Raw genomic sequence first — 102,732 nt, forward strand, 5'->3', positions numbered from 1 at the left:
ATTACCCATGCATATATCTTGTAAATAAAAAGCTATAATAAAAAAAGAATGTCTCCCTTTAATTTATGAATATCATTTATCATACTTCTATCTTCCGAAGAAAATAAAATAAATCTAATCCTTCTTCCCAAATCTTTAAATATTTGAAGACAGTTATTTCTTTTCATTCTATTGAGGTTGGGAAAGGGAACCCCAAAAATTTGGGGTCACAGACCTCTGTCGCAAGATGCCTCAAAAGAATCTGCAGGCTTGAACCTATTCCAAGTTAAGGGGCAAAGTTTATTCTAAGTAACACCATTCTAAGAAACAGACTAGTTGATCAGTGGAATAGGTTAGATTCACAGGACAAAACAGTGAATGACTATAGTAATCTAGTGTTTGACAAACCCAAAGACCCCAGCTTTTGGAATAAGAACTCACTATTTGACAAAACAGTGGGGAAAATTGGACACTAGTGTGGCAGAAATTAGGCATTGACCTAAGACATCTAACACCATATACCAAGATAAGGTCAAAATGGGTTCATGATCTAGACATAAAGAATGATATTATAAACAAATTAGAAGAACATAGGATAGTTTATCTCTCAGATCTGTGGAAGAGGAAGGAATTTCTGACCAAAGAAGAACTAGAGATCATTATTGATCACAAAATAGATAATTTTGATTAAATTAAGTTAAAAAGTTTTTGTACAAATAAAACTACTGCAGACAAGATTACAAGGGAAGCAATAAACTGGGAGAACATTTTTATATCCAAAGGTTCTTATAAAGGCCTCATTTCTAAAATATATAGAGAATTAACTAAAATTTACAAGAATTCAAGCCATTCTCCAATTGATAAATGGTCAAAAGATATGAGCAATTTTCAGATGAAGAAATTGAAACTATTTCTAGTCATATGAAAAGGTGTTCCAAATCATTAATCAGAGAAATGCAAATTAAGACAACTCTGAGATACCACTAAACACCTGTCAGATTGGCTAAAGATGACAGGAAAGGATAATGATTAATATTGGAGGGGATACAGGAAAACTGGGGACACTGATACATTGTTGGTGGAACTATGAATGGATCTAATTATCCAGAAGAGCAATTTTTAACTATGCTCAAAAAGTTATCAAACTGTGTATACCTTTTGACCCAGCAGTATTACTACTGGGCTTATATTCCAAAGAGATCTTAAAGGAAGGAAAGGAACCCATCTGTGCAAAAATGTTTGTGGCAGCCCTCTTTGTAGTGGCTTAGAAACTGGAAAGTGAATGGATGCTCAGGAATTGGAGAATGGCTGAATAAATTGTGGCATATGAATGCTATGAAATATTATTGTTCTGTAAGAAATAACCAGCAGGATGATTTCAGAGAGGCCTGGAGAGACTTACATGAACTGATACTAAGTGAAATGAGCAGAACCAGGAGATCATTATACACAGCAACAAGACTATAGGATGATCAATTCTGAGGGACATGGCTCTCTTCAACAATGAGAGGATTCAAACCAGTTCCAATTGTTCAGTGATGAAGAGAGCCATCTACATCCAGAGAGAGAACCATGGGAACAGAACATAGCATTCTCACTCTCTCTGTTGTTATTTGCTCGCATTTTGTTTTCTTTCTTGGGTTTTTTCTTTCTAGATCCGATTTTTTTTGTGCAGCAAAATAACTACATAATATTTTGGATTTAACATACGTTTTAACATATTTAACATATATTGGACTATCTGCCATCTAGGGGAGGGAGTTTCCTGAGACTAGACACTATCTAAGGAGTGATAATCAGACAGATTGGCCTGGAAATTTCCTGAGGCAGACTCCAAAGCCAGAATATCTAGAATCACTGACTTATTGTCAGAACAGAAGCCTCCCTAAAATTAGAGGATTACAAAATCATATTACAACATATTTCCCTTCTCAAGCAGTTTGTACCCCAAATTCATTTGGGACAAAGGGATGGAGATTTCATCTTCTGAAGCTGCTTCATGCTGATAAGGGGTGTAGAGCTGTCCCTTTGGCTAGTGGGGTCCAGACTGAGTAGGGGAGGCAAGATGGCAGCAATAGCATTGAAAGGGGTGCTGGGTTTCAGAATCAGTTAGCCAATGGTGTTCAGACTGAATGAGTAGCTGGAAGTTCATAGCTTGGAGCCTGAGGAAACAAATCTCATACGTAGCTTAAAATGCAAATATGAGCAAATAGAATAATTAAAAGTAGAGTTAGTAGTGGCAATAACCAGGAACCCCACCCAGAGGAAGGCTGGGGGTGGGGGGAGAGATGAGATTATCTTGAATGCTTCTCATCCAAACAACTTTTTTTAGGATAAATACAAAAAGTGGTTTCCCCCCAAATCCCCACTTTTTCTCCTTGAAAGGGTGGGAGCAATGTCTGAAGTAGGGGCATTATACATAGATGACCTAGGGTGTAAGCACCATGTCTAAAAGGTATTAAGCATTGAGTAAAAAGCATGACATGCAGAGTGGAGATAATAATCTTAAATGGCTTTGATCTCCTTTAGCAAAAACATGGTCATCAATCTTACAAAGGAAGGCTTTTACCCAATTAGTAAAGGTGACAACAAAAAACAGAAATAAAAGCAGTTTGAAGTCCCTGAGAGGGAGCATGTATAAAATCCATCTGCCAATCCTTCCCTAAGTATATGCCTCTCCTCCAGATAGGTTTCAGGATAGGGGGAGGAAGGGTGAAAGGTGTTAGCAGCCCTTTCACAAACTGGGCATATTTGCTATTTACTTGTTTCTCCTAGCTTGTGACCAGTGAAAATAGGTTTCACAAGGGATTGGAGAGTATTTTTTTTTCAAGTGAGTATCTTGGTGTAGGCCACAGAGAAGTTCCCACTAGCTGGCTTCAGTATTTGGAATGTTAGTTCTGAGGAGATTATAAAGAAGCTTCAAGGAAGGTGGTGTAGAAGCATTATGATTGCATTTGCCAGAATAATTTTGGAATGGATAACCTACAATTATTATGTGAGTAAGGGATCCTTTCTGACAAGAAAACAAGGGATAGATTAAAATTATTCTCCTAGGGTGTAGCTAGTACAAATGGGTGACATTCAGAGTGGGGTTGTTGACATTTGGTAATGGGGCCTTTGCAAATAATGCATCAGGTCACATATCTGGGCTGTTTTGGGGATGCTGAGGGCATACCCAACAATCCTAAATGCCCCCACTGGCCACGGAGCTCCCTAGCCTGACTAAAGACTAAGGAGTTATCTCCCCATTGGTAGGGGCCCACAGAATGACACCAGGAAAGCTGGAGAGAAAATACTAAGAACAAACTCTCATCCTTTGAGTTTTGTTCTAAGTATACCTGAAAAAAAGTGGAAAGTAACAAGAAAGAAATAAAGCTAATTTTAAGTGCCTCAGCGGTCTTTTGAATTATTTGAGGAGTGAAGGCTAGGCCATTGTCACTCTGCAAAAAGCTGAGCAAGCCAAAAAGAAGTTCCTACTGGTTTGTCTCTGGGATTAGAAGCTGTCCTGAGGGTGTTTGAAACCACCCAGAAGGAAAAAGGTGCCATGGTCAGGTGTAGATGGGCAGCAGCACTGGCAGCTGAATCTGCAAGCTTGTATCTCTTGAATATTTAATAGGATAACTTTTTTCTATCAAACGTTCCCTTTCATTCCATATAACTTCACGAGTATGCAAAATATGAAAGGCATATTTGGAGTCAGTATAGATGTTCACTCTCATTCCTTTCCCCATTTCTAAAACTTTGTGAGGGCAAAAATGCTCTGAATTTGGTAGGGCGGTTTGAACTTCCAATGGTTGGCTTAGGGTAAGCTTAGAGGCTTCCTCAATTAGAAGGGCTATGGCAGCTAGCTCTAAGCCAGGAGGATTACCCCAAAGACACCCAGTTTCTTTGAGAAGTAAGCAGGTCTGAGCCTGAGTCAAGGCCTCTAAGGTCTGGCCCCACCTTTCATTAGGTAGGGCTAAGGCAAGAGTAAGAGATTAGTTTCACTTTCAGATTCTTAACACTGATAAAACTGTGTGGCTCCTTCGAAACCCTGAGAGAGGAGGAGGCTGAAGTTAAGGATTAGTATGGCTGCAGATCAAGACACCATCTAACCCATACTGGCACTAGTTGGGGGTTACATTTCCCTGGATTTGCTCCTTCAAGGGCAAAAAATAAATTGTGAGTCTTTATGCAATGGTTTACAAAAGAAAGCATCTTTAAGGTCTAGAGTAGAAAACCATTTTGTATCCCCTGGGATCTGAGGATAGGATTAGGCACTAAAGCTGGGGTGACATGAGTGGCTGGCCCAGGGATTCTTTGGTCTCAGACAGAGGAACCTCTTTCCTCCCAGATTTCAGATGGAATTGGGGAGTTTTGAGAGAAGTACAAAAAATTCACTCAGAGGTCTGAGAAGGGAAAATTGGGTTCTCAATTTCACTATTAAATCACACTCCAACAAGGGAGCAGGACAAGAGGGAATAATAAGAAAGTAATGTTTAAATAACTGGCAAGGCAGAGGGGAGGTCTCAAAATAGTTCTTAAATTCCCTTCAATCCCCATTACTCTATTGGAGGTGGGGTGAGACCAGAGTGCTGGAGTAAGATAGAAAACAAGGTCCCTGTATACCTGCCACATCCAAAGTTACCCTGGGTACAGACATACTGGTGCATTAGTGGGGAGCCTGGCCAAGCCCCAAACTCCTGATCTTGAGACCATAGAACAGGGCATTTGGTGGGGGGCGGGCGGGGGGGAAGCGGCTCAACCCCTCTGTGGGCAGTCTTTCAGTGCCCCTCCTGATTGCCCTTGGGGCAAGGATCTGGGAGTTTCCTCCAAGGACAGTTTCGATCCCAGTGGCCCTGGCCGTGACATCTAAAGCACAAACCCCCATGATTCTCAGATATGACAGCAGCTAAAAAAATGAGCCTGTTCCTTTTATCTTGCTCTGGTCCTGTGATCTTATTCCTATGGAGCTGTTGATCCCTATTCTTAAAGACTCCAAAAGCTATTTCTTCTAATAGCTGAGTCTGGGAAGTTTGAGGGGCCAGAGCTAACTTCTGCAGTTTCCTCCAAATGTCTGGGGCAGAGTGCTTTATATAATGCATGCTGAGAACAGTGGTCTCCTCTAGAAAAATGGGGTCCAGATTAGTGTATTTCTTTAGAGCCTCTACAAGACACTCTTGAAAGAGGGCAGGGTTCTCCTTAGCTCCTTGGGTAACTTCCCTAAATCTTTTATAATTAGCCTGCTTCTTAGCAGTTTAAAGGTGATTCCCTTCTTTCTGGAAGAGTAGGCTACTGATTTAATGATTAGACAATCAAATTCAGAACTCAAAAGAATATCTCTAATAGCAAATTTTACCAATAGCAACTTAGGGCTAGAAACATTATTTAAAAGTTTACTAGGACTTAATCCCTTAAGAGATTCTACTTAACATGTTTTATATGTTTAAACTTATCCTAGTGCAAAGGATCAATCGTTATACAGGCTTATAAATTCTTAGTAAACACATTCCTTCTTTAGGAATTATAAATTTTAGGCTTATGAATAAGAAATCTCCTTATTAGTAGTAAGGTCATTTCAAATCATTGTAAGGACGTGACTTCCCCATATGAACCTAATTCCTATGTAAACCATGAGAACCCATTCGAGGAAGAACATGACTCCCCAATGAGGACTTGACTATTCTCTCACCCCAAGAGCATATATTTTAACTCCTTCTCCTATGAAAACCTGACCGTTCCTTGACCCATAAGAACATATATTTCAACTCTTTCCTTTTTAATCTATAAGACAGGCATGTACCACCTGTGTTTTAGCTCCAATTATATGATTCCAGGAACTCACCACTCCTTGGAACTGTTGCTGTTGATAAGGACTGGCCCCCTTATCAATGCAACATTTGATTATAACCACCTGGAGCCCTAGTTGGTGCGTCCTTGTCTTAGATGAGTTCTTCATTTGGCCCAAAGCTTTCTTTGTTTGGACCCCTATAAAGAGTGGGCAAAGCATGTTCCACATTGAAGCCTCACCTATGGAGATGATGATCTGCCTAGGACTTTCCCGATCGAGACTCACAGGCTGAAATATCGGGGCCTTCCCAGCCATCCAATTAGAATTGAAGCTCCCTCGATCGTACTGAGTAATGTATTCCCTCTCTTTCTCTGCTATTCTAATCATAATCCTTATTATTCTTTGCCTCTTGTGTATTATTTGCTGTATGTGTTGTTATTGCAAGCATTCTATCCCGTGCATTGTATAATTAAATTTTACTTTTACTTTAACTGAGCCTGAGAGCATCATTTATAAAAGCGGATTCGAACTTCCCTTAAACATCATATAACATTAATATAACAGCTTATTTCTCAGGGCTGGATGATGTTTACACCTTGATGGTTTCAAGAAAAGTAGCAAGTTTACAAATTAAGGGGAGGAGTTAACAGAGACCCCATGAAAGGGGCTGAGCTTGCTAAACTGCCCACCTCAACTATTCTCAGTGCATTCGTGGGCTGTGCTGTTTGATATCTTCCCTTACTCTGTAAAGAGGGAAAGGAGTTCACACCTCATACTTGGAGATAAACTGATAAGGCTTAACGTGATGACAATAATTCCAAGTAACTTAGTTCACAATTTTTTAATTTTCCTAAGTAATTCTATTTCCTTAAATAAGTTTCCCTTTTGTTTTAGGGAAAAAAGACAATTCTTAAAATTGAGATAGGACAGATTTTAAAATTGATTTAACTTTTGTTAATGAGCCTAAACAAACTGAATTGCAATGTGGTTATTTTCCAAATCTACAAAAATCATTTATCTTTTGGGAGCCAGGAAAAAGTGTCATATTTTACTGACAGGGCCCTCAGAAGTATGACTTTAGATAACTAGTGTTTTTAAAGAAGTGGCAAACTGCTTTTCCTAAAGTTGCAAAACTCTTCTGTTAACACTGTCAGTAAATAGATCTCATTAGTGGGCTTTCCTTTAAAATTGTTTTTACTATCATATCTCAAACAAATTTCCAAATTAGTTTACACACATATAGAGAAATTATTTATCTGTTGGTCACATTAAAAAAAAACCCCAAGAACTTATCAAATATGAAGCAATTTTATCCAATAAAGCAACTTAACATTCATATAGCATATGTTTTATGCTAAGTACTTTTGCAATTAGATGGTCTTAATAACAATTATTATTTCTCTTGACAAATCAGAAAACTGGTCAGAGATAAAATAATTTGCCATAAATTACATATCTAATACATGTTAATAATTGAGACAGAGAATGGTATCATTACCAAATGCAGAGGCTGACTGGCTTTCTGAGTTTTGGCAGGGGTACCCAAATTCTTTCCAGGAAATTCCTGGACAGAATCTGCTGAAAGATGGGATGACTGGTGCCAGGTTATTTTTCTTGCAATTTTAAAATGACTAACTGCCAAATTTCTTAATCATTGCTTTCAAATTTTTGAGAATTTGCTAAGATGCTCTCAAAACTTTTGAGAATTTGTCAAGATTTTAATTTTAATTAGGTAACTTTTTGTGTAGCCTTCAGCTTGGCCAGAGCTGCAGTCCACAGGAAAAAAGTTAGGCTTTTAAAAAAAATTTTCCCAGCATTAACCATAGAATAGAGGGTTTTGTTGTTGTTGTTGTTATTGTTGTTGCTGGTTACATTTTAAATATTTCTGATGCAGGAAAGATTCCTTTCTAGATTCCCACCCTCTCCTAGTTAATAATGTAAATTGCCCTTTAACTCACAAATCCTGGTCCCTTTGAATTCCAATAGAAGATCTGACCTGTTCCCAGCCCCACCGGGATATGAACCAACTTTGGGGCTACACCCGAAAGCCTCTTGAGCTAAGTCTCCTATTATAAAAAGGCCATGCTGGGAACCCCTCTTTGCAGAGATTCCAAACATGGCTACCATGTGAGGACCCTCTGTCCACTGGACCCTCTGTCCAGTGCCCTCCTTATCTCTACCTTCGCCTATACTTTAACTTTGCTTATCTAATAATAAACCTCTTTTATCAATCTAGCTCTCTGGGCCAATAAATGCTTTTATTGGGAATTCGCGCTGCTACTAGACCCCCTTGCGCTGAATCTGTACTCCAAACCTGCCACTAGACCTTAATCCTAATTTCATTTAGGTACCCCAAAGCTAGACCTCAACATTTCCAGATCTAGTTCAAAGAACAAACATGACCCAGACATTCTGCACAGAGATGCTGACACAGACAAAATGAGATGAAAGAGAATTGTCTCATCTTTGCTAAAAGCCATAAAATTTTTCCAGAATCCATCCTATAGCACTTCTGTCTTCTCTGGCATCCCAGAACAAGTGAGAGGGTAGCAAAGCTGAAAAGTGCAAGAATTTCCCAGTCTGTGCGATCTCAGTCAAGGAAAACTTGGTGAGTGTGAAGCTCATGATGACCCAGACAAACCTTCTCCCAGTGGCTTGAGGTATTCCACTATAAGATTGTGAGAAAAAAAATGAGGGGCTTACCTTGACAAGGAGGAAATCAAGCCAAGGGAGGCCAAACTTTCCCTGTATCGGGCCACCAAATATTGAGATTGGGAAAGGGGACCCTAAAAGTTTGGGGTCAAAGACCAATGTCACGGGTATCTCAAATAATTTGCAGACTTGAATCCTTTCTAAGTCAAGGAGCAAAGTTTATTGTAAGTAACAAAGCTGGCTGGAATTCTAAAAGAATTCAGCAGGGAAACAAAAGCAAGGAAATACATTTATCCAGCTTTCCATCATTGATATGCTAATTCCATGGCTCATGGATAGGAAGGAGGAATGGTCTCCAGAATTTGGTTATCGCTGACCAACAGATTATATATCTTGACACTCAGCGATGAAGTGAAGATGAGGAGTCTTTTCACTATTGTCTCAGGAGTTTGATCTGTGGGAGTTTCCTGAGACCAGAAGCTATCTAACTAAGGAGTGATAATCAGATAGATTGGCCTGAGAGTTTCCTGAGGCAGACTCCAAAGACAGAAGATCTAGAATCATTGACGTATTGCCAGAACAGAAGCCTCCCCATAAAATCAGGGAACCGTTAAATCAATTCCACTCTTCCTCATACTAAACATCCTTAGCTCAGATGATACAGTTTCCAGACCACTAGACATTGTCATTATCTCTGGAAGAAGTAGAGAAATTATATGAAAAACTTTTAAATATATTCAAGCCTAGTTAATTATACTTAACTGATACTCAGTAGCATACATTCAAATTTAGTATCAAAAGGATAGCAAAACGAGTTGGAAAATATTGCTTGAGATCCAGAAATGAAAGAGAGCAAAGGTTTGTAGATTGCTAAAAAGCCTCAAGCTTATGACATTGTGAATTGCTTATTCAAAAATTCGTTTCAATTCAGTAAACATTATGCTTGTGTATGACACTGTGCTCTGCTAGAAGTTGAAGATATAAAAATAAAAACAAAAGAATTTCTGCCCTTGATGAATTAGTATTCTATTGGGAAGACAAATATGTGCACAAATAAGTAATATTATAAAGTAAATGGAACACCAAAAAAGTAGGGTGATCAGGAACGGTTCCAAGGAGAAAGTAAAACCTGAACTGAGCCTTTAGAGAAAGGAAGAATTAGAGCAGAGATAAGGAAGGAGAGCATTTCAGGTATAGTCAATTTGCTTGTACAAATGCAGAAATTAGGAAAAGTTTCCTCTATAAAATGGGATTTTAGCTGAGACTTGAAGGAAACCAGAGAAACCAGGAGGTAAAAATAAAGGGAAATAAATATAGATGAAAAATCCTAGAACTGAGAGATAAGAATTTCTTGCTCATGGAACAGCTAGGAGGCCATTATCACTGGACCAAAGACTATCTGGGGAAGGCACATATAAGTATATGAATCTTGGGAAGGTGATGATGTAATAAGGACTCTGTGTCATCCTGATATTGATGAGGTTTAGATTTGGGGTACCCAAATGAAATTAGGATTTCTGGTGGTCAAGGTGGTCAAGGTCTAGTGGCAGGTTTGGGGTTCAGGGTAGGTTTCAGCACAAGGAAAAGGAGTTTCGGGGACTCCCTTCTGGCGGCGCAAGAAGTTCTCTGTAAAGGAATTTACCGACCCGAAAACCTAGATTGATAAAAGAGGTTTATTATGGAGATTGGAAGCATAAAGTCTGGTTAGGGAAATAGGTGAGGATAAAGAGAGGATGGCACTGGAAAAGAATATTATTTCAGTGGGCAGGTCTATGGAAAATGGAGTTTTGCAATGAGAATGCAGTTCTCAGTGGGCAGAAAGACCTGGTAGTAAAGGGCACTACCAACGTCCATCTGCAAAAACCTTAGTTGATGGAAGCTCATTATATTGCTTGTCTTGATGGAGATTGGGAAACACAAGCAGATCATCAGAAAGGGGGCTGGGTTAGCCCAAGTTGGCTCAGATCCAATGGGGGCTGGAAAAAGCCCTGATCTCCTATTGGAATTCAAAAGGATGCTTTTGACCAGGATTTGTGAATCAAAGGCGCTGGCAGCCTGGATTGATAATGGTCAGCCAGGAGGAGTTGGGAATCAGAAAGGAATCACAAATCAATCTGAAAGGAATCACAAATGCAGTTTCTTAAAGGGACCACAACCCGCTTTAATCTTTGTGGAGGGTGGCCCACCTGGACTGGGGAAATTCCTAAAAATGATCCCCATCTACCTGACTCTCTTTTGGGAAAGCTATTGGTTTCCCACGGGAATCTCCCACTTCCTAATTGATCTGGGAATCACTTTGGTCTGGGAAACAATCACCACCCTTTATAGATTTGAAAATTAGCCTCTAATCACTCCCTAGCCCCAAACCATAGAAGGTTAATAAAAGACAAGATTCTGTACCCAAATCTTTGCTAATTCCTATCAAGAATAGCCCATTGAGGGAAGTTGTTTCTCAATGAAAATAAACCCATTTTTTGCCCAAAACCTCACTTAGAGACTGGGACTGTGATTTGTTTCACAAAAATCTGCAACACCGGCCTGGGGACCCCAACGCTGTTAGGGTTGTCTCACCCCTCATTTCTCCCCCTCAACAGTGGCAAGGATGTTATGTTATGAAGGATTTTGATAACCGACACAAACACATACACATGTATAGATGTGCATATATACATATACATAATGATAACTAGAATATAAATAAAAACAAGTCCTGTAAAAAACTGCCTTTGCATTATTATCTCTTCAATAGCCACAGTTAAAATAGAAAATTATCAACAAAGTCCTTGACAATATCAAATGATTCAAAGTCAGAAACATATGATTTTATCAAAGGGAAATTACACCAAAGACGTATTACCATCTGCCTTTTGGCTATACTCTAAGAACCATTGGATTTTTCTACCTATCCAGCTAAATCCTTCTATGTGTGTGTATGTGTGTATAAAACTGGGATTTCTGACAGGACATGGCAAGATGATGCTGCCCAATTCCCCTATAGACAGAACTCAAGGATTGGACATAACTTGGATTTCTGACTAGATGACCTCCCGAGAGGATGGGATTATTGAGCTAACATGATCTCTATCAGTGCCTTCTTTCTGCTTGCCTCAGGGATTTTTATCAATTCTTCAGTTTCTCTTTTTTAATCACACACATTAAAGACCTCATCACTGTTCACTAAGAAATCATTTCATAAAAGTCTTTCCATGTCTCCTTGAAATATTTTTTCATTTCTTATAGCACAATAGTATATTAATACACAACAATTTGTTCTGCCATTCTTTAATGGATGATATATCATTTTAAGAAGATATATTCAGCTTTGGGCCACTACAAAAAGAGATACTATATTTTGATATATATTGAGACACTACAAAGAGAGATACTGTTTTATATATATATGTAAAAAGAGAGGAGGGAGGGAAGAGGGGGAGGAAGAAGGAGAAGAGTTAGGGGGAAGGAGAGAGGATTTCTTCTTCTTTTGTTGGTCTCTTTAGCATAAATCTAGCAGAATAACCTGAGTCAGTGCACTATTTGGCAACTTTTTCATATACAATTTCAATTTACTTTCCAGAATTATTCTATTCATAGTTCCACCCACAGTGTCTGTTCTCCCTCGGCAACTTCAATATTAGTCATTTTCACTTTTTGTCATCTTTGCCAGCCCCAGAATTGTGAGGTAGAATCTCAGAATTCTTTTATTGTGCATTTCTCTAATTAGTTGTGATTTGGAGCATTATTTTTTTTTCCTGAGGCAATTGGCCATTAAGTGACTTGCCCAGGGTCATGGAGCATTATTTTTATATGAACTTGTTGAGGTTGGGAAGGGGGGACTCAAAAGTCTCAGACTAGTGTTGCATGGCGTCTCAAAAGAATTCGCAGGCTTGAACCATCTCCTAAGTCAAGGGGCAAAGCTTTATTGCAATATAACACTGTTACAAAGCACACTGAATTGTAAGGGAATTCAGTAAAGAATCAGAAACAAGGAGAGTCATTTTATCCAGCTTCTACCCTAGACATGCTCGTTCTATGGCTCAACGACAGGACTAGGGGAGTTATCTCTAGATGGATTGAAAGTGGTCTCTGAAATTTGATTATCACTGGCCATATCATCAGTCAGCAATGAACTGAGAAATAGTCTATTCAGAATCAGACAGATCTATCACAGCAAACTGAGATAATCTGGCTTTGTTACTTTCAGAACTGCCCATTCATATCCTTAGGCCATTTTATGCCAATTGGCAAACTTTATAGAACAAGGACTTTCAAATAACTTTGATAAAAAGATCTGAGCTAAATCAAAACTTGAAAATACAAATATTAAAATTCCAGCGAAACCAAAAAAGGTAAATATATTTGAGCAATTAGAAGGAGCTGTGTGTTAATGCAGTACTGACATTTAGGCTCCAGTCTGTTATCTCACTTATCTATGTAACTCAGTCAACACAGATTCTGTCCATGTCCTTCTTCCCAGGATCTTCAACACCATTTTAAATGTCACAGGTCTTTCAAACTTTGACTAGCAGTTCACTTGCTCTGGTAAAAGGCATGGTAACTTCTGGCCTCTCATTCCATAAAAATGTTCGACAAGCTGGAAGAGCTACAGGAGAGACATGCATAAAATAAAATACAGAGATAAGCTAGAGGCAGAAACTGACAGGCATATGTCAGGTGAGATTGAATGTCCAGGGCAACATGGACTTTGTGTCTTCTCCCTTCATACTAAAGGAAGTTCAGCAACAAAGTCCATCTCGAGCTCAACTATGGAATGATCACTACTAATAGCGCAAATCTATATCTATACTTTGCTTCCCATTACTCATTTGCATTATTATGCCTTTTCATTTGTCTAATATAGAAACAAGTGCTCATCAAAATCACCTAGACTAATGTATTTTCTAGTTTGAGACTGTATTGGGAGAAAGAAATTTGAAAAAAGTACAGGAATCTTAATCACTTAAATGCCTTTAAGGGAGATAAACAAAAGCAGAGATTTAAAAAAAAAAAAAAAAAAAAAAAAAAGCTTAGGTGAGAGCTGGAGAACCTGTCATTAAAGCTTCTAGGGCTTTTAGACATTTTAGTCAGGGGTCCTGGAATTGTAGCTGTGCTTATGCCCTGAGACTACTGGGTTGAGATATTGTTGAAGTTAGGTGTGAAAGTGGATGTAATTTACATCTTCCTTCCCTCCCTTCTCCCCTCCTCCCCCCCCTCCACCCCCCGGCCATAGAGAGATTTTTAGAACTATAACCTCAGACCTCCTAGTTTATCTCACAAATTTGAGTACATCTAGTTATATGCTTTTTAAAAGATATGATATGTTTCCAAATATCTCTCTTTCCTTTCTTTACATAGTAGGCTATTTCTTATAATTGTAATGGAAATCTGGCACCGGTGCATATCCTAATAACTTGCTAAAACAGTATATCCAAAAGGAAGATTTAAGGGAGCATGAGGACTGAAATGCATATGTACATGTACATATCTGTAACTCTATCTACCATGTATTTAAAGAATGCTTTTTTTCTGTAGGCAGCATAGTCAGAACTATAGATATCTTTAAAAGAGACTGGATCACAACTGACCATGCCTTTTGTTGTATTCATCTCTAGGGGCACAAGTGACTTCCTTTACTCAAGGCTATGCTTGCAGCAAGAAAAGACAGCCATGCAGCCTTCTTCTTGTGAAATAGGCTCAGGTCCTGGACCTTCCTTTGATCATTCTTTTCTTAGATAAGTGAAGGGAGTAAGAGTCCTCTTCCTGGAATTTCAAAGTCTGAGAGTGCAAGCCATAGAAATCAAGGAATAAAATCTGGAGATTTCAGCCAGCATAGCATTAAATGATCAATCATCTAAAGTATCTTTGGGACTCCAACCCAAGAGAGGCCAACAGTGCTGCTTTTGGCCATGAAACTGATAGAAATCAATGCTCTGTAGAAACTGGGTCAAATTGTGAGCTTAATTCTCCATCCAGATACTGAGGTGGTATGGGGAGAATGTTGCTCCTAAGATAATGGGGGAAATGTTTCTGACATGTGTGAACTCTGTAAAAATGGTGTAAAATGTCTCCTTTAATCTGTAAAAGAAGAAAGATCAGGGTCATCCAGGCTCCAGAAAGTCTATGAGAGAGAGAATATCCTCCTGACTGGCCTTTTCCAAGGCAAATCACCACCACCAACACCCCATCCCCACATTGGTAGCCGGATCCTCATTCAGGAAGCCTTAAAAGTGATTTCCATTCAATTGGAGATCTGGGCCTGATATTGATAAACATCTAGACCTGTGGGCATTGGCTTTCTTTTTAACCTGAAACCTGAGCCTCAGATTTCCTATTAAAGGATTTTTCTAAACTCCTGATCCTTGCAGAAGTAAGGAGTAGGGCATAGCTCCCTGCCAGGACTCCTATCCACTGTGAAGACATTCTCTTCTCAGGGAAAAACCTTTTGCTATTTCTCTGCCACTGAGGAAGTCAGTCTCCTAGCAAAGCTGACTTCTCATCCTACAATAAATTTTCCTTTTTGCCACTTAAACCTTTTGGGTTCATGAATTCTTTCACGAAGGACCTGCACTATCCAGAAGGGGATTCTCCCACCTCCACTCTCTGCTCTGCCACTAACCTCATCATTTCTACATTTGATTTTTGTTCTCTTTGAAGTACAATTCCCTTTATAAAAGCTATTCAGTGTTGGGGATAAATAGAACAGAGGTGCTAGTTGCTGGTTCTCTAAAAAGGAGGGAAACACAGGTGTTAGAGGTTGGAGCTAATAGAAGAGAAAAGAACTCAATCCTCTCAGAGTATGTGAAAACTCTAAGGAGGAAGATTTAATAAGCATAGTCTGAGAGAGATGTGGCTGGTCAACCTCATAATACAAAGAGGCTAAAAAAAAAAAAAAAGGCAGGGGACAGCTAGGTGGCACAATGGATAGAGCACCATCCCTGACATCAGGAGGACCTGAGTTCAAATCTGATCTCAGACACTTAACACTTTCTAGCTGTGTGACCCTGGGCAAGTCACTTAATACCAATTGCCTTGACCAAAAAATAATAAAAAAGGCAGCTCAGCACTATTAACCATGTCAGACTATATGTGACAGTATATAGAATATTTCATATTTATACTTTCTCAACTCTTCTTCAGGACCAAGCATAGTTACCATAGTTATTATACATTATTCCTGGTGTTATTAAGGATTCTCAAGACCAGAACCCCAAATATTGATCTAAGGGATATCATCTGAGATTCTCTATTATTGGTCCCTTCATGAAGCTGATAATTTTTCTCTTTTTTTCTCTCAGAGTCTATTAAAGGAAAGAATCGAGATTTTCATATTGTTCCTCTTTGCCTTCAAAAGGGGAAAAGAAATTGTGGAAGGTATTATAAAATGGTCATAAAGGCTTGTTGCAGGACAAAACTTATGTTTATGCTTTTGGTGGTGCAGTGAACAATAGTATTAGCTTAGCATCAGGAAGACCCAAGTTTGAATCCTATCCCAGACACTTATTAGCTGAGTGACCCTGGGTAAGATACTTATTCTCTCAGCAATCCTTAACATTGGTAAAATAGGGACAACAGCACCTTTTTTAAGGGTTATTGTGAGGCTCAAATAAGACAATACATGAAAGGTGCTTTCCAAATCTTTAAGGGCTACATAAATGCTATCTATTATTTTAAAATAAATATGAACTTATCACCAGTATTATCTTAAAACTTTTATTTGAAAAATCAACTAAGATTATAAGTATATAAAAATCCTAGCATTTACCACCCAAATCCTAAATATAACTCATGGAGTCATAGAAATTACCTTGAGTTTATTCTGTATGTATTTGTTTGTGCGCATGCTATTATTCCAGATAAAATGTAAAATCCTTGAGGGTAAGAGCTGTTTTATTTTGGTCTTTGTTATCCCCAGCTTCTGGCCTATGGCAGGCACCATATGGACATGGAACATCTCGACAGAGAATAACAGAAGACAGAATTAATAGAGAGCATTCTGTGTCTATATCTTAATATTTTGGCTAATATGATTAACAGGAAGGAACTATTCCAAACAGAAATTATTTGATGATTTACCATATGCAAGTTTGAAAGAGTTTGTAATTTTTCTTCCAAAGGAGTATTTATTAAGTTTTAAATTCAAAAAAATCACATTCACAACTCCCTGAGAGTCAAGTTGATTATAGTACAAGGATATAGTCCAATTACAATATTTAAATATGAATAATTCAGCTTCAAGTGCAAAGCATTTTAGGTTAAATCTTGACTGAAGCAGAAGTCCTGACAGTTGTCTAGGGTAATAAGCAAATGAGAATAAAGGTTGCCAAGTGTTCCTAATTCCAATTCTTAAGTCCAGCTCAAATCTTATACTCTAGGTTAATTTAGAATTTGCTCTTTGAAACAAAACAAAGTCATCTTATCTCTAAATTGCCCTATCTTGTCTAGAATCAAGAAAAAGTTAAGTCCCATTCATCAATTCATCAACAGGAAGAAAAACGTCAGTTTTCAAGCATCCTCATAAAATAATATCGCAAGAGAATGAACATTCCATATAACTTGTGGAAGTGATGGAGTGAATAAGGACCCCTGCAAAAGACCAGGTTCCTGGTAGTTAGGTGGGTCATAGGAAAGGATGTACTTCTTGTACTGATCTACTCACAGCTCTTTACACTGGGAGGCTCCTCTAATGCTCACCTGCCAGTCCTTATAAACCGCAACCCTTATAAACAGTGTGTGTGTGTGAGAGAGAAAGAGAGAGAGAGAGAGAGAGAGAGAGAGAGAGAGAGAGAGAGAGAGAGAGAGAGAGAGAGAGAGACTTTCTTCCTTCCTATCTCCCTTCCTCTCTCTTTCTCCTCTCTCCCTCCTCCTCTTTCCTTCCTTCTACCCCTCTCTCTCTCTCTCTCACAAACACACACACACACACACACACACACGAACACTCATGCGCACACACACATACACACACACCATGGCCAATTTATTATTATTATTATTATTATTATTATTATTATTACTGATTTTGGGGAAGAATGACAATATCTTCTATACCTTGACTTATCTTAGCAAGACTTTCAAGGAATTCATCTGGGACAATTCTCAGTAACTCAAAGATCTCCACATTTTACCTTGACTTCTTGGCCAATGTAATCCTAGACAAATGCATCAATTTGGACTACCTCCTTGCTCTAATCAACACTTTCTGTTGTATTTACACCAACACCTCCCTTTAAGTTGAATTATGGGGCTGACAGATTTCTTGATAAGGCCAATTGGGTACTTAACCTCTTTAGCAGTTCAAAGGGTTTGGGGATAAGCTGTTGGGGATCTTTTGTCCTCTCTACTAACACCTTTCCTAATTTGTTATTCTACTTTTGATATTTGGGCCTTGTCTTTTAATAAGATTTGTGTCTTCCAGAGAGCCTCAATCAGATTTCAGATGGCCTTATAGGAAGAATATCAACCTTTATCTTGGCCTTTGGAAGGGATGTCTCATCCCTGGAAGTTGCTGGGATATAATTCATATCCATTTCTACACTCTCATGACTATTCCTTTAGGCAGGTCCAACTCTATGCTCCTTATCAGCCTGAAGCAATTATAGAAGAGGAGATCTAGCTCCAAAATAATTTGGGTGCCATTTGTTTGGGAAGGGAAATGGAGTGAATAAGACCCTAGCAAAAGACCAAGTCCCTGCTAACTAGGTAAACCATGGAGAAGAGCACTGACAGGAATTGATGTTAAATTTAAATGGGCCTTTCTTGCATTGACAGAATAACCTGAGGTTATTATAAAGTTCAAGAAGTCAAAATGATGAGTTGTCCAGAAAGAGTTCACAGACTAAAGCCAAAAAGCTTTAGTATGACACCATAAAGTGGGCAAAGTTACTAAAGAACTTGCAGTTAATACGGAAAAAGGAGGCACTTTTTGGAGAAAGACTCAAAGCAAGTATGCTAAGTTATATAAAACAACCTCAGGGGTTTTCACTCAAAATATGGTCTCCAGGTTGTAAACAATAACTGTAGGGTCAAGATAATACTGTTGTTGAGAGCAAAAAGCATTTTGAGAGTCCCCAAGTCATTGTTGCAGGTATGGTAAAAGGATTCGCAACCTCAAATTTGTCTCCTAAGTTAAGAGGCAAAGATTATAATGCTGGCAACAGCAGGCTAAGTTCCAAAAAGTATTAGCAAAGAACCAGGAGCAAAAAGATAAATTTATAGGAAAAGGAACTTCCTATTATTTATTGCTAACTTTATGACTTAAAGGTAGGTTTGAGGGGTGGTCTATTCACTATTGTCTCCAGAAATTTGTCATCTCCAGAAATTTGTCATCCCTGACTAGCAGATTGTTTATCTATCAGTCAGCAATGTTTGTAGGACTACAGTTCTAAGGCTGGGGGGAGGAGAAGAGATGCTCAGGGTTATCACTATTATCTCCCCTAAAAGCTAGAGGAAGAAATATATAACTGGTTTTCTTAAGGCCAGGAGACTTTAAGATTATTGACAGATTGTTAAAACAATAGCATTCTTAAGGTCAGAGGACCTCAGGGCTATTTCAACATTTCCTCTAGAAGCTGCATTGATATATCAATGCAAGAAATTCAGCAAAGGCTCTCTCCTATCAATGCCCTTTCCCATGACTCACCTAGCTACCAAAAACCTAGCCTTTTACTGGGGTCTTATCCACCCCATCAGAACATAAATTTGAACTTTTTAACCATTTTATGTAGAAATCTAAAACATAACACCCTAAAGTAGTAACACTTTAGAAGATCTATAATGTCTCTGATGCCTCAGGACAATCCTATAAGGTAGATAAAGCTAATGTTGTCTTGTTCCTAACTTTACAAATGAAAAAAAAAAACCCAAATATCTCCAAAGATTGATTATTTTAAGTTGTTTCTTGTTCTGGTTTCTTCTCATTCTTCTTCTAGTAAGTATGATAAGTTTATAAGTAGCCAATATATAGTACCAATAGAATGAAGACTGCAAAGGGGAATCTAGCAGTCACAGACAAATTGTACCGAAGATGAAAGGAGCATAATTTACAAATTGTATCATATAAAACTGCATCCTGGATATGTGCTGAATTAGGGAAACTGCTAGTTTCTACTGTCAGGGATTTTTGCTCTTATGACATGTAATCGACTTCCGGTTAAGATGGCGGAGAGGAGGCTCACAGCTGTGTAAGCTCCACGCTTTCTCTCACTATCCATTTCATTACAAGCCTCTGAATTAATGCTTGACTGAAAAAAACCCACAAAGAGCTACCAAGAGAAGCCATCCTTGAGATTCGCCAAGAAAGGTCTGTCTTTATTGGAGGGCTGGGACGGTTTTAGATCGGGCGCAGGCGGCGGGCAGCGGCAGGGAGAGCACCGGAGCAGACTGGAGAGGGGGTGGGGAGTGATCGCAGCCGTCTCTGCGGGGAGAGCTTCGCTACAGGTTTGGATACTTTGCTCCATTAGCAAGTCAGCAGCCCAGCAGAGAAGCTAAAAACACCGGGGGTGAAGAATACAACCCCAAACAGCTGGAGTCTCTCGGGACCTGGCCGCCCCCCCTTCCCCCCTCACAGTGACTCAGCACGCTCTGGGATCTCAGAGCGCAGGCGCACACAATCCTACTAGTGCCTCATTGCTGCCCCCCGCTGTCTGGAGAGGAAGCTCGGTAACACACCCAGCCCTTCCCCCAAAGAAAGAATCCAGTTTTTTCTGTTTTTCTTTGTCTTTGATTATTAGACAGAATGAGCAAGAAACTGAAGAGGACTTTAACCCTTGACAGCTTCTATACAGATAGAGAGCAGACTCTAAATCCTGAGGAGACTAAAAACAGACAGTCCCCAGGTGAATCCCCAAAGGAGGAGATCATCTGTTCCTCAGCACAGATGAACCTCATAGAAGTAATTTAAAAGGCTCTCACAAGAGAGCTAGAAGAAAAATGGGGAAAGCAGAGTGAGGCTTGGCAAAAGGAGAGGGAAGCTTGGGAAAAGGAGAGGGAGGCTTGGCAAAAGAGCCTGGAGAAGTCAGTTAAAGAGTGGATAAAGAAGTAAAATCCTTGAAAAATAGGATTGGTGAACTGGAAAACAAAATTGGCGAAATGGAAAAAAACTCCACAGAACAAAAGAACTCAATGAGACAATTAGAAAAAGATTTTTAAAAAGTGAGTGAAGAAAATACTTCACTGAAAATCAGAATTGAACAATACGAATTGAATGACTCGAGGAGACAAGAAGAATCAGTCAAGCAAATCCAAAAAAATCAAACAATGGAAAAGAATGTGCAATACCTTCTGGGGAAGACAACAGACCTGGAAAACAGATCTAGGAGAGACAATCTGAGAATCATTGGACTTCCAGAAAAACATGATGAAAAAAAGAGCCTGGACACTATTTTCTAGGAAATTATCAAAGAGAACTGTCCAGAAGTCATAGGAACAGAGGAAAAAATAAACATTGAAAGGATTCATCAATCACCCACTGAAAGGGATCCTAAAATCAAAACACCAAGGAATATAGTGGCCAAATGCCAGAACCCTCAGACAAAGGAAAAAATATTGCAAGCGGCTAGAAAAACCCAATTCAAGTATCAAGGAGCCACAATAAGGATCACCCAGGATCTGGCAGCATCCACATTAAAAGATCGAAGGGCCTGGAATATGATATTCCGAAAGGCTAAGGAACTTGGTATGCAACCAAAAATAACTTACCCAGCGAGAATGAGCATCTTTTTCCAGGGAAGAAGATGGACATTCAACGAAGTAAGCGAATTTCATCTATTTCTGATGAAAAAGCCAGAACTTAACAAAAAGTTTGATCTACAAATATAGAACTCAAGAGAAATCTAAAAAGGTAAAGATTAATCTTGGGAACTATATTTCAACTATATAGATGTATAAAGAATACATGTATACCTTGTTCTAGAAATTGATGTGGAAAGGACATTGTACCAGAAAAAGGGTAAAGTGGGGGTAGTACATCTCATGAAGAGGCATAGGAAACCTATTATATCTGAGAGAAAGAATGGAGGGGGATGAATATAGTGGGTATCTTACTGCCTTCAGAATTGGCTTTAAGTGAAAAATCTTAAGACATATTCAATCTATGGTGAAACTTCTCCCACCTCATTGAAAAGTGAGAAGGGAAAAGTGAAAAGGGAAGGAATAAGCTAAGCGGAAGGGAATACGGAAACTGGGAGGGAAAGGGGTAAGATAGGGGGAGGAACTCTAAGGCGGGGGAGGGATACTAAAAAGGGAAGGCTGTGAGAAGCAAGTGGTGCTCACAAGCTTAATACTGGGAAGGGGGGAAAGGGGAAAGAAGGGAGAAAAGCATAAACCGGGGTTAATAAGATGGCAAGTAATACAGAATTGGTCATTCTAACCATAAATGTGAACGGGGTAAACTCCCCCATAAAGAGGAAGCGGTTAGCAGAATGGATTAAAAGCCAGAATCCTACAATATGTTGTTTACAGGAAACACACCTGAAGCAGGGAGATACATGCAGGTTAAAGGTAAAAGGTTGGAGCAAAATCTACTATGCTTCAGGTGAAGTCAAAAAAGCAGGGGTAGCCATCCTGATCTCAGATCAAGCTAAAGCAAAAATTGATCTAATTAAAAGAGATAAGGAAGGGCACTATATCTTGACATGTAATCTCAGCCAAGTTCCAGACATCCCCAGTAAGGTCACCAAAGCAGAACATCAAAAGGTGCTGATAGCTCTTAGATGATGTAGATGTTAGCTTTCAAATTTTACCAACTTGGAGATTTGGTTATGTCAATGAACTAATCCTAAAGTCGTAAAAATCCTATAAAAACTCTTGTTTCCCCAAAAACCCCAATCTCCATTAGATCCAGGATATGGAGTACTCCCAACTTTAATCTATGTTGAGTGATATGCCTCTCCCCTCCCCCGTTCTTTTTGCCTTTACTACCACCTAAACCTTGTCCCCATGCCATCTGGCTCTGTACCCCTTTTCACTGCTTATTTCTATATTTCCTGCATCTATTTGCTCCCTATTTCCTCTGTGCCTTATTAAAGTATGATTGCAGCCTCATTTTTTGCTGCCATCATGATCCTTCCAGGAGAATAGGTAAAGAACTAAATGTACTTCCCTCATTTCATAATTTCATAAATTACCAATTCATATTAGATACTGAGTCAGAGGTGAAGTGGAACATCTACTACGAATCAGAGGCTGAGTCTAAGCCATGATTGCAAACCCCATTCCTCAACTCTTGGGAATCTGTCCCTACCTCTTCCCCTGATTTATGAGGTGTGGCCAAGAAAGACTTCTTCACCTAGAGTTTCCAGGATCAGCTGCTGGTTGACAGGCTAAATGCTGTTGTACGTGGTTCTTCAGTGGATCTTCCCACTCCTCAAATGAACCCCTAGATTGTGATGCCCCTCCCCCCCCAGCCACTTCCATCACCTACCATTCCAGGATCATTCTCCCTCAGAGAGCCAAGGGCACTGGATGCTCTAAGACACATTTCATTCTTGCTTTCCAGATCTTTCTGCTGCTGTCAGGAGGGAGATTATACCCAAAATGCTGATACAAATTCCTGTCCAATCCTTTTCCAGGAAAATCCTTTACTCCCTATCGTTATTAGGAGGAAGAATGAGAAAAAAAGTGACATAGTTGCTTTGGAAACTAAAAGACAAGGAGCTGCTAGGAATGCCCTAGCCACTCAACTAGAAGATGATGAAAATAACCCCAGGGGATACCATTGAGAAAATTTCTTACCTACTCAAAGTTCCAGGAGCCAAGGACTAGGGCTTGTCTTCAAATTCATCAAAGAAAAAACAAAAACACTCACATGGAAAACCCCTTTCTGGGAGCTAGGCCTAATACCTTAACCCTGTCTTAAGTATTCCAAAAATTTCTACCAAAGCTCCCATCTAACGCAGTAACAGTATAGTCAGAGTAGTAAAAGGTGTATGGGCAGTGTAGATATCACTGTCACCAGAGTTCTGTGCTGAACCACTTAACAGACTAGCTATAAAAAGGGGAGTGGTCCTACCCTATGAACTTCAGACAAAATGCCAGTCTCTTCCTGTACTTTCATATTCACATGGGTGAGAAGCCCTACCTCTATCTCATCTATAGCAAAAGATTTGGCCTCAGTTCCACCTGCTCCAATGTACAGTGATGAGCATCTCTATCCATACTCCTCCTAAGGGCTTTGGCAGAAGCTAAAGGAAATGTCTAGAGTCACTGCAAGATCAAAGGGCATTCAAGGCTCTCAGATTACAGGACCTGAAAGGACAATGTTGAGAAAACAGGAGAATAAAGAATGTAGCACTAGGCTGAATAACAGCAGAAGTAGGGCTATTGCATCACTGGAGTTTTAAGGATATAGAAACGTGGAAGGGTTTATGTGAGCTAGCTAAGGACAGATTAGGCTACAGAATTGCTCAGGATTACCACTGCATCTACAGAAAGACCTTCAGAAAGGCTGCAGCTCAACACTTGTATACATATAAGAGGCCCTTTGACCATGACATGTGGCTGGAACTTTGGGCAGAAAACAGATCTGGGAAAGCATGCATGAATTCAAGCTGACAAGCAATCTTTATTTGCCCTAACCAAAGCTAAAGTTTTGCTGTCATCTTTATACAGGTCAAACAGCATGATGGCGAATATTACTACCCTTGCCTCTGCAGACAGTTTTAGCCAGAATAAGAAACCGATTCAGAAACAGTGGCTGCATTGTGTACTTCATAGCATTCAGAAGCCATTCTCCTTACCTGTCAAAATTACTTCTCAAATTAATGTATTGTGTCCTAACCTCTCTGATCTCAAATTTCCCATCTCAAACTTTCAGCCATTTCAAAATGGATGTCCAGTAGATATCTTGAGCTCAACATGTCCAAAATTGATCTCATTTTTCTCCTTAAACCTTCTCCCCTATTACTGTAAAGGACATCACTATCTTCCCAGTCCCTAGAGGATGATAATTAAGGAATTTCTTACACAGCCACTCACACACATACACACCCCTAATCTGTTACCAAGGTCTAGTGATTTGAAATATCTCTCCAATACATCCCCTTTTCTCCTCTGGTACTGTCATCACACTAGTGCAGTCTCTTATCACCTGGCTTTATTCCAAGTTTGCTGGTTGGTCGGCAGGTTTCAAGTCTCTCCCCATTCCACTACTGAAAAATATATATTTTCTCTCAAGGTGTGTAAGTTTTATATTATATTCACAGTAGGTCTGTTCTAAAAACAAAAAACTTCGAAAATACTAGGCAATAACATTTTTATTGACTTTCATTCTATTAAAGCAAAAAACAAAAGCAAAAACAAAACAAAAACCAACAAACCCCACAATAATCTATTGGGATTTTGAAAGGATACTGAATATACATTATTTATGAATTATTTAATGGATGTATAAATACTGACGAACTTAATTTTCTTAAATGAGCTTCAAATTTAATTTTGGCAACTTTTAAAGGGGAAAAAAGTGAATTAACACCTCTTTAGGTTTAAGCACATGTAAGTATGACATACAAGGGACTTAAACTGATTTTACTTTTGAAGAGAAAATTCTAATTCTTAAGTCTTGCCATAAAAGCTATTTAATCAAAACTGTGGTTTGTTCACAGGGCAATAATTACAACATCCCCCTATTATTTTGCTTCTTGGAAAAAATTAAAGTTCAAAAGTGATAGACATTTTTGAATAACTTTAATTGTTCACAAGAATATGTTATAAATTCAATAATGAAAGTATTCTCAAAGCAGAATCAAAGCGCGTGCGTGCACATACACATACACACAAAGGCTTGTTATCAAGCAATTTTTCTAAAGCAGAGGTCTGATTATGTCACATATACACATTCCCTACTCAATAGATTCCAAGGGCTCCCTATTGCCTCCAAGATCAAATGTAAAATTCTATTTTTAACAAGCAAAGCCTTTCATAATCTAGCTCCTTCTCACCTTTTCAGCCTTCTTACACTTTATTCTTTAACATCTTCTCTTTGACCCAGTGATTGATCATCTGACTATTCTACATACAGGACACTACATTTTGGCTCTGGGCATTCTCTCTGGTTGTCCTCCAAATTCCCCCTGCCCAAGTTGCTCTCCATTTCTAACTAGTGTCCTCTTGCCTTTTCCAACTTCTGTCCCAATGTCTCTTAATTCTAGTACCTTCCCTTATTTCCTATTTATTCTGTGCATAGTTTGTACATATTTGCTTGTCTCCTAAAATTCTTTCAAGAGAGAACTGTCTTCTGATCCTTTCTGAATCCTTGGGGCTTAGCACAGCACCTGGCATTTAGTTGGTACTAAATGTTTATTAAACTGATTCTATACTTCTAGCCCCCAGCATCTTCCATACCCGTTTATACACAGTAGTGAGTAGTCCTTCCCTTACACTGCACAGAGAACTGTGTCCTCAGCCTTTTGTCAAATCACCAGCCACTAGATTAGGACATCACTAGTGTACCTAGAAAAAGGTATAATCAGAGGGGCCAAGTGTAGGGAAACTGGCAGGGCTGGACATTGGGAGACTTGGGTTGCAGAGGCAAGTTGTTATATGTCAGTTGATAAAAACTAGAAAAAGGATTGGTCACATTAGTCCTATAGGGCAAAGGGGAAAAAAACCAGTAGATTAAGAGGCAGGAGGTTCATCTCTCAGTATACATCGTACCCTGTAAACTTGTTCCTCTTCAGATAGGGAAAAGAATGATAAACCAATGAATATGCAGAACGGAGAAAGGAAGGAGTAAAGATGATCGAAGTTTGAAATTTTCAAGGGAAGGATCAGAGAACTGAGATTCAAAGGTTCATTAGATATAGATGGCCCATTAGGATTATAAGCAAAGAGAAGTGGGAATAAAAGTGAGGGGTTGTCCTGAATGAGGATAATGGGAATGACAGAGAGGTATTTAGACTGAGATGTGAGATGAATAACAGAGTGCATATGAACCAATATACTTCAGGAGCTGATATCCTTATGACTTCCATCACCTGAAGCTTTACTGCTAAAATCCAAGCTTTTCTTATTACTACAAGTTGCTTTTCCTCTTCTAGGAGTTTGGGATGGCAGAAATATAAACTCCTCATATTCTAGTCTTTCCTAGAAAGCATTTGTTAAATGGACAAAGGTCATGTGGCCTTTGGATGAAGGATCCTGTCCATATACTTCCCTGTCTCCCTCACAGCATTTAGGAAAGGGCTAAATATTTGCAGCAGTTGTCTATAATGCTTGTATATAATGCACTGAATTGTGGGGGCTAACGACCTCAGCTCCAAGAAATTATCTTGTATCCTGACACTATGAAACTTTACAAATATAATGCTAAGGGATAGGAAATCCCTCCCATATGAATGAGCAATTATGCCAAGATCTGAGAGGGGAAAATGTTGACTGCAGTTTGCAGATGACAAATAATATCTCTTTTCCCCATTTCCTCAACTGTTTATACATTCACCAGTTCTTGGTTAAATTTCAAGTTAATCTGCATGTGAATTAACTGGAGAGGAAAGTATGCGGTACTAATCTACAGATTAGTCCTGATGTTTTTCATCTTACTCTATAAAACTGTACAATAGAGAGCAATTCAAAGCTGACCCATATATGGAAATGTAGATGATTTTTGTTTTACTGTTAACTGATTGAGGCATACTTTTAATATCACAATGGAAAAAAAATCATTGGATTTGGAGTCAAGAGAACAAGGATCCAAATTTCTATTCCACCAAAACTAAAGTCAAGTGCTCTTTCCACAGCATCAATTCATAGCAAACTACATTTATTTGCCTGTCAAGGCAGGAGATAGAAGAATTAATCACATGATCCAAAGTACTTGTTTAATAATGGAATATTATCCTATTATAAGAAACAATATGATGAAAATAAAGAAGCACAGGAAAACTCATATGAACTAATGCAAACTGAAGCAATTACAAACCAGGAAAATAATACAATAATAAGGTAAATGCAAAAAAACAACAAACTTCTGACAAAGTTCAGCTCCAAAGAGCTATGAAAAGACAACTCTCCCCACTCCTTTCAAAAGTTGGCGGATGATGGAGATGGAACACTATAGATATCAGACTTTGATGCTATTTTTGCTTAAGATTTTTTTATTTCTTTTTATTCTAAAGGTTAGTTCTCTGGGAAAGTGAGTGTGATACTCAAGACATATTTTTTACATACTTGGTTAACAAGTTAAATAAATATGCAAAGTACAATTAAATTGGATCAATTTTATTTTCAAAAAGTATTTTATTTTCAAAAGAAAATTATCAGAATAAGCACCCATGGGACTTGATAACCTTTTGTGAAGCTTAAACAAAAAATAGGGATAAGTAGACACTTTTCTGGAAGAATTCCAGAATGGTGGTGTTCCCCAGTACTACTGGCACTAGGACTTGTTTTATATAACTTTTTCCCCTTAATAAATCAGGACAAAATGAACAATTAAGACCTCCCCACCAGGTCTACACATTAAATCCTAGCTTAGGGCAAAAAGCCCTAAACTTGGGAATCAGAATATGTTTGAATCCTGACTCTGATACTTACTGCTTGTTATGGCCAGAAACACACTGCTTGTGTGTGGCAACTTCTCTAGCCCTCATTAAAAAATGAAGGTATTGGACAAGATAATCTATTAAAATCTCTTTAAGCTCTAAATCCTAAATGCCAAAGGTATTCCAGTTAGTAAAATCTAAATTAACAAAAACAATTTACTGAAAAACCAGAAAGCTAGAAAAATGACAGGTAGGTCAGTATCACCAATGTATTTTAGTGTAAATATCTGATGAAACTGAAACTTTGTTATTGTAGGTATCACCACTGCAGATGACTACATAAGAGATACAAAACATGAATGATTGCTCCTGTCCTTGAAACCAGCATCTGGAGTACTCTATCCCCTTCTTGTTTCCATATTTAATGGGAGGTATTTTAGAACCTGAAAATCTCCAGAGGAAGAAATGCAGCATAAGATCTAGTGACAGGAAAGTCATTATAGACCAAATGTTTAAAGACTGAAAGGACAAATATCTCACTATACTTGACACATAACAGGCATTTAGTAAATGTTTGTTTGTTGAATGCAAAATGCTACAAATGCAGACTCAATAAAAGCTAAAATTCTGTGTGTGCTAAATCCTGGAATCCCAAATTTAAAACTACCTTTATGCTTAATGGTCATTTTAAGACAAAGGAAATCCTGCTTTACAAGTAGATTTATGAAAGTTTATTTCATGGGACAGTAAAGAATAAGAACATAAGTTAAATACAGATTTACAGTTTAGTTTTTATATAAGATATTTAATAAATGATTTGAAGTTCAACTCTATTTTTGATGTTGATATCAATGAGAATAACTAATTGAACACTTCACTATCCAACCCTCCCCTCCCCATATGAAATTCTGGGCTAGAGGGACTGTATGTCTTGTGTAGTGATTATTTTCTCATAAATCCCAAATGCTTTCATTACCAGCAAGAGCCTAATCATACAGAATTTCAGACTCCCCAGTCTCACACTCTTTTCCTCCCATGAAGATATGGAAGAAAAGACCCTTCTTTTCTAAAAAATATTGAAGGAGATATTCTACTTATACTGTTAAGAGTTTATATACAAATTAAACTGCTTCCCAATCATTCTGTATAGTTCCATACTTCTACAAAGTAAAGGAGAAATGTCTGCCCTGAGAAAATATACTATGTAATCCTCATGAGTAGCATTTAAGTATTACACAAATAAAAATAAAGTATATAGCACCTTTATGCTTTTCAATTAATGTACATTAACAGCTAAGGTACATCTGTTGATGATCTTATTTGATACTACCCGAGGAGGGGAAGTCTAGATTAAACCTCATTTAACACATAAGGAAACTGAGAATAAGAGATTATGGTTTCATTAAAATCTAAGGGAGACTAGAAATCTGATCAAACTCCCAATTTAATGTTTTTGTTTTTCCAGAATTATACCCCCTGCAACTAAGAAATATGACAAATTATCCAAATGCTAAATAAGCAAAAAGCTTCCTCAACTACAAAATGAAGACACTATTCCTTCCCACTGAGCTCCTAGGAGGAAATAATGTAAGCAAAACAGTTGTGGAGTAGAAGGCTCTTATAGAGACTAAGAAGCACAGAGGATAGCAGATGACTGCTTTCTTTTCCTGTCTCACAGGGACATACACGATGAAGTCAGGGTAAGAACAACTGACAAAGGTGATAGTCTCCTTTGATATCCTGCCCTACTAACAATATTTTGCTGAAATACAGGGAAAAGCTTCTGGAGTAAAAAAGAATAGGATGAGAGTTTGAGGCAAGAATAATCGTTCATAGTTATCGTCTTTATTGGGGGCTGGAGATTGGAACCAATGTTTCTACCTTCCCTGAGAACCAAAACATTCAAAGCTTTGGTTTGAATTCAACCCTTTAGTTTGTTTCAACCCTCCTGGCATCTAAGAATTCTGAGGCAGAACTCTTTTCTTTATACTAAGGCAACAGTCCAGAGCTATCTTTGGTAGCAAAAGATTGCTCTTATCCACTCTGGGTCTCCCAGGAAGGCAGCCTTCATGCAGGCCTATGAAAAGCCATAATCAGCCCCAGTGTAACTAATCCCTACCTTTCTCCAAAGATATAGGACACCTTGAGGGATGAGGGTAGAGAAGGTATCAAGAATTTAAAAGTGGCTGGACCTACAACTGTTCCTTGGGAAGCCTCAGAAATGGTTCTCCACCAAGCCCCCAAATCTCTCTCTTACTGCAAGATTAAATTAGCAATTAATCACTTTGAATTAAACACTGTTATTTCCCAAGCTCTATACTTACTCCTAGGAGATAAAACACAAAAAGCCCTGTGTCTTATTGTGACTGAGTAGCAATTTAAGAACCTGGAAGGATACTAAGAGTGAAAAAAAATTTCATGTGGTTTGACCAAAGGATACTAGTTGGGAACATTCAAAGTTACCCATCTTTCCTTAACTCCAAGAATATCTCCCTAAGTCTTCAGGACTCAGGTGCTGAGTACATTAGTATCTGATCCATTCTTTGTCTTATAGAGTTGGGCCTAGACACCATCCTGTTTCCTTTTATGCCACATAGCCTCTTCCCATAACATCAGTAAAGCCTCCTGACAACTTAGCCTAAACTTGGGTGTAAGTGTGAGCTATCAATTCTAACACAGCCTTAGAACCACTGACTCATAGAACACACGGGTGGAAAAGATCTTTAGGTAATCTAGTTCAACCTCTTTTCTAGTGTTGAATCTACTCTACAATACTTCAAATTGCTATGTCACCTGGAGAAGGCAAGTAATAGGAAATTAAAGTTCTGACTCAGTCGGATTTTAAAAACAGGTAGCTTTAATTATAACTTTTCACTGGTCCTAGTTCTACCATCAGGAGTTATACCAAAGAGTCTAATTTTTTCTTCATTAGTTCTCTCAGTCTTTTTTTTCTAGTCCTGTATGCCTTAGTCCTTAAAACCTATGTACTAGAGTAGAAGTATGGTAGAAACTCAGAATCTATGTCCCTATCCAAAGAAGGAAGTATGTTGTTCCAGGACACAGAGAATACTCCAACAAGACCCAGTTCACATCTCAAACTATATCTGACCTGGGCTCTATCATTTTTAGTTTCTAGGGGTCAGAGGAAGCCAGCTCCTGAAGAGTTCTCAAGGTCCTGAACAAATTCAGGGCCAAGGCCAAAGTTTTGACCAAAGATAGGATATTTATAGGGACGCCCAGTCTGATGGGTCCTCTGGTGCTGGACCAGGTTAGAACTTCGGGCAAAAGCCTTCCCACATTCCAGGCAAACATAAGGCTTTTCACCACTATGGGCTGCCTGATGGATAAGAAGATGTGAACTCTGACTGAAACCCTTTCCACAGACACTACAAGTATATGGTTTCTCCCCAATGTGGGTCCGTCTGTGCCGGAGAAGGTTTGAACTATCCACAAAGCTCTTGCCACATTCAGGACACTTGTAGGGCTTTTCTCCTGTGTGAGAACGCTGGTGCTTGATAAGTTTAGAGCTGTGATAAAAGCTCTTGCCACAATCTGCACAGGAATAAGGCCGATCTCCTGTGTGAATTCGCTGGTGATCTGTGAACTGAGAACGCTCATTGAAGCCTCTACCACAATCAGGGCACTTAAAGGGCTTTTCACCATTGTGGGTCCTCTGATGGCGTAAACAGTCTGAGCTGTTAGTGAAGCTCTTGCCACATTCACAGCAATTATAGGGCTTCTCACCTGTATGGGAACGCTGGTGTTTGAGCAGATAAGAGCTTCGGCCAAAGCTGTCTCCACACCAAGCACACTTATAGGGTTTCTCACCAGTATGTGATCTCCTATGCTGCAGCAGGTTAGAACTCAGGCTGAAGCTCTTTCCACAGTCTGCACACTTATATGGCTTTTCTCCTGTATGAGTTCGCTGGTGCTGGATGAGGTTGGAGCTGACACTGAAGTTTTTGCCACATTCAGAACAAGTGTATGGTTTTTCACCTGTATGGACTCTTTGGTGCTTCACTAAGTCTGAACTTCGGCCGAATCCTTCACCGCAGTCGGGGCATTTGTGGGGCCGGTGGCCCGTGTGTGATCTTCGGTGCTGGATCAGGTTGGAGCTAAGGCTGAAGCAACGGCCACAGTCTGGGCAGGGGTAAGGCTTTTCTCCAGTGTGCACACGGTGGTGCTTCACTAGGTCTGAGCCCCTTCGAAACTCTTTCCCACATTCAGGACACCTATAGGGCTTCTCTCCTGGGTGGGTACTCTGGTGATGAATCAGATCGGGAAGACTAGCTACAGTCAGTCCGCACTGGAGGCAACCAAAGGATCTGGACCCTGGGAGGGCTGACCTGAGACCTATTCCAGCAAGTTTCTCCTCCCCCTCGCCCTGGCCTGCTCCACATAGTCTCTGGAGCCCCAACATCATTTCACAGGCAGCTGGCTGGCCCGGCCAGACAAGAAAGGGCCTTTCAGGCGGGGGTTCAGAAGGGAACTTGAAAACAGGGCTGGGGGGTAGATCTCCAGAAGCCAGCCCTGGAGCTCTTTCATCCTCCAGAACTCCCGGCTGAAGAATAGTATCTCCCCTATCTCTGTGCCCCAGGGGGACAAAAGGGCATTCTAGGCCCCTCCTGGGGCTCGGGCGTTCCAGCCTTCCGACCCCTACTTGTTTCTCTCCTTCATCCCGGGATTCGTCACTTCTTGGACCCTCTTCTTCGTGTGCCTGGATACCTAGGTTCCCCGGCTCCAACTCTCCCTCCATCCTGGAGAGGAGAGGAGAGAAAGAAGAGGAAGGAAGGGAAGGGCCCGTCCTTTCTTAAGGGAAAGCCGGTGGGAAGGAGGGGCCAGGGGACCACAGAGCTAAAACTCGCCCTGTGCACAGAGTAAAGCTAGGGTGGGCCACTAAGGTTCCAGGTGTCCAAGCACCGGAACCGGAAACCCCCCAGCCTGGCCTCTCTAGGACCCAAACCCTAGCGATCCTCTGTGGGCTTAACCCTTTAACTCACCGCGTCGGGATAAAAGGTAGAGGCTTGCCAGGCCTCTCGGCCCCCACAGACCTGGACAAGGCTCGCGGGCCCCCTGCGGCCGTGAGCCCGCGGGGTGGGACCCCAAGGGCTGGCGCTGCGACCCTGGAGCCTACAAGGGCGTGTCTGAGGGACAGTCAGCTCCAGAGGGAGCAGCGACGTCCGAGAATGCCAGAGGGCCGGGACCGCTCTGGGGAGTGAGACGTCCTGGGAACCGAGAACCGTACACTCCAGAGACTCCATGGTCGGACACCTGGGTTCTCGAGGAGAAGGAGCTGCGCGTTGTCCCCTGGGAGCGGGAGTTCTCCGCTCATCCCACGATAGACTAGACACGATAATCACGGACTACGTATCCCAGCGTCCACCGCGCCCCAGTCTCCAGCACAGAGAATCTGACAAAGAACTACCACTTCCGTCATCCCTCGCGTGCTTCGAACGGCCGTTGGTCATAGCCCACCATCCACGTGATCGGGAGTCTCGCAGGAAGTGGAACCGAAGACCAGTGAACTACAATTCCCAGTGTGCATCACAGCGACGGGGCCATTTAAAAGGCGTCCTCCAGAAGACGTGCACAGTCACGCCCCAATCTTCCAGTCCTGTTCTTTGCGGAGCCACGAAAAAGGGGGGTGGGGCCTCAGGCCCAGGCCAAGATGGCGGCGGCGAAACCGACCCCCACCGACTCGCTCTCGTTCTGCCTCGCGCAGCTCACAGCAGCGGCCGTGGAGGGGCCGGGTGGGGGAAAGGACTCTACAACCAACGAAGCCCCCCTGAGCCGCGCGCTCCTAGCCCTCCGCACGCGCCACGTCAAGGCGGCGGGGGATATTGAGCGTTTCCGGGCGCGCGGTGGGCTCCGCCCCCTGCTCGCGCTGCTGCGGCGCACGGCAGCAGTGGCGGCGGGACCCGCCCCGCCCCCAGCAGGCCCCGGCCCCGCCCCCCCACCGGCCACGTCGACGGGCGCAGCCGGTCCCGCCCCTCCCTCGGGTACCGCCCCCCCCGCTTCTACGTCAGCGCCAGCGCGCTTACGCAGAACGCTCGATTTGGCCCTCAGCATCCTCGCCAACTGCTGCACGGAGGGGGCGTGCCGGACTGAAGTGCGCAGACTCGGCGGTATTCTCCCACTTGGTGAGTGTCCAGCTCTTCGTCCTTCGCCCTTCGCCCTTCGCCCTTCACCCTGACTCGGTTTTGCCCCTTTGCAGTACCCCTTCTGAAGACGGATTTAAAGCGACAGGACCTGTGAGGGACGTCGCTCTGTGGAAATGACCCCGCCTTCGTGGAAGAGGATAGGGATTGTGACATCACAGGGTCTTCTGTGATATCACCGTATCTTGTGTGATGCAACAGCCCCCTCAGTATGTCAGGCTCTTCTCCCACTGTGATGTCATTCTTTCCATACCCAGCCCGCCATACTCCACGATGGTCTTATTTTCAGTCCACATGGGTGGAATAAAATAGAACTTATTTTGGGGTGGAGGAGGGGAATCGTCACTTGCCCTTCTGTTAATAACAGGCTAAAGTGAGGCCCTTAGATTGTTATCAATGTTACTCTTTAATGATCTCCGCCACTCCTCCCTCATGGTCGTGGAGGTAACTCTCAAATCACCCTGACTTGATCTTTTTCTGGGAATTGATACAAAATAATCATTAGCTCTCTAGTTCTTTATCCTGAACCCATCTGGAGTTTGCTTGAGAAACAATCCAAACAGAATAGGCTTAATTTGTTTCTAAAATGTAAGTAAAAGAAATCCCCAGCTGCCTTGCAAGCTCTCAAAGTGATATGAGTGTAAGGTAACTTTATTTCACCTTACCATAAAAATGCAGAAGATGAAAATAACTCACAGGACCCATAAAAACATGCAGAAAACATTAAGGCATTCAGAGGACTCTCCATCCCCCAGAATTCTGGAACACAGCATCAAACATAACAGCTTATGAAAGGAGACTAAGAGTAGTCTGTTGCTCACCTTTCTTGGACTGCAGAGAGAAAACTGATTTGATAAAAATTCACTCTTCTGACTCCCAGCTAAGCATCTTAGGAGACAGCTTTAGTCATTAGAAGCCAATAGGAAGTTGTCAGTTATCCTTTTAACAAGGTTCCAGTGTTGAGGTAAAAGATTCATATTGAATAAGTATCACGCAGTTTGTTACTGAGCAACTCCAGGAACTTCTGTAATTTCTTTGTTCCTATATGTATTTCTGTAGGGTTGAGTTTGTAAGAATAGAACTTATTATCCCTACCTGACAAATAGAAAGTCAGTATTCAGTAGTGCCAAGGAACTTAGCAAGTCATTGGTAAAATTGTGACTTCAAATTACAAAAAATTTTCATCCCCAAATTGAAACAATTTAGTTAAACATAAGTGCATAGTTTATGCAAAATACTAAGTCTGGGATAAAAAGGTTGTGGAAGTAAAAATACAAAATTTAGTCTATACCCTTAATCTGTACTGAGAAATTAAGTGTTTCTTCTGTCTCCATTTTTCACCCCCAGTGAGCATCTTACAATGTGTGAGGACTGACAGCATACAGAATCGGACAGCTAGAGCTTTAGGGAACCTGGCTATGGAGGCTGAAAGCTGTGGAGACATCCACAGAGCTGGTAAGAACTTGAAGATGAGAAAGGGGCTTGGGAATGGGAGGGAGGGAGTTGCCTAGATTTTGGCAAATAGAGAAAACAGGATTACAGAATTGGAAGAGTCAAACATGTTTCTTCACCCTTCTCTTTCTTCTTCATTCCTCTCTCTAGGTGCTGTACCTCTACTAGTTGAGATCCTCACTGCCTCTCAGGACTCCCAGTGTCTTCAAAGTGTCGTCCGTGCCCTTCGCAACTTGGCTGATTCACCTCAGCATCGCCTGGCCCTGGCCCAACAAGGGGCAGTTAGGCCCCTAGCAGAGCTACTGGCTACAACCTCTGATCCTGCCCTGACTTCAGCCCTTGCTAGGGCCCTGTTGGAACTAAGTCGAGGCTGCTCTAGGGCCTGTGCTGAACAACTGAGCCTGGGTGGTGGACTGGGACCCCTAGTAAGCCTGGCCACTCATCCCAAAAAGACAGTACGTGATGCAGCCATCCTGACTCTAGCCAATCTGTGTGCCCAGGGCCTGGTGCGTCCTGCTTTGGGCAATGCTGGTGGTGTGGAAGTATTACTCAGTGAACTCCGGAGAAGAAGAGGATCCAGTGGGGCTGGCCCAGTGTCCCAGCAAGCCCTGGTACGGGCAGTGTGCCTTTTGTGCCGTGAGGCTATTAATAGAGCACGATTAAGGGATGCTGGGGGTCTGGAGCTACTCATGTCCCTTCTGAGAGACCCAAGGGCAGAGGCCTTTCACCCACGTGTAGTAGCAGCACTTGTTGGCTTCCTGTATGACACTGGGGCCCTAGGAAGACTGCAAGCATTAGGGCTTGTGCCATTGCTGGCAGGGCAGCTAAGTGGTGAGGTTGGAGAAGAGGAGGAAGAGGGCCATGAGGCTGCCTCCTGTGACTTCCCTGAGGAGCGGACCCCAGGACCAACAGAGGCTGGGAGCTTCAGGAGCCTCAGGTAAACTAACGTCTTGAACACTCTCTTTAGATCTATAATTCTTGATCACATCTTTTCTAACTCTTATCTCTCTTTCCAAGTTCTTATATTCTCTAATATAGTGCACAGTAGATAAAGCATTGGATTTGAAATCAGGAAGTCCTGAGTTCAAATATAGATTCAGACCCTTACTGACTGTATGACCTTGAGCAAGCTACTTAACCTTTGTCTGCCTCAGTTTCCTCATCTGCTAAATATTGGTACTCATTTGCCAGGATTGTTGTTTTAATGTAGTATAGAAATACTGGTTATTATTAGCTAATGTTTAAACTAAGTGTCACACATATATTGTATCTAGGATATACTGTAACCTATTCAACATGTAAAGGACTGCTTGCCATCTAGGGGAGGGGGTGGAGGGAGGAAAGGGAAAAATTGGAACAGAAGTGAATGCAAGGGATAATGCTGTAAAAAATTACCCTGGCATGGGTTCTATCAATAAAAAGTTATTTAAAAATAAAATAAAATAAACTAAGTGTCAAATGTGATATCCATTAGGTCTTATAGGTCCACTAAATGTCTTTCTCCTTTGGTTTCCAGGTCATGGCTGATATCAGAAGGCTATGCTGTGGCACCTGGAGATATTTCGCCTGATTGGTCCCCTGAACACTGCCCCCTACCAGAGATTCCTGCTGTCCCAGTCAGGCCCCTTCAACAAAGATGCCTACAAGACAGCCCTTCCTTCTCCCCGGTGTCCCATCCCCCACCAACCTCTCCTCCAAACACTGCCCTAAGCGTGGAAACCCCAAGCACCTCACAACTAGAGACTCCCAACCACTCAGGTGACATCCCAAACCCTTCACCACCCCCACTAAGGACATCCGGTCGGACTGAAGAATTATGGGGACGAGAAGGGCCAGCACTTTTACTCTTGTCACGCTTTTCACAGGCCCCTGATCCCAGTGGGGCACTAGTGACTGGCCCAGCACTACAAGGCCTGCTGGGCTATGTGACTGGAGCCCCTGGTCCCCCAAATCCTCGGGCCCTGCGAATTCTGGCCCGCCTCACCTGCAACCCTGCTTGCCTAGAAGCTTTTGTCCGAAGCTATGGTGCTGCACTCATCCGGGCCTGGCTAGTGTTGGGTGTTGCCCCAGATGATTGGCGGGCCTCAAAGCCACCCCGGGCTCGAGCAGGCGATCGAAAACACAGAGAACTAGGTGAGTGACCCATTTCTTTCAGGTACACAAAGATGTAGTTTTTTTGCCCCTTATTTATTATTATTTATTATTGCCCCTGCTGCCTTCAGTAATTCAGGTATCCTGACCTTTTTTCTCCTCCTAGGTGAAATGCTGCTTCAGAACCTGACAGTCCAGGCTGAGTCTCCTTTTGGGGTAGGAGCACTCACTCACTTGCTTCTCTCTGGGACACCGGAAGATCGAGTTGCCTGTGCATTGACTCTGCCCTTTATCTGCAGGTACACCATTTTAACAATCTTAAGAATCAAGGAACAGCTTTCACAAGAGGGAATCTCCTGAAACTATATAAATAGGTTAAGAAAATATAGAACAGGAATTTGTAAAATACCTGTAGGTATTTGGAAAGACTTTGTTCTCTCCCTTTGACTGCTTGTTTCACTTGAGTAATCCAAGTTCTCTGCCCTCTTTCCCTGTGAACTCTACAGTCAATCCTCAAATTTCTTTCCTAGTTCCCTTAACTTCTCTATTATTCTCTTCTCCTTGATTCTGCTTCTCATCTTCCCTAGCACCTTATTTCTACCTTCTCTTAGTTCTCTATTTCTGTCCTAAAGAGATTTGTCCTCAACTTTGCCCCCAGGTGTTCTGGAGGAAAAGCAAGAACAAGTCTCACTTCATTCCCTCTTTTAGCAGGACAGGATCTGATCTAAACTCAATAGTAAGGTCCAGGAATGGGGCAAAGTTAGAAGCCTATTTTAGGGGCAATCAGTTTCTGACACTTGTACTATTTCTATGAGGTAAGAAGCCTGTATTTGCCTCAAATGCTTTCCCTAACTCTTGTGCCCATCCTTCTATCTTTCAGGAAACCGGCTCTCTGGAGACGTCTACTTCTGGACCAAGGTGGACTCCGCCTCCTTCTGACAGCACTTTCTCGTCCAGCCCCTCACCCACTTTTCCTCTTTTTTGCTGCTGATTCCCTCTCCTGCCTTCGATGCCTAATCTCCCCATCAGTGGACTCTGCCCAACCTCCTGTGGATTCTTCTCCAACCTCCCCTTGCCTCTATGGGCAACTTCTGAGCCCTACCCCATCCCTAGTCCCTGACCTCCACTTCCTGCTGGACTCTGGCCTCCGACTACCTGCTATCCGGGCCTCTGCAGCCGATGCTTCCCCCTTCTTCCGAGCCTTGCTATCGGGAGGCTTTGCTGAGGCTCATTTGAGCCTTGTGCCACTGAGGGGCTTGTCCCCAGGAGCCGCTTGGCCTATTCTGCACCATCTCCATGGCTGCCGGGGCTGTGGGGCTGCCCTACAGCCCATCCCACCTCCAGGACAACCCCTCTTGGGCTCCGAGGCAGAAGCTGCCCTAGAGGCAGCTGGTCGGTTTCTGCTGCCCATTCTAGAGGAAGAACTGGAAGAGGCTGTGGAAAGTGTGCACCTAGGACCTTGTGGTCCCCCTGAAGCAGTAGGCGAGGTATTCCGCCTTGGTGGAACCCGTCTAGCTGCAAGATGTGCCCACTGGACCCTGGGACCTGGCCGGAGCCCACAAGCTCGGGCAACAGCCCTAGCTGGACTGGTAGAGGCAGCAGGCGAGGAGGGCGGGCCCCTGACTGAGGCCCTTTTGGGAGCTGTGATGGGGATGAGAGGGAGGCTGTGACTAGGGCCACAGCCTCAGGACTCTGAGGAGCCCTGGCACCAGGACAGAGGAGATGCCCTGTAGGACCTTAGTCTGGCCCCAGGGACCAGAAAAGGAGGCTTCTCTGGAAAAGAAGAACTGTTGCCTGGGGGGACTTGATGGGAGGGGGGTAGGGAAGGGAGAGGGAGAGGGCAGATTTCCAGGGAAGAGGAGCCATGGAAAGTGTGGAAACTAGAGGGGGAGATAGGATAGAGGAAGAGGAATGAGAACGGCCTAGGGAAGCAAAATGGGACTTGGCCAGAGGTCTCAAGAATGAAATATGGACAATACAGACCTACAAGGACTAAAGGGAAAGAAAGCCCTTGGCACCCAAAAGGAGCCCCTTGCAAAGGCCAGACTGAAATTAAAGACATCAGAGTTGATTACCTCATGTAGTGTGTGGTTCTTTTTTTTTCTCCAAAGGATCTTTTCTCAAATTTTCCTTTACCTCCACCCAGTGGCCAGTTCCCATTTCCATCCTTATTTCAGTTGTGGAGGTCTAAGCCTAGAGTCATGTACCCAGAGATGGGTGAGATCATAAACCTGGGCTGACTTGTGAGGTTTACTGTGTATATGGTATGAGGTTGTGGTTAACCTTAGAGCTCTCCCACACACCCAGAGCAGATCTCTATGAAGGGGATCCACCCCAGTTGTAGAAGAGGCTTCAAAAGAATTGCTGCACCTAATTGTCTCTCCTTGTAAAGGGAGTTGGCATGCTGAATGGGGGGAAAGAGTGGGGGAGGGGGGAAATGGTTCAAACAATCACCAAATACTTTATTTTGGTTTTTTAATGGTTTTACACAATTGGAAGGAAAGCAAGCATTGCCTAGAGTCCTTCCTAGAGTGAGGGAGTTGGGTCTTCGTGTATGGCTCCATCCATGGCCCAGGATTCTAGGCTTGCATACTTCGGGGTTCTGCCTCACTCCCTTAAGCTTTTTTGAATGAATATCTCTGTCCCTCTGGATCTGTGTCTTCACTTTCATCTCTGTGTGTCTGAATTGGAGGTGTTTCTGTAGTCCTGAGAGGGTTTCCTAGGATTTCTGTCTCAGTCTCAGCTCGTCTGTCACTGGCTTTCTCCTGCTGCTCTTGCCTTAGCCAGCGCTGTCGGGGGATGGTTTTCTGCTCCAAGCCTAAGCTCTCACCATTCGGGAGCGTCTGGCTGGGGTGTGGCTGTAATGCGGGTGTGTCCCGCCATCCCTATTCTTGTCTGGCACCCCCTTGGGCTCCCCTCAGGCCCCCTTCTCCAGCCTCTCGGTCCGCTAATTCCTATCCCGCCCCCCATCCCATCTGATCCCCGCTTCCTTACATGGTCACGGCTGGGGCCTCCCTCTCCCGGACGTCCCCCCTCCTCCCTCTCTCTCCCGCCCCCCCAACCGGACACAGCCCCCGCCCTACTGCTACCCCTCAGCCAGCCAGCCCGGCACCCCAGCCATGGAGGACCTGGGTGAGTGGGGCTAGAAGCCCGGGGACCACGAGTCCCTCCCTTCCAACCCCAAATACCTCTCCATCTGCCTCTCCCGGCCCCATCCCACCGTCCCCTCTCCCTGAAGCTCGTTTTCTACTTCCCTGCACCGCACCCCCTCTCTTCTCTCCTTATTTCTATTCTCCGCCTTAAGTACTCTCTTCCATTTCATTTCGGTCTTCCTTCTCTCCTCGGCCACTCCCCGCCTCTCCTTGCTTCTCCCGTTCCTCTTCCCTTTCTTCGTCTTTCTCTTCCCCTCCCGCTCTCTCCTGCTCAGCTCCACGTCTCCCTTCCTGCCTCTCCCTTCATTTTTCTCCGGTCCTTCCCCTAATCTCCCGAGGAACAGAGGTCCGCTGCCCAAAAGGCTGGCGGGACCCGGGAGTGAGCGGAAGGGACCGGATACCTGGGTTCGGGGAGGGGGCGCGCACGGTTGGTGCTAAGGAGGACTCCTGGGGTGTGGGTCTGCAAAAGAAAGCCTCGAGCTGGAGAGCAAGGCGGGAGGGGGGGAGGGGGGCTGAGAGGGGGAGTTCAGGCCACCAGGGGGTGACTCTCTCTCTTTCCCCTGCCAGGTGACTCTGCCTCCCCCTTATTCCCTCTTGCACCACGTATTGTGGTCTTTGGTAGGTAACCCAATCCAGGGGTCCTAGTTGGGGAACCAGCCATTCAGAAGAGTATGGGAGAGTGATAGATTACTTAATGAGAGAACTGAGAAGGATAAGCGGCCCCTCCAAAGAGGTTTGGAAGAAGGGGCTGGAGAATAGATCTGCCAATTGGAAACAGGTCAAAAATGTACATTAAAAAATTTGAGAAAAAGCCAATTGTGAAGTTGAGTTGAAGATTTAAATCCAACTCTACCCATCACATACATAGTTGCCTCTTTAATTTTCACTTGTTTCTTTGTGAATAATAGATCTAGAGTTGGAAAGCATCTCTCTAAGAGACCATTGTCCAATTTTCCAGATGAGTAAATTGAGGCTTGGGCATATTACAATGACTTCCCCTAAATCACATAGTAAATGCCAGAGTGGGTTTGAAGCTAAAAACTTCTAGCTCCCATGAACAGCTAGGTGGTGAGTAAATAGAGCATGGGGCTTAAAATCAGGAACTTAGCTTCCTGAATTCAAATCTAACCTTAGATATTTGCTAGCTAAGTGACCTATGACAAGTCATTTAACCTAGTTTGTCTTAGTTTCCTCATCTACAAAATGAGCTAGAAAAGTAAATGGCAAAACATTCTAGAATTTTTTGGGGAAAAAAAAAAAAAACCAACACACACCAAAAAACCCAGATGGGGCCAGAGAGAGTCAGGCTATACTGAATAATAAAACCTGAATCAGAATCTCAGCTGTTACTACCTACCTGACCACCTCTCCAAACTTCAGTTTCCTCCCTCTAAGGCCAAATGAAATAACTGGGAAATTTTTTTATAAATCTTAAGATGCTCTATGAATGTTAGTTATCATCACTAATTTTTTCAGGGTCTCAGTTTCTTATTTTATAAAATGAGTGGGTTGTAGTGAGTAATAAAGGGATTAGATTGGATGGCCTATAAATCTCTTACAGATTATAATCCTGTGACCTCATAGAAGCTGTTCTGAGGATTAGTTGACATAATTGCTATACAAATACAAGAGCTTTCATGGCTGGAATAAAACACCCAAATTGGCATGGCTCCCAGGACTGACCAAAGATGAAACAGCTTGGCCATACTGTGTTGTTCCCAGCTTTATCCTTGTATCATTTCCCTGGAGTCTCTTTGACCCTGCGATTGTCTAACATTTGGTTTCTGACCCTAACTCTGACTTCAGATCCGTTTCAAACATTCACCTCTTCTAATCTAAACCAATTTAGCTCCTTAATCTTTAATTCTACTCATTCAAAGTCTACTCTAGTAGTACCACTAGTCTACTCTAGTCTACTCATTCAAAGTCCTCTCACAGATGCTCTTTTGTCTGACCTGGAGTCCACGACATCCCACATACCCCGGACTGGGGCTCTTAGGGACCAGCCCCAAGAAGCCACCACTGCTCCTCCTCCCTATAGCCCGCAACAACAGGTAAGAGCAGAGCTAAGGTTGTAGGGGAAGGGCCCTGACTTTGGAGCTCCACTGCAGCCTCAGATGTATTGCTTTTCTCTGCAGAAGGTGGCCAGGGAAACCTCTGGGGCCTCAGGAGACAAAGACCATTTATACAGGTAAAAGAAGTGGCAATGTCCTTTAGAGGCTGGTGGGAATGAATTCTCCAAGTGCGAGGGGCTTGCTCCCTCCGATGCCACTGGGCTCTGGTCTGAGTCTTTTATTCCTGAGCCTCCCCCCCTTTAATTCTCTCTCTTTACTCTAGCACTGTGTGTAAGCCTCGTTCCCCCAAACCAGCGGCACCCCCATTCTCCTCCAGCGGTGTGCTTGGGGCTGGCCTTTGTGAGCTGGACCGCCTTCTGCAGGAGCTCAATGCCACCCAATTCAATATCACAGGTAAGAGGAGAGGGAGAATTGAGAATAATGGGAAGAAACAGCAAAAAGAGGCAATTGATAATGAGACTAACAACCCCTCCTTCCAACCAGATGAAATCATGTCCCAGTTCCCATCCAGCAAGGCAGCTGATGGAGAACGAAAGGAAGAGCAATCTGAGGAAAAGAAAAGGCCTACCACGTGAGGCTCTTGGAGACAGGGTTGGAAGGGCTACAGCCTGAGAGCTGGATCCCCAGGTTGGGGCTAGAAGGGGGAAGCCACAGGTCCAGATGCCTGCCTTCTTTGGGATTGAGGGTCTGGTAAGAGGGAGGACTGAGAACTAGGGTTCTTGAGTTTGGGATCTGGAAGGACTAAGAAAAGGGAGAACTGCTGACCCAAACTCTCTTCTTTCAGCCCCCCTAGCCCGACGCCGCAACTGCCCAAACCTTCAGCCACCTCAGCTACGCTGGAATTGGACAAGCTGATGGCTTCCCTTTCGGATTTCCGTGTCCAGAATCATGTGAGCTGAATGAAAGAGTCAGGGGTCTCCAGGGAGGGTATTGGTTAGTCCCAGTAGCTCTGAGTTTGAACCCATCCAACTGTCAGAGACCACCTTACCCCTTCCCCTGTCTCCAACTCTACCTCCTTCAGCTCAGTGAAGCAGATGGGGACCCAATGGCAGGTGCCTCTGTTTTATACCCTAATAGCTTCCTGCTTCCGGGCCTACCCCCAAACCAGAACTGAGCTCAGTGAGTGATACCTCGCCACCACCCACCTCAGGGTCTACCGCTGAGGGCAGCCTGGACACCATGCTGGGGTTGCTGCAGTCAGATCTCAGTCGACAGGGAGTTCCCACCCAGGCCAAGGGCCTTTGTGGTTCCTGCAATAAACCCATTGCTGGGCAGGTGAGTAGAAGCAGGGAGGAGGGAAGACAGACATATAGAGACATTAAGATACACAAACTAGGCTATGAATTCCTTTTGGAGAGTGATAAAAGTGTTGATTTTATTATAGACAAGTACAACTTCAGCAGAGGCCTTGCTACTGTTTTTTATAGTAGATATTTAAAATATTTTTGTTAGGTTCTCACTACTGTTTAGCAAATCTTTTAAATATCATTTATCTTCTACTACTTTCCAATTCCCCATAATATTCATTCTAGACCTTCTTTTCTAAGCACATACCCCCTAACCTTTCCATACATTCAGCAGATGATCTTACCACCTGTTTCATTGAGAACAGGTCATCTTCATCTCAACCCTGTCTTTAGAAGCAGGATGTTAGGCCAGTGCCTACTTGGGAATCAGGAAGTATTGGATTCCAATGTTACCTCAGATACTTCCTATCTGTGTGAGCCTGGGTAAGTGACTTAATTTATATAAGCTTAAATTTCCTCATCTGTAAAATGGAGGATAAAACAGCATTTACCTCACATTGTTGTTGTGAGGATAAAAGTGAGAATAATATATGTGAAGTACTTTTCAAATCTTAAAGAGATATATAAATATTAGGTATTAACTTTCTGCCTTTTGGGGGAGCAGAGATAAGTTATTATTCTGACTAAGGCTGCCCCCTCCATCTGGGATCCTAACTCCATTAATAACCCATTATCTTGAATCTTTACATATTTTATAATATATATGTGTATATCTAGATTTATAGTTTATATTGCTTTCATCTCATTGACATGTTATATATATATATGAACATACATATAAAACGTGTATGTGAGTGTGTGTGTGTGTATTTCCCTGGCTCTGGCTTTCTCAATTTTCATATACACAGAATCCCAAAAACATCTATCAACATAGTTTTTTTAAATATAGTTTTAAGCTTTAATAGTATTTGTGATATATGTTTTTCATATGTGTGTGTGAGAAATATATTTGCACTTAAAACTTCACTAAAACTTTTTGGACACCCTGTATATTCTCATATTATTCCTTAAAAAAAAAATTTCCCTTCACCCTTTCCCCTTAAACTGTCATCCTCTTTCCCCTCCTACATTGCCAAAAAGTAAACAGTCTGCATTCTTTGCCTTCCCTTCCTCATCCCCCACTCAGTTCTTAGTCCTTTCCATTTTGACTTCTGTTCCTACCACTCTACTGAAATTTTTCTCTCAAAACCCACAAATGACTATTTTTTTTTTTTTGCCAAATCCAGTGGCTTTCTTTCATTTCTCCTCCATCTTGACATTTCTGTGACTATTAAATTGTGATCTGAAAGATCCTTGGAGAGAGGGAGATCTCAGATCCATTGAAGTATTACTGTATGCAGAGAACACAGGGAGAATCAATTTAGATAAGATATAACATTTGTCTTTAGACACAGACTAGGACGGAGATGTGACACATAACCTCCATATAAAACTATACCTAAGTATATGGAGTTTTTTTTTAATGCTAAGAAAAGGATATTATCATAGAGAAGTTGGAGGGAAAAGGGAATAGTATAACCAAATCTTTGTGCAGGAAAAAGGATCCTGGCAATAGTATGAAAGCTGGAGGGAGACAGGAAAGAGTTGGGTATTGTGAAAAGCAGAATGACCAACACAATGAAGGATGGTGATGAGGTCCTGTATCAGAGTGACAATAATATACAGGAGAGGACTGCTTCAAGAAAAGGTGGTACTGAGAAGTATTGGTAATGAACTGGATATGAGAGCTAAAGATGAGAAAGAAAAGTCAAAGATTACACCAAAGTTTCTCTCCTGTTAAACTAGAAAACTGTTAGGAGAATAACTGCTTCAGTACATAAAAAGTGTGAAGTTGGAAGGAAGAATGTGTTTAGGATGAAAGATTAACCTTTAAATAACTTTCCTTATATGTATAAAATGAGCAGACTGTGCTTAAAATAAAGATCCATTTTTAATAAGAATAGCTTTTTATTTTTTCAAAATACATACAAAGATAATTTTCAACACCCTTGCAAAATCCTGTGTTCCAAATTTTTCTCCCTCCCTCCTTTAGACAGCAAGTAATCTAATATTAAACATGTGCAATTTAAAGATACATTTTAGCTATAATCCTGTGTTGTTATAATAAACACAATTTGAGGCACTTGGAGTTTGAGATGCGTGGGGAATGGAGGGTAGGCAGGGAACCATCCAGGTGGTATTCAAAAAACCAGAAGCCAGAATTGAGCATCCAGTTGGTAAATGAACATATAGACGCAAGGAGAAGCTTCAGCTACACTCTCATGTAGACACATGTGTGACCATTTGACCCACTTCCTCCCTGCAGGTGGTGACAGCTCTAGGCCGGACCTGGCATCCAGAGCACTTTTTATGCGGAGGGTGCTCCGTGGCTCTGGGAGGTAGCAGCTTCTTTGAAAAGGACGGGGCCCCTTACTGCCCTGAATGCTACTTCGAGCGCTTCTCCCCGCGCTGTGGTCTCTGCAATCAGCCCATTCGCCATGTGAGCCTGGAAGCGCCCTTCCACACCCTTAGCCCTTGTTCTCTTTCTTCTCCCTCCATCCCGCCCCCCTTCCCCGTCCTCCACCCCCTCCCCGCCACTCCAGCAGTCTTTCAACTCCAAGGACTCCTACCCTTCCCGCCCCTCCCTCCCTGATTTCAGATAGCAGATATTAAGTGGTTTGGACACCTGAAAGCGGTGTAGGAATGGGTTTTGTTGTTATTATTACAGAAGATGGTCACCGCCCTGGATACCCACTGGCATCCGGAACATTTCTGCTGCGTCAGCTGCGGGGAGCCCTTCGGAGAGGAGGGTGAGAAAGGCACCCGGGGTACCCAGCAGGGAGGAGTCCCTTCCCCCTAATCCCTAGGACCACTCCTCAAACATTTCCCTCCGTCCCCCTGCCCCCTTTGATCATGATTTCACCCTTTAGTTATCTTTTCCCTCCCGGACTGCCCCATTACAACTTTTGGGTACCCATTCCCCTCCTCTCTTCCGATCTTCCCCCTCATTCCACCCCGCCATACCCGGACCCGCAGGGTTCCACGAGCGGGAGGGCCGCCCGTATTGCCGCCGGGATTTCCTGCAGCTGTTCGCCCCACGCTGCCAAGGTTGCCAGGGCCCTATCCTGGAGAACTACATCTCGGCGCTGAGCGCACTGTGGCACCCGGACTGCTTCGTGTGCAGGGTGAGGAGGGGCCGAGGAGGGTTGGGGCAGCCGGGGAGAATGATGAATCTGGGCACTCCCGCCCGCCCCCGTCCCCGGCTTGGTCCCTAATCCCGCTCTGGTGGGTTGGTTCGTGTCTTTTCCTGCAGGAATGCTTTACGCCCTTCTCGGGAGGCAGCTTCTTCGAGCACGAAGGACGTCCGCTCTGCGAGAGCCACTTTCACGCCCGTCGGGGCTCCCTCTGCGCCACCTGCGGGCTGCCGGTCACCGGCCGCTGCGTTTCCGCGCTAGGGCGCCGCTTCCACCCGGATCACTTCACCTGCACCTTCTGCCTGCGCCCGCTGACCAAGGGCTCCTTCCAGGAGCGCGCGGACAAGCCTTACTGCCAGCCTTGCTTCCTCAAGCTCTTCGGCTGAGCCTCCTACCCCGAGAAAGGCCGACCGCAAGGGCAGAACCCCGTTCTAAGAAAGGCCTCTTCCCTTCCCAAGAGCGCGGTACGAGGGGAGGCCCCTCCCCTTCTCCCCCTCCCAAACCTGCAGGTTGATTAGCCTCCGTCCCCAGCGAGGCCTCCTGGGAACTAGACCCCGGCCCAAAGAGAGGTCCTTACCCTCCTCGAGAGCCCGACTCAAGAATAGGAACGCGTCCCCAGCGCATTTCGCCTTTTAATTAGAGTGCCGCCGACTCCCGCCCCTTAACTAGACCCGTTCCCAAAGAAAGGTCCGGTCTTTCCTTGGATTCAAGAATGGACCACGTGTCCAGTGCCCGGAGGTCCATGTCTATCGCGACCTCAAGGGAGACGTTCTCTCCAAAAAAACCGCGGCTTTCAGGAGGAAAGTCTCTTCCCAGAAGCCGCCCAATTATCTCTGAAGCTCCATCCCTCTGGGAAATATGGAAAAAGGCATAGGGGTGTATAGTGAATCCGTGCCTCTCTTGGAATAGGGTCTTAACCTTGTTCTGGCTGACTCAAGCCTACTCAAGGAATAGGCTTTCAGAGGATACTCAGTTATGGGGCTCTGCTAGATTTTCCCAAATGTGGGGAACCCTTTTAAGTTTTAAAGCACTTGGATTTTACGGAGAAAGGAAAGCTTATGGGAATGGGACCAGGTCCAAGAAAACTGAGGATCCAGGTTCTGCCTCAGGGTATTTTGTGAGAACTCTGGGTTTCCCTCACTGCTATCCTCACATATCTCTATATAAACACATTTTCACGAACTGGCTTCCTGTGTTTGTGTATTAGCAAGGGAAGTCAGGTGCCTGGCCCTCCAGCCTTTGCCAGTTCTGATTCTTTTACTTCTGGAATACACACCCTTATTCTGAACCCGGAAACACAGGCTCTGGCCTGCAATGGAAATGAAAGAATCCTCTCGCTTGCTCTCTTTCCGAAACCTAGTGCTTAAGTTTTGACTATGTGGCTCTATGGAACCACCGAATGCAAGAAATAATCTTCATGAATTACTTCTAGCTGGAAGATTCATTAAAAATCATCTTGACCCCTTTTTACAGGGGAAAAAGAACGGATTTACTCAAAACTAAACTGAGTTGATGGCAGAGCTAGAAATTCATTTCTGTAGGTCTTTGCTTTCTATCCATTCATTAATTCAACACATTTCTGAGCACTCGATATATGCTGTATATATCTGTAATCTGTAGCTCTTAATCCTTGTCCAATTAGGATCCTTATGTGGGAAGAAGTGAAGAAAAGGATTGGTTACTGAAGAACCCACAGGCCCTTATTATAAATGTAGAGAACTATGGCTATGTTATACGGGCAGTTGATTTATCTCTCAGGTGCTATCTTAAGAAGAAATATACCACCCACTCCAGATTGTATTGGGGAATGTCACAGGTTTTTTAGTTGCTAAAATTGCAAAAATTCAGTCTTTAAAAGGCTTGACCCTCCCCAGAAGACTTTTCTTCCATAATTTAACTTCTCTTCTCTCAAATCACAAATTTATAGGCTTAGAAAAATCACTGTTGCTGGCCATGTAATTTATTACCAATATCAAATAATAAACACTTAAAACAAGACTGCAATAGAGATCAAAGCCAGTCATTTCTGTGCTGGGGAAAACAGGAGAAAGATGACCTGCCAAGTGGAACTGATGGTTTGGTGTAGTCTCAGTGCCAGTCCATCCCTCCCTTTTTTTCTGATTTGCTGGTCCTCACCTATTTGCATTTTGCTTTCATCCTTCCACTTTCTTGAGTAGCGTCCCCTCAAATTTAGCAGAAAATCTCTAAGTGCCTCAGGAACCCTAAAGCAAACAACACTGTTGAGCCCAAAGATTTTCTGTCCTTCCAGGGAAGTTCTCCAAAGTTTCTGTCAACCCAATGAAAGGTACACCTAAGTAGCCAAGGTCTCTGTGATCCTGGATCTGTTACCTATATGTAATCCATAGCTTAGTTCCTCAAACTGAATGGCTCATACATACTTTAACTTGGAAAGTCTGCTCTCCAAAATGATTGGTTTCTCTCTAGCTCATTGCCTCCACTTGGATCCATGATCATCTTCAAAAATAAAGTCTAAGTATAGCTCTGTGCAGGTTTCCCTAAATGTGAATGTCAACCCTAACTTACATACAGACAATATTCAATTTACCTTTTTGCCTTACATAGAGTGTGTAAACTGGAAGGCCTTTTAGGAATCTATAAAGCTCTCCCTTGATGCAGACTGAATTTAAGGATTATACCAACAAGACAATCCTTTTATTCCATTAAGTCTTTCCCACAAAGTACCAGGCCTCTCGTCCCTCCCCCCCCCCCCTCCGCCCTCCACCAAGAAGTACAATGCCACCATGTGGTTTAGATTCTCACCTCAATACCCATCCCCCTCCACCCCACCCCACCCTATCCCACCCAACAAGATAAACAAATAAACATTCTTTGGAACTCAATGAATAAGTAAACTCCAGCTGGCAAACCACATTTCTCAGCCTGGGGCTCTTCAGAACAAGAAGTTGGCTTCAAGTGGCAGAGGTCTTCTAAGCCCCAATTCCTAAAATAACTTTCTTTAGAGTTTCTCCTGTTCTAAGATGTCTCCTTTAACATATTGAGAAGAAAGGTACAAGATATTCTTAGTGCACCATCTGTTTTGTCTTCAATCGTCTTCTCATTAATAGTTAGGATTTTTTTGTGTGGGGGTGGGGGGTGGGAGGAGGTGCAGAATTGGCCAAGGAAGCACTTTTTGTATCAATATCTTGAGGCTGACAAATCTTAATTGATAGATCTAAACCCAATGGACCAAGAAGCTCACTCTGAAGCCAAAAAAAAAAAAAAAAAAAGTTATGGAAGAGACTGGCAGCAAAGATCTTCATCTTTGTTGAGAGAAGAGATAGATTGAAGAATTTGAGAATAGATAGGAAGCTTAAATTTCACCTGGTCTGGTATCAAGTAATTTTCCTTTGTATGCATTTCTAAATACTTTTCCCTACTGTATTATTTCTTTTTTTCTTTTTTCTTTTTTTTTTTTTTGCTGAGGCAATTGGGGTTAAGTGACTTGCCCAGAGTCACACAGCCAGGAAGTGTTAAGTGTCCGAGATCAAATTTGAACTCAAGTCCTCCTGACTTCAGGGCTGGTGCTCTATCCCCTGCACCATTTAGCTGCCCCCCAACCTGTGTTATTTCTGAGTATAGAATATATTATACACACACACACACACACACACACACACACACATACATTCTCTTTTTTCTAGTGAATAAACAGTAAACAACTCTTGTGGCTTGGAATATATGGTAGACAGGAATAAAAGAGGGGAAAAGGAAGTAGGAGCAAGGAAAGAAAAACAAGCAAATAGGTTGGGAGAATAGATAATGGAGGTTGATAAAGAGTTCCATCCTCATAATCACTCTATACAGACATGATAGTATGAGAATTGGCTTTATCTCATAATAGTCAGATGGGCTTCTTCTTGACTAGGGAAGATAGTTCACAACATAATAGATCTCGTAGGGAACAAGGATTTCAGGAAACTTAATATCTCAGATTATGGGCAGTTAGGTGAACAGATTACTCAGAGGTGGAATCTTCCTGAGTTCAAATCTGACCTCAGACACTTATTAGCTGTGTAATCCTGGGCAAGTTAGCCTTGTTTACTTCAGTTTCCTCATCTGTGAAAAAGAACTGGAAAAGGAAATGGCAAACCACTCCAATATCTTTGCTACAAAAACTCTAACTAGAATCATAGTCAGACAGGACTGAAAAACAACTGAGCAATAAAGTGCCTCAGGTGATCATGATGATCAAATAAGGTTTGAAAAAAACTGAAAGGAGAAAGCCATGGAGCTAGTGGTAAAGGCTTTGTTCCAGGGAGCTAAATTTAAAGGGCACAAAGTTAATAAGTCATTAGCAACCCTTTCAATCTTTGAATATCACAAAAACAATAGAGCTTAGCATCTAATTAACAAGAATAACCAGGTGAAACAAAAAAAAATAGGAAAAAATGAGCTGGAAATATGAACATAATAAAAGAAGACTGTCACTGCACTGAAGGAGCTTACAAATCTAATGAGGAAAGACAAAACACAAAAGTAAATTGAAAATGATTGAAAAGTAATAGCACTCATCAAAGTCTTAGTGGAAAAATCAGAGAGATCTTTGAGTAATGTGACCAGGTAAGAAATGACATCACTCAGAATTCATAGGAGAGAAAACCTAAGAATGTAGCCAAAATTAAAACCCACAATCCCAGATGTATATACAGAGAAGTAACAAAGTATGAGTAAAAAGCAAAGTGAACTGAGAACCTAATTCAAAGAGATAATTTCAGAATCAGTGATATCACTGAGACTTAATGGGATGGAACTAATGATTGTAATATAGCCATCAAATATTAACATTCAAAAGATTGATGGTCATATGGGGAGGTCCAAGAATAAGAGATAGAAATAATTTGTCAAAGATCAGTGAAGAAAGAAACAAAAGAGATTTTGTCTTGGGAGTAATTTTTAGACTATCAAGACAGAGGAAATAGATGACATTTGAGAAATTGATCACGATTGGCAAAATGATAGGAAAGGCAATGAAATGTAGAAAGAGCATGGTAATCTAGAATTGGAGGCTCTCAATTCAAAAGTCTGCTCTTCTACTTATCTTTTATGTGGACTTGAGCAAATAACTTGAGTTCCCTGGGTCTCTGGGAATGTAAACTGAGGGAGTTGGACTAGATGACCCCTAAGGTTCCTTTAAATAATGAATTTATGATCCTATCATCCATTTTAGGGTAAGGAGTAAATCTATGATTTCAATGATATGAGAAATTCCCATTATGAGAAAAGACCCTTACCTGCATGTCAGGATCTTCTTTACAATTCATTATCTTACTTAACTGCATAGAACACAGAGAAATTAGGTGAATTGCCCAGAATTGCATAGTCTTTATGTGCCTAATGAGCTCAGATTTTTCTAGCCTCAATATCAACATTCTAGCTATTACACCTCTGAATTTGAAGTTTACTGAGTTTAAATAAGTCACCCATAATCATATAGCCAGAAAATGTGAAATTAAGGATTCAAATTCAGGGTCCTGATTCCAAATCTAACATTCTTTACCCACTGAAGTCATCCTGCCTCTGAATGCCTTAACAAAGCCTCAAATTAAACATGTCTACATCTGGACTGGGTTTCCCCACTATACAAAAAATTTATTCCTCCTGGTCCCTATTTCCAATCACCCAGGTTCCAAACTTTAGATGTATATCTCCAACTATTTGTTATCTCTACACAGTTTTAGCAATAACAAACTCAAACTTATTTGTGTGTATCACATTCATTATCTTTTCCCCTAATCCTGTGCTTCATTTTGACTTGATTATTTCTGTCTCCACAACCAGGATTCACCCAATCTCCCCAAAATCACAACTTTAATATTATCTTTAACTTGTCCTCCATCACCAATTTTATAGATTCTATGTATGCAGTATCACAGAGCCAGTGTATGAAATGAGACTTCCTTATGATGTGATTTGGGATTGCAATCTCTAACCAAATAATGTGTTTGGGATTTAGCACCAAATGATGAGATTGATGTAGGCACCAAATATTGGGATGTGAAGAATTCACAGTAGCTATTCTTTTTGGCAAAAGGTAGGTTAATTTATGAGAAGAGTTATGAGAAGAGAAGAGACAGTCAAAATGAAAAGATATAATAGACACCAAGAATAATAAAAATGAAATAAGGTTGGGAGAGCATATAGTTAGCAAAGAAAGTTTTTTTTTTAAATAATTAATGATGGAAAAGACAAGCTCTTTAATAGAACTCACCAGGAGATAGAAATAAAACAAAAGAAAGGATATATACTCCATGATGTGGGAGTATGCCCTTAAGAGAATCTACAGAGGAGTTTAGCACCCTAAAAGAGTTAGTTATAAAAAGGAAAGAGACACCATAAGGCATGATGGAGGGATGAGAGGAAAGATACCATGTGACATGAGGGGAGAAGGAGGTGAAAGACAACCAGAGGCAGAGTACCACAGTAGACTGATCCAAAATGGTGTTCGGCAAATATGACATGAACCATGGATAGGTTTATAGGGGAAATCTAACCTTGAAGGTTTGACATAACTGATTTCTGACTGGATATAGCAAGGTGAGCTACCCACAACCTTCCCAGAGGACTCTTAAGATTGAAGTGATCCCTATCAGTGCCCTTTCCTGCTTGCCTCAAGGAGTAATTCCATCAATACTTCAGTTTTTCTCTGTCAACCCTATCTAGTTATTCAGGACCTCTTCCCTGATAGTTAATCAAACTGAGTTTCTGAGACATTAAGTGATTTGCCCAGGATCACATTGTTATGGTATCATATCCACATCCATCTCTATATTACCACTGACATCACCTGAGTACTTACTAGGATTTTATCATCACCAACATGGAATATTTCAGTATGTTCCTTTTAATTAATACTTTTTACCTTATTCATCACAATTCTGAGTATAATCTTCCTCTTTCCCCTACCCAGTAATCCATTTCTTATTTTAAAAAATTATTTTAATAGGAAAAGAAAAAAATAACTCAACATAATTAACCATCAGATTGAATCTGGCAATATATACAATATTCCATTTCCATAGTCCCCTACTTCTGCATAAAGGGATAGAGATTTGTCTTCTCCAATCCTTTCTGAAGTCAAGCTTGGATTACAAAGCATTTGGGGTTTGGTTGTTATTCTTAAGGGAATACTCATTTGCTCAGCAAAATAGGAGGCAAGGTCATGGCAAAGCCAGCATTTTAATTGTCTGACTCTAAATTTATTGCTGTCTCTCTCAGCCAAAGGGGGCAGGGTACAAACCCAGGAACAGAGGCAAGCTGAACAAAGTATAGCAACTGACTAATGTAAGATGGTCTAGGATATAATAAAATGAACGACTTTTATGTAATGTGGGGTATTTGTAGAAGAGAGAGATAGAAATATTAGTGAAAAGCCAAACTATGCAAAGCCTTGAAAGCTAAACTGTGTAGCTTGGGCTTTTTTCCAAAATAGATAATAAATATAATGGCTAACATTTATATAACACTTTAAAGACTGCAAAAATATACACACACAGAATTTCATTTGATCTGTACAATAACCTTGTGACATAAGTGCCATCATTATCATTTCCATTTTACAAAAGGGAAAATTGAGGCTCTGAGAGGTTAAGGGACTTGCCTAAGATCATACAATTAATGTCTAGGTAGGATGTGAACTCAAATCTTCCTAACTTCAAGCCCAAATGATCTGTTCCTTATATCACTAAACCACTGAAGTTACCTGAGAAAGAGGCAGACCTGATTAGAGATGTGCTTTTAGAAAGCTTAATGTGGCAATGGTTGGTAGGAGAGGTTGGGGAAGAGAATGAAAGAAGAAAAACCAAATAGGAACCTATTAGAAAAATTCTAGTAGTAATGAGAGCTTGGATTAGGCTGTCCTTTCCATGGGAATAGAATGGAAAAGACAACTTGAAAAATGTTAGAGACAAGTGAGAGATCCTAAAGACAAGAGAGATATTAGTGATGTGATAACATATGTGTGGGGTGAGGAAGAGAAAAGATATAATAATGAATCTATCAGTCTATATAACTGAAAAAATGCTGGTGTAACCAACAGGAATAGAGAGATTAGGAGGGAAAGATGAACTTTGGTTATACTGAATTTTAAGAGTGATTGTAATATTTGAGAAGTCCATTACAGACATTTCTAGGAAGTCTATCCCCTTCCCACCTTAGTGCAACTTATTTTATAACAAAACTAGAGGAAAAAACCAATTAATACACCAACTTAAAGCAGCTAGGTGGTGCCATAGTGCACAAAGTGCTGGACCCCAAGCTAGGAAGACTCATTTCCTGTGTTCATATCTGACCTCAGACATTTCCTAACTGTGTGATCCTGGACAAGTCACTTGACTCCTGTTTCCCTCAGTTTCCTTATCTGTAAAGTGAGCTGGAGAAGGAAATGGCAAACCATTCCATTATCTTTGCCAAAAAGCCCCCAAAAAGGAGCCACAATGACCAAAACAACTGAGCATCTCCATTAGAGAACATATATAATACATTCACCCATTCTCACTCCCCACCTTCCCAATGAAAGAAAAGAAGCAAATTTCCTCATCTTTTTTAGGGACTGAGATTAGTCATTTTAAATATATACTATTCTTTTCATTTACATCATTATAGTCATTTAGTATTTTGTTTTCTTGGTTCTGCTAACTTTGCTTTGCAGCAGTTTATATGTCTATTCACATTTCTCTAAATTCCTCATATTTCTTGTTTCTTACACTAATATGCAGCACTTTGTTTAGCTATTCTCCAATCAATGGATTTTCACTTACTTCCCAGTTTTTTGAATGACTCAGTCTTCTTTGTAGATCCAGTTTATACTTACCTATTTGTCTCCTCTGCAGAACCTGCCATCAGCATGAATCCCACCGCAAAATATCTTGGCTTTATTTACTACTATGCATGAGCCCTCTCACCTGGGGTGAGGGTAGGGGTACTAGCTATCTGAGAGTGCCAAGTGGGGACTTCTTGGCTCAGTGCCCCCCAAGGTAACCATTAAACCTTTGGAGGGTGGAGCCACCTTTCCCGGAGTTAGGGGGAGGCCAGTGCCCAGATAGGACTAGAGGCAGAGCTGAGGCATCATGGAGGAGAGCACGGCAGACTCCAGGAACTTCATTGACAACCCAGCAGACATCATTGTCATCGCTGGCTACTTCGTTTTGGTCATCGGGGTCGGTCTGTGGGTAAGAGGCCAGAGGATTATGCCTTGACCTCAGGCTGGGTTGGGGAGGACAGAATGGCTGATGGAGGGGGTAAGGGATAGAAAACTGGAATGTCAAGGCTGGAAAGGCTCTGGAAGGTCATCTAGTCCAACCTTTAGAAGAGGAAACTGAAGGCCAGAGAGAAATGACCTGTTCAAGGTTATAGAACAAATTAACCGTAGGACTAGGATTTCAATTCTGATCTTTTGACCTCCTATTTACTGCAGTTAAAGGACTCTGTGTCTCTGAAAGTGAAAGACACAGACTGGGAGCTGGAGGTCTGTATTTCAAAATCAGAGGGATCTGGGTAGGAGATGAGCAGAGAATATGATATATTAAAAAAAAGAACAGTCATTGAGCCCTCTGGATTTGGAACCAAAAGGCCCAAGTTCAAATGGTCGCTTTACCACCACTGCATGACTCTGGGTTAGTCCCTCCATGGGTCAATCTTTCTGTAAAATGAGATAGGTCTCTAAGGTTCCTTTCAGCACTAACATCATCTGCTTCTAAGACCATGTGACTAGGGGTGAAGGCTGTAATAGGAGTTAATATTCAGACTGAGACAAGGCTGAGGAATGTGATGAGGACACTAATGAGGTACAAATAGATGATCCCATTAGTCCAGCCCTGCCCCCATCCATGTCCTCCTCCCCATCCCCCTACAATGCAGTCCCCTTGACTGTCTTCGAGTTTTACTCAGCTATAATCCCCATCCCTCAGAGCTAGCTGCGTCCCTTCCCCACTTTCTCTCCTAGTCCATGTGTCGGACAAACCGGGGGACCATTGGAGGATACTTCTTGGCTGGCAGGAGCATGATATGGTGGCCGGTAAGGAGGCTTTGGAAAAAGGATGGGGTATCATGGGAAAGGGTTTGGGAAGAATGTAAAGGAGAATGAGGGGAGGTGGGGATTATTCTCCTTGACTAAAGCTCCCTCCCATCTTAATTCCTGCAGGTTGGGGCCTCTCTCTTTGCCAGCAACATTGGGAGTGGGCATTTTGTGGGCCTGGCCGGGACAGGTGCAGCAAGTGGACTAGCTGTGGCAGGATTTGAATGGAATGTGAGTTTCACTCCCTTTTCTTCTTCAGTCTCATCGATTTCTAGGGAGTATCCATACTACTGAACTGTGGGAACCACCTCTATCTCTGTGAAGGAGTGATTCCCAGAGAGGGAGGTCTCCTATAGCAAGGAGCCTAAAGGTTAGCTCTAAGATAGAATGTCCTAATCTGGAATCTGAGATACATAGAAAGCGGGTGAAGGTGGAGAAGGTGTCTCTGGCTTTTCCTTCCCTGGAGGCTTTCCAAATACCAACCTGAGACCTGATTGAGAAGGGAATTCTTTCACAAAGGAATTTAGACAAGATCGCCTATAAAGGTCTTAAAAAGGCATGGTATTAATGCCTCCTTCTGACTCTATTTCCTCCCCATTACAAGGGGGTAGTGCCCTTTAATCATCACATTGTCCACATCAGATTCTGCTTTGGGGGCTTCCTGATTCTTGGGATATAATAAATATCCTGTTACTTGAACAATCCCTAAATTGAACCCAATTCTCATCACATCCTGGATTTGAATATTTTCCTTCCAGAGCCCTCAATGTCCCTCCAGCCATGGTAACTATAGCCATGGTAACAAAATTTAAATAGAAATATATCTCTCAAGACTGCATTTTGACCTAGAAAAAAATCACAAATTAGCATTGTCTGTTATATTTGTATTCTTTTAAACATTTCCCAATTACATTTTAATCTGGTCCAGACAGAGCATTTGACAGCTCTACATTACCCAGACCCATTTCCCCCACCCCCTACTCCAGATAGTGGTTCCCTGCTAACAAGTAACTCCAATCTCCAGGCTCTCTTCGTGGTGTTGCTCCTGGGCTGGCTGTTTGCACCAGTGTACCTGACAGCAGGAGTCATCACTATGCCCCAGTACCTGAGGAAGCGATTTGGGGGTCATCGAATCCGTCTCTACCTTTCAGTGCTCTCGCTCTTCCTCTACATCTTCACCAAAATCTCTGTAGGAATCAGCCATGTAGAAGTGGCCAGGGAGTGGGAAGGGGTGGGAAGGGGGAAGAGATAGGAGGCAGTGTGGCTGTCATGTTGAGAAATGAATGTAGGATGTGACACCTGTGTCCTATGGGGAACAGAATGGAGAAAAAGGAGGTCTAGATCCTGGAAGCTGAGATGCCTAAATCCTCATGTTTCTCCTATTGACCTTCTCCCCCCTCAAGGTAGACATGTTCTCTGGGGCCGTGTTCATTCAGCAGGCTCTGGGCTGGAACATCTATGCCTCTGTTATTGCCCTCTTGGGCATCACTATGATCTACACAGTGACAGGTAGGTAAGGCAGGGCCTGTCAATGGGAGGGGGGCCTCAGAGTGTCACCAGAAAAGGAGGAGTGACCAGAAAAATCCTTTTAGGGAGAAGGAACAAAAATCATTTCGCCTTTTTAACTTAGGATCTGATCTAAATGTGGCCAGGCTAGGTGGTTTTGTTCTTTATTATCTGGCTTGGGAGGTAGAGCAGGCTCAGAGCTCCTTCCCTCTATGATGGAATCCAAAATGGGAAGCAAATGCTCCAAGGCCCTCAACTTGTGGTGCTGTAGGAGTGTAAGGTTCATGGATCACAGTGTTGCTTCCAACAGATGAGGAAACTGAGGCCTGAAGAGGAAAAATGACTTGCCCAGTTATACAAGAGTGGTAAATACATTTGGTATTCAAGCTCCAGATTTAACATAACTCACTGGGGCAGAAGGGATTATGATCTAGTATAAAATGGCATGCCACAGATCTAGTTCAAAAGAGAGATCCTGGACAAAGCACTTCCCTTAGCCCTGAATCTCAAATGGGAAAGGATCCCAAAGATCATCTGGTCTTGGGGTCATTTTCTTGTTCATAATTGGCCTCCTTTGCAATACTGTATATTTTATGTATTTAAAAACAGTCCAGAGGTTGGCCAGACTATCAAAGAGGTCTATGATATAAAAAAACAAAAAGACAAAAAACAAAAATAAGAGGTACAGTCAAAGCCAATCTTTACCTGAATGGGAATTATTTCCTCAGCAAACATCCTGAAGTAGCCATCAACCCTTACCTCAAAGGCTTTCAATTGCATTAAACTCTTGAGGCAGCCTCTTCCCCTTTTTGGATAGCTTTGATCATTAGGTTTTTCCTTAATTTAGTCAAAATCTTGCATTCCACAATTTCTCCCCATTGTTCCTAATACTGAGTTCTAGGAGTCAAATAAAATAGCGCTTCCATCTGCTGGCCACTCAAATATTCAGACTTAATTATGTTTCTCCATCTTATCTTCTATTTTTTAGTTCCTCAACATTCTTATTCACATTACCTGGTCATGCTTTAGATGTCAAAGTCCTTTTTAAAATGTAGCACCCAAATGGGAGCAACACTCATTTTCTCATGTCAAGGAGAGATCACAGCCCTTGCCCTACTACCCAACTTACATGATGGCAACGAGGATCAAGTGAAATTCTAGACGTACAAGTGCCTTAGAAATTATAAAACCACCATTATTTTTTTTTGGGGGGGTGAGGAATGAAAGGAAGGGAAATGGAAGACCTGTCTTCTGACCTCATTCTCCTTCCAGGTGGCCTGGCTGCACTGATGTACACAGATACTGTCCAGACTTTCGTCATTCTTGGGGGAGCATTCATTCTCATGGGCTACGGTATGGCAGAGCAGAACCTTGAAATCTGGGGAGGAAAAACCTTAAGCTAGATGACAGGATACTTCTATTTCTCAAAAAAAAAAAAAGTTTTTTGGAACTTTTAAGGGGAAAAGGAAGCTTAGATCCTCAATAGGAATCTAGATCCTTGGGAAAATGCAAAACTGTGCCAGGACTTGTGACTGTCCCCTGTCCCTATGCCAGCCTTCAATGAGGTGGGCGGATATACAGGCCTCTTTGCCAAGTACCTGGAAGCCAAGACCACACGAACCTTTTCTGAGGACCCCATGGTGGGCAACATCTCTTCCTCCTGCTACCAGCCCCGCGCCGACTCCTTTCACCTCCTGCGGGACCCAGTGGCCGGGGATCTGCCTTGGCCAGCCCTGCTGATAGGGCTCACCATTGTCTCTGGCTGGTATTGGTGCAGTGACCAGGTATGGCTAAGAAGGGGTGGACGGGAATGCTGAGATCTGAGAACAACTATTGGTTCTGAGCCAAGGGATCTCCTTCATGTTTCAGGTTATCGTACAGAGATGCCTAGCCGGAAAGAACTTGACCCACATTAAGGCTGGCTGTATTCTGTGCGGCTACCTGAAGCTGCTGCCCATGTTCCTGATGGTCATGCCAGGAATGATTAGCCGAATTCTCTTTCCAGGTAACAGCCCCTCAACTCCACTCTGACTTTAGTATCCAGGTAAGCCAGGCACATAGATGCCAACTTACCCCTCTGATGGGACCTGGTTTTCTCCGTTTTTTTTGGTGCTGTCCTAGATAAGGTGGCATGTGTGGCTCCAGAAGTGTGTAAGCAGATCTGTGGTACAGAGGTTGGCTGTTCCAACATTGCCTATCCCCTCCTGGTGGTGAAACTCATGCCCAACGGTGAGCTGGGGAGTGGGGAATGGAGCGTAGTCATAGGCTATTAGAGCTGCAAGGGTCCTTGAAAATCAGGGGCAGGCCCTTTGATGGAGGAAACTGAAGGCTTGACATATGAAGTCCTAGGCTACACAGTAAGTTAGTGGTAAGGCCAGAACCTCACCCAAGGCCTCCTTCCTGAGGGCTTTTCCACTAGATCGCTACCTGCCCTGTAAGTCTTATCCAGAGTTTCACCTTCTCTCCTTCCTATCTAGGTCTTCGGGGACTAATGCTGGCTGTCATGCTGGCTGCACTCATGAGCTCCCTGGCCTCCATCTTCAACAGCAGCAGCACCCTCTTCACTATGGATATTTACACAAGGTTACGGCCCCGAGCTGGAGACAAAGAGTTACTGCTGGTGGGCCGGTGAGGACCCAGCTCTTAGCCCCTCATTGGATAAGGATTCTGGGGTACAATTTCCCTGGTAAACTAACACCTGGTTTACGAACAGAGAAACCGGGATCCATAGTTCTGACCTTTGTTCTTCTTCCTAGGCTCTGGGTGCTATTTATTGTCGCAGTCTCAATTGCTTGGCTCCCTGTGGTCCAGGCTGCACAAGGTGGTCAACTCTTTGACTACATCCAAGCCATCTCCAGCTACCTGGCCCCACCAGTTTCAGCTGTCTTTGTTCTTGCCCTCTTTGTGCCCAGGGTCAATGAACCTGTAAGGCCCCAAAAATGTAGACTAAGAGGGAACTTAGGGGGCAGGACATCTAGGCCTAAGAAAGGGAGCTTGGGAGTGATTAACTTGAGGGAAGAGTTCCTCGATTTGGGGGGAGCCACATTTAAGAGTAATCATTCCTCTCTTTACCAGGGTGCCTTTTGGGGGTTAGTTGGGGGCCTCCTAATAGGGTTGGCTCGCCTCATCCCAGAGTTCTCCTTTGGCACTGGCAGCTGTGTCCGGCCTTCCTCCTGCCCTGGTCTCTTCTGTGGTGTCCACTATCTCTACTTTGCCATTGTGCTTTTTATCTGTTCCTGTATTTTAATTCTCACCATCTCCTTCTGCACAACACCGATCCCCCAAAAGCATGTAAGTAGGCTAGAGTCTGAATGTTTTCCTTCTTCCTAGAGGCTGTACCCCCTCTTTCCCTCATGGACTGAATGCCTTACAGGAAGGAATTGAATCTAACTAGTATCAGTATTCCCTATGGTACCCTGAACTTGGTGAGTGTCAATTGAATGAGTAAATCCAATGAACATACAGGCCCCTTCTTCTCTTAGCTTCACCGCCTTGTGTTCAGTCTCCGTCACAGTAAAGAAGAACGGGAGGACCTAGACACAGATGAGCAGGAGGCAGAAGCCCCTGAATCCCCTGTGCCAAATGGCCAGTTGGAACATGCAGTAGAGATAGATGGTAAGTCATTGGTGGCAGGGGACAGGAACCAGTCCTAAATCTATAGCTACAAAGGAGAGGGGCTGGTTTTTCTTTCTTTGGCTCAGGGGGATTAGCAATGAATTTTTGTTTCCTTCAGAACCCCCACAAGAAGCCCCAGGCTTACTCCGCCACTGCCTGCTCTGGTTCTGTGGGATGAGTGGAAGTAGTCCAAGTAGCTCCTCACCTCCCACAGCTGAAGAAACAAGACCCCAGCAACTGGAAGACATTAGTGAGGATCCCCGATGGTCTCGGATTGTCAACCTCAATGCATTGCTCATGATGGCAGTGGCAGTTTTCCTCTGGGGGTTTTATGCTTGAGATCTCTGATAGTGGAGCACTGGCAATCCAGTGCTGTCCTGGCTCTCTGCTGTTGGGAACTGGGGGGGGAAGAAGAAACTGGGAAGCTGAGCATCTCCAGCACTGATACTGCTGGAATCTAGGACAAACAATCTAAGAGGAATAAAAATGAGCCCTAGCATGACTGTGGCTCATTTTTATCTGTATCAGCTTCCTCATTTGTCAACTACACATCATTACTGTACTTAGTGAATACATATATCATTTATACTGTTGTGTCAGATTAAAACGTGGCTGCTTTGGAATGGACTAAAAATAAAACTTATCAGAGACATGGAGAGTCCAATGTCATTTATAAAAAGGTAGCACAGAGAAGGCTCTCCCACCCAGAGAAAATGGAGAAGGGACAGCCAAGGGAGAAAGTTTTCCACCAAGAGCAGCTCATTTTCTGTGGGATCCTTATTCCTCTGATGCAATTTCAGAGCATTCCTGGTCCCCATCTGGCCTAGGCCCAGGTGATGGCAGCAGCACTCACAAAGTCTTCTTCTCCCGAAGGGGCCATGCAGCTCGCCACTCATCCACCTCCAACAGATGGTGCTCTGTCTCCCAGCCCACAGCTTGTAACTCTGGTAGGGAAGATTTCCTTCTAATCTTAAATGTTCTTCATCTGGTTGGCACTGCTCCCTCCTCCCCATTTTAAAGCCAAGGAGGCAAGCTCAGAAAAAAAATGCTATTTGCCACATCACATGTTGAATAAGTGGAAGATCCCATATTAGAATGCAGCATACTCAAATTCCCAGTTCAGTGTAGAATGATTAAAGGAAGGAGTATGGATCTCATTACCTTTTAAGAACTTGGGGTACAACTTATCAAGGATCTGGTAAGTTTCCTTGACAATGGTCCAACTGTCTCCTTCAGGGGCTGTGGACCAAAACAATAACCAAGGTCAGCCTTCAGAACCAGTCCTTCTCTCTTCTTGCTATCCACTTCACCACCCTCCTCCTTCCCCCCTCAGCTCTAACCTGCTCTGATTTGGCCCCTCAGGGTCTCCAGCTCCTCTGTAAGGGGTACATCGTCCAACAATGCTACTAGCAAAAGTCCATGTGTTGCTGCCCTCAGAATGACCCCAGCACTTGCTTCCTGGCCCAGAGTCACCTGTATCTTGCCTAGAGAGATGGAAATACAAGTTAATACTAGCCTGGCATACTGGTCTCATCCCTAGGACATACCTTATGCATTTCCCTACCTGTCTTTGCTCCTGCAATGCCTTCTCTTCTATCCTGCTCACCCCCATGGCTTTATAAGATTCTATATCCTGATTGCCTTATCTCACACTCTACTCTCTCTTCTTTGAACTCCAGAAATATTTACCATCTATACTACTATTTGTCCTTTAGCTTACATTTTCTGGTATCATTAGGCTTGTTTTGGTGTGCATATATCATATCTCCCCAATCTAAGTTCCTTGAGGATAGGAATATGTTATACACCCAAGTATCTTATACAGGTGTTTAATAAATATTTTTTAAATGCATGTCTGATAATGACTGAAAAAGATCCTTAGAAGATAAAAATGTTGATTAGATTAGAAAACCCTATAGCATTAGAAGCTTCCATCCAGGTTGAGAGTGACCTTAAAAGTCTCTGGGGTGAATTGTTCAACCAGATCTACCTACCTATATCATGTAGTCAACATTCCTTTTGTCTGACTAAGCTCTTATTAAAGGGAATTAAAAGAAATTTTTATGTTCTTATATAAATTGTCTAAAGGAAAACTTTTTCATAAAACTTCATTCCATTACCTTTCCTCTTCCTCCCCTAGCCTATCTTGCTTTCTACCCCTCTCACCTCGGCACTGGTCCCAGCGCAGGAGGTAGGGTTGTTGGTGTCCCTCACTCACCTGCTGCAGTTCAAAGGCACTAGGGGAAGAGAAACAAAACCAGGACATCCGTGGGAGAGGAGAAGGCGGCAATGGTAGGGTGGCTATGGGTGAGGAATATGCCAGGATGTTCAAAAATGAGAGGATGGGGCAAGGGCTTTTTGTGGTAAGGAAGTGCAAGGTTTTCATACGGAGTTAACAGGTGCTCAGGGAATGCATTGGGGGAGAGGATAAGGAAAGAAAGAGAAGGTGTTACTTACCTTGAGACTAGGCTGTGCAAGGCTACACCCAGGGACAGTGACAGGGCAGGGAGGCAACCTGTGAGGAACCAGGATCAGGACATTCAGCAGGGACTAGATTTAGGGTGTGAGGGAAACTGAAAGGCAGTGTCACCTGTCCACAGTGGTTCCATACGATTGGCTGAGGGAGGTGTTAAGACCTCTCCCCACTGAATGAAGTGCTTTAGGACAAGGTAAAGTCGAGTTTCGTTGAATGTTTCCATGATGACAGCCCGAACTGCTCGGTAGTTGGCGTAGAGATGAAGGGCGGTGAAAAGGAAGAAAGCAGCAAGACTGAGTCTAGAGAAAGAATGAGATCAGAAGTGGAAGGCAAGGCAAACAAAACAAAGAATTCACAACCCCTCCTTCATGACTTCCCCTAACATCTCACCTTGGCCGTTCAGATACAAGAGGAAGAAGTAAAAGACTGACCAACAGCCCTGCCAAATTCACTAGAGTTTCCTGCATTGGGACAGAAGTAGAAAGGAAAAAAGTCAGTCCAGCAGTTCTGACATCATGGAACCACTACAAAATTCACTAGAGTTTCCTGCATTGGGACAAAAGTAGAAAGGAAAAAAGTCAGTCCAGCAGTTCTGACATCATGGAACCATTACAAAGTTAATTTTTCTAAAACAGAGCTTTCACCATGTTATTCTCCAACTCAAGAAACTCTCCATTTTCTACAGAATATAGTCTAAATTTCTTAAATTGCAATTCAAGGATCTTTAAAAAATCTGGCTGTAAGTTGCCTTCCCACCTCTATCACCCTTTTAAACATGCCTCTAGACAATCCCTTTTAGTTCTAAATCAATGAAACTATGTTTTATTCAAACCAATCAACTCCTTAGGATATAGCTTTGGAGAGCTGACAATCTAGGAAGGGAGATGATAAACTTTTCATAAAATTCTAAGTTTAGACAACTAAAAAAAAAACAAAAAACGAAATGTTAAAATAGGAGTTTAATTACTTTGAGTGTCAAATGAAGTTTGCCTGTCTTCAGGCTCCACTAAGACTGGGGAGAATAGATTCTCAATCTAAATTTCCAGGTTTACCCCTAACATGTACCATCCCTCTCCTCTATTCTCCAGCAATTTTCATATGGCAAAAAATTGGGGAGGACAAGCTGTTAATCTGCTAGGTGGTTCTTCTGGGTCATTGAAAGAAACCAGCCCATTTGGCTATGTCTAGATTAGCTTATCAGACCTACTCACAGACACTATGGTATCTACTTAAATTCTGCTCCTCCTGAAAGGAGGGTTAGGTTATCTTCCCACAGATCCCAACTCAGCCCTTGCTATTTGAGCTCATATCCCTATGCCTCAACTCCACAATTCTTCTCAGGCCTCTCACCTGGCTTCCATCTTTGGCGGAAACATCAGCCATATTGTCTCTCCTGGCCTGGTGCATGGTCAGTGCTGCCCGTGTAGCTCCCCCTGCTACTCCCACAATGCACTAAGAGTGAAATATGACAGAAGAAAGAAAAGCTCAGTGTCCAATACAGCAATATCATATTCCAAAGACTAATTATTATACAGTTAGATTGGATTCTATTTAGTTGTTTTATAGTCATATATGACTCTCCGTGATCCCTTTTGGGGTTTTCTTGGCAAAAACATTGAAGTGGTTTGCCATTTCCTCTCCAGCTCATTTTATAGATGAGGAAATAGAAACAATCAGGGTTAAGTGACTAGGGTTACACAGCTAGAAAATGTCTGAGGCTAGATTTGAACTCAGGAAAAAGTCTTTTATTTCTCCTGCTGGACTCTCCAGGGTACACATCTTATGTCTTATGCATCTCTTAATCTTCTAAGGAACACAGGACTATGCCTACTATAAGCAATGAACAAATGATTGTGAGTGATTGGTCCTCCATTTCTTCTTAAGATGAGTACCTTAGCCAAGCTGCTGACACAAACAATGAGAGTAAAGCAGGATGGGAATGCTGGGGCCACAATCTCTAGGAACATGGCTGCATCATTGAGAACATCAGCGAAGAGCCTGAGGGCAGAGGGCAGAGGTCCTGAATTTCCATTACAAAAGATTCACCTTGTGCCTTCCAACTCCTACCAGTTCTGTGACTCCCCACTGCACCCTCATCACCTCCATTTCTTGGCATCACAATCCAGTCTGCTCCTGTAGAAGAGAGGTTATTACATTGGAATCAAGAAGAAATCACTTACTATGTGGCAGTCAGTTTCACATATAGGCAGAATATATGAAGTCATCTGAATATAGGAAGACCCTCTCTTATCAAAACTCTTTCATATGACTAATTTATATCTAAAACCTCATCATTAGAGATTTATTACTCTAGTTTAACCATTTCCTTCTCTAGGCTTTATTTTAAAATCTAAGCAGCACTGGGAGAAAGAATACATTTGGTCCCTCAATATCCTCAATGTATTTGATATTATCAAATCTTTTCTCCCTGGACAAGAGAGATGGAACAATGCAAGGCAACATACTGTAGTGGAAGAGTCATGAACGGGCAGTATAGTCCTAGCTCCATCATTAACTATCTGTGGCTTCAGGGAGTGCCCTTTGGGCTTCAGTTTCCTCTTCTAAGGTTTTCTATCTCCATGTTTTAACATTCTTAAAAAACTGAGTGGTTTCTGTGGTTTAGAAAAAGGGAAAAGGAAGGTAGAAAGATAAAGACTGATATTGGCACTGCTTTCAAGGAATACTGATTCATTAACTGCAAAAAGGTTGGGAGAAATAGGAAGCTATCAAAATCAAACTTCACAGTTTGGGTGAAGGTCAACTCTGCCAGGTTACTGGTGGCCATGTAGAGTTAAAAGACACAGTAATTACCTATGAAAGCTCTTGATTTAATCAGACCTGATTTGGAAGAAAGAGAAACTTACCCCATCAACCAGGCAAAACCAATTCGCCCCAGCATGCCAGTTCCATCTATAGTAGAAGAGAGGGCAAATGAGGCCAAAAGATCTCTAAATTCAATGTTTGTTTATTCATTTAGCAAGTAATCGGTTTTCATCTATTGCTTGGGAGGGGGGGTAGGAAAGGAGTAAATAAAAAAATAATTAAAACACAATGACTGCTTTCATGAAATAGATAGGTGAGATCAGCAACTTATAAGTAACTATTATAAAAGGTAAAAAATGATAAATGCCTTAAGAGTAGTACAAACAATGCTATAGGAATATGGAAAAGGGAGGAATGACTTCTTGCTAGTGATTAAATAAGGATTTTTGACAGGTGGAAACAGTAGAAGAAAGTATGTAAACTCCTTAAGGGCTTGGTCTAATTATCTTCACCCCTACTTGAGCATTTTTTTTAATTTATTTTTTTATTACAGGTTTTTATGTACAAAACATATGCATGGGTAAATTTTCAACACTGACCCTTGCAAAACCTTCTGTTCCAACTTTTCCCCTTCTTCGTCCCACCCTCCCCTAAATGGCAGTCCCATGCATGTTAAATATATTAAAGTATATGTTAAATACAATATATGTATAACTATCTTGTTGTACAGGAAAGATCGGATTTAGAAAGATGGTAAAAATAACCCGAGAAGAAAAAAACAAAAATGCAAACAACATTAACAGAAAGAGTGGAAATATTATGTTGTGGTCCATAACTCATTTCCCAGTATTCTTTCTCTGGGTATAGCTAGTTCTGTTCATTACAGATCAATTGGAACTGATTTGGATCCTCTCATTGTTGAAGAGAGCCACGTCCATAAGAATTGATTATCATGTATTGTTGTTGAAGTATATAATGATTTCTTGGTTCTGCTCATTTCACTTAGCATCAGTTCATGCATGTCTCTCCAAGCCTCTCTGTATTCATCCTGGTCATTTCTTATAGAACAATAATATTCCATAACATTCATATACCACGATTTATTTAGCCATTCTTCAATTGGTGTGCATCCCTTCAATTTCCAGTTTCTAGACACTACAAAAACCTCCTTTAATATTGAGTGCAATGCCTTGGACATTTGTAACCAATTAATACACACTGAATTGAATTCCAAGTGGAGTAAAATGTTCAAGGAAAAAGTGGGAATGAATGTCTAGCTGGAAAGTAGGTATGAAGAATAGAATTAATCAAAATGGCAAAATTGGAATGATGGGAGTGTGGAAACTTTGAGCCATAGATCTGCAAATCATTCTAAATCAGTGGTTCTAAACCGTAGGCCTGTAAATTTATGCATTTAAAAAGATTACTCTGAATAGGGGTCCATAATTTCCCCAGACTTCCAAAGGGGTTTTTAATACAGAAAAAAGTTAAGAACTCATGCCTTGAAGGCAATGAGGAGACACTGAAGATTTTCAAATAAGACTGGGAATGACCTGGTCAGAACTGTGCATTAGAAAGACCAGCTTGGTGTTTTGTCCTTTCTGGAAAAGGACCAAGGTATCTGGGAGGCACCATAACTTGCAAGTGAATTGATTTAAGTGAGGGAGGGCTATTCAAGGTCCTCTACTTCAATTTCTTCTCCAGAGCCATTAGAGTCCAGTGGCCAGATATAGATCAGGACAAGTTGGCCCTGGATGCAGTACGAGACCTTGGCCTTTTTAAGCTAAACCAGGTTTCAGTGTGACTGAGGCAACATCCATTCTGATTAAGGCTAGGTAAAAATGTGAGTAGACTCATGCAGAATGGATTAGGAGGAAATTTAAGCAGAATGAGTTCCTTTTCTTAGTGACAAGAACCCAGAATACCAGGTAGGGGAAAGGGATTTAGTCATGAAGAGGAAAGCATGGCAGGCATTTGGGGAAAGAAGGAGAAAAGGAAGCATCAACTTGGAAACATAAGGGCTAAAAAGATAAGCCACTGGGGACTGGCATATTGATCATAGCTCACCTTTTAAGAGCCAAGTGATGGTGGCAGCTGAGACAGAAGCAGCTGCATCCCCCACCCCAACCCCCTGAAGGACGGCTTGGGTCGCCAATGAGCCTGTGAGGCTGGAGGCAAAAGCCTGGATGGTGAAAGGATATCTGGTAAGAGAAATGTCATCGTTCTCCCAGCTTTGACTTTGTCATCACATAATTTAAAGGGACCTTCTTAGAGATCATTTAGTCAAACCCCCTCCCTTTACAGAGGCCCAGAAAAAGGCCAGGAATAACCAGGGCAAGCCTAAAACTAGAACAGGTCTTCTGACTTACAGCCCGGGGCTTGCTCCACTACATCAAGCTGCCAGTCCTGTCATAACGCCCCAAAGTAAAGAATGGAAAGAACACTGGGGAAAAGAAAAAGAGACCCGGATTCAAGTGGACCAATCTGGGCCTCAAGTTCCTCCTCTGTAAAAAGAGAAGTCTGACCTAGATGACCTCCACAGTTCCTCTGATGTTCTATCCTCCCATCCTTCCTCCCTTCCCCTTAGGGGGCCTGATAATAACCTGTACTGTGTCCCACAGCTGGTAGGGCAGGTAGTCTGGGCTGACACTGTCGGGGAAGCCGTGGGGCAGGAACACAGCCTGGGATGGCGGGAGGAGAAAAGGGAAGTGAGTTCAAGGGTACCTTGGATGGCCTCTCCCCACAACAGACCTCCCAGATGATCTTTATTTAGTACAGTTTATGATGCCCCGCTCCTCTCTCTCCCCCCCCTTAAAACAAGTCTGTTTTCTCTCCTACAGAAGTTTGGGATGAAGGTTATCTCTGCTTCTCTTCCTGCTAGGGATGGTCTCTGTTCTGCCTGTCTCTATCTGGAGTACCTGTCCCTCCCTTCCCTCCTCCCACTCCTTATTTTGGGGGGAAGAGGGTGTTTCTGGTTTCTCCTCTCTAAAAGTTCTACTTCATTATGTGGGGGTTTCCCTAGAACCCTTCCAGAGGTACTTCCTCCCTAAAGCAGGAGTCTCCACACTTCCCCCTCCCGGAGTGGTCTCTTTACACCTCCTCCTAGAGAGTGAGGTGGGGGGTGTATCTTTCTACACTCTCCCCCCCACTCTCCTCCTGGGGGTGGGGTGGGGGGAGGGTGTCTCTCCCGCGATCCATCACCGTGAGAGCAGCTCGCAGGCCTTGCCCGGGCCCGCCCCCAGCCTCCCAGCACAAGCTCCCGTCGGGGGCTACGGTGCAGCTGCGGGGGCTCCTGGAACCAAAACGCTCCCAGCACTGCAGTGCCACGGGCCCTTTGCCGCCTGACATCTCGGTCCGCAGGCGCCTCTGTCACAGCTCCTGTCAGGAGCAGCAGCTGCGGGAACGGGTGACCTCTAACCCCGTACATCCGCCTGGCCAACGGCGCGGTTCCGGCTTGGACCTTCCAAGTCTGAGGTTTGCCTCTGATGGAAGCTACGGCGACTCCAGAAGGACATAATGTGCACAAAGGCAAAGCACGAACTGTTTCCAAAGTTTATAGGAATGAGCTGTTCCAGTTTTCCTGCAGCTCAGTCTTTCCACCCGGCGCAGGGACGCCTAAAGTTAAAGGGAGGCAGCCGTTAGATGGCTCCGTGAATAGAGCACAGAAGCTCTAATAAAGAAAACCGGAGTTCTCATCCAATTAAGTGACCCTCTGCTTCTAGGTCCGCTACAGTTTCCTCCCTTCTGCAAAAGAGGATAATAACTCTTAGGAAGGTTTAAATGACGTGTGCAAAACGCTTTGCAAACCTTAATGCTTTTATACCAGCTATAGCTATTGTTAATGCCTCCCCTAGATTCAATCACAAAGATCCGAGCATTTCAACTTCAAATAACCAATTCTAAAATGGAGATAATAAGCTTCACATTGTTGTGAAACTCACATCTTTGTGCAAACTTTAAAGCACTATGTAAATACCTAATAAAGGATACTGTAGCCCTCTTGTCCGGATGTTGGTTTCTCAATTAGCTGTTCCAGGGATATGAGAAAGGGCAAGGGCTGTAGTCTTTTTGACCTCCATTCTTATACCATCAGTTTCCATTTAAGGGAGGTCTTGTGGTGTAGTGGAGAGTGCTACTGAATTCAGAAAACTCTATGAAGTTTTTAAGCGTTGTCCTCATTCACCTAATTGCCTTGCCATTTCCTGCCATTCTTCATTCTCAGTACCTTACTTTTTTTCTTAAGCCTATTTCTTTAAAAAAATAATAATTTTATTGATTGCTTTTGTTTTATATTACCTAAAATTTCCTATATTCTTCATCTCCCCATCTCAAACATAAAGAATATTTTTAAAGATTTTTTTAAAAAGAAGAAAAAGAGATAATCAATAAAGCTGATTACTATATTGAAAAATGTCCAAAAATATATACAATGTTCCACATCTATGTGCCTTCCACTTCTGCAACAGAGAAGGGGAGGTGATCTTTTACATTTCTTCTTTAGGGTCATGCTTGTTCTTGGTAATTTTGCAGTGTTTACTTTTGCTAGTTTTGTGATCTTTCCATTTATCTTGTTATAGTTACTATGTATACTGTTTTGTTAGGTCTGATTACTTCACCGGTGTATCAGTATATATATATATATATATATATATATATATATGTATATATATATATATATATATATATATATATACATATACATATATATATACATATACATATACATATATATATATATATACATATATATATGTATATATGTATATATATGTATATGTATATATATATATACATATATATATATGTATATATATATTTTCATGTTACTGTATTCATATTCATCATTAATTAGTAATATTCATGTACTACCATTTGTCAAGCCTTTTCAATCTGGGGGATTCTGACTTCTGGATGGAGGCTCAGCAGAATGTATTCAAATTTTAGCTAATACAATCCTACAATTACACATTGATCAATTGATGACAAGATATTGGGACTGTTATGATTTTGCAAATACAGCTGTTCATGTGAAGAGACATTCCGAGGAAAGTAGGGAGGGGTAAAATAGCTTATTAGTCCACTCGGTGGGCTGAGGATAAAGATGTTCTCTTTTAGAGGAATCTTTAGGTGTGGTTCCTAAAATTTGGGGCCTGCCCATCCTGGTGCTTGTAAGATTGTATGAAGAAATTGAGCAGGGAGTATTAAGAACCTTTCAGCCACACCCAAGCTTAAAGTATCCTCTAAAGGTCCATTTTGATCATTGAGAGGAAGATATAGAAGACAAACTATGGAGGGAATAGATATCTTAGGCTCTAGGGAATAAATATTTCCACAGGCTCTTTCATCAGCTTCTATATATACTACTGTAGGTATAGCTAAATGGAACTCTTAAAAGTTACCCAAATTAATCCTCAGGAGAGATGAAAAGAGATATTTTTTTCCTCTGGTGATGGAGAAGAAGGAAGCTGAAGTATTTCATTACACAAATATCTTTTACAACAACTCTGTCTCTTAAGGAAAACAGATGGCATCTAGCAGCTTATGCTGAACTGCACAGAGCACAACCCTCATTACAGTTGATCTGGACCTCATCAATATTGTAGATACCCAGGCAGCCTAGCCCTAGGATGCTAGTTTCTCTATTCACATAGCTGAGACTAGTCAGGAACAGTCTGTTTTCACCTGAGAAAGCAACAGAATACTTTCATCATCGTTCCCCACACAGGCCTACCTAAAATTCCCTCAATTGCCACATTATGGTGAACAGACACCTGAAAGAGGCCTCCTTTCTTGAGACACTGGTTTACCTGTCTATATTGATGACATAATATTGACTGAGCCGATGAGAACATGCTGGCAAAGGCCCTGGATCATTTGGTGGCTCACATAAAGGATAAAGAATAAAAATCAATCCTAAGAAAATTCTGGCTCCAACTTATTCAGTCAAGTTTTGAGGAATATAGTGGAAGAGAGTAAAATATCAAAAGATTAGGAAATAGGAAGGAGCCAGGAAAGTAAAAAGCTTCAATTAATAGAGAATTTTGGATTTGATCCTAGAGGTAATAAAGAACCATTAGAGTTTATTGTGTGGTAAGTATGTGTGTATGACATGATCAGATCTATGCTTTAGGAAAATCACTTTGGTAGCTAAATGGAAGATAGAGCATGGAGAGATTTGAGGCAGAGAGACCAAGTGGAAGGTGTTTAATATTCTATCTGGGTGGTGGCTGTATGAATGGAGAAAAGAGGACATATATGAGAGATGTCAGTGTAGAAGTTACAAGATTTAACAATAAATTTGGATGCATGGAAGAGTGAAGAGTTGAAGATAACACTGAGGTCCTTAACCAGACTGAGTGGAAAGATAGTGGTAATCTCTACAATTATAGGAGAATTTAGGAAAAGGAAAAGTTTGAGAGAGGAAAATAATGAATAGTGTTTTGTACATGTAGATTTTGAGATAATTATTTAGTATGAAAAGCCAAAAAAGTAGTTGGTGATGAAGGACTGGAGCTCAGTAGAAAGAGTAGATATATAGGATCTATATAGAGAGTGGATATATAGATCTGTTAAATCATCTTCATAGAGATGATAATTAAATTCACAGGAGCTAATAGAGTCATCAAATATAGAGGGAAAAGAGAAGGACTCAGGATATATCTTTGGTTAGTAGGAGAAAAGTTTCAAAAATAAAGGATGATGTAGATTTGAGCTGGTTCATGGAACGTGTGAGATAAAGAAGAGGGGAGAATTATCCAGTGCAAGGGTAATGGCTTGGGAAAGGAGTCAAGTATAAAAGGAAGAATAAAGAGCAGATTTTGGCGTTTGAAGGCATAGGAAAAGATGGAAAGAAAAATATCTCCAATTCCTTCAAGCTGCTTTCCACAAAAATCTATAGCTTCATCTCGCTGTTGCTTTGTTCTCTGTCCATCAGAACATGCTATGGAGATTCTTACCTTAGGTCAGACATTTAGAGCAGGAAAGGACATTATCAATCATCTAACCTAATTCCTTTACTTTACAGATGAGAAAGCTAAATCATAGAAAAGTGAAGACTAGCCCAAGTTTACCCAGAGAACAAGCAGTAATTAAAACCAGGTCCTCTAACTTCAGAATTACTGTATTTATTGTATTTTGTAATCTTTGCTTACCCATCCTGTAATACTTTCCCTCTTTCTCTCCATTTCTTTAAACCCTGCTGTCCTCCAAAGGTCAACTCAAGATTTCTCAGTGAGGTCTCAGTGAGACCACCCCTCCATCCAGCAGCAATCCCTAAACAATTTCTATACTGATTATGTATATTTCTATACTGATTAAATTTGGAGTCTCAAACTGGTATTTCAAGGTGTCTCAAAAGAACTTTCATCTTCAAGTCAAGGGGCAGAGTTTATTGTAGTTATAATGCGGAGTGGACTAAGTTCCAAAAGAATTTAGCAAAGAACCAGGAGCAAGAAGACAAGTTTATAGGAAAAAAGAGAGATCTATCTGGTTCTTCTTGACACTGATATGCTATTTTTATGGCCCAGAGGTAGAACTGAGGAATGGTCTAGTAGGCACCTCACCATTTGTCTCAGAAATTCTTATCACAGACCAACAGATTATTATCTGGCAGCCAGCATTATCTGTGGAACTGGGCAAAAAGACCTGGTGGTCTCAGAGCTACTGCCACATTTTCCCTAGAAGCTGTATCTCATCAATTACAATTTAAATAACATTACGAAATAGTAGCTGCTTTAAAAAAAAAAAAAAAAAAGGAAACAAAAAAGCATTGGTTTTGGAGTCAGAGAACCTAAGTTTAAATCCTTCCTCTGTAGTTTACTACCTAGGTGATCTCAAGGAATTTTTTTTCACTTGTCTAGGCCTCAGTTTACTCATCTGTACAATGGAGAGAGGAATATAAATTGGATTAAATGTCCTCTAAGTCCCTGACCTCAAAGGTGCTCTATTCTCTAAGAATCTTATTCTAAAATCTTCTAGTATTGATCTACTTGGAGAAGCAGAATCATAGGTCAGGGACTTAAACCTCTTTATCTGACTGGTTCTAAACCATTATCTTCCACATAAAAGATCTTCAATGTCTATTTGTTGTCATTAAGGATAATACTATTTCTGTACCAAAATCTGAGTGATTGCCATTTCAACATAACATAATTTACTGAGGAGCAACAAGAATTACACAGTACTGAAGAGATTCCAAACACAGTAGACTTAAGATAACCATTGAGAGCTCTTTGCAGGAAGGTACCATAAAAAGTCAACATTTAACTGAGCAAAATATCAATCACAAAGTTGCTTTTTTCCTTCCCATGATGAATGTGTCAACATTATGCTTAGCTGCTGGTCTCTCATCTCCTGAATTGTTAGTTTAGGTATTGGTGTTGAATATTAAATAAAATGCTTTGACTCTGGGAAGAGAAATATTAATAGCTGGGTAGAATACTTACATGTTGCCAGTTCTGGGGTGATCAAAGACAGTAGAGGAATAAAACTTGATCTCTCTGTGTGCTTCTCCCTCTTCCTTTGCTCCTGCCCCATCTCTTCACTTTGTCAACATTGTGCAGCAGAAAAAAATCCTATTTTTGGATTTGGAGATTAAGGATCCAAGTTCAAATTCTTACAACCTCTCTGACTATATCACTTAACTTCAATTCAGTTTCCTCAGTAAAATGAGAAGATTGTTAAACTAGATGACTACAGAGATCCCTTATGTCTCTGAATTTAGAATCCTGTGATCTTACTTGTAGCTCAAGACATTTCCTCCTTTTATGTTTTCTTTCTTTTGTTAAGCTTTTGTTATTTGTAATAAGTTTATTTTTAATACACATTGCTTTATCAATCATCTTTTATAGTTTTCTTAATAAGGACAAATTATAACAGGAGTCCTAAAATACAGGGCAGATTCTCTAGAATTTATTTCACAAATTAGCAAGAAACTAGAGAGAGTTGGTAACTAGGCCCTTGGAGAGATTACATAAGGGTTTGGGAAATAAACCCTTGAACTTTGGGAAAGTCCGGATGTTCAAATTCTTAAAGAGAAAACATCATTGAGAGGGGAAAAGCTAGAATTTTAGGACAAAAGGACAGAACGATGGTAGGAGACTGTCTCAGTTTCACCCAGTTGCCTTTTCTCCATTAAGTTGTCTCTGTACTATCATCTATCTCTCTTAGCTCAGAAAAGACCCTCCCTTTCTCTCCTCCCTCTTCCTTCACTTATCATTGTTGTTCAGGGGTTGGATTCAGGGTGCCACCCCTCTTTGGATGTCTCCTCCCTTCAAATGTCTTCTTTGCTCTTCCTACTCTCAGACGCACAGACGAAACTGGAGAAAGAAAGGTGAGGTACCCAGAACAGAACCAAAAGCTGAATCTCTAGTTTTAGCTGGAAAGAGGTTCACATTAGAGAGAAATAGCCAGGGATTGATGAGAGATGGAGGGAAAGGAACACTTGGGATTTGAAGAAGAGACAAGATATTGGAGATGTTAGAGGTGGGTAGCAAAGATCTAGTAGAAAAGTTGCTTGAGTTTACTCTCTTTCTTTAAGCAGGGAGATGGCTCTTCTCCAGTCAAATCAGGATGTAATTTCTTCAGCAATGCACGAGTTTAGCAAATTGCTGGATCAGCAGGTGAGAGGGCTATAGGACATCTTGACTTTTGGAAGGAAAGTGGGGGTTTAGTGAAAAAATCGGGATAGAAAATGCAATTTCTGGGAGGTATGTAGTGATGGAAAGATTGAGTGCCTGGAAAACAACATATTTGAATGGTAACTTTCTCTCTCCTCTTTGGCCAGGAATTCACAAAACCAGCATTCTCTGAGACAGACATGGCCACCATCGTGGATGACTGGATAAAGTTCTACCTTTCATACTACTCGAAAAAGATGACAGGAAATGAACAAGAGCAGGAGAGAGCCATGCAAAAATTGCAAGAGGAGCTTCGGACTTCTGCCAGCCCTTTTCTGGACAAGTACAGAGCCTTTCTAAAAACCCTTTAAATTCCCATGTCTTTCATTCCAGACCGAGGGTTTCATTTCTACTATGTCCTGAAAGCTAAGCCTGTCTACTGATCTATTCCTCACCCCTGAAACCTTGTTGTTTCTTGATTTCCTTTGACCCCAAAATTTATATCTCAATAAATATATATACATGGGAATGTCTGATATTAACATTCTTAATTTTTTTTAATTTTTGCTTTTTATTTACAAGATATATGCATGGGTAATTTTTCAGCATTGACAATTGCAAAACCTTTTGTTCCAATTTTTCCCCTCCTTCCCCCCACCTCCTACCCAAGATGGCAGGTTGACCATTTTATGTTAAATATAGCATTCTTATTTCAATGTGTTTATCCCCTTTTTCTAGATCTCAGAGCATAAACCTATGAATGGGATTTAGGAGAACAGAATAGTGCAAAGGTTAGTCTTGTTCTTATATCTTCTGGGAATTCTAATGGACTTCCATGGATTCATTTCCCCCAAAAATGGAAGAATAAGTTTTCAGTACTCTCCAGTCTTCCCTCTTTTTTCATTGTTCACCATGCCTAGGCCTCCCCCAGAAGCTCATCCTTTCCCCTTTTCATCTTATTGATTCCCTGCTTCAGATCTTAGAGTTTTCTTCTTCTGAAATCTACTTAGATGAGAATCAGTCATATTCTGTGACCATAACAGCAGGCATCAGGCAGGCTAGAAATGGAAGATCAAGGAGAAATTAAGGAAGAAAAAAAGGAAGGGGGAAAGATGTCCAGGACTGGCAAGTGGGAATAGGAGAAGAAAAGGTGACTTATACATCTAAGAGGAGTCCTAAACCCAATAGCCTTGAATTGCTTCAATTTCCTTATTTTCTTAATAATGGAACCAAAAGAGTTCATTTTGCAACTATTAGCTTCCTCCTCAGGCTGAGCAAAAATAGGCTTTTTTCTGTCACTGCTGATATTACCCCCAAGAGGTTCCCTGCTCCATCAACACCCTTTACCTGGATGCTTAATTCATAAATCATAGAATTTCAGAACTGCAAGGAAGTTTAGAGATCATTTTTTCCCATTACTCCTTACCCATTCAAAGTAAGGAAACTGAGTCCCAGAGAAAGGTACTGACTTGCTCAGGGATATAATTGGGCATGAGGGCAATGATTAACAAATAGGAAGGGAGATTATTTCCCCTAAAAAATATTTGTGGCTGCCAATGAAAGGAGTGAAAGGGCTTCCCAAAGGGTTCACTTGATCTTGGGCCTAATTCTCTCTCATTTTAGCCTCATTCCTTTTTTTTTTTCAATTTGGACCAGACATATGGAATCTAGCATCTGCTCTGTGAAATTACAGGTACTTTAAAGACTATGTACCACAGTGGAAAGTTGGGGTATTGGGAGAGTTGAATTCCAGTTCAGAATCTGCCACCAGATGGCAGTGTACCATTTAGTCAATACACCTCTCAGTCCCTTACCATCTCCTCTCCCGCTCCAAAAATCTTGAGAGAATGATATTGCATATGCATTTTTAATTCTCTGTTGAAAACTCCGGAACTAGTGAAATGAACAGACACGAGATAGACAGCTCAGACCAGATTATTTAATTTAAAGCATCTTTTAATAGCTGGCCGGCCAGGACTGACCTCCACTAGACAGGCTAGAAGAGATCAGCCCCAAACCTTTAGCGAGGTACACTTTTAAGCGCGTTTTCCACATCTGGTACAGCCTTGCGGTTACAGATTTCGGAAATCACTGACACAGTTTCTCGTTTACAATGGGGATATGTCTGGATGGGAGTGAGCACATAACAGAACCTGTCGACATGTTTTGCAATGTTGTCTAGGGTCTCATGAACGGGGGATGGGACCCAGGCTGAACGTAACATTTCCCTTAATTTAGTTTGAGCAACATCTGCCTATAAGCATGAGGCCCCTTGACCCAGGGATGAGGGGGCCAGTCTTTTGTCCATTTCACTAGTACCTATTAAGTAATATTTTTTTTTTGGCTTGATATTCAAATCCTGTTGTATCCTGATAACACTTTACCTTTTCATCCTTATTTAGCAATATTCTCTTTCATGTATTCCATATTCCAAAGGCAATGAAGTATTGTCTGCTCCCTGAGCTGAAGCTGTGTCTTTGCTTTGGTCTGTTTCCTCTATTTGTTTAGCGTGGGAATGTCCTCCCACTACTTCTTGACATATTGAATTTCTACCAACCCCCTAAACCCAATTCAAATGTTGCCTCACCTGGGATCCCCAAGTCTATAAAGACCTTATTCCTTGGATCAATAGTGAGTACTTTGAGAACAGACACTGGGGTTGAGCTTTTTTTGTATTCTTGCTGCTTATTAGTGTCTGACACTTAATGGGCACTTAATAAATTCTTGTTGATGGATTGAAAAATTTCATTTTGTATCTCTCTAATGTACTTGCTATTCCATGATTTGACAGTTGCGTACCTTTCCAGATGTTTCATATCACTCTTGTTCATTTACATTACAATGATGGAGAGCAAGAAGAGAGAGATGGGGAAAAGAATAAGAGGCTAAGGTCAAAGTCCAAAGGAGGATCATTTGGTATTTAGACATTGTAGAAGGATGTCCAAGAGACTAGAAAGGCAAGTAAAAGAGGAGAAAGATTAGTCTAAATGGGAAATGTCCAAGAAGAAAGTGGATAATAGAAAAGCAAAAGAAAAGATGAAATTAGAGAGGAGGAAGTGGGAGATCTTATTAGTTAACATAGGGCTCCCTAAGATGAGAGGGTGTCATGTTCCATTTGACCACTAGGTGGTAAAAGAAGACTATGGTTGAACTCTCAGACAGCCACTCTAGGGAGACAAATCATGAAACTTCATAGAAATTTAAGATGTTAGTGCTAATAGGAAATCTAAAGATTATATATCCCAGTTTTTCTCAAATTGTGGTCCAAAGAATCCTGGAGAAGGGAAAGGTCTCTGAAATCTTTTCAGAGGGTCTACAAGTTCAAATTAGATTTTATTTCTAATATGGTAAATATTTATAAATACAACACATACAAAGATAAATAAAAACTCTTTGGATTGATCCTCAATAATTTTTAGGAGTATAAAGATTCTGAGAATAAAAGTTTTAAGAACTGCTGATCTAGTCCAACCTAATATTACAAGGTTAGAATAGTGAGGTCCCCAGCTTGCCCAAGATCATACACCCAATTAGTAATAGAGATTATTTATGCTTTGATAGTTTTCTCTGTAAAATGAATTCTAGAGGTTAGACAAGTACAGACATTATAGTAATGGATTTGGAGTCAGAAGACTGAGCTTTAATCATAATCCTCCCTGGTTTTCAATTTCCTCATATGTAAAATGGATACATTGTGCTAAGTGATTTCCAAAGTCCCTTCCAACTCCTAAAGACTTGTGGAATGCACAAATAAAAAAATAAAAAATAAAAAGTAGATCATCAGAAGAGCAAAGGAGAGATCTATACAGAGTGATGCAAGATAATGTGGGTGGGGCAAAGCTCTATAACTGAGGTAACAGGGGAAGACTTCATGAAAGAGGTGGTAGTTGAGCTAGACTTTAAAGGACAAGAAGGATTCCAACAAACTAGAACATTTTCCAGGCATAGACACACAGAGGTATCAGAATGCAGGACAAGATCAAGAATGAGTAGGTAGCCCAATGTGACTGGAATGTAGAGTGTGTGGAGAGCAGTGGTATAAAATAAGGCAAAGAGGCAGGTTGGAACATTATTCTCACAAAGTTTCTCTTTGTGCATACTTTTCCCCATCATCCACAAATGGTAGTCAGACAAGATGTAACTAAGAATTCTTTCATTTGAAGCAAAAATCACTGAGGGATAGGGATGGATATAAGGAAGATTGGGCAGTATCCAGGACAATATAGCCAAGGGTGCATTCACTTTGGTAGAAGAAAAGGCTCAGATATCGGAGAGTCTGCCCTCCCCCAAAAAAAGGTTCATGGGGGGCAAATCTTAGGATTATTGGAACCTGGAAATAGCAGCCTGGAGCCAGAAGGTATAGTAGGGTCATGAGATGTAATGCAAGCTGGTTGATGTCATCATGGCACAAGATCAGGAGTCTCCAGACCATCATGGAGAAGATATTTATCCCACCATAAGAAGAATGTCAGCACCATGACAAAAAAGTTCCAGGTGCCCCCATCTTAGATCTAAAATTTCCACTGAATGACTTCAGGAATTCCTCAAAATAAATATAGTGACAGGAGTTAAATTTAAGACAATTAAGAAGAACTTTATTAGTAGAATTTCTAAGTTAATTGCCTCAACAAGACAAACCTCAGTCCTAGAATCTTCACAGACTTCTATTAACCATATAAAAAGAGAGGTTTTGCACTTCCAAGAGATTGTAGTACCAACTGAAGTCTATTCTGTCTCATCCGTGATGTCATAGAATCAGACTGGATTGATTAGGAATATGGGACTCCAGGGAATGTGACCTGCTAGGGAGGTAGGATTCTAATACAGTTACAACTTGTTTTTATGTATTGTTGGTGTGACAGTGTAGATTAGTGTTGATATCTACATCTCACTATTCCTTCTTCATAAGGCATAAAGTGAATGGTCTGTGTGACAATATCTTGACATGTTGCAAATAAGATTCTCTAAATTTCTTTAGGTTATAGGATCTAGAATAAAAGGAGGAAATGGGGAAGTAGGATACCGGGTTTTGGAGGATTCTGCCTTGCATCACTTTGCCCAGGTCTCATGACCTGGGCACAAATAACTTGTACATGTGCCTCCAAGTCTCTTCTCCTCTATCCCTCCTCTAACCACAATTGGACTCTAAGTAGTTTAAGTTTCCCTCAAAGGTTTGTATCCAATCTTACCTTTGTATCTACAAAGCCTAGGACAGCACCTGTACTTAACAGGTGTTTAATAAATATTGAATTAAACTGGTCATCAACTTTTTATGTCTCTTTACTCATTTCCTTTCTCTATGATTAGGTGAATATAATAGGTTCTTTTCACTGAATTCAATTGAACTCAGTTAAATTAGATAAACATTTTTAAAATTCTTACCATGTGCCAGGTGCTATGCTAGATCTTGAGGATACCAAAAAAAAAAAAAAATGAGATGGCTCTTGCCTTCAGGGAACTCATGTTCTCCTGAATCTCCTGAACCTGACATCCCCTTGTATCCCACTGCTTCCTTCTGGCCTTTCCCCACTACCAACTTCAGAACCCCTGACAGCAAAGTCATTTGCATCCCTTCTGCTTCCTTCACAGTTCCCTCTTTCTTTGCCATCAGTATGGCACCTTGGACTTTCCTTGGCAAGAACACCCTGTTCATGTGAGACAGGGATGAAGAAGAGAGCATTGCAGTGATGTGAGATGAAGCAGTGAGAATAAGGAGCTCTTTGCAAATGACCTCAATTCTTTTTCAGTGAAGTGAAAGCTGAGAAGGTGGAGGGGGAAAGAGAAGTCATGGAAGATTTGAGAATGGATGAAAAGGTTTGGAAAAGCTACTGTGGTGATTGGGATAGTGATTCAATCAAGGAGGCTTATATAAAAGAATTGTCTTGTTACAGTGAGGTCTCAGTTGATATAATGTAACAAATTTGTAGTTGGACTCAGCTGGAGAAGAAAATGGAAAACCACAGCAATATCTTTGCCAATAAAACCCCAAATGGAGTCTCAAAGAGTCAGATAAGACAAAACAACATCAATCAGCGTGGCTTTGTGATTTTCTCCGGTTTAATTTTTCAATCATGTACAGTTTCCCTTTCGGGGTTTCTCAGAAAAGATATTTTGCTGTTTGGTTTGCCATTTCCTTCTCCAGCTCATTTTACAGATGAGGAAACTGAGGCAATCAGGATCAGGTGACTTCTCAGGGTCACACAGCTAGGGACAAAGGCAGAAAAATGTGGGAATTATTCAAGGCTGAGGTTTTGCAAGTCAAAATCAGTGATAGGATGAAGGGGGCAAGGGACTTGAGAGAAGAAAACAGTATGGAGTTGAATTGATCCATCAAGAGGTCAATATGAGGATAGGAAGAAATGTGGCTAATTTATGAGTTGTGGCATAGTAAAGAATTGAGAGGTAAAAGGGGTGGAGCTCATAGTGAGAATGAAAAATAGTTTGGGATTACAATGCAGAGGGAAAAGGGGGATGACAACAGATTTTGAGCAAATAAGGGAATTTCAGAGTTCATGAACATGAAAGTAGACCCAAAACACTTGTGTATAGTTTTCTTTTTTTTTTTAATTTAATTTTATTTAATAATAACTTTGTATTGACAGAATCCATGCCAGGATAATTTTTACACGACATTATCCCTTGCAATCACTTATGTTTCGTTTTTTCCCTCCCTCCCTCCCCCCCCCCCAAGATGGCAAGCAGTCCTATATATGTTAAATATGTTGCAGTATATCCTAGATACAATACATATTTGCAGAACCGAACAGTTTGTGTATAGTTTTCCAAGGCTCAGCAAACTTGGGGAAAATTTATATTTTAATGCTCATTAATTTCTAACTGGAATTTAATTCTTTCCTTCAAATATGATTTTTTTAAAAAGTTATTTTGAGAAAAACTTTTCATTAGATAACCAAAGCAATTCATCACATATAAAAGGGGAAAAAACCATGCTTTTGGATCTGAAGACTGGTTCAGGAAATTTGAAATGAATCGGAAATTCAGGCCATGAAGAAACTTTAATAGTTTTGCTCCTAGTGTGAGCTCATGATTACCTGTGAAGAAGTTTCTCATCATCCAATTGAAGCCATGAGAGTTAACTTTGATCTCTACCTTTATGAGAACAAATCCAAAATCAGACATGGGAGTAAGTCAGACTGTCTTTCCCTTTCTTTTTCTCTCCCTTGCTTCTTAATTCAATTACAATATTCAAAGATGGCAAAACATAGGCCTAGAATCAGCCATAATGTATAATGACTTGATTTTCCACCAAATACATTTTGGTATCTCTAATATAGTTCAATTTACCAAAGATGGGGCTTCTTCTATATAGTAGTATAGTACACACACACACACACACACACACACACACACACACACACACACACACACGATTTCCAAAGACATCTGGGACAAATTAAAACTAATTACCCTAAAGCATCTTAGAATGGCATAAGAGGGAATGAAATTTTTGAGAAGGAAGGATTTGCCAAAAGGAGAGGCAAGCTTCTCTCATCTTCTACATGGAGATGACAAACAATTTTAGATCTGAGGCTCTGAGACAGGCAAATGAAAGTAATTTCTCTCAGTTCCTTACTAAGAGTGGCTGCCCTAGCTGAAAGATATAAATAACACTCCAACTGAAGAGAACACAATCTCTTCACCAGCTTAGTCAGTGACTGAAGGGAAAGTTGTTCCTTGAAAAACAAGCCTCCATGTGCTTTGTGAGGACCCTCTGAAGAGAGAAAGGAGATAAAAGCCTTGTAGTATTGTAGTCATGAGTTGCCTTGGTCCTATTTGTTCCTCTATGAAATGCCCCACTTAACATTGTATTTATAAATTTAGACCCAATTTTGCCAGTATTGCTCTCTAAGTGAGTTTATGGGAGAATATGTTCTGTGAAGTACAGGCTAGTTCCTTGGAGGGCCTCGGGATCAGCCAGAGTCAGGATAAATTAAAATCCTTGGTCTTTAGGGGGAAAAGTGAAGGAGACAGACAAACTGCCAAGAGGCTTGCCAATGATGTAAACTGGATTCTTGAGTTCAAGGTGTATGGAATAGAGAGAGATAAGGTGAAGAATGTATGAATTCTTTTTCTGTATTTTATTTTCATTATTTCTGTATTTCCCCTATGACCTGTATAATATATGCAGGCTCATATTTACTTGAGCCAGCTAGAAACATATTTACTTAACCTGAGCTGATGACATTTATTGGTATTTGACATTCATCTATATTTAGTCTATTAGCTGGACTACTATCTGCTTCATTAAGCCTGAAGGCCTGATTTTCTGTTTCCTAGAAATCAGAAGATTTTCCTGAAACCTTCCATTTTAATCTCTCCAAATAGCAAAAACCAATTAGTTGCCTCCCCTCCCCTTCTCAATGCTCTCTTACTTGTGATGTAATTTCTTGTGTAAAAGCTATGTATCTTTACTACTTCTTTATCCCCGCTACCCCGAGCTTTCTCTTATCTCAATTTTTCTGCCTTCTACTGAGTGATCTCTGAGTAGTCATTTTGGGTAAAGGCCTTCTACATCCCTCACAAAAGTCACCAACTTCTCTCCTCCTCATCCTGCTGCAAAGTGACTCACTTGCCCCATCTCAAGCTGCCTGCAAATTCTTGTCTATTATTATCTTAACACCACACATTGAGTAAGCACCAAACAAAGAGAAGAGCCATTTATGCTAATAGTCATTGTCTCACATCTAATAGATAATTAGCCTTAGTGCTCAGTTGTCTGATTCAAGCACACCTTTTTCAGAGTTTCAGCTCTCTTCAATATTCTTTGGGGGAAATGCTTTATAACTACAAGGTTTGTTAAGGCCCCTAGAGAAAAATGCAAAAGAATTAAAACTACTGGCTAATTAAGAGAAAGTCCTGGAGCTGGGGCTAATGAGCTAGTGTTTAGCAAGATAGCTACCCACATAGTTAGCCCAAATCAAATATATATCAGTTCTACTCATTTGAACGTGAAGGGTGAGACTGAGTGAGAAGGAGAACAAACAGAGAAAGAAAGCTGATTTAAATTATAGAGACTTATTCTCCAATTGATAAATGGTCAAAGGATATAAACAAATTTTCAGATGAAGAAATTAAAATTATTTGTAGTCATATGAAAAAATGCACTAAATCACTATTGATCAGAGAAATGTAAATTAAGACAACTCTGATGTACCACTACATACCTCTCAGATTGGCTAAGAAGACAGGAAATGTTGGAGGGCATATGGGAAAATTGGGACATTGATGCATTGTTGGTGGAGTTGTGAACTGATTCAACCATTCTGGAGAGCAATTTGGAACTGTGCTCCAAAGGTTATTAAATTGTACATACTCTTTGATCCAGCAGTGTCCCTACTGGGCTTGTATTCTAAAGAGATTATAAAGAAGGAAAAGAGACCCACATGTGCAAAAATATTCGTGGCAGCCTTTTTTGTAGTATCAAGGAACTGAAACCTGAGTGGATACCCACTCAGTTGGGGAATGGCTGAATAAGTTATGGTTTATGAATGTTTTGGAATATTATTGTTCTGTAAGAAATGATCAGGAGGATGATTTCAAAGAGGCCTCGAGAAACTTATATGAACTGATGCTAAGTGAACTGAGTAGAACCAAGAAAACATTTCTCATAGCAACAGCAAGATTTTACAATGATCAAATCTGATGGACACAGCTCTTTTCAACAACGAGATGATTCAGGCCAGTTCCAATGACCTTGTGATAGAGAGAGCCATCTTGCACCCAGAGAGTCTGTGGGAACTGAGTGTGGATCACAACATAATATTTTTACTTTTTTGGTTGTTGTTTGTTTTCATTTTGTTTTATTTCTCATTTTTTCCTTTTTTTCTCAAAAAAGGATTTTTGTTGTGCAGCATGATAATTGTGGAACTATGGATAGAAGAATTGCACATGTTTAATATACACATATATGGATTACTTGTCGACTAGGGGAGAAAAGAGGGAGAATGTCTTGCTTTAAAAGTAAATGTTGAAAAGTATCCATGCATATGTTTTGAAAATTTAACTTTTTTTTAAAATGAAAGACATTATAGAGACTTTATTAACTCATTTTGAATGACCAATTAAAAGTGATATGAAGTAGGAGCTTTATAATTAATAGATTTTGAAGAAAAAAAATGTTCAGGGACAGATTCCTCAGCAATGAAATATAGGTGAAATGTAGGCAGTTTTTACTTTCCTTTTCTTCCTTTTCAAATCTTAGAGCTATGCTTAAGGGAAGAATGGAAATGAAAGGAAAACAAAGTTCTCCCAACTCCTCCCATTTGGAGCTGGAGTGAGTTATTGGGAAAAGAAAAGCAAAGAACTTGAGATAGAAACTAACCGAGAGTCAGGCCTCAATCTAGGGAGGTGAAAGGTTCTTTTTTGCCCAATATGTAAGCCTATCTTGCTCACCTGGGCCAACCAGTCAGCCTACATAAAGATGAAAAAGCTAATGGGAAATTCTATCCCTTTGTAATAGGGTCATTTTGATTGTTGAAAGGAGGAAGAAAAATGAACATTTGTGTGAAGAACAAAATTTGTTTGAGAAGAAACAAAGATCTGGAGCAGCGAGGTGGTATCCTGAAGTCAGGAGGACCTGAGTTCAAATCTGCCTTCATAGACACTTAACTTCCTTGCTGTGTGACCCTGGGCAAGTCACTTAATTCCATTTGCCTTAACAAACAAACAAGAAAAAAAAAAAGAAAGAAAAGGAAAAAGAGAAGAAACAAAGATTTGAGAAAGACACAGACTGGTCTGAGGGCTTGAGAAGAGACTGTTTCTGTTCATTTCACTGTGCATCAGTCCATATAAGTTTTTTCCAACTGTTTCTAGAATCCATTTGCTTGTGATTTCTTATAGCCCAGTAATGTTCTATTACTTTCCCAACTTGTTCATCCATTCCCCAATCAATGGACATCTCAACTTCCAACTCTTTGCTACCACAAAAAGAGCTGCTATAAATATTTTAGTACATGTAGGACCTCTTCCCTTTTTTGTGATCTCTTTAGAACACAGACTTAGAGTGGTATTTTATGCACAATTTGATTGCTCTTTGGGCATAGTTCCAAATAGCTCTCCAAAATGGTTGGATCAGTTCACAGCTCCACCAGCTGCTTTACAACTATTTTTTAGGAACTGTGCAGATATTTTTGCTAAACAAGCATACTACTTGTGAAATCCTGTCAAATTTGATCATGTGCTTCAGTGACCCATGAGAAGCAAAGAAGTAACTTTGCCCAGCAGAATAGTTGTGAAGAATAAAAAGGAAATAGCTAGGAGAGAAATGATTTTGGTTTTATTCAGTAGGTATTGGGTTAGTGCACTATTCCCTAAAGAAATATAGGTCATTAAAGCCCCAGCCATAAATTACCCAGGTATATGACTATCTATATAAGTATGTGCCAATTCCCACGGTGGACACTATTTGCATTAGTTGAACAGGATAATCCAGGTTAAAGGGTAAACTATTATATTTGGATTACTCTTGCTGTTGATTTTTTTTAAATAAATGTTATGATTATTGTTATTCTTGCTTTCTCATTTAGTAAACATCTCATGTTTAATAACCAATGGTGTTATCAAGACTTATTTTGTGCAAATGAAAAGAACACTAGTGGGGTCTAAGGAACTTTAATGATGAATAAATATAAGAGAGTCTTTATTGCATATCAAAGTTACTCTTAGTTCCCTGCCCCTGAAAGTGAACATAGCAGTGTAGTGGAGACCATGGCTAGCCTTCTCATTTTGGGAAAACAAAACAATCTACCAGTATTAGAGCATATTGGGAAGAGTGAGCAAATACAGAGAAAGTATGGATGCCACTATACTGAGAATCTAAAGAAATAGCACTAATTCTTTTTTTAAAGCTTTACCAATATTTATTCTTTTTTAAATAGTATATTATTTTTCCAAATACATAGAAAGGTAATTTTCAACATTCATTTTTATAAGACTTTGTTTCCAAATTCCCCCCCCACTTTCCTTCCCCAAAACAGCAAGTACTTTGACATAGTTTAAATATGTGCAATCTTTTTAAAATTATTTCCATATTTGTCATGTTGAGTAGCACTAATTCTTTTTTTTTCTTGCTTTTTGCTGATGTAATTGGGGTTAAGTGGCTTGCCCAGGGTTACACAGTTAGGAAGTGTTAAATGTCTGAGATCAGAATTGAACTCAGGTTCTCCTGACTTCAGAGCTGATGCTTTATCCACTGCGCCACCTAGCTGTCCCAGTAGCACTAATTCTTGACACTTATTTAGACAATAGCCTATTTCAATAAATGCAAGATTTTCTTGCTTTTCTGTTTGTAATCCTAGGACATAGCACAGCATTTTGCATGTAGTAAGTACTGCTCTTAAATTTATTGATTCATATCATAGACATCCAGTTCAATGTTGAATAGAGACTAAAAAAATCTAGAGTTGGAAGGAATCTTAGAAAGCCATCTATCCCAATCTCTTAATTTTACTATTAAGAAAATTTAGGGAAGTCAAATAACTCTTGCTAAAATTACAGATAAGTGTCAGAAGTAGAATTCCATCTCAGATCTCTTGAATCCAAAGCCATCTTTCCCCCTACTGTATCATTTTGCTTCTATTTATCGTTAGCACACAAATTACTTATCAATTCCTTGCAGATCAGAACCCAGGCCATTATTCTTTGATTTCTAATATTGGCCAATAGCTATTGTTCCTAATTGAATTAACCCCAATCTGAAAAACCCACCAAAGTGGATTTGACGCTTCCTTAGAATGCTACAATTTATAAAGCTCTTTCACATTTGCTTTTCACAATAATCTTGTGAAGCAGATAAGACAGGGATCTTCATTTGTCAGATGAGGAAAATAAAGAACTTTGTTCCGTTGATTAATGATAAAGATGGGATTTGAAACCAGGAATTTTAGCTTCCCTATGTGCTATTTTAGTGCCAAGGAGAAGGAGCTGAAATGGTCCTTTGGCAGTTATTATGTAGGAGGAGGGACTCTCTCTCCATAATTTGGCCCATCATTTTTGTCTTTCCTCTCTCTTCAATAGACATCCCACGTTAGTCCATTGTAGGTTTCATTCACTCTTCAGTGAGCTAAATGCTATAGATTCCCTGATCCCTCAGCAGTGAAATTTAGATTGGGGATTTTATCTGATCTAGGCTAACTGTGATCAGTAAATTTCCCTAGGATTTGGGAGCTAGGCTCTGTCTTGTACTTTTAGGAATCATTTAGATCAGACCAAGTGCAGGCTGGATGCCAGGTGAACCATTCATATACTCCTGTTTCAGACCAAGATCTATCTGGCCTCAGGGAGCGAAGTTGACACAGGACAATGTTCTGTGGTCAGTTTCTGAGCACAGGTGAACTCATTGCCTCCTGAGATGGGAACAGAGAGTTTGGAGGGGGAAGGATCAATTATCAGTAAATAATGGGAGGGGAGACCAAGGAAGACCGAATCTAGAAGTCATAAAATCAGTGACAGACCATGAAATGGGCCCTAAAATTATCTTATCCTATGTGATCTAAGCACTACTTCCTCTTACTATGTCATTAAATCTGATTCAATTTTTTTGCTGATTCAAATACCCAAAAGTACCCTGGACACCATCCCATTTCCCTAATCCTATTAAACAAGATACTTTATTGCTCTCTTTCCCCCTTTTTTTCTACCTGATTTTCAGGGTTCATTCCTCATCATCCTTGAAAAGAAGATTTTCCTCTTCCTCTTCAGGAGTTGCTCCCCTACCCTCAGCCTTACCCACAGCAGCCCCAATGCCAGCCCCTATGCCACCCCCAGCTACTGTGGCACCTACTGTGGCTCCTGTGGCCACAGCTGCAGCCTCCACAGTCAAAACACTGGCTGCCACGCCAACTCCCACTATACCACCAGCCAGTGCCAGGATTCCAGCCCCCACAAGCCCGCCCAGGGCAGTAGTATGCCCACAGAAACGCTTTTTATAGGAATCCTGGAAGTCCTTGACTTTCTTCTGAATCTCTTCCTCAAAGTTTTTCAAAACTTGATTCTTTCTTGGGCTTTTCAAAGTTTCTTTGAGGTGATCCAAGATTGTATTTTTCTTAGTTGAGAGGCGTTTCCACATCATTGTAGGAAGAGTCTTTATAGAAGCAAACATGCGCTTTGTGGAAGAATCCTGAAAGTGTGAAAGGGGAAGCTGTGACTGCTGGCTAAGCACTCAGATATTTCAAGTCTTTGCTATTCATATCCCTCTGATTCTGAGAATTCGGGTAACCTTTACCCTCTGCCAGTCCAGATGAACTCAACTATGCTTTTTAAAAAATTTTGTTACATATATAATATATACACACACATACATATATGTATAAACACACGTGTATACATACACACAAACATATATGCCTCACTTTTTTTTTTTACAAACATGCCTTTCTCCTGAAACCCAATACATCAATTTTATCAGACAATTTATGCAACATCCCACACCTATACTTCCAATGTCTTCAATGAAAGGTAGAAGCCAAGTTTGGTCATTACAACTGTGGACAAGAATTCAGGCTGGGTGGGTAGAAGCCACCGATTTTGTTTCTTTTGCCTGCCTTTGCATCTGACTCAATTCATTTGAAGCTAAGTCAGAAAGAATATTGGAAGTGTGTTAAACTATCTGAATCTGAAGCTAAATAATTATCTGATAAATAATCTAGATAAATAATTATAATTACTAATTATGATTAACAGAAAACTCTGATTCCAGTCTGTAAGGTCAAAAAAAAAAAAAAAGACCTTGTTTTAAACAATTTTTATCTTTATAGTAAAGTCTTCTTGGCTTTTGTTACCTGGTGGCGATGGTTTGTCAAGAACCATGGCTAATTGCCATCAGTCAGGCCTTATGAGGCAGAAGATTAACCGTTCTACCCTATTAGACTTAATCTGAAATGGCTGAGCTGGCTCTGAAGCAATGAGGTTAACAGGGAGACTGGGAACCTAGTAGATAAGGAGGAACTCTGGCTCATTGAACCTAGTGGAACTCAACAGGGAACATCAGTGATCACTTTAGAATAAATGCAGAAGGGTAACTAAATGCTACTGAGGCTTTAGGACCTCTGATGTCCCGTAGTGAATTCATATGTAATAATAATAATAGGAGTATATGTTCACTGAGGTGAGCATATTTGATGTGTATATTTGTAGGATATTTGTAAGGTATTTACCTTACATTCATGGAGAGAATGTTCTACTGCAAATCTTCTAACTCTGCTATGTCATTAAGTATCTTTGTTTTGAACTAATTGTGTCTCTTGGATGAGTGGAGAAAAAGCAGAATTTATGAGTTGTTGTGAGATGTGGACCCACAGAGTATCTTGAACTTAGAGTAGTTCTGTGAGGTAGATCATATATGAGAGGGATAATGAAAAGTTTGATGGCTTACCTGTTCTTCAACAAAGTTCTCCAACTCTTTTCTAGCAGCTTCAATCTCCTTCAGATCATGGAGTTGAGTTACTATCTGTCCAAGGAGAAGAAGATCTTTGTTGTTCTTCACTCTCTCCTTGAAATTATGTCCCAAGCCCCATACCTTCCTCCTCTTCCTAGTCCAACCCTAGTCCAACCCTGCACTGGCTGGTGGTACAGTGGGAGTTGGTGTGGCAACCAGTGTTTTGAGTGTGGAGGCTGCAACTGTAGCCACAGGAGCCACAGTAGGTGCCACAGTGGCTGGGGATAGCGTTGGGTCTGGCATTGGGACTGCTGTGGATAAGGAAGGAAATAGCTCCTGAAGAGGAAGAGGAAAATCCTCTTCTCAAGGGTGATGAATGAACCCTGAAAACCAAGTAGAAGAAAGGAGCATGAGAGAGCAAAAAAGTTCCCTTTTTTCTCTCTTCTTTTTTTCTTTCGTGTGTGTGTGTGTGTGTGTGTGTGTGTATGTGTGTATGAGAGAGAGAGAGAGAGAGAGAGAGAGAGAGAGAGAGAGAGAGAGAGAGAGAGAGAGAGAGAGAAACAGAGAGAGAGAGAAACAGAGAGAGACACAGAGAGACAGAGACAGAGACAGAGACAGAGAGAGAGAGACAGAGAGACAAAAAGAGAGAGAGACAGAGAGAATCAGAGACAGAGACAGAGACGCACAGAAAGAGACAGAGACACACAGAGAGAGAATGAGAGACAGAGACAGAGAGAGGAGTAATTGGGTTTAAGTGACTTGCCCAGAGTCTCACAGCTAGGAAGTGTTAAGTGTCTGAGGCTGCCCATGTTCCCTTGAAGACAGATGTTCTGACTCCCTGGACTTGGTCCTCTACCCAAAGAAAATCTCCTTCCCAGAACTATTAGCCAGGACAGTACCGAATCATATGAGGAAGAGAATCCAAATTCTGTCTTCTTTAAGAGGTTGAAGAGTTTCTGCAGACAAATTTAAAGCGATTATGAGAGATTACACGAGAATGGATAAATAGGTATGAGATTCAAGGAAGTTGGGGAAGTTCCCCATACCGTAATGTTCTCAGCTAATTCCCTTCCTGTGAGAATATGTCCATCTGAATGCTTTTTCATATGCTGGGTGGCTGAACTGCAAACCCCTGTGATGTAGTCATGTAGATAGTGACAGAAATCTGGATCCATGTCTGAAAAAGAAAATCTGTGATCCTGGGAAATTTGAGGAATGGGGGATAGGGTTGCTGGAGTTTAGAAGGGAAACAGGATTTTTTTTTTGAGGGGAGACAAGATTAGTTAAATTTTAAGAAGGAATTATAGGGACTTCTGATTAGAGGAACAGTCACCTTCTGGATCTCCATTGCCTCCACTTGCCACTTTTATCCCGGGAAATGGCAAAAGATAGCAGCCCACTTGCTTGTTCTTAAAAATCTTCTGAATTCTGGGATATCTACCAGAAATTTTCTGAGAAGACAGCAAGACCCCAAGACAAGTTCCATTTTCAAGTAGTAGCTTCTTTCTCCCACCCAATGTTGCCGTGACCCTTTCCCACTCTGAATGTACATTCCAGTCCTACCATTTTTTTCCCTCCTAAACTCAGGCTTCATGTCCTCTCCCTCCAAACAATTGCCAAATTGATATTCTTAAAGCATAAATTCAATAAGTCAGTCCTTTGCTCAAGAAGATTCAATGGATTTTTATTGCTTTTGGAATGAAATATAAACTTGTTTATTTGGTATTTACAATCTGACATCACAATCTCCATAATCTTCATTACATTATTGGTTTTCATATATTCCAGACGAACTGACCTACTATTTGCTGCTCTTTGACTTTAGCATGTCTTTCACTCCTTAACTCCAACCTCAAAGCTCACCTCAAATGATTCCTGCTAAATGAATTTTTTTCTGATTCTCTCCAGTTGCTAGTGCCCTCCCCATAATTGATTTTGTAACTACTTACATGTATACACATGTGTACCTATTGTCCCCACCATCACCACCAATAAAGAATAAGTTCTTTGAGGACAGACTGTTTTACTTTAGACTCAGTATTCCCAGGACCCAGCACAATACTTTTTCAATAGTAGGCATTTATTTAATGCTTATTAAATGAATGAATGAATGAATAAATCAATGCATCAGTATTCCTACTTGCCTGGAACACATCAATCATGTGTTTTTGGCCTGCCTCCTTTCCAAATGTAGCTGGGTAAAACCAGTCACGAACTAAGAGATCCAGATGCTGGAAAAGAAGAAAAGGTAAGACAGCTTGATAAATGGATTCTAGAGGAGGGGTAAGAGTCTCAGGACAAATGTACTGGGCAAAAAGCGCCTCACCTGTATTGGTTCCATCTTAAAATATTCTCCTATCTCTTCAGCAATGTGGAGGAACATCTGGTAAATAGATATAAGTTAAGACTCTTCTTGTCATGGGACCAAGATACTTCTGTCTCTCTCTTTCTGTCATTGTCTCTCTCTGTGTCTCTGTCTCTTTCTGTGCATGTGTGTGTGTGTCTATCTGTCTTTGTCTTTCTGTCTCTGTTTCTTTCTGTGTGTGTCTTTCTGTCTCTGTCTGTCTCTCTCTGCCACTGTCTCTCTGTTTATCTCTCTGTCACTGTCTCTCTGTCTCTGTGTCTCTCCTCTGTCTTTGTATTTGTCTAACTCTCTGTCTCTTTCCCGCTCTCTCTTTCTCTCCTTCTTTCTCTTCCTTCCTTTCTATTTCCTTCTTTCCCTCTCACTCTTTTGCTCTTTTGTCTCTCCCTCTCACTATCTGTCTCTCTCTCTCCCCTTCCTTTCATTCTCTGTTTCTCTGTCTCTTCCCTCCTCTTCTCTCTCTGTCTCTTTCTTCCTCTTCTCTCTCTGTCTCTTTCTCTCTCTGTATGTCTGTCTCTCTTTCCCTTCCTCTCTGATTCTACCTCTCTCTTAGTCTCTCGAAGTTCCTATACTCTACTGTTGAAACTAGAGATATTCCTACTAGTTCTCATGGCCATATTCTGAAACCAGATGTTTTATATCCCAAACTTGTTCTTTACCTCATACCATTTCTTCTCTTCCCCCCAATCCTCAGCGGAAGTTTAAATGTCTGCTCACCTCCAGATATTCCAGATCAGTATCCTTCAGCAACCGAGAGACATTGAGAATCTAGGGAACAAGGAGGACAGGGAACTGGAAAGGCAAACCAAGAGCAGAAGAGCCTAGGAAACTTGATCCCTCCTTTTTAGGATAATCACATTCTCATAATGGGATTATTACATTTTATGAGAGGAAGAGAACTTACTTTCCAAGGCAATATCAAGAACCTTATGGCTTGTAGATCTTCTAGCAGAAATCAAACCTAATCTAACCTATTTAGAGTTAGGGGCTAGGGTGAAGGTAGAAGAAATTTTCTTACCTACTTTTTATATATTGCTTCAGGGACTACTTAGGGGCAGGAAATATTAAGTACAAACATAGAAGCTAGTGAGACTGGAATTATCATTTTTACTAAGAACACAGTAGCCAGTCCATAATCAATTTCTCAGGTCTAGAAATTTCATTCATTTTAGATTTATACAGCAAACAGATCAACAATACAATGATTTAAAATACAAATCATATGCACTTTAAATATGACCTTACAGATTAAAAAAATAAATACTCAACATTCATTCCCAATTGCAATAATATCAATAGCAGTTCTATTAAGGCAGTATATCGAGACACTTTTTTTTAGATGATGTAAAGCATTTTCACCATTCTTTGGTTCAGTTCCTGAGTTATAATTCAAATCTGGTCTACAAATCCTACAATAAACTAGAAGAAAAGCTGTGTTAGAGAGAGAACCCATAGATTGGGGAACAAACCACCTGGATTCCAGGCTATCACCTGATGAGAGCTGAGCAGCATGCTGAGGGCTATGAGTTTGGCATTCATTTCCTTGTCCTGTTCTATACTTATAGACCCTTCTGAATCCACAAGAAACACAGCCACCTAGAGGGGAAGGAAGAAAGAGAAAGTATAAGGTCAGAGCTTCCTTTCATCCTTCTGCCTCTTCTTGCCTTAGAACTTCCTCAATTCTTCTAACCTTTCACCCTATTTAATTTTTCTCAGTTTCTCTTCTCTCTCTTATTTTCTCTATTCCCCTATACCCAACCTCTTTTCTCTTTTGCATTGTCCATTCTTTGCCTCTGCTTTTTGCCTTCCACTTTCCAGTCTCTCTATCTATCTTCCTCTTCTGCACTCTTACCTTCATCCCCTCCTTCTCCAGAACAAATGGCTGGCTCCATATCCACAGGCCCTTGGTGATGCTTTCAGCTCCCGGTTCACACTGGAACTTCTGTGAAGGTCTTCCACTTTTCATCCACTGGAGATCCTTGGCTTCCTAAAGAAGGTGGAATTAATTATTTCTCCTCAGGATCCATATATCACATATACAAAATCTCTCCTTTAGAATTCATTATTCCCTCCTCAAAATCCAGGCCTGAGCCTCCCATCACTGACCTCCCTTCAGAAGCTTTTTGCTTTACTCATCTCTCTTCTTCCACAGTTCCTGCCCTTCCCTCCTCTTCACCTGTCTAGGTCATGGAATCCCAACCCCAAGTCTTACCAGACCCTGCATTCCTCGGATTAGATAGTTGAGAAGGAAAGACTTTCCTGTTCTCTGTTCCCCCAGGACAGAGATGATACAGACTGGATTGTCCTTAGCTTGAGGGTGATTCAAACATTGAGTCAGAGACTCTAGACAGAGGGTGAAATCCATTCTGGAGTTGGTCCGAACCAGCTGCAGAGGCTTTGCCTCTGTCTTGTGACCATCATAGAGTTTCTAAAGAAAAAAAAAGGAAATGTACTATAAACATCCTAATTTTGGATCTGATCCTGGACTACTTACCTCTATTTTGTAACAAAGGAATTCCCCATCTTTCACCCTACTCATTCTAGACTTAACCCAAAATTCACAACCTCCTCCTGAATCAGGAAAACACAATTTATTAAATGCTTTCTATATGCTAAACACTAAGATAATCAAACCCAGAAACTGATTGTTTTCCCTTTTTTACATGAGACTGTGAAACCCCAATCCCTGACCTGGTTTGAGCCTGCATTCTGCTGAAGAAGGTTCATGTTCTCTGTCAAACTGCGGAGTCGAGTATCTGGAACTAGCTGCCTCCTATCACATCTCCTCCGGCACTCAGGGCAGCAAGGTGGTTGAGAACCTGGAACTCGGGAATCCCAATGACAGGTGATACACTGAGCACAGAAGTTGTGGCCACATTCAAGAGAAACAGGATCCCGGAATAGCTCCCAGCAGATGGAGCATGTAAGATCAGACGTCAGTAGATCCAATGTGTCAATTGAAGTTCTTAATGAGGGGCTTCTTGGAAGGGAGCTGTATCTAAAGATGCAAAGCAAAGTGATGGAGAGAGGGATGTCTAAATCTAGGAAGGATAGAAGGAGCTAATGGGGGGAGCTGATATCTGACCAGATTTCATTTAAGAGAGGAAAAGGGTGAGAGGAGTGGGGACCAAATGTACATTTTGATTTAATTTCTTTTTTTAATACCTCTTTGGATGTCTTTGTGAATCACTGTGGGAAGGAAAGACTGCTAACGATGTGGGGGGAGGGAAATTTTTTTTTAATCCCAGACTGATTTGTTCACTATAAAATTTTAGAATTAGAAGGAATATTATAGATTTTCCAGGCTATCTTGTCACCCACTGCAGGAATGCCCTCTAGCATCACTATTTGGATACTTCCAGTGATAAGGAATTCTTTACGGGTTGAAGTAGACCATTCTCTTGTTGGCTAGCATTACTTTTTAGGAAGTTCCTCCTTACATAGATCTTAAATCTCTGCCTTATTGTAAACTTCACTGACTGGTAGTAATTTTGCCCTCCATAAGAGGCAACAAAGAATAAGATTCTTTCTTCCCCACAATATCCCTTCAGGTATCAAAGGATTAACTATCAAGTCCCCTTTAAGTCTAGACTTTCCCAGGCTAAATATGCCCCAATCCTTCTAACTTAGACTCATGCTTGGATATTAATCATTACTTCTACTTACAAAAGGTCGTTTCTGTTTTCCATCAAGAAGGATTTTTATATGTCCTTGAGAAGATGAAATAAAAAGATGACAGAGAAATGATAGAACATAGTACTGAATCTTGGCACCCCGAGTTCCTCCCATTTCTGCTCCCTTCCCATCCACTTGTCCTTCCCTCAATCGCATTCCTTTCTCCTTTTTACTGCCTTCTTTTTAGTCTTATCCCACTCACCTTTCTTCTCCCCAACTCTATTTACCATTCACTTTCTACTAGCCAGCAAGGCTAGTCTGGAATCGGTAAGACTTAAATTCAAACCCTATCTCAGACACTAGCTGTGTATGGCCATGAATAAATCATTTAACTTCTGCCTGCCTCTGTTTCCTCAACTTAAAATGAGGTTAATAATATTATCTACCAAGATTGTTGTGAGTCAAATTGTAAAGAGCTTAGAACAATGTCTGGCCCATAGATGGTGCTTAATAAACACTTGTACCCTTCCCCTTTTACAGATTGCCTTTCCTTAATTCTAGTTCCCATTCTAGTCCACGCTGATCTGCCAATTCTATTGCTCTCTTCTTCTCACTCTCTTCCCCTGGTCCTATTCCTTTCCGAATCCCAGTGTTGTATCTACTCAGCCCCTGGCACTGTATTTCCTACAATCTTCACTTTAGGGTCAGTTTGCTTCTAAACTATTGCCTTCCCCCAAGAAATCATTCCCCTCCCATCTCACAATCCTCCCTTCAACCCCATTCTCCTCCCATTTCATTGTTCTCAACCCATTCCCCTTCCCCAATCCTCCTCTCATCCTCTTTCCCCTCCCATCCCACAGTGTTTACTCCATTCCCTTTTCACTATCCTCCCCCATACCCATTTCTTTCCCTTTAAGGACAAGATCTAGTTTGTCAGGTCCGCAAACATGAAATAAACGGGATAAACAAGTTCTGTTCTTGGAAGTGACTAGATGGAGAATGGAGTTGAGGGCGGAGATGAAACCAGGAAAGAGTTGGGGATGCGAGGAGAAAGAAGACCAGAGACTAAGGGAATGTACTTACCTGCCTTAAGGATGTACTTTCACTGAGAAAGGAAACAGTGGAGACTTGCACTTTGGTCTTCAATCAGTTTCTGTTTAAGCTAGAAAATGAAAGTGCTGTAGGCTATCTTGGAGGAGGAGTCTTTAACCAGGAAATGGAAAGAAGGCAGTGACAGGCTCAACGTCCAGAGAAGGGGCAGGGAGAGCCGGCAGAAAAAGGATTCAGACATAGAAAAAAGGCCACTGAACAAGAAAAGAAAAAGTGGAAAGATAGACTTTTTCAATCAAGTGAAAAGAGCAAGTTACTGCACTTTTTCATCCAATGGACAAGCCTTTTCAATAAGAAAATATCAAGAAAATAATTGTTTACAATGAGGTAATTCAAGCCAATTCCAATAGACTAATGATGAAGAGAGCCATCTGCACCCTGAGAGAGAACTGTGGGACTGAGTGTGGATCACAACATGGCATTTTCACCTTTTTGTTGTTGTTTGCATGCTTTTTATTTTCTTTCTCATTTTCTTTCCTTTTTGATCTGATTTTTTGTGCTGTTGTGCTACAAGTTCCTTCTAATTGTCCTGCCTCAGTTTCCCTTAAATTGTTCTGCCTCAGTTCCTAATTGTTCTGCCTCAATCCTCCTGTTTGCACCACAACTCTTCCCTCCTGATCATTAAAACTGATATAATTTAGGGCTGGCTACACTAAGATTATAAATTGTAAATGTTTAATCCAGATAAGGAGAAAGACTTTCTTAGACATCATGACCTCAAACCTTCCTTACTTATCAGAATGTCTGGGGTTTCCCCACTGTGTCATTATTCTTCTTGATCCCAACTTATCAGAATGTCCGGTGCCTCCTCTCACCCTATCAGAACCAGATTGATAGTCTGTTCCTATTATCAGTGCTCTGATGCCGCCCCTGCCACAATCTACTCCATTAGCTTAGAGCCACATGTATATATATATATTTCATGGGAACCTCATATTCGCTGCTAGATGCTTTGAGACATCAGCCCTGGGGGTAACATTCCCCCAGCACAATCTCTCCCTCTTAAATAAATAAATATTAAATAAAATATTAAAAACTGTCTAATTTCTATCTTGCCTCAGTTTCTCCAGAATTACAGTGCAAGATAATTGTGGAAATATATAGAGAAGGACTCATAGTTAATTGCAAAAAAAAAAATATTTATCGTTTCCTTTCTAGGTTGTTTCCATCATGATTTGTGGTTTGGTTCCCCAGGAGAAGACTCCCCAAGTTCAAAGAACTTTGGGGCCACACACCTAAAATAAGAGCCCATGTATCCCCCATAAATGTGTTTACCTTAAACAGTTTGCCAAATGGCACAATTAAAACAAAGGCATTTAGAAAATGGCCTAACATGAACACTTGTGATAAAATATTCGTTCCATAAACCTGGGCTATCTCTCCCCCAAATGCACACAGCATCAGTGAGAAGACTGGGCACAAACACACAGTTTTAAAAGATAAAATAGACATCAATAAATGCTTTTTGGGGAGATGATGATATATTGGAGAAATACTTCTTCCTTCTGTTAATGATTACAATTTGTTCCTGGTAATAGCAAGATGGAATTCCTCTGGTGCAAGATAAGCATTTTCATGATTCTTCCGTGTATGTGGTTCTATTTCAAGTACTATTTGACTAGAAAGATCACATTCTTCATTTTTAGAAATTAATAGTTTAACATAGAAACCTATGCAAAGTATCCCAAAAGTCTGAGTGAAGTTTTAGCCTATCTTTAATCTGTCTTAAAAATAGATACAGAGATGATGAAGAATAGGCCAGAACTCACTTGAACTCTCCTAACATTGCCTTCCAAACAACTTTAAAATAAAATCTTTAATTTAATTGTGGAACAGCAGAGCCACTAACAGGACAGAAAGAAACATTTTCCAGCCTAAGCAATTCTATTGCCCATAAGCAGTTCTGACTTACAATTCCAGGTCCAAGAAGAGCATTAGTATGAGTAGCACAAGGTAGTAGGAGCCTTTCTTGGGTAAAGATTAAAGTACAGACCAAGGAACAGTGATCATATCTGTCCCAGAATAGGACCATGCAAAGCACCAAAAACTTACAGATCCCCCTAAAACTAGCAGCACAAAAAAGTCTGAAGCTTGGCATAGTATCTCCCTAACCCCAGGTGAACAGAGCCCAACTTTAACATAAAGTACAAAGTCAAGAAATGGGAAAAAGAAAAAATAGTATAAAAAAGAATTTGACCATAAAAAGGTACTATCATGGCAGGAAAGACCAAAACATAAACTTAGGAGAAGACAGCAAAGTGAAAACAGTTACAAGCAAAGCATCAAAGAAAAATGTTAATTGGGACTTGGGCTAACTTCTTTACTTCTTAAAAGAGTTAAAGAAAAAGATAAGAGGAAAAATTGGGAAAACAAAGGTGAGTGAGGCAAAAGATTAGGGGGAGGGGAAGAGTTAATAGATTGGTTAAAAAAAAAACACATAAAAAATACTGAAGAAAATATCACCTCAAAAAACAAAATTGACCTAATGGTAAATGAGGCATAAAAATTCACTGAAGAAAAGAATTCCTTAAAAAGCAGAACTGGTCAAATGGAAAAAAGGCACAAAAATTTAATTCCTTTAAAACTAGAATTGGTCCAGGAGAAGCTAATGATTCTATGAAACTTCAATAAATAAAAAATAAAAGTCAAAAGAATGAAAAGATAGAAAATTTGAACTGTCTTATCAGAAAAAAATAAATTACCTAAGAAATAGATCAAGGAGAGAGAATTTTTAAAAGTCATAGTCAAAAAAAAAAAAAAAAAGAGCTTAGACATCAAAATTCAAAAATTATCAAAGAAAATTGCCTGAGATGATTAAGGCCAGTTCCAATGATCATGTGATAAAGAGAGCCATCTACACCCAGAGAAAAGACTGTGGGAAATGAATGTGGATTACAACATAGCATTTTCATGCTTTTTGTTGTTTGCTTGCTTTTTGTTTTCTTTCTCATTTTTTTCTTTTT

The 102,732-nt window shown here is 41.2% G+C and overlaps 6 protein-coding genes across 14 annotated transcripts; 4 read left to right on the forward strand and 2 right to left on the reverse strand.

The window, feature by feature from the left end:
* Positions 1-33,438: 33,438 nt before the first annotated feature.
* Positions 33,439-39,650, forward strand: ARMC5 (armadillo repeat containing 5). Its single transcript, XM_051996484.1, has 6 exons — positions 33,439-34,010; positions 35,376-35,483; positions 35,631-36,417; positions 36,997-37,613; positions 37,738-37,870; positions 38,452-39,650. The coding sequence occupies exons 1-6, from the start codon at positions 33,539-33,541 to the stop codon at positions 39,239-39,241; spliced, it is 2,907 nt and encodes a 968-aa protein (XP_051852444.1). The 5' UTR covers positions 33,439-33,538; the 3' UTR covers positions 39,242-39,650.
* Positions 39,651-40,033: 383 nt separating this feature from the next.
* Positions 40,034-49,276, forward strand: TGFB1I1 (transforming growth factor beta 1 induced transcript 1). The gene is made up of 11 exons (XM_051996508.1): positions 40,034-40,703; positions 42,662-42,777; positions 42,862-42,914; positions 43,061-43,191; positions 43,282-43,369; positions 43,583-43,688; positions 43,876-44,073; positions 46,411-46,584; positions 46,813-46,894; positions 47,121-47,269; positions 47,398-49,276. The coding sequence occupies exons 1-11, from the start codon at positions 40,691-40,693 to the stop codon at positions 47,662-47,664; spliced, it is 1,377 nt and encodes a 458-aa protein (XP_051852468.1). The 5' UTR covers positions 40,034-40,690; the 3' UTR covers positions 47,665-49,276.
* A 7,076-nt stretch (positions 49,277-56,352) lies between these two features.
* On the forward strand, positions 56,353-63,084 carry SLC5A2 (solute carrier family 5 member 2). Its single transcript, XM_051996578.1, has 14 exons — positions 56,353-56,466; positions 57,240-57,311; positions 57,438-57,542; positions 58,336-58,500; positions 58,715-58,820; positions 60,090-60,170; positions 60,372-60,601; positions 60,687-60,822; positions 60,939-61,046; positions 61,295-61,445; positions 61,574-61,742; positions 61,893-62,108; positions 62,300-62,432; positions 62,551-63,084. The coding sequence occupies exons 1-14, from the start codon at positions 56,365-56,367 to the stop codon at positions 62,769-62,771; spliced, it is 1,995 nt and encodes a 664-aa protein (XP_051852538.1). The 5' UTR covers positions 56,353-56,364; the 3' UTR covers positions 62,772-63,084.
* Positions 58,525-76,818, reverse strand: RUSF1 (RUS family member 1). Of its 8 annotated transcripts, XR_007953484.1 has the most exons (16): positions 70,873-71,105; positions 70,275-70,352; positions 69,739-69,853; positions 67,773-67,818; positions 67,009-67,041; positions 66,801-66,906; positions 66,259-66,360; positions 65,299-65,369; positions 65,023-65,207; positions 64,890-64,947; positions 64,599-64,669; positions 63,773-63,916; positions 63,594-63,671; positions 63,286-63,376; positions 60,074-60,195; positions 58,525-58,617 (listed from the first exon to the last, which is right to left on the reverse strand). XR_007953484.1 is itself a non-coding variant. In XM_051996533.1 (15 exons), the coding sequence occupies exons 2-15, from the start codon at positions 71,096-71,098 to the stop codon at positions 62,728-62,730; spliced, it is 1,392 nt and encodes a 463-aa protein (XP_051852493.1). In that variant the 5' UTR covers positions 71,099-71,286; positions 76,116-76,211. The 8 variants fall into 8 exon arrangements, 6 of the variants coding, with proteins under 6 accessions (XP_051852493.1, XP_051852487.1, XP_051852515.1 ...); XM_051996533.1 differs by lacking the exons at positions 58,525-58,617; positions 60,074-60,195; positions 69,739-69,853 and adding exons at positions 62,728-62,830; positions 76,116-76,211 and having other exon boundaries at positions 70,873-71,286; XM_051996527.1 differs by lacking the exons at positions 58,525-58,617; positions 60,074-60,195 and adding an exon at positions 62,728-62,830.
* A 93-nt stretch (positions 76,819-76,911) lies between these two features.
* Positions 76,912-77,817, forward strand: AHSP (alpha hemoglobin stabilizing protein). Of its 2 annotated transcripts, none has more exons than XM_051996571.1 (3): positions 76,912-77,002; positions 77,213-77,291; positions 77,456-77,817. In XM_051996571.1, exons 1-3 carry the CDS (start codon positions 76,947-76,949, stop codon positions 77,657-77,659), a joined length of 339 nt encoding a protein of 112 aa, XP_051852531.1. In that variant the 5' UTR covers positions 76,912-76,946; the 3' UTR covers positions 77,660-77,817. The 2 variants fall into 2 exon arrangements, with proteins under 2 accessions (XP_051852531.1, XP_051852526.1); XM_051996566.1 differs by having other exon boundaries at positions 76,927-77,002; positions 77,210-77,291.
* An 11,324-nt stretch (positions 77,818-89,141) lies between these two features.
* RNF112 (ring finger protein 112) lies at positions 89,142-100,107 on the reverse strand. Its single transcript, XM_051996518.1, has 14 exons — positions 99,743-100,107; positions 98,711-98,754; positions 97,736-98,042; positions 97,257-97,472; positions 96,897-97,031; positions 96,536-96,640; positions 95,762-95,812; positions 95,009-95,065; positions 94,827-94,913; positions 94,016-94,133; positions 93,729-93,859; positions 93,582-93,638; positions 92,680-92,754; positions 89,142-91,425 (listed from the first exon to the last, which is right to left on the reverse strand). The coding sequence occupies exons 2-14, from the start codon at positions 98,731-98,733 to the stop codon at positions 90,961-90,963; spliced, it is 1,827 nt and encodes a 608-aa protein (XP_051852478.1). The 5' UTR covers positions 98,734-98,754; positions 99,743-100,107; the 3' UTR covers positions 89,142-90,960.
* Between the last annotated feature and the right edge of the window lie 2,625 nt (positions 100,108-102,732).

This window comes from Antechinus flavipes, chromosome 1 (genome assembly GCF_016432865.1).
Source record: "Antechinus flavipes isolate AdamAnt ecotype Samford, QLD, Australia chromosome 1, AdamAnt_v2, whole genome shotgun sequence".
In the NCBI taxonomy this organism is placed as follows: Eukaryota; Metazoa; Chordata; class Mammalia; order Dasyuromorphia; family Dasyuridae; genus Antechinus; species Antechinus flavipes.

Bases quoted from the DNA above. Each gene is read 5' to 3' on its own strand.
- AHSP (XM_051996566.1), top strand. From the start codon at position 76,947: ATGTCTTCTTTGCTCTTCCTACTCTCAGACGCACAGACGAAACTGGAG. The intron at 77,003-77,209 runs GTGAGGTACCCA...TCTTTCTTTAAG, and splicing joins ACGAAACTGGAGAAAGAAAG to CAGGGAGATGGCTCTTCTCC. The intron at 77,292-77,455 runs GTGAGAGGGCTA...CTCTTTGGCCAG, and splicing joins GCAAATTGCTGGATCAGCAG to GAATTCACAAAACCAGCATT.
- SLC5A2 (XM_051996578.1), top strand. From the start codon at position 56,365: ATGGAGGAGAGCACGGCAGACTCCAGGAACTTCATTGACAACCCAGCA. The intron at 61,446-61,573 runs GTGAGGACCCAG...TCTTCTTCCTAG, and splicing joins GAGTTACTGCTGGTGGGCCG to GCTCTGGGTGCTATTTATTG. The intron at 62,109-62,299 runs GTAAGTAGGCTA...TTCTTCTCTTAG, and splicing joins CACCGATCCCCCAAAAGCAT to CTTCACCGCCTTGTGTTCAG.
- TGFB1I1 (XM_051996508.1), top strand. The intron at 42,915-43,060 runs GTAAAAGAAGTG...TCTTTACTCTAG, and splicing joins GACAAAGACCATTTATACAG to CACTGTGTGTAAGCCTCGTT. The intron at 47,270-47,397 runs GTGAGGAGGGGC...CTTTTCCTGCAG, and splicing joins CGGACTGCTTCGTGTGCAGG to GAATGCTTTACGCCCTTCTC.
- ARMC5 (XM_051996484.1), top strand. From the start codon at position 33,539: ATGGCGGCGGCGAAACCGACCCCCACCGACTCGCTCTCGTTCTGCCTC. The intron at 36,418-36,996 runs GTAAACTAACGT...TTTGGTTTCCAG, and splicing joins GGGAGCTTCAGGAGCCTCAG to GTCATGGCTGATATCAGAAG. The intron at 37,614-37,737 runs GTGAGTGACCCA...TTCTCCTCCTAG, and splicing joins TCGAAAACACAGAGAACTAG to GTGAAATGCTGCTTCAGAAC.
- RUSF1 (XM_051996527.1), bottom strand. From the start codon at position 71,019: ATGTCAGGCGGCAAAGGGCCCGTGGCACTGCAGTGCTGGGAGCGTTTT. The intron at 66,907-67,008 runs GTGATGAGGGTG...CTCTGCCCTCAG, and splicing joins TGTGATGCCAAGAAATGGAG to GCTCTTCGCTGATGTTCTCA. The intron at 63,377-63,593 runs GTAATGAGATCC...CTTCCCTACCAG, and splicing joins GTACCCCAAGTTCTTAAAAG to AGTTACAAGCTGTGGGCTGG.
- RNF112 (XM_051996518.1), bottom strand. From the start codon at position 98,733: ATGGAAAACAGAAACGACCTTTT. The intron at 94,134-94,826 runs GCAAGTAGGAAT...CTGTCTTCTCAG, and splicing joins ACATGATTGATGTGTTCCAG to AAAATTTCTGGTAGATATCC. The intron at 91,426-92,679 runs GTAAGCCATCAA...TCACACTTTCAG, and splicing joins AGAACTTTGTTGAAGAACAG to GATTCTTCCACAAAGCGCAT.